This window comes from Sporobolomyces salmoneus (genome assembly GCF_050403485.1).
Source record: "Sporobolomyces salmoneus JCM6883 DNA, S_salmoneus_JCM6883_v1_ctg17, whole genome shotgun sequence".
NCBI lineage: Eukaryota > Fungi > Basidiomycota > Microbotryomycetes > Sporidiobolales > Sporidiobolaceae > Sporobolomyces > Sporobolomyces salmoneus.
In genome coordinates, this window is record NW_027481146.1 from 1 (window position 1) to 129,613 (window position 129,613).

The 129,613-nt window shown below is 51.3% G+C and overlaps 47 protein-coding genes across 47 annotated transcripts in view; 24 read left to right on the top strand and 23 right to left on the bottom strand.

Annotated features, from left to right (window-relative positions):
- Positions 1-154: 154 nt before the first annotated feature.
- On the bottom strand, positions 155-664 carry JCM6883_002647 (uncharacterized protein; the record flags this gene model as incomplete). The annotated part of the gene is made up of 1 exon (XM_076631419.1): positions 155-664. The coding sequence occupies one exon, from the start codon at positions 662-664 to the stop codon at positions 155-157; it is 510 nt and encodes a 169-aa protein (XP_076488480.1).
- Positions 665-896: 232 nt separating this feature from the next.
- Positions 897-5,750, bottom strand: NEO1 (aminophospholipid-translocating P4-type ATPase NEO1; the record flags this gene model as incomplete). Its single annotated transcript, XM_076631420.1, has 16 exons — positions 897-1,036; positions 1,098-1,301; positions 1,365-1,422; positions 1,488-1,635; positions 1,696-1,720; positions 1,784-1,960; positions 2,025-2,214; positions 2,276-2,364; positions 2,429-3,104; positions 3,170-3,270; positions 3,335-3,442; positions 3,509-3,669; positions 3,743-3,864; positions 3,932-4,680; positions 4,751-5,039; positions 5,103-5,750. The coding sequence occupies 16 exons, from the start codon at positions 5,748-5,750 to the stop codon at positions 897-899; spliced, it is 3,885 nt and encodes a 1,294-aa protein (XP_076488481.1).
- A 367-nt stretch (positions 5,751-6,117) lies between these two features.
- On the top strand, positions 6,118-7,429 carry JCM6883_002649 (uncharacterized protein; the record flags this gene model as incomplete). The annotated part of the gene is made up of 2 exons (XM_076631421.1): positions 6,118-6,765; positions 6,839-7,429. The coding sequence occupies 2 exons, from the start codon at positions 6,118-6,120 to the stop codon at positions 7,427-7,429; spliced, it is 1,239 nt and encodes a 412-aa protein (XP_076488482.1).
- Positions 7,430-7,723: 294 nt separating this feature from the next.
- On the bottom strand, positions 7,724-10,961 carry GUS1 (glutamate--tRNA ligase GUS1; the record flags this gene model as incomplete). The annotated part of the gene is made up of 11 exons (XM_076631422.1): positions 7,724-7,825; positions 7,895-8,276; positions 8,348-8,622; positions 8,685-8,853; positions 8,926-9,091; positions 9,160-9,643; positions 9,715-9,873; positions 9,942-10,028; positions 10,098-10,541; positions 10,614-10,710; positions 10,798-10,961. 11 exons carry the CDS (start codon positions 10,959-10,961, stop codon positions 7,724-7,726), a joined length of 2,529 nt encoding a protein of 842 aa, XP_076488483.1.
- Positions 10,962-11,129: 168 nt separating this feature from the next.
- JCM6883_002651 (uncharacterized protein) lies at positions 11,130-12,304 on the top strand (the record flags this gene model as incomplete). The annotated part of the gene is made up of 3 exons (XM_076631423.1): positions 11,130-11,646; positions 11,717-12,108; positions 12,182-12,304. 3 exons carry the CDS (start codon positions 11,130-11,132, stop codon positions 12,302-12,304), a joined length of 1,032 nt encoding a protein of 343 aa, XP_076488484.1.
- A 192-nt stretch (positions 12,305-12,496) lies between these two features.
- On the bottom strand, positions 12,497-16,238 carry JCM6883_002652 (uncharacterized protein; the record flags this gene model as incomplete). Its single annotated transcript, XM_076631424.1, has 11 exons — positions 12,497-12,559; positions 12,633-12,737; positions 12,813-12,978; positions 13,068-13,333; positions 13,400-13,567; positions 13,642-13,869; positions 13,929-14,040; positions 14,104-14,174; positions 14,232-14,348; positions 14,413-14,558; positions 14,621-16,238. 11 exons carry the CDS (start codon positions 16,236-16,238, stop codon positions 12,497-12,499), a joined length of 3,060 nt encoding a protein of 1,019 aa, XP_076488485.1.
- A 401-nt stretch (positions 16,239-16,639) lies between these two features.
- JCM6883_002653 (uncharacterized protein) lies at positions 16,640-18,921 on the bottom strand (the record flags this gene model as incomplete). Its single annotated transcript, XM_076631425.1, has 6 exons — positions 16,640-16,788; positions 16,878-17,098; positions 17,279-17,716; positions 17,788-18,577; positions 18,641-18,698; positions 18,769-18,921. 6 exons carry the CDS (start codon positions 18,919-18,921, stop codon positions 16,640-16,642), a joined length of 1,809 nt encoding a protein of 602 aa, XP_076488486.1.
- A 397-nt stretch (positions 18,922-19,318) lies between these two features.
- On the bottom strand, positions 19,319-23,949 carry RET1 (DNA-directed RNA polymerase III core subunit RET1; the record flags this gene model as incomplete). Its single annotated transcript, XM_076631426.1, has 11 exons — positions 19,319-19,372; positions 19,433-19,497; positions 19,555-19,760; positions 19,833-19,867; positions 19,935-20,613; positions 20,675-21,195; positions 21,264-21,535; positions 21,596-22,077; positions 22,146-22,670; positions 22,745-23,289; positions 23,356-23,949. 11 exons carry the CDS (start codon positions 23,947-23,949, stop codon positions 19,319-19,321), a joined length of 3,978 nt encoding a protein of 1,325 aa, XP_076488487.1.
- Positions 23,950-24,940: 991 nt separating this feature from the next.
- Positions 24,941-27,620, top strand: JCM6883_002655 (uncharacterized protein; the record flags this gene model as incomplete). The annotated part of the gene is made up of 7 exons (XM_076631427.1): positions 24,941-25,086; positions 25,152-25,467; positions 25,536-25,598; positions 25,659-25,769; positions 25,831-25,920; positions 25,987-26,569; positions 26,635-27,620. 7 exons carry the CDS (start codon positions 24,941-24,943, stop codon positions 27,618-27,620), a joined length of 2,295 nt encoding a protein of 764 aa, XP_076488488.1.
- Positions 27,621-28,683: 1,063 nt separating this feature from the next.
- JCM6883_002656 (uncharacterized protein) lies at positions 28,684-30,077 on the top strand (the record flags this gene model as incomplete). Its single annotated transcript, XM_076631428.1, has 5 exons — positions 28,684-28,843; positions 28,896-29,230; positions 29,295-29,658; positions 29,719-29,930; positions 30,006-30,077. 5 exons carry the CDS (start codon positions 28,684-28,686, stop codon positions 30,075-30,077), a joined length of 1,143 nt encoding a protein of 380 aa, XP_076488489.1.
- Positions 30,078-30,429: 352 nt separating this feature from the next.
- Positions 30,430-31,345, top strand: JCM6883_002657 (uncharacterized protein; the record flags this gene model as incomplete). The annotated part of the gene is made up of 2 exons (XM_076631429.1): positions 30,430-30,861; positions 30,929-31,345. 2 exons carry the CDS (start codon positions 30,430-30,432, stop codon positions 31,343-31,345), a joined length of 849 nt encoding a protein of 282 aa, XP_076488490.1.
- Positions 31,346-32,009: 664 nt separating this feature from the next.
- On the top strand, positions 32,010-32,959 carry JCM6883_002658 (uncharacterized protein; the record flags this gene model as incomplete). Its single annotated transcript, XM_076631430.1, has 2 exons — positions 32,010-32,438; positions 32,513-32,959. 2 exons carry the CDS (start codon positions 32,010-32,012, stop codon positions 32,957-32,959), a joined length of 876 nt encoding a protein of 291 aa, XP_076488491.1.
- Positions 32,960-33,186: 227 nt separating this feature from the next.
- Positions 33,187-34,488, bottom strand: JCM6883_002659 (uncharacterized protein; the record flags this gene model as incomplete). The annotated part of the gene is made up of 5 exons (XM_076631431.1): positions 33,187-33,246; positions 33,315-33,481; positions 33,557-33,933; positions 34,051-34,188; positions 34,298-34,488. The coding sequence occupies 5 exons, from the start codon at positions 34,486-34,488 to the stop codon at positions 33,187-33,189; spliced, it is 933 nt and encodes a 310-aa protein (XP_076488492.1).
- Positions 34,489-34,780: 292 nt separating this feature from the next.
- JCM6883_002660 (uncharacterized protein) lies at positions 34,781-36,115 on the bottom strand (the record flags this gene model as incomplete). Its single annotated transcript, XM_076631432.1, has 4 exons — positions 34,781-35,459; positions 35,535-35,621; positions 35,683-35,818; positions 35,887-36,115. 4 exons carry the CDS (start codon positions 36,113-36,115, stop codon positions 34,781-34,783), a joined length of 1,131 nt encoding a protein of 376 aa, XP_076488493.1.
- A 423-nt stretch (positions 36,116-36,538) lies between these two features.
- TRM8 (tRNA (guanine46-N7)-methyltransferase) lies at positions 36,539-38,018 on the top strand (the record flags this gene model as incomplete). Its single annotated transcript, XM_076631433.1, has 6 exons — positions 36,539-36,634; positions 36,714-36,772; positions 36,840-37,024; positions 37,131-37,456; positions 37,555-37,625; positions 37,688-38,018. 6 exons carry the CDS (start codon positions 36,539-36,541, stop codon positions 38,016-38,018), a joined length of 1,068 nt encoding a protein of 355 aa, XP_076488494.1.
- A 197-nt stretch (positions 38,019-38,215) lies between these two features.
- Positions 38,216-39,333, bottom strand: JCM6883_002662 (uncharacterized protein; the record flags this gene model as incomplete). The annotated part of the gene is made up of 4 exons (XM_076631434.1): positions 38,216-38,639; positions 38,723-38,808; positions 38,885-39,126; positions 39,204-39,333. 4 exons carry the CDS (start codon positions 39,331-39,333, stop codon positions 38,216-38,218), a joined length of 882 nt encoding a protein of 293 aa, XP_076488495.1.
- Positions 39,334-39,808: 475 nt separating this feature from the next.
- On the top strand, positions 39,809-41,715 carry JCM6883_002663 (uncharacterized protein; the record flags this gene model as incomplete). Its single annotated transcript, XM_076631435.1, has 9 exons — positions 39,809-39,921; positions 39,995-40,075; positions 40,141-40,189; positions 40,260-40,350; positions 40,426-40,664; positions 41,041-41,174; positions 41,237-41,268; positions 41,336-41,467; positions 41,543-41,715. 9 exons carry the CDS (start codon positions 39,809-39,811, stop codon positions 41,713-41,715), a joined length of 1,044 nt encoding a protein of 347 aa, XP_076488496.1.
- A 432-nt stretch (positions 41,716-42,147) lies between these two features.
- JCM6883_002664 (uncharacterized protein) lies at positions 42,148-43,728 on the bottom strand (the record flags this gene model as incomplete). Its single annotated transcript, XM_076631436.1, has 10 exons — positions 42,148-42,268; positions 42,337-42,424; positions 42,496-42,560; positions 42,637-42,693; positions 42,760-42,766; positions 42,826-42,851; positions 42,919-43,017; positions 43,081-43,180; positions 43,265-43,427; positions 43,585-43,728. 10 exons carry the CDS (start codon positions 43,726-43,728, stop codon positions 42,148-42,150), a joined length of 870 nt encoding a protein of 289 aa, XP_076488497.1.
- Positions 43,729-44,945: 1,217 nt separating this feature from the next.
- Positions 44,946-47,723, top strand: JCM6883_002665 (flavin-containing monooxygenase; the record flags this gene model as incomplete). Its single annotated transcript, XM_076631437.1, has 14 exons — positions 44,946-45,152; positions 45,216-45,458; positions 45,533-45,767; positions 45,836-45,891; positions 45,961-46,012; positions 46,088-46,421; positions 46,491-46,563; positions 46,629-46,670; positions 46,741-46,815; positions 46,892-46,958; positions 47,021-47,080; positions 47,150-47,397; positions 47,467-47,549; positions 47,624-47,723. 14 exons carry the CDS (start codon positions 44,946-44,948, stop codon positions 47,721-47,723), a joined length of 1,875 nt encoding a protein of 624 aa, XP_076488498.1.
- A 502-nt stretch (positions 47,724-48,225) lies between these two features.
- On the bottom strand, positions 48,226-49,266 carry JCM6883_002666 (uncharacterized protein; the record flags this gene model as incomplete). The annotated part of the gene is made up of 1 exon (XM_076631438.1): positions 48,226-49,266. One exon carries the CDS (start codon positions 49,264-49,266, stop codon positions 48,226-48,228), a length of 1,041 nt encoding a protein of 346 aa, XP_076488499.1.
- A 582-nt stretch (positions 49,267-49,848) lies between these two features.
- JCM6883_002667 (uncharacterized protein) lies at positions 49,849-50,793 on the bottom strand (the record flags this gene model as incomplete). The annotated part of the gene is made up of 2 exons (XM_076631439.1): positions 49,849-50,295; positions 50,356-50,793. The coding sequence occupies 2 exons, from the start codon at positions 50,791-50,793 to the stop codon at positions 49,849-49,851; spliced, it is 885 nt and encodes a 294-aa protein (XP_076488500.1).
- Positions 50,794-51,194: 401 nt separating this feature from the next.
- On the bottom strand, positions 51,195-52,458 carry JCM6883_002668 (uncharacterized protein; the record flags this gene model as incomplete). Its single annotated transcript, XM_076631440.1, has 2 exons — positions 51,195-51,655; positions 51,717-52,458. 2 exons carry the CDS (start codon positions 52,456-52,458, stop codon positions 51,195-51,197), a joined length of 1,203 nt encoding a protein of 400 aa, XP_076488501.1.
- A 919-nt stretch (positions 52,459-53,377) lies between these two features.
- Positions 53,378-54,799, bottom strand: JCM6883_002669 (uncharacterized protein; the record flags this gene model as incomplete). Its single annotated transcript, XM_076631441.1, has 5 exons — positions 53,378-53,534; positions 53,601-54,361; positions 54,494-54,535; positions 54,606-54,678; positions 54,771-54,799. 5 exons carry the CDS (start codon positions 54,797-54,799, stop codon positions 53,378-53,380), a joined length of 1,062 nt encoding a protein of 353 aa, XP_076488502.1.
- Positions 54,800-56,196: 1,397 nt separating this feature from the next.
- Positions 56,197-56,909, bottom strand: ARC15 (Arc15p; the record flags this gene model as incomplete). The annotated part of the gene is made up of 4 exons (XM_076631442.1): positions 56,197-56,259; positions 56,325-56,408; positions 56,476-56,568; positions 56,643-56,909. 4 exons carry the CDS (start codon positions 56,907-56,909, stop codon positions 56,197-56,199), a joined length of 507 nt encoding a protein of 168 aa, XP_076488503.1.
- A 237-nt stretch (positions 56,910-57,146) lies between these two features.
- OXA1 (membrane insertase OXA1) lies at positions 57,147-58,854 on the top strand (the record flags this gene model as incomplete). Its single annotated transcript, XM_076631443.1, has 4 exons — positions 57,147-57,193; positions 57,260-58,151; positions 58,205-58,315; positions 58,381-58,854. The coding sequence occupies 4 exons, from the start codon at positions 57,147-57,149 to the stop codon at positions 58,852-58,854; spliced, it is 1,524 nt and encodes a 507-aa protein (XP_076488504.1).
- A 422-nt stretch (positions 58,855-59,276) lies between these two features.
- JCM6883_002672 (caleosin family protein) lies at positions 59,277-60,732 on the bottom strand (the record flags this gene model as incomplete). Its single annotated transcript, XM_076631444.1, has 6 exons — positions 59,277-59,465; positions 59,532-59,629; positions 59,701-59,827; positions 59,892-60,021; positions 60,094-60,307; positions 60,402-60,732. 6 exons carry the CDS (start codon positions 60,730-60,732, stop codon positions 59,277-59,279), a joined length of 1,089 nt encoding a protein of 362 aa, XP_076488505.1.
- Positions 60,733-62,505: 1,773 nt separating this feature from the next.
- Positions 62,506-63,933, top strand: JCM6883_002673 (uncharacterized protein; the record flags this gene model as incomplete). The annotated part of the gene is made up of 5 exons (XM_076631445.1): positions 62,506-62,564; positions 62,622-62,694; positions 62,765-62,806; positions 62,942-63,708; positions 63,777-63,933. The coding sequence occupies 5 exons, from the start codon at positions 62,506-62,508 to the stop codon at positions 63,931-63,933; spliced, it is 1,098 nt and encodes a 365-aa protein (XP_076488506.1).
- Positions 63,934-65,314: 1,381 nt separating this feature from the next.
- On the top strand, positions 65,315-66,601 carry JCM6883_002674 (uncharacterized protein; the record flags this gene model as incomplete). Its single annotated transcript, XM_076631446.1, has 4 exons — positions 65,315-65,728; positions 65,800-65,809; positions 65,882-66,414; positions 66,476-66,601. 4 exons carry the CDS (start codon positions 65,315-65,317, stop codon positions 66,599-66,601), a joined length of 1,083 nt encoding a protein of 360 aa, XP_076488507.1.
- Positions 66,602-67,989: 1,388 nt separating this feature from the next.
- On the top strand, positions 67,990-71,707 carry JCM6883_002675 (PDK1 family serine/threonine-protein kinase; the record flags this gene model as incomplete). The annotated part of the gene is made up of 9 exons (XM_076631447.1): positions 67,990-69,198; positions 69,262-69,448; positions 69,516-69,568; positions 69,644-69,753; positions 69,829-69,926; positions 69,999-70,092; positions 70,162-70,327; positions 70,388-71,530; positions 71,600-71,707. The coding sequence occupies 9 exons, from the start codon at positions 67,990-67,992 to the stop codon at positions 71,705-71,707; spliced, it is 3,168 nt and encodes a 1,055-aa protein (XP_076488508.1).
- Positions 71,708-72,445: 738 nt separating this feature from the next.
- Positions 72,446-74,505, bottom strand: JCM6883_002676 (uncharacterized protein; the record flags this gene model as incomplete). The annotated part of the gene is made up of 2 exons (XM_076631448.1): positions 72,446-73,830; positions 73,896-74,505. The coding sequence occupies 2 exons, from the start codon at positions 74,503-74,505 to the stop codon at positions 72,446-72,448; spliced, it is 1,995 nt and encodes a 664-aa protein (XP_076488509.1).
- A 3,357-nt stretch (positions 74,506-77,862) lies between these two features.
- On the top strand, positions 77,863-79,549 carry JCM6883_002677 (endonuclease III domain-containing protein; the record flags this gene model as incomplete). Its single annotated transcript, XM_076631449.1, has 4 exons — positions 77,863-78,468; positions 78,530-78,581; positions 78,640-78,898; positions 78,973-79,549. 4 exons carry the CDS (start codon positions 77,863-77,865, stop codon positions 79,547-79,549), a joined length of 1,494 nt encoding a protein of 497 aa, XP_076488510.1.
- A 646-nt stretch (positions 79,550-80,195) lies between these two features.
- Positions 80,196-82,159, top strand: JCM6883_002678 (uncharacterized protein; the record flags this gene model as incomplete). The annotated part of the gene is made up of 8 exons (XM_076631450.1): positions 80,196-80,370; positions 80,613-80,696; positions 80,759-81,181; positions 81,242-81,561; positions 81,626-81,805; positions 81,895-81,931; positions 81,999-82,078; positions 82,139-82,159. 8 exons carry the CDS (start codon positions 80,196-80,198, stop codon positions 82,157-82,159), a joined length of 1,320 nt encoding a protein of 439 aa, XP_076488511.1.
- A 451-nt stretch (positions 82,160-82,610) lies between these two features.
- JCM6883_002679 (uncharacterized protein) lies at positions 82,611-86,506 on the top strand (the record flags this gene model as incomplete). Its single annotated transcript, XM_076631451.1, has 6 exons — positions 82,611-82,801; positions 83,083-83,218; positions 83,278-83,381; positions 83,441-84,967; positions 85,037-85,338; positions 85,404-86,506. The coding sequence occupies 6 exons, from the start codon at positions 82,611-82,613 to the stop codon at positions 86,504-86,506; spliced, it is 3,363 nt and encodes a 1,120-aa protein (XP_076488512.1).
- A 345-nt stretch (positions 86,507-86,851) lies between these two features.
- On the bottom strand, positions 86,852-89,400 carry JCM6883_002680 (uncharacterized protein; the record flags this gene model as incomplete). Its single annotated transcript, XM_076631452.1, has 4 exons — positions 86,852-87,071; positions 87,131-88,517; positions 88,587-89,137; positions 89,327-89,400. The coding sequence occupies 4 exons, from the start codon at positions 89,398-89,400 to the stop codon at positions 86,852-86,854; spliced, it is 2,232 nt and encodes a 743-aa protein (XP_076488513.1).
- A 1,292-nt stretch (positions 89,401-90,692) lies between these two features.
- Positions 90,693-94,016, top strand: JCM6883_002681 (uncharacterized protein; the record flags this gene model as incomplete). The annotated part of the gene is made up of 8 exons (XM_076631453.1): positions 90,693-90,834; positions 90,972-90,984; positions 91,422-91,699; positions 91,767-92,228; positions 93,092-93,114; positions 93,193-93,423; positions 93,500-93,514; positions 93,570-94,016. 8 exons carry the CDS (start codon positions 90,693-90,695, stop codon positions 94,014-94,016), a joined length of 1,611 nt encoding a protein of 536 aa, XP_076488514.1.
- Positions 94,017-96,950: 2,934 nt separating this feature from the next.
- Positions 96,951-98,396, top strand: JCM6883_002682 (uncharacterized protein; the record flags this gene model as incomplete). The annotated part of the gene is made up of 2 exons (XM_076631454.1): positions 96,951-97,327; positions 97,403-98,396. The coding sequence occupies 2 exons, from the start codon at positions 96,951-96,953 to the stop codon at positions 98,394-98,396; spliced, it is 1,371 nt and encodes a 456-aa protein (XP_076488515.1).
- An 889-nt stretch (positions 98,397-99,285) lies between these two features.
- JCM6883_002683 (uncharacterized protein) lies at positions 99,286-102,666 on the bottom strand (the record flags this gene model as incomplete). The annotated part of the gene is made up of 15 exons (XM_076631455.1): positions 99,286-99,400; positions 99,465-99,572; positions 99,641-99,807; positions 99,872-100,117; positions 100,189-100,428; positions 100,499-100,713; positions 100,780-100,897; positions 100,959-100,991; positions 101,060-101,224; positions 101,292-101,441; positions 101,508-101,597; positions 101,672-101,876; positions 101,941-102,368; positions 102,438-102,583; positions 102,657-102,666. The coding sequence occupies 15 exons, from the start codon at positions 102,664-102,666 to the stop codon at positions 99,286-99,288; spliced, it is 2,436 nt and encodes an 811-aa protein (XP_076488516.1).
- Positions 102,667-102,985: 319 nt separating this feature from the next.
- On the top strand, positions 102,986-105,782 carry JCM6883_002684 (uncharacterized protein; the record flags this gene model as incomplete). Its single annotated transcript, XM_076631456.1, has 10 exons — positions 102,986-103,115; positions 103,214-103,476; positions 103,547-103,916; positions 104,763-104,798; positions 104,862-104,933; positions 104,990-105,258; positions 105,326-105,406; positions 105,478-105,581; positions 105,644-105,695; positions 105,765-105,782. 10 exons carry the CDS (start codon positions 102,986-102,988, stop codon positions 105,780-105,782), a joined length of 1,395 nt encoding a protein of 464 aa, XP_076488517.1.
- Positions 105,783-106,691: 909 nt separating this feature from the next.
- On the top strand, positions 106,692-107,678 carry JCM6883_002685 (uncharacterized protein; the record flags this gene model as incomplete). Its single annotated transcript, XM_076631457.1, has 1 exon — positions 106,692-107,678. One exon carries the CDS (start codon positions 106,692-106,694, stop codon positions 107,676-107,678), a length of 987 nt encoding a protein of 328 aa, XP_076488518.1.
- Positions 107,679-108,552: 874 nt separating this feature from the next.
- RPN9 (proteasome regulatory particle lid subunit RPN9) lies at positions 108,553-110,304 on the top strand (the record flags this gene model as incomplete). The annotated part of the gene is made up of 7 exons (XM_076631458.1): positions 108,553-108,668; positions 108,801-108,964; positions 109,076-109,311; positions 109,407-109,562; positions 109,641-109,769; positions 109,836-110,008; positions 110,115-110,304. The coding sequence occupies 7 exons, from the start codon at positions 108,553-108,555 to the stop codon at positions 110,302-110,304; spliced, it is 1,164 nt and encodes a 387-aa protein (XP_076488519.1).
- Positions 110,305-110,488: 184 nt separating this feature from the next.
- Positions 110,489-113,063, bottom strand: JCM6883_002687 (uncharacterized protein; the record flags this gene model as incomplete). Its single annotated transcript, XM_076631459.1, has 7 exons — positions 110,489-111,271; positions 111,341-111,710; positions 111,770-112,155; positions 112,219-112,472; positions 112,541-112,644; positions 112,714-112,899; positions 112,957-113,063. The coding sequence occupies 7 exons, from the start codon at positions 113,061-113,063 to the stop codon at positions 110,489-110,491; spliced, it is 2,190 nt and encodes a 729-aa protein (XP_076488520.1).
- Positions 113,064-113,969: 906 nt separating this feature from the next.
- Positions 113,970-117,272, top strand: JCM6883_002688 (uncharacterized protein; the record flags this gene model as incomplete). Its single annotated transcript, XM_076631460.1, has 12 exons — positions 113,970-114,034; positions 114,094-114,270; positions 114,410-114,939; positions 115,097-115,196; positions 115,292-115,646; positions 115,708-115,942; positions 116,006-116,029; positions 116,094-116,163; positions 116,219-116,532; positions 116,590-116,802; positions 116,880-117,046; positions 117,111-117,272. The coding sequence occupies 12 exons, from the start codon at positions 113,970-113,972 to the stop codon at positions 117,270-117,272; spliced, it is 2,412 nt and encodes an 803-aa protein (XP_076488521.1).
- A 604-nt stretch (positions 117,273-117,876) lies between these two features.
- On the top strand, positions 117,877-122,930 carry JCM6883_002689 (uncharacterized protein; the record flags this gene model as incomplete). The annotated part of the gene is made up of 8 exons (XM_076631461.1): positions 117,877-119,459; positions 119,522-120,230; positions 120,305-120,425; positions 120,499-120,682; positions 120,748-120,895; positions 120,959-121,074; positions 121,138-122,751; positions 122,819-122,930. The coding sequence occupies 8 exons, from the start codon at positions 117,877-117,879 to the stop codon at positions 122,928-122,930; spliced, it is 4,587 nt and encodes a 1,528-aa protein (XP_076488522.1).
- Positions 122,931-123,107: 177 nt separating this feature from the next.
- JCM6883_002690 (uncharacterized protein) lies at positions 123,108-124,965 on the bottom strand (the record flags this gene model as incomplete). The annotated part of the gene is made up of 9 exons (XM_076631462.1): positions 123,108-123,600; positions 123,664-123,843; positions 123,908-124,123; positions 124,198-124,366; positions 124,433-124,506; positions 124,566-124,655; positions 124,718-124,828; positions 124,896-124,903; positions 124,963-124,965. 9 exons carry the CDS (start codon positions 124,963-124,965, stop codon positions 123,108-123,110), a joined length of 1,344 nt encoding a protein of 447 aa, XP_076488523.1.
- Positions 124,966-125,670: 705 nt separating this feature from the next.
- JCM6883_002691 (uncharacterized protein) lies at positions 125,671-127,222 on the bottom strand (the record flags this gene model as incomplete). The annotated part of the gene is made up of 2 exons (XM_076631463.1): positions 125,671-127,158; positions 127,220-127,222. 2 exons carry the CDS (start codon positions 127,220-127,222, stop codon positions 125,671-125,673), a joined length of 1,491 nt encoding a protein of 496 aa, XP_076488524.1.
- A 200-nt stretch (positions 127,223-127,422) lies between these two features.
- On the top strand, positions 127,423-128,534 carry JCM6883_002692 (ribonuclease III domain-containing protein; the record flags this gene model as incomplete). The annotated part of the gene is made up of 3 exons (XM_076631464.1): positions 127,423-127,812; positions 127,872-128,190; positions 128,266-128,534. 3 exons carry the CDS (start codon positions 127,423-127,425, stop codon positions 128,532-128,534), a joined length of 978 nt encoding a protein of 325 aa, XP_076488525.1.
- A 533-nt stretch (positions 128,535-129,067) lies between these two features.
- Positions 129,068-129,613, bottom strand: part of JCM6883_002693 (uncharacterized protein) — a gene marked incomplete at both ends in the record, with an annotated part of 3,941 nt that continues 3,395 nt past the window's right edge. The window contains 2 exons of the mRNA XM_076631465.1: positions 129,068-129,472; positions 129,535-129,613. The exon at positions 129,535-129,613 is cut by the window's right edge and continues 500 nt beyond it. Coding sequence (XP_076488526.1) covers positions 129,068-129,472; positions 129,535-129,613 — 484 coding nt within the window. The remainder of the gene's footprint in view (positions 129,473-129,534) is intronic.

The following is a 129,613-nucleotide window of genomic DNA, read 5'->3' on the forward strand; positions in this document are numbered from 1 at the left end:
TATCATGTTCCCCAGCTCACACACTCTCACCATTGCGCTGGGACCGGGCTCGTTCGACTGAGCTTGTCAACAAACTCATTCCGATGTCATGCGATACAGGCAAAAAAGAGGATACAAGCTTGAAATGGTACGAACAACAGATCATCACCTCATTCTACTCATCCTCATCATCCGTCGTCGTGTTCGCATCCGGAATCGTTCCCCAACTCGTCAACCCCTCCGTGTCTCTCCGACTCGACTCATCATCTTCTTCAGTTTCGGTATCGCTCCAACGACTCATCATTCGTTTCCCATGTCTCATGTACGTCATCGTCTCGTCAAACTCGTCGTTCGAGAAAGCAGGAGACGGGGTCGCCGAAGGAGAGAGGGAACGAGATCGAGATTGTCGGGAAAGGAGTTCTTCTGAAGTTCCTCCGCGTCCTCCTCCTCCTTCCCTTCGCGAATCGTAGTAGTCTTTGTTGAGAGTGTAGTACGAAGTCGTAGCGGCATTAGCGGAAGAAGGAGGCGAAAGAGTCGGAGTCGTACTGAGTTTCGAAGCGCTGAAATGAGTGCTCCTCGTAGGCGTCCGGATCTGTATCTTGCGTGCTGCTGCGATCGATACAAAGTTAGCGGAAGCTGAAGGTGTTAGCCTGCTTGTCATCAGGACTTTCGCAGCCAGGAGCATATTAGTCGAGTCAGAGCTCAATCTTTAGGCCTCTGAATCTGCCTCCTTCCCCTCAATTTGGATCTTCTGCCTGAGCTCTCCACGACTTGGTATCGCTGTGTAGCGGGCAGGTATAGATACTCTCATCATGACGAGCCCGGACAACTCGCGCTCGCAGGACAGCCTTTTGAGCGATGACAACAAGAAACGGCTTGCGGTAAACAAAGAAAGAAAAGACATAAGATACAACTGCTCAGAAATCCCTCAGCTTCGCGTACTGAGTCGGTGCGAATTTGCCCTTCAACCATTTGATGATCCAGAGGGGAGCGGCCGAAATTCCAACGATCAAAGCGACTTTCCAAATGAACGCAGGTGAGAGAACGAAATTGAGGTCTATCGTAGCTCGAACTTGTGTCAATGACTGACGTAGGAAGGAGAGAAAGAGAAAGCGTACCGAAATATTCTGGCAAAAACGCGATCGAGATAACGTAGAGCGCGAGAGTGAAGACTTCGCTGACGATCATAAGCATATGCCAGGTCGTGATCTCGACGGCGACCATGATCAATTCGTTGAGGACGAGAGCGGTGAACGAGATTGAAACGATGTTGAGGAATTCCGATTCGAAGAGAACGAGGGACGCCAACATGATCGCTCCACCTGTCAACGATTGACCCGCGTTTGTCCAAAAGATGGCTATGAGATGGTCGTGAGGGAACTTACCTTGATAGAGGGAGATCATGAGCCAAGTGAAGAAAGTCTTGTAAGAGAGACTGCGACCCTGTGTGATGGAACTCGTTCAGAGTCAGTTCGGAACGGATTTGACTCGCAACAAGAATCACTCACCTTTGTCAACTCTTTGTACAGCTCGGGATAGAGAAGAGCGACATCCTCGTTGACATCTCGATCGAGAACGAGCGAGAAAACGGGCAGCATCGTGTAAGCCGTCGCGTAACCGACCATGAGCCAACCTTGATAGATCGCGATGGGCGAGCTGCGAGAGAGAAAATGGAGGTTAGCAACTGGGTGACGAGATGTGGAAGAGAGGGCCTACAAGTAGAAAACCGAAGAAAAGACGGCTGCAGAACGAAACCACCGAAGTCAGCTTCTCTACGTCGGACCAAGCATCGAGGCAGACTCACCTTGGATGACACTGATAATGAGACCTCGGTGGATGACGAATTGAGCGAGCTTCGCACTCCGTTTGTACGAGTTCCGACCGTGCCAAACGAGGAGTTTCGTCAAATAGCTGAATTGGTTGATCGAGAAGTCAGCGGCGAGTGAGGCTTGTCGACCTTCTTTCCCGACAATTCCAACACCTGTGCGATAGCGATAAGAGATCAGGTCAAAGCTCCCGACAGAGAGAGCCAAGGCGAGACGTACCGACATCGGCAGCTTGAATCATTGAGACATCGTTTCCTCCGTCCCCGATACAGCACACTCGTTTCTTCGTATGTTCGCGGATCAGTCGAGCGACGTCGGCTTTCTGCGTCGGAGAACACCGACAAGCGACAACAGCTGAAAGTTTCGTTGAGAGTTCGATAAAGTCTTGTCGGAAGTGTTCGATGCAGAGCTAGAATATGAGGTTGGTATCAACGTTACGCGTTGACAACGTGAGGCTGATCCGGACTCACCTGAAGAGATTCTCCGTCGATCACGAGACAACAATCGAGTTTCGTCGAGAGGAATTCAAGCTCATCTCTCGCTTGACTCGGCGATTTCACTATCTCCAACGCGAGCGTGAGTTCAATGCCAACGAGTAGACTGAGACCGAGAATCGAGCTTACGTTTCGCGATCTGATGAACGTATTGACCTCGACTGACGAGTTTCGTCGAGATTGCGATACAAGTTGCCGTTTCGATCTTGTCACCCGTGAGCATCCAGATCTTGATGCCCGCATTTCTCAAGAGTTCAATCGTCATCTTGACGTCGTCCTGCAGTTTGTCCTCGACTCCCGTCACTCCCAACAATTCGAGATCCTTTTCGAGATACTCTGCGATAACCCGAGCACTCGCGGCGTTCCGATCTCCCAACGACACTCGAGCTTCCCGATAGGCCTCCTCGAAAGACTGCCACGAATCCTCACTCAATCTCTTCCTCGCCATGACCAGAGTCCTCAACCCCTCTCTCGCCATGTTTCCACATTCTTCCTCGAGCCAATCGTTGTAGACTACGATTCTCGCCATGACGACGTCGGCTCCCTTCTGGTAGAACGTAATTTCGCCAGTTTGTTTGTCCCGAATGACGATTCCCATTCGTTTCGATTCCGAAGTGAAGGGGAAAACTTCGAGGATGTCGAAAGAGAGAGTTTGACCGGCCGTCGTACGGAGTGACATTGAGGTTCGATCTCGAGCCGAGAGGGTGAGTCCGACTGATTCGGTGAACTGGACGATCGCAACTTCGTCGGGAGAAGAAGCTTGATAGGTAATCGAGCCGTCGACGTCGTCAATGACCGGAGTGACCTGACGACAGGGGAGGAGAAGGGGCGTTCAGTTCTGGTTCAGGATGTCGAGACGAATAGACTCACGTTGTGACAGAGTCCGAGAGCAAGTACGATATCCTTGACTCGTGAGCTCATGTCCCTTCTTCCTCTCGATGAAGCAATAGCGACTCCGGTTGTGAGAGTACCTGTGCGAGTGTTAGCTTTCGTCAGTCTTACAATGTCGATGACTGAGGCGAAACTATTCCTCACCTGTCGCAGGTTTTTCTCCTAGAGCAGTCGCTAATTGATGTGCGACTTCGTCCATTGAATCGACTCCATATGACATCGTTCCCAGATGTAACTTCTTCATCTCCATCTCTGTGTGGCTCTCGTTGTTATCAGCGAACGTCCGCAACGAGCTCGCAGACAAAAACGAAATCGCACCATTTTGAGTCAGAGTTCCCGTCTTGTCACTCAAGAGATACTCTATCCGTCCGAGTTCTTCGGGGAGCGTACTCGTTCTGACGATAGTTTCGGGAATTTCGGGATCGTTCATGATTTGATTCGCGTACACCGTTTTACCCATATCGAGATTGACTCGCAAGCTGTCCGAGACCAAACGCGGTCAGTCATCATAGCTGATTGGGAGAGTTTGGAGTAGATGAAGATGAGACTCACGAGATCGGAATGATAGAGGAGAAGAGAATCAAGAATCGGAAAACGTAAACCCACCAATGACCTCTGAATCCGTTCAAGGCGACTAGAATGACCGATAGAGCGAAGGTTACGGCACACAAGATCTAAGAGTACGAGAGAGTCCGATCAACAATCCATCGAAAGACGCGATCGAAACGTTGAAAGACTCACTTTCGCCAATCGATTAATCTCGAGATCCAACAACCCAGTCTTCGTTCCCGGTTGACTCGTGTTCATGACCGCTCGAGTTTCTCTCCCCGTATACACGACCATTCCGACCGCACTTCCAGCCGCGAGAACCGTATTCGCCCACAACATATTCTCCGCCGTCAAAGGTTCGACTGGATGAGAAACGACTAGATCTTCTCCTTCCTCCTCCTCCTCCTCTCCTTCTCGTTGGATCGAAGGCAGCGACTTGAATGTCAGAGTCCCAACGAAAGTATGAATATCTTTCGTCGGAGGATCCGCATAAACTTCTCCCTCGACTTCCAACAACTGACCATCGTTCTTGAGCGATTGAGTCCTCTCGACCGCTACTCGTAATTTCCAATCCGTCTCTCCATCGAGTTGATCCGTCCTGACGAAACAAGTTCCGGAAGGATCCGAAGTTCTCAATAAGAGGATATCGGCTGGAACTCGATCGTTCTTTTCGAGGTGGACGAGATCCCCGACTTTCAGGTTCGAGGAAGGAGTAGGTTTGAGAGGAGCGGATTGGGAAGATGGATGGTCGGGAGTCGAGGAGACGTGGTGAGAATGAGGAGCGGAAAGGGAGGAGGGCGCCCGAGAGATGTCAAGGAGGTTGTAGAGAGTCGAGTTGGCGGACTTGTCGCGCAAGTAACGCTTGTAATCGTCGAAGGCTTCTTTTCCGATGGTGACTGCGAGTACGAATGCGAGAGGGACGACATAGGTTGCGAGGAAACCTGAAGAAGCGAGATACAAGCGTCAGTCAGTCTTCTTCGCAAGTAGTCAGTCGGAGTCGGAGCAACTTACCGATACGGAGTGCGGGAATGAACTGAGAGAGGGCGACGAGAAGGAAGTACAAGTTGTAGAAGAATTTGAACTGCTCGTACAGGACTAGCGGGATGAACGTGATCACGTTGTATTTCTGATTCTTGACGATATTCGCAGGATGAGGCGACTTCTTGCGTTTCGAGGGAGGTCCGTTAAAGTGAATCGTACGAGGTTTCGTCGAAGGAGCTGCTGTGAGCGAGAAAACCTCTGCGAAGGATTTCTTTTTCCGCTTGACCTTTGCCTGAACGTCTCCTCCGTTTCGCATCTGCTACGTATCAATCGCCGAGGTTAGATAGAGGTCGACATACCGAGGCTGCAAGTAGAGACTGACTTGATTCGAGTTCCCGAGCAGACCAGCTTCTTCCTCATCCTCCGTTTCGAGTCCTCCCGTCCAACCTTCGTCGAACTCTCCATCACTTTCACCTCTTCCTCCAATCCCTGGTGGTAGACTACCCCCTCCGTTTTGTCCTTTCGTTCCGCTTCGTTTCCTCGACCCTGCGCTTCTTCCTCCGACACTCGGAGAATTCAGACTACCGACTCCCAGTAAATCCGCTTCACTCTCCCGATCATCTCCATCTGTCGTTCCCGTCACTGTACTACTCGCGTCGTACTTTCCTCTCGAATTGCTACTCCCAGGAGCCTTCCCGAACCTGCTACCCTGTCCTCTCGTCCCATTCGCGTTCGCTGCCGTTCTGAGACTTCCAGTACTCCTAAACTGACTCAACGGGTTACTCTGCTTCCTCTCTCTCTGCGCGAATCCACTTGCGGACAACCCATTCCCGTTTGAAGATGAACCCGTCATCGATCGATTCTCAGTCGAGGAAGGGGCGACGCGTCGTACGGCGGGCGAGAGGCGAAGGAGAGGTACGTCTACTGGGCTTGAGGGAGAGGGAGGGTTCGAAGGTGATGGAGGGGAAGAGATAGGAGTCGATGGACGTTCAATCGGAGGAGTGGAAGTATCGAATGGAGGGGAGGGCATGTGGGAGAGGATCCGCCCGCGAGTCCTTCACTGTGAGATGCCTGTAATACCTTTCTGCGAATTTAGTCGAGAGATGTCGAGGTGAACGAGCCGAAGCTTTGATCTCTCTTTCCTCTTCAATCAACCGATTCAGTATGACTACGACGAAGTCCGAGACCAACTGTGTAAGCACCTGTGTAGATCTTGCTGCGACCCCGGAGCTGACACGTCTGTCCAGATCGATCGTTTATCAACTCTCCCTCCCGAACTCCTTTCGACCATTTTCGAACTGTCCCACGATCCCGACGACCCTTTGCTACAACCACTATCTCGAACCTTACTCCCATACCATCGCGAAAGCCTTTACCGCCATCCTAAGATCTGTACTATGCCATCTTTAGAAAAGTTTGCGGTTACAGTTCAACAAAATTCTTCCCTCGGCGCACTCGTCTCGGAGCTCGATATCTCACAAGCCGAGCAGCGAGATGGAGCCGCTTCATGGGAGGCCTCATCCACCCTCATGGGCATCCTCCACCGTGACGACCTTCCTTCCCTTCGCTCGCTTTCGACCTGTTCCCTCGCGTTCGCCCACGAGCAACTGATCCAGCATTCCGGACCTATAAGTCAACGACTCACCAAGCTCACATATCATCATTATCGCACACGGACCCTCTTCCTCAACGAGGATCTCGAAGAGCTTTCGCAACTCGTCAACTTGAAACATCTCGAGATTCGTTTCACTCGCGTCGACCTCGGATCCAGACCGCTTGGAGAAGGCACATTCGATCAGATCGATCACTTGGAGCTCGTTCGCGAATTCGACCCTACCAGCTTCCACTGGAATCAGGCGGAGGAGGAGGACCAGTGGGGATCCAAACTAGCTCAATTCATCAACCGCTGTCCTCGAATCACTCGCCTCACATTGTCGGACTTGGAGTCATCGCCCGGGTTTGGAGCGATCCTGCCTCACCTCGATTCCGCGACCAATTCGCTCAAAACTTTGTTCCTTCGGGCGCACCCACGAGAACCCGACATTGTTCACGAGTGTCCTTGCGAAAAACACCTCCCTCGTTTCCAAAACCTCGAACATCTCGAACTTTGCGAAGCAGCTATCACGCCTCGCTTACCCTCCTTCCTACCTCTCTCGACTTCCTCGTCTACGCTCTCTCCGTCTTGGCCCCGATTCTCATTGGTCCCTCGGTCTTCCAACAACCCTTCTCCCACTGTTCGAGGGTTTGACTCGCATCGTCACCCTTAAAAACGTCTTCCTCGACATAGTAGCCCGAGGAACGATTGGAAAACGTATCGACCCGCTCGAGGCGCTTGACAACGTTAACCCTTTACTTTTGAAGAGAGATGGATGGCACGTGGTAAACTACGATCACTGGAAGATTGGAGACCTCAAAGCCCTGATACAGGCGGCACAGAGAACGGGAGTCGGAATGGGTGGGACCGGGGTCGAAGCTTGCGATGTCTGGGATGCATTCAAAGTGGAAGGGCAGAACCGGTTGGCTCTCCGACGTTATCAACAAAAGTCCATGGACAACTTTGACGACGCGAGTGATGAGTGGCCTCGGGGATGGCTCGAAAATGAACAGCGCGAGTTCGAAAGAAACTTCAAGAACTTCGACCTCCAAAACTTGAAACTCGTCAAGATCGATCTTCCTGAAGAAGGGTGGTTCCAACTGACCTTAGAGTAGTCTGGAGCAAGTGAAGCAGGAAAGAGGAGGCGAACGGTCTGATCGCAATTTTTGTTTCCGTCCTGACTTGTGTCCTACCCCGCTGCTTTCCGAATCTGTTCCTTCCACGAGTCCTCATCCCGTCACTCTGCGAATCAATCTCCCGCACTGTATGTGCTGCGTCAATGTCAAGCCAGACTCGTCTACGCAAGCCAGAGCTTCGCGCCCGTATCTCTCTTCGTTACGAAGCATAGCAGCCGTTTCAACATCGTCAGAGATGATACATTACGTTTCATTCACACATTTAATCCTAATCTAATCGAGTTGGTAAACGGGTTTAACCTTGAACATTTTCGTCTCGGCTTGAGCTTCGTAACCCTCTGAACCGTACGGGCTATCAACCTTGAACATCTTGGTCTATCCATCACCAAGTACGTCAACGAGTCAGCGAGGTCGACGAATGTAGAACGAGAATGAGAGCATTACCTTGACAGGAATTTCGAAACCTTTCTTTCCCTCGCTTCTCAGGATGGTCTCGACCGCTTCCTTAGGAGCAACTTCAGGGAGTCCAACAGCAGTCTCAGGAGTCGAAGCAGTCTTCGCCGCTTTCTTCGCCTTCGCCGCTGCGTCCTTGTCCTTCGATCCTCCCGCGACAGCCTTCTTTCCTCCTTCCTTCTTGACCTCGGGTACTTGGTACTTGAGCGCGATCGTCGATGCTTTTCCATCGGGGATAAAGATCAATTCGACGGCTTGCGAAGGGGACGAAGAGTTGAAAGGAACGTCAACGATGTAGAATCCTTTGCGTTCGAATTGGATAATGTCTCCTTTGGCGAGTTCTCGGATGTTCAAATCGGCGACAGCGTCGACACTGTCAGTACATGGAGTATGGGTATCAGCTATTGGCTCAATGGAGTAGCTTGAAAGGAACCGTGAACTGACGAGTATTCCGTTTTCGGGTTCAAAACACTCTCCACCGAATCTTCCTCCTCCAACTTCTTCTTCGTGATGAGGTAATCGTAATCCAACAACTTGACTTGAGTCAACTCGTCCGAAGCTCCCGAGACCGAGGGAGGTGATAACCAAGTAACCTTCTTCTTGGTCTTTTTGAAGTCTCCGGACAAGTTGAGCTCCATTTCGAGGGATTCGATTGTCGAACCGTCGGAAGATTTCTTGATCGTTCGAACGAAGGCGTTACCCCAGTCCATCAAGGTGAGCTACGCGAAAAGAGAGAGGTTAGCTCCGCGTCGAGTGACAAGAGGAAAAAATCGAGGCTTACCTCCTCATCTTGAGCGAAAGAAGCAGCATCAGCTTGTTCGACGTAGATAGTCTCACTGTAGTAAGTCTTCTTGGTTCCGACCGCTTCGTTCTTCTTGTGTTTCGGTAGATCCTTGATCTCAACCTTTCCATCAGGTTTCCCTTCTCCTCCGATAATCTTGACCGGAACTCTGCACAATTCAACAAGATCAATGCGCTTCTCGAAGTTTTACCAAGGAAGTAGAACATCAACAGATACGCACAAGTTTTGTTTCTCGAGAGCGACATGACGAGGTGCGACGGGATCGATAACTTTCTTGTTCAAGTTCCAGATGACGTCCCATTCGAGGTTGAGGAACGCTTGCGAAGGACCTTGTAAAAGCATGAACTGAGTAATCGCATCGATCGTCATTCCCCTTCGTCGAATACCTAAACCAAACGAAACCGAGTCAGTTCTCTCTCCGCAATAATGGAAAAAAGGATGAAGGTTGACTTACCTCGAACGGTAGGGAACCTAGGATCATCCCAACCTTTTACATGATTCTCCTCTACGAACCACTTCAATTTCCTCTTACTCAACAACGTATAAACGAACGCCAACCTTCCGAAATCCCACACTTCGACCCTCCTCAAATTCAATGCATCCAACATCCATTGATACTGAGGATTCCTATCCCTGTATTCGTTCGTCCTGAGCGCATGAGTAACCCCTTCGATAGAGTCGACGATGGGACAACAGAAATCGTAGGTTGGGTAAATCTTGTATTTCGTCCCCGTGCGGTGATGAGGTAATTCGTTCACTCGGTAGATGACGGGATCGCGCATGGCTTTGTTAGGGTCGGAGAAGGAGATCTTCGCTCGGATACACCAGCGTTTTCCTTCGTCGGATGCGGTAGCCATTTCGGCGAATCGGGCGAGGGATTCTTCGACAGTCGATTCTCGTCGAGCGGAAGGGATACCGTTCATTCGTTGATCCCTCATCTACCGAATAATTGAGGTTAGTCTAATCGCGCCACTTCACACGTTAGGGTGAGAAGAGGGAAGAGACTAACGACTTCTTGTTCGGTATCATCGGCGTACGCTTTACCCCGTTTAATCATCTCGATACAGTATTGTTGTAACTGATCAAAGTAGTCGGAAGTGTAAGAACTCGAATCGGCGACGACTCCCAAAAGGGCCAAATCTTCAACGATCGATTGTTCGAATTCAGCCTGCGTGTGCGACAACATCCGAGTCAATACAAGCGAAACAGAGATGATCGCGAGTGAGATGTGGTTACCTTTTCTTTCGACGGGTTCGTGTCATCGAAACGAATCAAGAATTTTCCTTCGTACATTTTCGCAAAGTATTGGTTCAAAACAGCAGCCTGCGCAAGCAATACTCCTTCGTCGTCAGCTTTCCCCAGAATGAGCAAAAAAATGAGTAGGAGACACACCTTTGCGTGACCGATATGCAAATAACCCGAAGGTTCAGGGGGTAACCTCGTTACGACCTGACCTTTGATCGCACCCGGTAATCCCAACTCGAAAGTCGAATTCGCCTTATCCTCCTTAACCGCCTCCTCATTCTTCTTCTTCGGTTTCTCTTCCTTGACCTTTGCCTGGGCGGGTACTTCGTTCAAAGCTTTTTCGATCGGAGCGAGTTGAGAAAGGTAATTGTACCATCTTGCCGTGTGAGGAGCTTTCGAAAGGAGTCCTTGAGCGATAATGTTGTTCTTGAGGGCGGAATGGTAGGCGAAATCAGCGACCGAGGGGGAGGCACGTCCCGAACCGACGAGGAAAGTTCGGAGGGTGAGTCGTTGTTCGAGAGAGGAGAGAAGGGAGGTAGCGGTAGGGAACGTGGGGGGGTAGGGAGGGATCGAGTCGATGAGGGAAACGATCTAGATCGTCGATTAGAGAGAAACGTGTGAGTTGGAGCCAGAGAGAGGAGAGGTCAAATCGAGAGAGCTTACCTCGTTCGATTCAGTTGAATCTTTTCCAAATACACCAGCGGCAGAGAAGTAATCTGCTAGGACTTTGGAGCATGCTGCGAGTCCATACGTCGTCTTGCTGCAGATATGACAGGGTCGAGAAATGAACCGAAATATCAGCCCACAGAAAGCTCGACAAGTGGAACAGGGAAGAGAGGCAACGTACCCATTGATCTCTACTGAGCAGTTCTCGCCCTTAGGAGCCTCAGCCGGGAGTGAGTGAACGTAGTTGAGAGTGATTTGAGCGGGAGGGAGCGAGTAAGCGAATGCTGCCAATCCGACGGGTTGCGGAGGTTGTTTCGCGATCAGGTTGAGCGTGACTGCTGCCATGATCGTCTCTGATAGAGGTTCGTAACCTTTACTAGTTCGGATCGAGGTGGGAGAGAGAGTTCAAAAAGTCTCATCGCTTTCTCTCGACTCTCAACACCTCACTCTCCGGCACCATTCACCCGAAGCAGACTCTGATCAAGCACTACAGATAGTGCTTCGATTCTTGAGATGGCGACCTCGAATTCCCGTACTCAATTGTTGACTCCTTCCTCTCTCCGTCTCGACTCTCGATTACCTCTCGAACTCCGTTCCCTATCCTTCGAGATCCTCCCAGCGCCTCTACCATTTGACTCTCTCCATTCCCCTTCGTTTCCTCCAGCTCTCGCCGATGGATTCGCAAAAGTTTCTCACGGTTTAACGACCGTAACTTCCTCCGTCTTTGGACCTCGAGAATCTCTCCGAACCGGCGCCTGGAGCGGTCAAGGACAATCCCAATCCCACCCCGCCACAGGAGCCGGAGGAGAACGAGGGAACGTGAATGTAGAAGTAGGGAGTGCGGCATGGGGAGAACGAGTTTCGAACCTTCCGAGTTCTAGTGAAGGAGGGGTAAGGAAAGGCGGGAAAGATAGACGGACAGTGGAATTGGCATCGGCGATCAAGAATACGTTCGAACCGGTACTGTTACTGCATTTGTATCCGAGGAGTTCGATCGATATTTATTTACAAATTCTCGAATCGGATGGTTGTAAGCCTCTCTCCCGTTTTCCTTTCCGATCACTTCCCCATGCTGACTCTCTCCCTCTGTCTGTCGATAGCTGTGTTGCAAGCCGCGATTAACGCAACCACTCTCGCCTTAATCTCAGCCGGTCTCCCCCTCTCCGATTACATCTGTTCCGTCTCTCTCGCCTCCTACCCCTCTCTTCCCCCTCTCGGTCCTCGTCAGATCCCTCCCTTTGTCCTCTCGTCTCCCTCCCCCGAATCCGCCGTTAGAGGTGAATCAACCCACGTCGGATCAGGTTCAACCGTCCTATTAGATCTCCTACAGGTCGAAGAACAATCCTTACCGAATTTAACCGTGGCGGTGCTGCCGAGGAGTGGGAAAGTTACTTTGGTCAATTTGGAAACGAGAGTAGGGGTACAGAGGTTCGAGGAAATGTTGAGATGGGGGATTGAGGGAGGGAAAATCGTGCAAGGAGCTATGGAAGAGGTGAGAGCAAACATCACTCCTTTCTACTTTTTCTGAACGATTACGCTAACTCATTTGCTTGTTGTGTGTGCAGGCGGTGAGAAACTGGGCAGAATCATTAGCGAGACCATCGAAAACTTTGACAGCACTCTTTCCCGGTATGGCCGGAGGAGAAGGGAAAGCAGGTGGAGACGAAGATGAGGATATGGGTCTATAGGCGAGGAAGTGGAGACGCTCCGAATCGAGGTAGACGTGAAGAAGCAGCTACAACTTGCCTTTGTTGTCACATTTAAATCGAAATATCGTTCTTCAATCGCATGACAGCTTACTCTCAGGTCGAGACTAATGAGAGAGATGGCCTGCGATTGCGAAGAGTAACGTAAACGAGCTACAAAGAAGAAATTTCGAATCAAGCATTGTTCGTCGATTCTCGATTGGTCGAGAAGAAAGTTCGTAATTTGTCGAGTGCGACCTGTACAGTCGAGAAGACCTGCAAATCAGCCACATTTCACAGCAAGCAGATGCGTGTGAGATCTCGAACGTACCTGATACGAAGGAACAAACGGTTCGACAACCTTTTCCTTGACTCGAACCCTCTCGATTTTCTGATAATGTTGAGCCGACGACATGATCGCCTTGAACGGAGCGACCTACACACGTTCTCTCCCACTCTCAGTCAGTCCTAATCGCACGAAGCTGACAGAGAGAGGGGTTTTGGGACTAACCTCTTGTTCTTCGACCAAACTCCAAGCCTGACCGGTTTGACCAGCCCTCGCAGTTCTCCCGACTCGATGAACGTACTTCCTCATATCCGTGGGAACGTCGTACGAAATGACGTGGGAGACGTTCGAGATATCGATACCTCGAGAAATCAAATCCGAACAAATGAGCCTATCAAAAAAGATTATGTGAGCTCAACCGATTGTCGACTATACTCTCCGACGTTCAGATCGTTAGAGTGCAAGTCGACGCGAACTCACATTTGAATCTCTCCAGCTTTGAAATCCTTGAGAACTTTCTTTCGTTCTCCAGGAGCCAATTCCGAAGAATAAGCCTTGACGACGACTCGTTTCGCGGCCGAATCGGAGCTGGCATGAGCATCCTCGAAGAATTCGACGAGTTTCGCGAGTCGAGTTGCGGACTCGACTGATTTCGTGAAACAGAGTGCAGAGGTGATTGAGAGGGAATGAAGAAGGTGGAATAGATAGAGAGGTTTGTGAGTCGAGGGAGAGATGATCATGTGTTCCTGTGATGGACGACACGGTTGCGGTTAGTGACTTACAGGCGAGAACACCGTGAGAGAGAAACTTACGGAGAGTTCAGCGGGGAAAGTAAACTTGAGTTCATCATCGATCTGCTCGTCTTCGGCATGAGGATCAAGTGCATCTTCAACAGAGATATAGATCGGTCGATGCAAGTGAAGAGCGTCGATCTTGGCGGGATCTCGAGAGAGCGTAGCTGAGAATAGGAGTTTTTGACACTGTTCGAATCAAAAATCTATCTTAGTGCTCGATTCTGAGTTGAAAGTTCGAGACTAAAGTGACTTCAACGAACGGAAGATTGAGACCTTTCATCGACACCGCTTGCGATTCGACCAACTTTACCCTCAGCATCCCACCAAGCTGGAGCGACAGCGTCTGCTTTCACGAGCTCATCGCCCGTTTCGACGACGAATTCCTCGACGCTACTCGAGACTGACGAGGTCGGTTTGAGAGCGGCGAGGATGGTCGGTAACCAATCGTGGAAAGATTGAGTCAAGAGTCGATCCGCTTCGTCAACAACCTGTACGCATAGATTGAACTACTCAGCGCTCGTTCCGACTGAGTTAGATTTCTACGTACGAGGAAGCGAAGATGTTGCAACGAGAACCCTTTGGTCGACTTGAGGTGATCGATCAAACGACCGGGAGTCGCAATCAAGATATCTACCTGACTCGATCCTCCTTCGAGGGATCTGAGTAACCTCCTCCCCGATCAGCAAGTTACGCATTGACTGATGAACAAAGAGATTACTCACTCTGGTAGATCATCACCGACGAGAACCGATTGTTCGTGAGCGAAAGAATGTTGTCCAGTCGCAACGCCGATCTAAACGACAGCAAGGTTCAGTAAGAAGAAACTCTGAAATGCTTGAATGCAACGGACCTTGAGACCTGTTCCCTTTGAGAATCCTTCAAACGTTTCTCGAACTTGACCAACGAGATCTCGAGTAGGCAAGAGCACTAGCGCTCTCAAACGAGTGACGATCCTATGTTGTAGGGTCTGTTCGGACGCTACCATCGATCAGTTTAGATCTTCGAGAAGATAATAGGTAACACGCGCGAACCTCGACGATGGGGACGACATAACTGAGCGTTTTTCCACTACCGGTCGGGGCGGAAACGCAGACGTCTCGAGGAGGGTTGAAGGGTGAGTAGAGAGTAGGAGAGCGCGAAGTAGGTGGAAGCAGAATAGGTAAAACAGCGGTTTGAACTGAACCTCGTACGGAATCCATCAGCCTGAGGAGAAAAGCCATAGCTACGAGCGAGACTCACCAGCGAACCATTCCTCGATTCCCATATCACCTCTCAACCGCTTCCTTCCTCTTTCTCCTACTCCAACCCCATCTTCCTTAGCATCGTTCCCGATCTTCACTTTTTTCGTAGGATCGACGACTTGTTTGTTTCTCACACTCTCGTGGATATTGAGCGTTGACAGGGTCTTGGCGGAAGGAGGAGCAGGTCGAGTCGCAGAAGGGAGTCGGAGGAGGGCAGAAGGTGCTTCGGGTTCGACAGGAGAGGCTTCGATCGGTTCGGCAGGAGGAATCGAAGTGTCGGCGTTCGAGTCGATAGGTTGATCAGCGATTGTCGACATTGCAGTTGGAGGCGTGGGAGATCGACCAGTCGGAATCAGTGTCGACATCTCGACGTCCTCGTCTTTCGTTTCCTCTTCCTCCTTTGTTTTCTCCTCGGCTGCGAGTCGACGTTGTTCTCGTTTCTGTCGTTTCGCTACTTTCCTCGCCTCAATCTCTTCTCGTTCCTTCTGTTGTGCGAGTTCCTCCTCAGTCGGTTCCGCAGGTTGCTCAGGAGAGGGAGAAGGAGCTTTGACGACGGTCGTAGTTTTGAGTTTCGAGGTCGTCGCTGCTTGTCTCGGTTTCGGAGGTGGAACGACTCCTCCTTCGGCCTTGATCCTCTTGAGTTCTGCCTTCTTCGCCAACCTCGCTTCTTTCCTCATCGCTTTCAACTCTGCGATTTTCCTCACCTTCGCCTCCTTCTCTTCTGCCGTCAATCCCGCATACTTGTCGTCGCCATTCGCCGTCTCCGCATCACTTCCACCATCTTCCGTCTCATCTCGCTTTCGTTTCCCTCCAACCGCCGAAGATACCGCGACACTTTCTCCTCCAACCTGACTTCCTTCCGCTCCATTATTGTTCTTCCCTCCTTTACCTGCCGCCACTTTCCTTCCCTTCGCCCGCAATTTCTTCTTCTGCAAATACTTGACTCGAGCCGGAGTCATCGATTGAGCGTGTTTCCCCTTCTTGTCTCCCGTTTCCCTCGCGAGTGCATCATTGACCGCCAATCGAGAAGGATGAATCGCTCTCGTTCCACCTTCCGCGAGTGCTGGAGGAGGAGCTGAATCGGTAGTCGGAGGGGGGTAATAGTTGCCGGAAGACGAAGAATCTTGAGGAGCAGCGGTTTGTCCTTGCGAAGCTAAGTAGGCGGCTCGTTTCTCCCTCTTTATTCTTTTCTCCCTCTCAGCAGGTGATTCACTATCCTTCGGTACCCATCCATCAAAGTTCTCGTTCGATCGAGCTCCTCCTCCGCCTCCCGCATTGAACGAAGTTTGAGGTTGAGTATATTGATTTCCTCCTCCTCCTGCTGATCCTCCATTCTGCGCCGCGAGATAAGCCGCACGTTTCTCCCTCTTTTGTCTCTTCTCCCTCTCCGCCGGCGTCTCTCCCGCAGGTGCTACCCATCCATCGATAATTTCACCTCCTCCTAATTGAACTCCTCCTCCTGTCGCTCCTCCTGATGCCGGTGTTGCTTCCCCTCCTCCTCCGCTTCCGTTCACTTGCGCTAGTTTGGCGGCCCGCTTCTCCGGTTTCATGCGTTTCTCGCGTTCAGCGGGGGATTCTGAATCTTTCGGAACCCACCCTCCGTAATCTTCTGCCATATTGCTCCGTTGACCGCTTGAGGGATTGTGAAAAGATCTAGGTTGAATTTACTGGCACGCTCGGAAGTCGTGAGTTGGTGTGGAGGGAAGGGTTGAAAGATTTAGATGAAGGTCTAGCGAAAGTTCTTCTTCGAGCTTGTTGGCGGCCAGAAGAGGGTCGTTACGGTCGAAGGAAACTTCGACAGCTACTCGACAGTCGGAGAGCTGCGAGAAGGTACTGAGGAAAGAAACAGAAACAACTTCGAAAAAGTTCACAAAGTCACGCCAAGAACCCATATTTGCATCTATTACGAGAGGTATTACAAAGGTACGGAAAGGACAACAACGAGGAACGACTACGGTGAAAAAAAAATTACTTGAACAAACCGAGAAAAACCTACAATCCTCCTTCTGCGAGTTTCTCAACGAGCTTTGTGCTTCCCTTGACCCTTACTCGGACGATGACTCAGCACTACCTTCTCCTCCTTCTGAGCATCATCGAATTCGGAAGAGATCATTCTCTCGATTTCGTCGAGAATTAGGGGAGAATATTTCGTTTGATGCATCAAACCTGTACGAGAGCGACCCTCTGTTATCAGTCTTCTCCTTTCTCGCATTCGAAAGGCCCGGAGAACGAGACTGTTACTGAAAGACACGTACTAGCCAAACTTCCGAGCCCCGTTTCTTCACGATACAATCTCAACCTGACTCTCTCACTCGAAATTCCGACGCCGAAGAGTAGGTTCTTGAGCAATACCGACTGCGAGTAAGGGACGATACGATCTGCACCTCCGTGGATGATGAGGAACTTCGAGGGGAGAAGATTCGGGGTTGACGAAGAGGAAAGGAGGGAAGAGGCGGCGAAGAGGAGGTGACAAGGACTGCAGGCAAGCAAAGTTTGCATCAGGAACAAGTCAAGTAGAATGTCGAGATGAGCTTCTGACGAACCTGGAGAGTTCAGCGTCGACTTTCGTAGGACCACAAACTTTTTGTAAAGCTGAAACTGAAGCATTCAAGGAACACAGTCAGCTAATATATGCGACTGAATTCCCTTCATGGACTTGCCTTCGCTCAATCCCAACTCGGACTCCCTCTTGAGTTGTTTGATCGTATCATAAACTCCTCCAACGAGAATCATTCCTCGAATCTTCATTCCGTTCCAGTTGCTGATCGTTTCTCCGCGGTCTTCAGGCTGCGTTCGTCCGATATCCTCTCCATTCTCTGGTCCACAGAAGATCTTGCAAGCGTTGACTCCCGACGGGAAAGGGAGAGTATCGCTCGAAGCGATTGAAGCTCCGTCTCCTTCTTCTCCTTCTCCTTCTCCTTCTCCTTCTCCTTCTTCGTCCGAGTAAGGAACGGTCGTAGTGGAAGTCGGTCGACCGTGAGTTGTCGAGCGGAAGTAGTGACCTTCGTAGATTGGTGAGTTTGAGGAAGCGTCACGAGAGTGACTTCCACTTTGTTCTTCGAAGAACGGATCACCTGTAACCTTATCGCCGTATCTGTAACGCATGAGTCAGTCGTACATCAGTTCGATTGTCTGAGCACAAGATTGACTCGACCTGTGACTCACCGATCCCCATCTCCTTCGTCTGCCGAATCTCTCCCATTCCTCGAATCGCTCTGGACCCTCGATTCTCTCTTCCTCCTCTCGTCCTCCCTTTCTTCTCTCCTCCTCAGTTCCTCATCCCTACTGACCACAACCGCGCTCTGTACAACCGTCAACGCCGTCAAACTCGCTCCCACTCCTTGACCCAAAACCCAAACTCTCTCTTTATCACCTCCAAACGACCTCACTTCCTCCGATATCCATCTCAAACATTCCCTGATCTCGTGAACCATTTCTTTATTCGTTCCATGTGGGAACGAAGTGAGAGAAGGAACGACGACGCAGTATCCCAAACGACGTAATCGAAGTGCGATTTGCGAAGATGGGAAAGATTTCGAGCTCAAGAACCGATACGATGGGGAGGCGATCACGAGGACCACAGGAGCGAGACTACCTTCCTCTTCGCGATGGTCGAGAGTTGTACGGTCGGGGAAGTAGACGTCAAGACGTTTCGAAGGAGTTTTACCGGGATTCGCAGAAGAAAGATAGACGATATTTTCTTTCACGATCTTGTCGGAATCGGAACCTCCGAGAATCAGGATCCGTTTCGAGATGGAATCGAAGAAGAGGGAGGGAAGGGAAGCGAGGTGAGCTTCATAGAAGAGTCGAAGGATCGAATGAGTTAGTCGAATTGGCGTCAGGACAGAGGGCGTGAAGAGTTGGATTCGCGGGAGCCTGAAGGGGAGTAAAGTCTTCTTGTATGATTGGCGATCTTGAGAGAATAAGAGGTGGAAAGTAGTTGGGATTGCGAGGTCTGAAGAGAGAGAGCAAGCAAGCGAGTTAGCGAAGTCTCAAAGTCATTCCGCTCGGGACTCACAGAGGAAAACGGTACAGCTCAATAAGCTCGTCAAACTGATCAATCCTAGCACGGGAATCTGCGGAGAGGGGAGAACACACAGTCAGTTCCTCTCACGCGGTACTACTGCGTTTTCTCCCCTAGCTCACAAGACTGCCCAGCGCTAACAGTGGCCATAGTAGTAGAGCTAGCAGAGTTATCGGAGCGATCGCAAGGAACAACGGGAGCGTCAAGGGCGAGGGAGACTTGAAGTTTGATGATGAACTTGATGGACTCTTTCGAGCTGACGAGGGCCGACCCATATCGACGATACGGGATTCTAATCGCTCTACTGACTGATACAACCGATGCGGTCGAAAAGGCGAGAAGAGGTGTGTGAAAAAGAAGCAAACCAAGCTCGCGCGCGAGAGCTCGACGTCGCAAGTCGCACGCGATGGCGTCCCCTTCGATAAGGGGAGTCTCTTTCGGTCGTACGATACTGCGGGACTATTGCTGCATTCCCGAATTCGTTCCATTGTCGTTTAAAAGCGAAAAAAAAAAACCTGGGAGACGAGATAGTGACAGCGAGGAACAAATCCGATCTAACCGGAACCAATGAGTAGGAAAGATAAAATGCGAGTGGTTTGCGAAGGGCGTATGAGAAGACGTGAACGAGGGTTGAGCAAATAAGGGTGGAATCGAAATGGAGAAATGAAGTTTCTAGACGGCGTCTTCGAGAACGAGTCGAGGAGCGATATTCATCGCCATGAGTTCCTATCAACGTGAGGAGTGTCGTCAGTGACAGGTGGAGGAGGAAAGAGAGGGAGGACTTACTTGGAAGAGAAGTTTGCAAGCGTAGGGAATCATCAACTTGACGACTCGTTTCGACGATTTACATCCTGCGAGTACATCCGCATTCAGCAATAGTCACGCGCTGATATGTGGGAGTTACTCACGCATGCAATAACCGTTATAACCCATGAAACCACATTCCTGACAAACGTCGACCTTGAACGCATCCGAAGAAACCATGAGACGTTCGAGAAGGAGTTGAGAAGCACCGTGAGCGATGAGACAATCTCGTTCCATCTCTCCGAGTCGAAGTCCTCCGTCTCGAGATCGACCCTCGGTAGGTTGACGAGTCAGAACAGCTCGGGGACCACTGCGAGACCAGACGCGATCCATGTCAGCAAGGGCCGAGGAGCACGGGTTGACTGGGGAAGAGGCAACTGACCGAGCACGAGCGTGCATCTTGTCGAGAACCATGTGCTAAGAAACGAAGAAAGAGACCGAGTGAGCTCCATCTCTTCAGCTAATCAGACGGAGGATGACATACCTTGAGCTTCTGATAGTAGATCGGACCCATGTAAACGTAACACTCGAGTGGTTGACCCGTAATTCCCGAAGTCAAGTAATCCTTTCCAGCGTACGAATACCCATTCTCGATCAAGACCCTCGACATGTCTTCCGCCTTGGATCCACCAAACGCCGTACCGTACTCGAAAGTACCTCGAATGACTCCCGCTTTCCCCGATAACAATTCCAACATTTTCCCAACGGTCATTCGAGATGGGAAACCGTGAGGGTTCATGATGATATCCGGACAAGTCCCTTTATCGTTGAACGGCATATCCTCCTGAGGTACGATCAACCCACAAACTCCTTTCTGTCCGTGACGAGACGAGAATTTATCTCCCAATTCGGGTCGTCGAGTTTGTCGAACCAAGACTTTAACGAGAGTCGAATCTTGATCGGTATCCGTTAAGAGAACTTTGTCGATGTAACCTGGAATCGCTCCTTTGTACGTCATTCCCGTGTTCTTCCAACTACTCGCTGAAGCTCCGGTAGCTTGAAGAGAGTTGTCGTTTGCGTTCGCAGGAGTCTGTTTGTTGATATAAATTTGACCAGGGTTGACTTGTTCTCCAACGTGAGCGAGACCATCGAGATCGAGGATACCGTATCGAGGGAGAACTTCTCCGTTTTCGGCTTTCGGAGGATCCGCCAGTCGATCGTAGCTGAATCAAAGTACCAGAGTCAGCTCAACTCTCACGCAGAGTTGCGTTGAGAAGTACTCACAGTCCGTTCGGGTAACGTTTCATCAGAGTCGCGTATTTCCTGAAGACTTGACAACGTCCGAATCCTCGATCGATACTCGCTCGGTTGAGAATCAACGCATCTTCGATATCGTAACCCGAATAAGACATGACGGCGACGGTAGCGTTCTGACCAGCGGGTAACTGATCGTAACCGATAAGTTCGATCGTTCTCGTTCGACACATCGGAGTTTGAGGATAGACCATGAGGTACAGGAGAGTGTCGATTCGGTTCAGTTGATTGTGAGCGATCGCACCGATAGCTTGTTTACCCATGGCGCATTGATAGGTGTTTCGAGGAGATTGGTTATGATGGGGATAGGGAATCAAACCGGCGACGGCACCGAGGAGAGTGAAAGGTTCGATTTCGAGGTGAGTCGTTTCGGGAATGATTTCTTGTTCATACAGAGAGATGTATGCATCGTTCTCTTCGTTGACGTCGAGGTATTCGAGGAGACCTTTGCGAAGGAAATCGTCGAATCTCATCTTCTTCGAACGGAGCAGCTGTCGAAGGAACGAACTGTCAGTCTTCTTTCGACGAGGAAACTATGATGTAAACGAATCAGACTTACATCCATGTGCCATTGCTTGACTTTACTCTTCTCGTTTTCGACGATAATGAGCGGTCGACAAATTCGTCCTCCGTCGGAAGCGATATGGATCGCTTGTTGTTGTAAGTTGACGTAGATACTGACGAATTCGTTGATCCTTCCAGCTCGACGAAGTTGTCGGAACGTTCGAACGAATCGAGGACCGCAACGAGTCAAACCTAAGACGTTACCGTTCAGGTAAACGACGAGATGACCTTCGGCGTAGATCTCTGTTCCGTCGAGAACGTTGATATCTGCGATTGTGCGTTGATCAGGGTCTCGTCCTTCAAGATGAGAGGAGAGAGGAGACTCACCTTCGACTCCAATCAAGAAACAGATATTCCAAATCGGTTCCTCCTCGACATCCGTCGTGATGTGAGTCATGAGCGCCAAATTCTTGACGAGTCCACAAGCTTCTCCTTCCGGGGTATCACTCGGGCACAACATTCCCCACTGAGACGGTTGAAGAGCACGAGGACCCGAAACTTTCCTCGTCTTTTCGAATTGAGAAGAGATACGAGTCATCATTCCGAGTGCTGAGATGAATGATAGTCGACTGAGGACGTGAGTGATTCCAGCCCGTTCCATCTTGAAACGTTTGAGAGACCAGTTTCCGGTCGAAATCGCTCGAACGAATCCTTGAGTGATGCCGTCTCCGTGAAGCTGGAATTGTTTGATCGCGTCGAATTCGGTCGCTCGATTCGATTTCTTGAGAATTTTGTCGATATTCGTTTTGAGATCGTGGTTGAACTTCTTGAACAAATCTTCAAAGAGTAGCGAAAGAAGTTGACCGGCACTGGGCAGCGACGAGACGTCAGTCTCCCCTCCCCGAATCTCACTAAGGAAAAGGGCAGTAGCACTCACAGTTCGAGTCGTTTGTTTCCAACATAATCCCGATCGTCCACGTTTTTCGGATCGAGCATCGCTGCGAGAACTCGACGAGCCATATTCGCGATATAGATCGCTTTCGGGCGGAAATTGAGGTCTTCGACTGCGACGTGAGCGAGAACGACAGTCGCGAGAACTTCGATCGCTTCCTCGGCCGCTGGTCGACGACTTTGCCATCCTCCTCCTGCCGCAGGTCCCGTTCGACGAACGATCTTGACTCGATGGCCGATGTAGTCGAGTGCCTGTTGTTGAGTCTGAACTGGCATCGATCCTCCCGATTTCGTCTTGAGATCTTCGAGTTCTTCAATGTTGATCGCGAACGCAGCTCGAAGGTCGTCGTCGTTACCGCAAACGAGTTGAACGATTTCTCGAGCCGAGACGATACCGAGGGCTCGAAGAACGACGGCGATAGGGATGTCTTCGTGGATCGAGTTGTGTTTGAGATAGATCTTGCCGTGTTTCGTGAGAACGTATGATTTCGATTTCCGTTCGTGAGTCGATCTAGTCATCAGTAGTGGGCACAGGTCAGCTCCGAGTTAGTTGAAACGACAGGGATTAGTCTGATGAGGACTCACGAAGTGACTGAGGCTTGAACGAGACCTTTCTTGGGATCGGTTTCGACAATGATTCGATTTTTCGACAATTGCTCCTGAACGAGAATAACCTTTTCCGTCCCTTTCACGACAAAGTATCCTCCCGGATCCAGGGGACATTCCGTCATCTGTGCCAACACTCCGTTCGATTTGCCCGACAAGACACATTTGTTACTCCTCAACATGATCGGTAATTTCCCAATCTTGATTCCTTTACTGACGATCTCTTGTCGTCCCCTCGTGTACTTGACGCTGACGTAGATCGGTGCTGAGTAACTGAGGTCTCGCAGGCGACATTCGTGAGGAGTGATCGAAGGATTGATGGCGTTTTCGTCGGGTCGTTCTGGTGAACCGACCCGGATGTCGAGGTATTCGAGGTAGAAGTTCGGATCGACGTCGGAAGTGATACGAGCGTTCGCACGGAGGATAGCTTGCAGGTCAACGTCGACGAAATAGTTGAACGAGTCGATGTGTTGTTTGACGAGACCCTTGACCGCGAGGAAAGCAGGCAATAAATCCCATTTGTCCTGCAAGAATCCCCGTACCTATTGAGCTCGAAGGACTGAGCGCTAATAGAGAGCGAAGAAACTCACAGCGACGCTCTTGACTGGATCTGTTAACGATTTTCCTTTATAAGTTTCCTCTCCCATCGCTTCGAGTCCCATCTCGATTTCCTTCGCGCTCTGTCCGTTCGTCATTTCTCCCTCTTTCTCGATCGCTTTGCCCTTTCCCTTCCCTTTCGGATCCGCCTTTGACTTTGAAGAACCTTTCGTCGTCTTCGATCCATTCGCACTCGCTTTCTTGACCTCTGTCGTCGCCTTTCCCTCTTCTTTCTCCCCTTCTCCATCCATGATTTGATCTTTCACCTCTGCTTCTACCTTCCTTGCCCCGTTCTTGTCTGCATCAACCATCTCTGTATCTCCAGTTCCTTCTTCGACCGTTTCATCTAAATCCATCGGTTCTGTCGGGAGCGCTTTCGCGGGAGGCATCATCGAGTCCATTCCGGTTGGTGACTGTGACCGTGAAGTTGACGGAACGGGTCCAGCAGGTTGAACTGGAGTCGAAGATGAGGATTCGGAGGAGGAAGGGTCTGCGACAGTCGGCAAGGATAGTTTCGCCGCTGCTTCTTCTGCCGCTCTCTTCTTAGCCAGTGCCCTAGCCGCAGCGACTTTCGACATCGGCGCCATCGTTCAAGGTCGAAGGAGAAGGAGAAAAAGATGAGGGAGATGAAGTCGACTTGGCGGATCCCGCTGTCCGTAGTCGTCCAGAGGAGTGCTTCGCCGCTCTTTACTGTCGACTCTGGAGGTAGGGAGAGGCGGTCAAGGCGAAGTCGAGTGAATTGTTGTTCGGAGAGGAAATTACAAATCCCGAGCTCTTCTCTCCTTCTCACTATATGCCTTCGATTCGGTAATGACTACTAGGAGTGCTCACAAAGCTACAACAAGCGCTTCCGTGAAGGAGGTATCGATTTCACCGCCCGAAAGCTGCTCAGTACTTTCCGAACATTCTGCCGAACTCGAGTGTCCTGCATTCGATCAAGGACGACAAGGCTTCGTTGATCCCGATCGAGTGTATGTACGAGAGGCTCGACCAACCGTTAGAAGGGGTTGGTGGGCCGCACTTAATCTTCTCTCTCCCTAGTCCAGATCGAAACTTCCTTCGCAACCCAACTGATCTTGCATCTCGCGCGTCCGGAAGCTCGCGCTTGCCAGGCCGTTCTTCAATCAACATTCGAACAGGTGTCAGAGTTTAAGACGGCACGATGAAAGGGCGGGGAGCATCGCGAAGACGACTGGCGATCTCTGTTTGAAGCCATTTTCAGTGAATGACCTTCAGGCTCTCTCCCTCTTCTCTCTTCTTCTCTCCATCCCTCGCTTCCTTCCTCATCCGCTCCTCCCCTCTTTCGTGGCCTCCCTCTCTTTGAACGACTAGTCCCGGTGACAAGTCCCCCTATTGCTCGACGCAACTCACTCCTCAAACACTCTCTACACTCGCTCTTTTCGATCCTAGAGATCTTTACAAGGTACGTACATACTCTGCTGTTTCTCCTATTGTCCAGCGACTAATGTACCCGCCGAATAGGTTGATCCTACACCCACACTCGCTAATTACCAACTAACTTCTACACTCGCTCTCTCAACTACCCACACTCACTTACCACTCAATCTATCAATAACAATGGTTCATCTTCACAACGCTGCCGTCGCTGCTGCCGCTGTCACTTCTGTCGTTCTTTCGAGCCTTGCGCCTGGTGCGCAAGCTGCTCCCGCCATGAAACCTCTTCCTTTGAGGCAGGAAGCTCGTCGCTCGATGTTAAAATCGGGGTGAGTCTATCCTATCCTTTTCCTCGACCTTCTATTCCGTCGATACTGACGCATCTCTTCTCCAGCGATATGGATCTTGAGAAGAGGGATCATCTCAGGATTAAGGATTGTTTCGATCCGGATCACTCTCTGCACTGGAACTACCATCACGGATGTGCAAACGAAGACGGACACGGACACGGTTGGCACGGAGCAAAAGAACGTCGAACTATCGATCTCGAAGCGATTATCCAACTCAACGGAGGAAAGTCGCAAAATCACGAAGAGAAACGTTCGCTTCTCGGTCTCAACCTCGGTGGAAACAACGGCCTCCTCGGTAACAAGAACAACAAGGGTCTCTTGGGATCGAAGGGGGGCCTCGGACTCAACCTTCGCCGCAGAGTGAGTGTTCTCTTGCACTTCAGTTTTCAATTCGACTCCTCACTGACCGCCGATTTCTCCTCCCTTAGGCCGAAAAAGATGACGAGGAATCTTCCGGAGACGAGCTCGAGAAGCGCTCGCCTGAGCCCCGAGTAAGTACCTCTCGCTTGACTGCTGTCGAACTTTTCCCTGATTTTCTCCTTTTGCCACAGTCTCGCCGCAACCGTTACCGCAAGAACCGCCACCGCCACCGTCACGACCATGATCACGACCACGATCACGATCACACTCACATCCACATTCACAAGAGGGATGAAATCGAGGTGAGCTTTCCTTTGTTTTGATTTCTCCGTCTCGACATTTGCTGATTACCTCTCATATCAGGCTCGCGATCCTCGTCACCACCACCACCACGGACACGACCACGACCACGAGCATGTCCACGTTCACTCTCACAAGCGTGACGAAATCGCTGTAAGTCTTGCCTCACCTTTTGTGCTTCTCTTTTCCAAAACTTATACACGCTCGCTCAACTCTTAGGAATCCGAGGAGCTCGAGAAGCGCTCCAAAGATCAACCCAAGCGATTCGAGCGCAAGATGAAGAAGTCCAAGGGCAAGAAGTCGTCTTCCAAGTCGGCCAAATCTTACAAGAAGGGCGACAAGAAGCACGACTCGAAGAAGAACAAGACCAAGTCGTCGAAGAAGAACAAGGACGCCGCTGCAACCGAAGAGAAGCCTACCGTCGCCGCCAAGGTTTCCCTCGGAAAGCGAGGTCTCGAGCAAGCTGGAGTTCCTGGTTTCGTCGAAGTCGCTACTCCTCTCTTCAACTCTTCCCTCGCCCGTACCGTCGCCGGACTCGTCTTCACTGCGAACCCCGACCCTTCCCCGAACGCAACCACTTTCGTTCTAGGAACTTCGGACGCCGAATCGACTCAGTTTTACCTCACGACCGCGTCGAACCCTGATCCTTCGACTCCTCTCGAACTCAACGTCGTCAACATTCGTGTTCCTATCCTCGACTCTCAAACTCTCAAGGTCGTCGATTACTGCGCTACGTTCGACTTGACTCCTCCTTCCCCCTTGTCGCTCCTCCCCTGTGGAAAGAAGGATGGTTTCTCTCAAAGTGAGTTTTCTATTTCCTTGTTCCCATCTCTCGCTGAACACTGACAATCCTCCTCTCTCGTTCAGACTTCGCTTACAACGGAACTACCGGAGAAATTCAACCCCTTTACACCAACACCCCCGCTCCCATGGCACTCGTTTCGAACAAGGCTTCTCAACAATCCGCTGGTCACTCTTTCGCTGCGACCGATTCGAACTCGACTGCCTCCGCCGAAGCTGAGGAGGATCCCGAGGACATCTCTCTCTACTTCATTCCCGCCTCGACCTACTACGAAGCTCCCGCCGATGTCAACCACCTCATCGATAGTCACAAGAACCGAACTCTCGCCGCCTCCATGTCCTCTGCCGACGACGAGATGTCCGCGACTGCTACTTCGACTTCGATGGAATCTGAAGCCACTTCGACTGATCTCCCTACCTCGACCGAATCTTCCTCGGCTCCTGATTCGACGATGACTTCGGCTCCCATGGACGATGGATCTTCTACCTCGATGTCGTCTGACGATTACTCTACCATGGATGACGGTTCGATGATGGACGATGGATCTTCTTCGATGGATGACGGATCAATGGACGACTCGATGATGACGGACGACTCGATGGCCACCCCTACCGATTCGATGACCATGTCTGAAGATCCCATGGCTACTCCTACCGACTCGATGATGGACGAAACACTCTCTACCTCAACCGTTGAAGCTTCTCCTTCGTCGACTCCCGCCGTTAACCAAAACAACGCCGCCGCTCCTTCATCCTCTTCTTCGTCCTCCTCCTCCTCGATGATGCCTAGCGCTTCCGTCTCTGCCTCGGCATCTGGATCCGCCTCCGCCTCGTCGATGACTCCCTCCGCAACTTCATCTGGATCATCGATGATGTCTTCCGCTTCTTCGACTTCGAGCAGTGCCGGCGCTTCCCCTACCGTCACTCTCGAATCCTCGACCACCGATTACACCACTCCCGGAATGACCTCGGACCCTAACGAAGGTATCGACGCGAACGCTTCCAACTACTCCCCGATGAAGCTCCGCCGTCGTCGTTTCCAAAGGTGGTAAACGGTTTCAACTCCGTTTCTCTCCCTCCCCTTTGTGGCTCTAGATACCCTTCTCTGTTCGCCGTCCGTATCAAGGTGATCCTCCTTCTCTCTTGTAAATAGTCCTCAAGCAGTACCCTCCGTTCCTTTCCTTTTCTTCTCTTCTCCCTTTTACTCAACCTCCTTCTTCTCCCCTCGGTTCTGATTTGATAGCTCTCTTTGTTTAGTGAAATCAAATTACTTGGTTGTTTAGCAATACTCGAACAAGTGAGCGAAAAAGTGAGAACGAACTCTGCGAAACTTTCACTCAGTGAACTTTCTCCTTCTCTTCAATCTCCTCGCACCTCCAGCTCCCTCGATGCCGCCTCGGATAGATTCAGAAGATGTCAACGAGCCATCAGAAATAACTCCCTTGCTCTCCACGAACGTCGACAAGCGTCAAACCGGCTTCATCATTTCACCACTAACTCGACTCTATCTCGTCACCTTCCTGTTATCTACTTCGTTCATGCTCACGAGTACAACTCTGATTTGGGATGTCCGAGTCATCGTGTGCGATCTGCTGGAGAAAGGAGCGGGAGATTTCGTCGATAGATGTTCAAGTCGGGAAGTCGATGCGAGGAGCGCTCGAGAGGTCTCGTACATGGTCACCCTGACGACGATATCTGTACGTGAACCTTTGAGCTTGAGGCGCCCGGCTCGAAGGCTGACAATCGTTTCGTTCTACTCGTTTCTTCTCTCTTCCCTGCATCCCAATATCGTCTCCTCGGCCGCCCTCACCTCCTCGTGATGCCCTGTTCATGCTCAGTAGGGATGTCTGAACCTCTTCTCAACGGGGTGGCTTACTCGAAAGTTCGGGGTCAGATTTTCAATGTTCTTTCAGACATTTTGGCCTTCGGTGAGAGTTCTCTGCCAGCTGTGGGGAGGTGAGTCGTGCTTTTTCGCTCAAGCTGCCTAGATCCCTAGTCGTTCTGTTGGTGGCAGAACGAGAAACTTCTGCTCCTCCCTCGTCTTTCAACTGACAATTCTTGTTCCCTTTTCGACTTGGGTCAGTGCTCGATGGAACACTACTCGGAATTCGAGCCATGCAGCTCACACAACTCCTCACGATTCTTGGAGGCGGGGCTGGGTATATACTCTGTGTGAACACGTTCGCCGCGTTCTTGGTTTCGCCGGAAGACCGAACCGCGACGTTCGGCAGGCTGCAGGGTCTTCAAGCGTTCGGGACTGCCCTTGGACTAGTCGGTACGTCTCAAGATCTCTGCTCGAAGAGGACATTGCTGATGAGCGACTTTAGTCGGAGGTTGGCTTGGAGACAGATTTGGATTACCTACGCCCTTCATCGCCGCATTCGTCCTACTCGCGCTCTCTACTATCATCTCCGGCGTCTTTCTACCCTACATCCCTCCTCCAACCGCCGACGAGGCCGACAAATCCTCAAGCTCTGGTGGATTCTTCCGACCGCTCAAGATTTTCTTACCTCGTCTCGTCGAGAATGGAGATAAACGTACGAGGTGGTACGGCTTGTTCTTCATCGGGCTTGGATCGTTCGTCAGCACTTTCGCGACAAGTACGATTCAGATTCTGCTCCAGCTCATCTCGACGGCAGCGTTCGGTTTCACTCCTTCAGCTGTAAGTACACCTTCCTCTCGAACGAAGCTGGCTCTCGACAACTGACAGAGACCGATTGTTACAGAACGGACTCTTGATGTCCTTGGCGGCGTTATCCCGAGCCGGATTCCTCACCTTACTCTTTCCACAAATCATCAAACAAGGACGAAAGTGGTACAGCCGACCCACTGGTCAACCTCCGACACCTGTCGAGAACGACGAAGACACCGCTCCAGCAGGTCACCTCCCCGACTCATTCGCCGAAATCGAGCCGACTCAACCTCTCCTCGGTCCCGATTCATCTGAAGAACCTCCGACTCCTCCGACTCCGACTGATCAACAACACGGTTCTGCATTCGATTTAGCTTTCTTGCGAGGTTCGATTCTCGTCGATGCTGTCCTCACCGGGTGTATCGGTTTTACACAAACGGGCTGGAACCTTTACCTTGGTGAGTCTTCACTTCAAGTCGACTCATCGTTCGTACACTGACCTCTTCTTCGATCTCTAGCTGCACTCGTCGTCCCTCTCGCATCTGGCTCAGCTCCAGCAGCGAAAGGAGTCGTTCTCGAAATGGTTTCGAAAACTGAACAAGCCGATGCTCTTCAAGGTATCGCACTGATCGAAACTCTCGCAATGACCTTGACGGTGAGCGCGTTCGGTGCGATCTTTGCTGGACTATCGGAAATGGGAAGAGCTTTCGACGTTTTCTTCATCAATGCGGTTCGTTTCGTCTTCTCATTCTCCTGCAACAGACGAGGTCTGCCGCTGACAATCTCGATCGTCTGACGATGATAGGCAATGGCAGTAGTAGCTGGAGTGATCCTTCAGCTTGTACGGTTCCCACCCAAAAGTTCTTCTGCAGTATAGATTTTGTGCTTAGAACGATAGATGATCCCTTGAATTGTATCGTGTTTGCGTTTGCTCCATCTCATTGTGTTCGAGCTTTGCGTGGGCTCGAGCTCGGAGAGGCGACGACCAGAGCGAGTCACTCCAACGAAGCCGAGAGACGGCCGAGAAAGCAACTCTTCGAAATCTAAACGTTCCCCTCTTCGTCTCCCTCCCTCTCTCCCCTCTTTGACCATCCCTCGCCGAACCCCAGACTGTCCAGACTCTGACTTTCCACTGTTTGACGTCGATCGAGACCGCAGTTTTGGTCCTCTCACTCTTGATCTAAACTCATCTCTTTCTCCTCTGAGTAGCCCTCTCCTTCTTCCACTCGATGCCGATGTGCACCGCAAACGCAACTCTCGTCTACGGTCTCACCGTCCGCGCGTCTTCCCTCGTCTTCGCCGCCGACGCCTGGACCCGAATCGAACCTACTCTCCCTTTCTTCGATCTCGTCTTCCTTCGACGTCGATACGGAGGACTCGTCAGCATCACTCCAACTGGAGATGGACCGGTTACTCGAGTTCCGAACGAGATCTGGGAAGAGATCCGCTACTGGCTCGTTCAAGAGGAAATCGCAACTTCGGAAGAATCTCTCCTTCGCCCGAGAATCTGTAACAACGGACCTTGTGTGAGTAAAGTGACAGAGGGTGGGAGAGTTAAGTGGAGGAAGATGAAGAAGAGGAAGTCTTGCTCGATTACGCGAGGTGGAGTCGAAGATTGGTTGGAACATTGCGAGGAACGATGGCGCTCAACGACAATCCCCGTGAGTCGTTCTCGAGGTGACATCTACTGTACTGCGCAGAGCCATTGACTCAATTGTACTCTTTCAGAAAGCGAAAGCTTTGCTCTCCCATTTCGGATTGGCGCTTTCCTCGGAAAACCTAATCACGGAACACTCGACGGACGATTCCGCTCTCGTCCTGATCGCGGCTCCTTCACATTTCCAGAATGGCTCATCCTCTTCGCCTTACGCAACCGCCGGATGCGATTTGGAGGCCGAATTGGATCATCACTCTCTCGTCGATGTCTCCCTGAGGCTCGCACCCGACATGAAGAAACGCTTCACCAATCTCATTCGCCTCTTCGCCCTTGAGGTCGTGACCTCTTCGGTCAACAAGCTCGTGACGGGAAAAGTCGAGGACACGTTGGAAGCTTCTGGAAAGGCCAAAACGAGCGGGTTTGAAAACAAGACCGCAAAATCGATCAATCCACGTTGGAGGCTCTACGTCGCCTGCAAGTCGGACTAGTAGAACGTAGAAGCTACCGTTGAGGAGGAGAATATTGCGAAGGGACGAAGAGTGAAGTCGTTGTTGTGAAGTTTTTCTTTGGCTCGTTTCGAATGTACACTGGCGAAAGATACTCTCTTCTATTGTGCTTCTCCGCGGTGGCATTCATCGAGCTCACGGAACGAGGGCTGACGTCGCGAAGCTTGAGTGCGAAAAGCACGGTGCCGCAGCTCGACTTCTTTTGATCGTTTTTGCTCTCCTACTTTTCGCGCGCTCCTCTGCGGTGTCAGTATGGCGGATTTGCGAGATAACCAGATAGCTTTTTGTGACAATTTGAATCAAGAGCGCACAGCTTTCGAGATCCCTGCTCTTCAACTCTTGCTCCACCGCCTTCCACTCCTAGCGAGCTCGACACACACTACGCAAACCCGGATCAACTCGTGAGTACTCGAACGATCAGGCCAATACTCCCTCTCGGTTATCCACCAGTCTTCCGTCTCTTCATCTCCCGACATCGATCTCTCCATCAACTCCTGTCTCGAACCTCCAGAACTACATCTGAAGCACTCGAGGTACCCCCATAGACCTCTGACAGCCGGAACTCCCAATCTTCGTCCACTTGTCCCCTCTCAGCGTACCCACTCTTCCCTCCTCACTCCTCCTCCTCCCTTCCTCATCTCCGGTCATGTCTTCATTCGCGACCCTCGGATACGGACTCAATGTCAGAGCTACCGACTTGCTCACGGCCGCTCAAGCGTGGCCTGATCTCGAACCGACTTTCCGTTTCTTCGATTTACTCTTTCTTCGTAAACGAAACGGGACCCTCTCGGGTGGAGGGAACATGAAAGGATTGGTCGAAAAGGTACCGGTAGAAGTGTGGGAAGACATGAGGAAGGGAGTCGTGGTGCGCGAGATGATCGAGGCAGAAGATGAGTTCTTGGTTCAGTACTCGGCGTGTTCGAGCCCAATCGCCTGTGGCTGTGAACTTCCGGAGATGGAGGAAACGAGTTGGAAATATCTAAGGCGAAAAGGAGCAGGAGACTTCTCGTCGCAACCTTGTTGGTTCAAGAACGCTCTTTGGGATCTTGGAGATGGTTTCAGCGAGAGCTACAAGGTGAGTTTCTTTAGAGAGGCTCTTCACGACGCAGACCCAACCGAAACACTGATTTTGGGTCTCGTTCGGTGCAGCTCATTCGTCGACTCGTTACCTCTTTCGGCCTCGCCAGTCCCCTTGACGAAAATATCACTCCGATCGACTCAACCGGGACATGGAACGGATGCAAAATGCTTGACAGCTTCGCCCTCATCACTATCCCAGCTGCGATCGACGCGATGTCACATACCCTCGCGCCGAGAATCTATGGGCCGCCAGTGGAACGAGGTGGAGCTGCTGGACACTCGATTGTACCCGTTTCTCTCGACCTTCCTTCCGATGCCGACATTCGCCTTACTCGTTTCACTTTAATGTTCAACTTGCAAGTCATGGAGGTGTCGGCGAGTATCCTTCGTTGCACTGCTCCAAATTACGATATCGGCAATCTTGGCGGAAAGGTTGGAATCGAGGAGGATGAAGTGAAACCCAGTCGAGAAGTGAGACCTATGTGGCTGTTGTATACTCAGTGCTGGGAAGAGTAACGTTGTTCATCTATCCCACTCGCTGGAGTAAGTCGCAGAAACGAATTATTTTGATCCCAGCTCTACTTTCTCGATTCGCGTTTTCACTCATTTTGTCGACTCTCGTTCAAGTTGGGGAACGTTACTGCTGTTCCAACCACTAACAAACACAAAACTAAGAAGCTAACTAAGGCAAAGAGTCTGACTGTTGAGAAACACAAAGCTAAGAAGACAACCGATCGAGTATCCTACTCGAATTGTTCGCCAGTCCATTCGTTGCTGAGCTTCCAGAGTTTCTCCGCCTTGTCCTGTAACGACACACGACAAGCCTAGTATCAGTAACTTAGTAACCCCTGCGAGTAGAGAAAAGACGTACAGGGTTAACGGCGTATTCCTCGTGTTCAGGTTGGATTTGGCAGTCATCGAGGTATTCACCTCCCTTGAGCCAAGGTTCGAAAGCCGCGACGATATGAGTCGAAGCACCTTCTTCCATCTTCTTGAACTCCCATTTAGTTCCAGGAGTTCCATCCTCGTTGATGAAACCTAACCTCGAGGTCATCGATCACCAGCACCTACAGTGGTCTCGAAACTGATAGAGAGAGAACGGGAAAGGCTCACCCATTGCGATCTCATCCTCTTTCGTCAAGTGCCTCAACAACTCAGTTCGAATCGCCCCAGGATGAAGGGAAACCGCCGAAATCCCACGCTTCGAAAGGGCAACAGCGAAAAGGACGTTCGCAGTTTTCGAAGATCCATAACGTTTCCACTTATCGTAAGATTGTTCAGCCTTGGGATCGTCGTAATAGACATCACTAAGATGATGACCCCATGACGAGACGGAGACGATACGAGGAGCAGAGGAACGATGGAGAGCAGGGAGGATAGTGTTGGTGAAGATGAAGGGACCGAGATGGTTAGAAGCGAATTGGATCTCGTAGCCATCTTCAGTGAGGGTCTTCTCGCTATAGGCCATCACTCCGGCGTTGTTGATCAAACTGTTTGGGAGCAGGGAGAAGAGGAGACGAAAACGAAAACAACTTAACTCAGCTCGTTTCCTCTAATGCTAGCGATCTCACCACGTCTTCTCAGGTCAGGTAGAGAGAGAAACTTACACGTCGATAGGAATGTTCCACGAGAGAACTTCCTCTCCAGCCTTCTTCGCAGCTTTGAAAGAAGCCAAATCCAAAATCAAAACTTTCGTTTCGACCTCCGGAGCAATTTTCTTGATTTCTTCTTGAGTTTGTTTGATCCTACAACAGCATATCACTATCTCTAGTCAGCTCGTGTCCTTCTCTGCACATCAGACTCTGCTCAAGAGCGAATGAGGAGAGAGGGGGAGCGAGCGAGAGAGACACGTACTTTTCCGCCGACCTCCCAGCCAGGATTAGTAACTTCGGTTGGGATCGCGCAATGGCAGTAGCTGCTTCGGCACCTAATCCGTTCGGAGAAACTCCAGTAACGAGGACGGTTTTCCCAGAAATCTGGTCGTTGTAGTGACTTGCGGCTTTGGTGGAGGTCGTGTGGAAGTTGAACGAGGTAGGGATCGCCATCGTTTGTTGCGTGAGATGAAGGCGAAGGTGAAGGTAAAGAGAGGGAGAGAAGAGAGAGGAAGGAGTTGGGTGATGATGAGCAATTAAAATTCTCGGAAAGTGGAGGTGGAGCACCTCTCATCTCAGTTCAAATTTGAGTATACACTGGCAGCTGACTGATCGCAACAAAAACGTGCTTACCGTACACACTCAGCGCTCAGTTCGACTCGACGACGACTGAGTCAGCTACACAAAAAGGAACTGCGCTCGGATGACAAAAGTTTACAACGCAAACCACCTGCTCGGTAGTTGCTCAGTAATCCTCCCTTACGTCTCCTCCCCCATCGCGATATCGAGTATGTGCCTCCTCGTCGTCCTCCTTTCTCTTCCGTTTCCCTCTCTCTCGTGACCCTTTTCTCGACTTTGCATTCCTCTCTCTTTTCGTTTCTTTCTCGTCCTCTTCCGTACTTTCCTCCTCACTCTCGCTACTCGTCGTCCATCTCTCCCTATCTTGATCCTCATCCTTGCCTACTTTCTCCAACAATCTCTTCGCAACTCTCTTCTCCTTCCTACTCCCCCTCCCAATTTTCTTCTTCTTTTTCGTCCTCTTCTCCTTCTGCGCTACTCCCAGGAACCCCCCCGCTTCCTCGACGTCAGAGTCGGAGGGTTTCGATCGAGTTCCACAGAACATGATAGAGAGTATACAGACCACTACGACGGCGAGAATCCCGACGGCGACGGAAAAGAAGAGGAGATTCGATTCCTCCGACGACGAGGAGGAAGTCTCCGTCGTCTCATTATCCGAAGAAGAAAGGGGTGGGTCGGTCGGTGAAGGAGAGGAGGAGCTTGTGGGATTGTCTTCGACGGAGGAACTGGTTGATGAGGAAGAAGCGGAGGCGGAGGAGGAAGTTGTGGAGGAGTAGAAAGTGTTTAGATTCACCGAGGCGGGTTTCGCAACAGTTGCTATGGTGACGAAATCGGTGAGTTTGAGTCTGTTGCAAATACCTCGAGATCAGTAAGCGTTCTTCACGGGACGAGATAGAGAGAGAGAGAGATGGGTAGCTCACTCGTCTTGCGCTCGACCGTTTGACGTTCCACCATTGATCAGGAGCCTCGATTCTCCCGCTGGGTTATTCATGATTGTCAAAGTATGTCTATCATGCAGGAGTCATCAGCATTCGCTCCAAGACGAAGGAGAGTAAGCCGTCCACTGACTCTTTCTCCGCATCCAACCCACCAAAACTACACAGAAATTCCGAACTCCAACCACTTCCTCCTCCTCCTTTCTTTTCATGACAAGTCCAATCCGTCGTCGAATCAATCGCACAACACCAAGTCGTCCCATTCGGATCTATCCCAACCACTCATTCATCAGTCTTACTCACGAGAGGAAGTAGGAGATAGAATTCGAAGGCGTACTCAACCATCCCTGCACCCATCCTTCACTTCCCTTCCACCCCGAAAAACTCACAGTACATCCAGGTCCACTACTTCCCTTCACTTCAATCTTGGTCCCACCACTCCCTTCTCCTTCTGGATCCATTTCGGGAGCTAAATCGAGTGATTTCCATGCTGCGCTTGAAACGGTTTGAGGTGGACAGGCGTAGGAAAAGAAAGGGGAGGAGAAAGTGTATTGAGAGGTAGACATCGAGCGCTCTTAGCAGGCATGAGAAGAAGGAGGAGGAGGGACCAACTGCCTTGAGAGAAGAGAAAGAGACGGGATCTGAGCGAGAGTTCTCCGGGATTAGTCCGCGGATCGCTGACTATGGATCCAGATGAGAGCTTTTGTACTTGTAACACTTATCAGAGCATTCGAGCAGAGACCGGAGAAGCGGTTTAAGATGAGTTCGAAACGAATTGGTGAGAGAAGTATCGAGGAAGTGAGCTACGGTGAGCTGCGCGGCGGTCGTGGGTCGATTGCTAGATCCATAGTAGGCTGCATTGGAGTGCTTGGTGTGCTTGATTGATCGGCGAGTGTAGGACAGAGATCTAGAGATGAAACGATTCGAATTCGTTTGTTTTTCTCCCTTCTCCTCCACCCTCTGCAGCCCCGATTCACTCGAGTAAAGGAATGGCTCGAAACCGTAAATCTCAGAAGAAAGCCGCGAAAGCGAAAGATGACGCGCTTCTATTGGGAGCGGCTACTACAGAAGTTGGAATGCCTCGAGTGAGTTAAACCTCCTTCTCTCCTCTCTCCTTGTCGATCGAGAGAGAGGGAGCTGATCAGGAGCAATGAGGCTGTTCAGAAACGCTTCTACCGTCAACGAGCTCATGCGAATCCTTTGAGTATTCACCACCTCGAATAGTTCGTTCTCTCTTCCTCTCTCTCCCTCCCTATCCCTCTCCTTCGCTCACCCCTTATCCCATGCCAGTCCTTCATCTCCAGCCACAATGGATTGGTCAACTCATTTCCCGACCTTCTTCTCCCCTCCTCCTCAAGCGGGACAAGGTTCCGTCAATCTCAAAGGAAAGAAAGTTGAATTCGCCGATGTTGGTTGCGGGTTCGGTGGATTGAGTATCTCTTTAGCTCCTTTATTCCCGGAAACTTTAATGCTCGGTACGCACTCTCCTCTCCTTTCCCCGAATCGAGACGAGAGGAGAGGAGAGGAAGGAGCTGACTTTTCCTCTGGAATTTCGCTGTGTTGTGGAGTTACTGTCTGTAGGTCTCGAGATTCGAGTTCAAGTAACTCAATACGTTTCGGACAAGATTCGAGCTTTACGTTTGAACCCAGGTTCGGTAGATCCCGATAATGCAGCTGATGTAGAAGCCGCCGTCGCCGAAGCGAAACAACTTCAACAACAATCAACAACAGAAACTCCCATCACCACCGGAATCGAAGGAGAAGGAGAAGGCGGAAGCGTTCTGACGTCGAGACCTAGAGGGATTAGGAAAGAGTTGATGCCGAAGGAAGGGTACAGTTATGGGAATGTGAGCGTGTTGAGAGCGAACGCGATGAAGTTTTTACCAAATTTCTTTGAGAAAGCTCAAGTGAGTCCCGCTTCCTTCTTCCGGGGAATCGGCCGGACAAGAGCGAAGAGAGAGAGAGACGATTTCTGATGTGATTGTGATTGTCGTTTTGATTTTAGTTATCGAAAATTTTCTTCTTATTCCCCGATCCTCATTTCAAAGCCCGTAAACACAAAGCCCGAATCATCTCGTACGTTCCTACCTCTCTCTCTCTATCAGTCTCAAGACTGACAGCTCTTCCTCCTGAGATAGTCCGACACTTCTCGCTGAATACGCCTACGTTCTCCGTCCCGGAGGACTCCTCTACACGATCACCGATGTTCCCGACCTTCACATCTGGATGACATCCCACTTGGCCTCTTTTCCCTTATTCAAACGTCTAACCGAGGAAGAGATCGATAACCTTGGATTAGAATCGGGAGAAGGAGTCGAAGGACAGGAAGGGAGTGAATTGAATAGGGAGAGAGAGAGGGAAGTTATGGAAGCGGTCAAGAGGAGGACTGAGGAAGGGAAAAAAGTAGAGAGGAACGATAAAGGGAAGGAATGGAGCGTTTGGAGGAGATTAGAGGATCCGACTCTCTAGAAGAATATCGAGGGGATTTGTCTGTGTGAGTCTATCTCTACGCTCTCGATGGTCTCGATGGAACAATCTCTGACGATGGTTGTTGAGAGGTAGAGACGAACAAATTGTATCCATTTTTTTTTAGGAATTTCTAGATTCTAATCCATCTTCGCATTCCTCTTTTCAACCTTCTAACCTTCCACCGCTTTCGCATCGGATCAGACCGAGAGTAATCGATCTAGTTCACTTTCCCCTTCACTACTTCCCTCGTCTCTAAATCTCCTCCTCCTCTCCCTCCTAGATCTCGCCAATTCCCTCTCTTCCCTCTGCTGTCCCTTTCTCACCCCTCCGTCCTTCTTCCTCCCCGCACTCCTCACATCCTGATGCGTCGATCCCCTCAACCTCGGAGCAACCTCTACCACTTCAACCCCCTGATCAAACGCCATTTCGATAAAACTCAACGTTTGGAGATGTCGCATCACTTCGATGATTAGTAAGATGAAAGGGATTCCGAGGATTAGGTAGGTTTGATTGAGTGCCATGAGGGTACAGAGTTCGAGTTTGTTGTTGTTGTTTAGGGATTCGGAGGAGCTTGAATCGTGGGATTGAGTTGGAGCGGAGACGATCAAGGATCTGGTCGTACTGAATCCGATCGTGACGTGATGCATGGACGGGAAAGGTCAGCGGATTGGATTTTGTGAGGGGAGGGGGAGCGAGTGACTAACCAGAATTCCAACCAATCTTTCGAATCCATCCTCGAACCGAGGAGGAACAACCCGATTGAAGTAGCTACCAACAAGAACAAGCACATCTTTTTCGCCATCCATTCTCTTTCGTGATCAGCATTCGCTCCCAACTTTTCAGTCAATCGAAAACGATAAACTCACGACACTGGCCCAACTCAACATTCTCAACCTCCTCTTCTTCCCGTTCCTCTCTTTCTCCGCCTCTTTCTCCGTCTCTTTCTTCCTGGGGAATTCGACAATGATTCGTTTCGTATCATACGATTCACTAATCGCCGTCTCGAAAATCTTGAAGAACAAACTCGCCGTCAACGACGAGTAAACCAACCCAGATCCTACGATCGACCACAAGAGGATCGTCTGAGGAAGAGTTGGAAGGAAGTAACCTTCACATTCACGGAATGAGGAGTCAGTTGAATTGAGGATGAACGACAAGGAGGAGAAGGAGGAGGTTGAAACGAACCGGTAATGTGGGTAGGGAGCGAGATCGAACATAAAGCACCTAGGAAACTCGAGATGAACGTGTAGGCAGAAGCGGTAGTTGGGGTTTGACACGATTGAGAGTAGGGGTTCGAATCGTGAGAATGGGTCATCTTCGCAGATCGGAGTGAGGAGGGAGAGAGACGGAGGAAAAGAACGTGGGAAGAGGGAGGAAGTTGGGTACTGGATCGATGAGAGAACCGTAGGGGTCGAGGAGGACGACTCACGAGCCTCGAGAAAGAAAACAAAACTCAGGGGTGAGCGAATAGAGGTTCGAGCTTTCATCTTGGCGAGGTGTGAGTTCGACTTTGCGTCTCTTTCGATGGTTCGATGGCTGATGTGGTTGATCTGCTGAAACCGTAGATACGCCGTGTGTGTAGGTCGAGCGAATCGAGCCTGCCTCACTCGATTCGAAATCCTTTCACCTGTTTCGCTCGGTCCTCTTTGCTCGTTCGCCTTCGCTCGAACCCTCTCTCCGCGGTACCGGGCAATCCCCTCACCTCGACAGTACTCAAGACCGACGAGGCCAGAATAGGACCTCTTGACACGCGACTCTTCATCCCTCATTCGACATCGACTCAGCAAAAAATGACCGCAACTTCGAGGACCGCAAAGAGATCGAGGGAAGCACCATCGCAAGGGAAGAGTATAGCTGAACTCCGTCGTGAGAAAGAAGTGAAACGGATCAAGATTGCCATGGCGTTGAGTCTCTCCCCCCTCGTTCCTTCCTTCCACCTCATCGAGCTCATCCCTCCCGTACTTCGAATACTGTAGAGTCACTTCGATCTATATGCTCGTCGAACTCGTGGTTGGTTACTCGTTCTCGGCTCTAGTTCTCGTCGCAGACGCTTTTCAGTGAGTTCTCTCGTTCCTTATCTCGACAACAACAGGGTGACTGACTCGTGCTGCATGAGGAGTAGCATGTTGAACGATCTTGTCGCTTTCATTGTTCGACTCTACGCCGACGAAGTGAGTTTTGCGCTTGATTCCCGATTCTCCTTCGAAGCTCGACTGATGTCGTGATCTTTCTCTCCTCTAGATCGGTGGATTGCAACGACAAGACAGTAAAGACGATTCCGGTTTCACGTATGGTTTCTCTCGAGTCGCATTCGTCGCAAATCTGATCAACGGTGAGTCCCTCGCTCTCGACTCTCCCGTCTATGCTACAACGTCCTGACCTCTCTCGATCTTGCGCGCGTGCGTAGGAGTGATCCTCGTCGCGCTCTGTCTCATGCTCGGACTCGAATCGATCCAACGACTCTACTCTCCCGAACCAATGGAACTTCCACCTCTCGTCGCTGGTCTTGGATTGCTCGCGTGCGGGTGGAACTGGATCATGTGGTTGATGTTCAGGAACGCTAGTCATGGAGATGGCAATGGAGACCATGAGATGCATTCGCATTCGGTTTGTCATCCGGTGTTGTTTCGGAGGGAAATGATTCAAGTGAGTGAGGTTTACCTTTTGAACCCTGTTATGAGCCGACTGATGTTGGAAGTTGATAGGCGGGTATCTCGAGTGCTCGATATCTTGCTGACTCGGCGCGCGTCGAGCACGCTTTGTCCCGAAAGACGTTGCGAAGTCGCAAAGCTTCATCGCACAGGGAAGGTACCACGCACGATCATTCAGACCTCTCGCATTCGAACGTCAAAGAACACGAAAGCTCTCTCAGTGTTCACGCCATCACAGTGAGTGCACTTTCACCTTTCCCTTTCGAAGACACGATCGAGGCTTATTCTCTCTCGCCTCTCGCAGGATCTCGTTCGTCTCCTCCTTGCGATCTCCTCCCGATCAAGCTCATCCCGAATGCGTGTGTTGACAGTTCAATAACGTCGCAGTCGTCCTTGATGGATTGATTTCGTTAGCTTTCGGACCTCGAATCGGTCGAGTTTCGGGAATCTGGAAACCGTGGAAAGGAGTTGGTTACGTTGACCCTCTCGCTTCACTCGTCGTTGTGTGAGTACCATCTATCGCTCGTTTCGCTCGCAGCTGACCAGTTTCGCGAACGAAACCCGAAGGTACTTGATTCTGCGCCATTCTTTCCCTCTCGGTAGGGCCCCTCGTCCCTTCATCACTCACTCAGTTGATCGGCTCATCACATCTCTCCTCCTCCTCAGTGACTGCATCTTCCTACGCTCTCATGCAAGCATTCGATCCTCAACGCACGAAACGTTTCCGACAAATCTTCCAGTCTACTCAAGAATGGCTCCCCGCCTCTCTCTGCGAGCGTCTCCACCTTACCCTGGTCGGTGAGTGCTCGAGCTCTGCCACTCCTTCCGGAGGTGTTTCGTGCTGACACGCTCGTCTGCTCGTCTGAGGTGCAGAATTGCGCATCTGGTCCCTCTCGAAAGAAGATCACATAGCAACGATCAAGCTCAAAGTAGCTCCAGTCAATACAGGAGAAAGACTCGTCATTGGGCTTGATGATTTGTCTGTGATCGAACAAGCTGCGAGAAAGGTACTCAAGAGAGCGAATATTAGGGAGGAAATGATGTGATTTTCTCTTTTCTGTCCAGTCGAGGTCGTGGTCTCGAGTCCGCCGCTGACTAGAGTTTGTGGAATGTAGTACTGTCGAGATTATCACGAGTGATAAAGGGGTTCGTCAAGGAGTAGCTAATTGAACTTGTCGAAATCGAAAAGCGGCCTTCGGTGCCTTTCTCTCTCTCAGGGGCTTCCTCTCTCAGGCTACCTATCTCCCGCACTCGTCGGGCGACTCGAGAGTGATAATCTGACAAAGAGGGTACTGCTTATTTCGATTCGATTCATGGGACTCATAGATGCGACAAAATAGATACTAGAAGAAGATGACGAGAAAGACCAAAGAGCTCGTCCTCGAAAGGACGGCCCAACTACAAGTACAGTATTAGGAGGTCGTGCAACTGATCAAGGAGAGACGGAGGAACGGAAGAGAAGGGAGAACCGGGAGGACCTAAGCTTGGTGAGCTCGATCCTTGCGAGCTCCTCGTGCCATGAAAGTCGAAAGGTCTCCGACAGGAAGGGAGATGGGCATTCCGGTCGAATCGAAGACCAATACGACAAGGAGATACCATCTAGGGCAGTAGTAACGTCGGCGTCAGTCGGAGAAGGAGAGAATGGTACTTTCGAAGACACGACTCACCCCATGCAGCAGGTTAGGAAACCGAAAGCGCCAGCAGCCGTCGTGATGCCCTCAATCATACTAAGACGGCCGAGAGCGACTTTGATGTCTGTGGCATCGATTACGAAATTCGAGGAGGATCAGCTGAGTTTGGATCGCTCAATTGATTTGCGTACTTACAGAGGGCAGTAAGGAGGCAGAAGGTGACTTCGAGGAACGAGAAGAGCAGTACGAAGACGACATTCCTGTGCAAGATTGTTTTTCGGTGGTGAGTTCCCTCAAAAATTTCCGAATTTGTGGAAAACGACCCGGAAAGCTCACGTTCTGAGGGAAGCGATCATGTAGATGAAGTTGAGGATAGACCACCAGCAGAGATATCTAAAAATAACACAATAGATGAGCGTCAGCGGAGGAAGCACGGGAAGCCACTTAAAAGGGATTTACAGCCCGACTACGGAAAGCGCAAGCGTCAGTCAAGCGATACGGAAAGGAAGAGAAGAAACGACTCACTTCCTCCGTTATAATCAGCCGTAGTGCTATGAAGGGCAGCTTATCAGCAAGTAGAACCAACCGCACTACTCCCGAGAGAGAAAAAGGACGTACGCGCCGACAGCGGTGGCAATACCTTGAGCTGGTGCTAAAAGGTATCCAAATGACAACCAGAACGAACCGAAGGTGAAGAATACGACGACGGTGAAAGTGCTTTATAGTGAATCGTTGCATCAGCAGGCGCAGAAAGTGGACTTTCTAAAACATCGAACTTACTTTCCGAGGACCCACTCCAGTATGGCAGCAACCATCAATCCGATACCTCCCATGAAGAGCATAGCTCCCACCAAAGTCGGGCCGGCGTTAGTCGTCGTATCTGTTTCGCGGAATTCGAAAGTGTAAGTTGAAATGAACGAATACTCTCTCGGGAGCTTTCCGAGTCTAGAGGACATAGACTTACTAGCCCACCCCATCAAAAAACAACTGAAGGGTGTAAGACAAAGCAAGAACGAAGCGATTCCAAGCGGAGTTGGGTTTGCGAAACGTTTCGAAAGATCTCCCTTCGATTTACGTCCTCCCGGCTCGAGGTAGAGTCGCTCGAACTGTTCTTGGGTCAATTGGATCTATATCGAGACGTACACAAGCAGACAAGTCAGTACCATGGACCTGGAACGAGAGAGAGGGAAGAAGGAGAAACGACGACGACAACGAGAAAAGACCGTTTTCTTGTCGTCTCGCGCCCTCCTCTCATCCTAGGATCGACGAGAGAATGAGACTCACCGATAGCTGACGACCCATAGGTGCGCCTCCTTCGAGTAAGTCGCGGTTGTCGACGTCTGACATTGCGGCGTGGTGGTGGTGCGAAGATTTCTCGTCGACGTGTGTAGGTAGGTGATTTGCTGAGCTTGTCGAGGGGGCAGACATTGTAGAAAGATGAACGAGCGAGAGGAAGAGAAACAAGAAGGGAAAGAAGGAGAGGCAATTTAGAAAGAGGAGTCTTCGAAGGAAGCGGAGATGTGCTTTTTCTCCCTCGTTCGCTTTGCTCCGATCGCGACGTTCGACTACGCTTGGTTGCCGCGCGAGAGGACTTCTGACATTGGAATGGAATGAGCCCCACAAGGAAGCGAGAAAGGGAGCTATTGCCAGAGTGGTAACGTGACTCAAACGCTTCGAGAGCGAACGAGCGAAAATCGAGGGGAAAAATCTCTTCAAATTGTCTAGACTTTTGATAGAACTTGCTCGCTTCTAATCGACCCGGCTACGTACCTCGCTGATCCCACGATATCGAGCTCGAGTCCGCTGATACTCTGCACTAAGCCCTCGCTCTCTTGCCTCGGTTGATTCTTTGCGAGCTCCATTTGTCCGGTTTTGTTCCCCTCTTTTGACACTCGCTCCTCCTACAGTAGCCTGCCGTCGAGTGGACTAGCTCAAGTATGTATGTCTCTGATTGATTCGGGTAGAGGCTGGTTTAGCAACTCGGTCCGTGTCAACTTGTTTCCAAATTACATCCCGTAGTTTCAGGCGCTGCGCGAGTCGATCACCTTCCTATATGCGTGCTCTCTCTGCTGTATGATAGACGGTGGCCATTGTCGAAGAAGCGTCGACAACTTGAAGCAAGCGCGAAACGACGGAAGAGGGCATGCGCACGGACCGTCTCGACGCAGTGACTTCCATTTTTTCTTTCTCTCCATGAATCCAGTAGTTTCTGTCTCTCTTCGCGTCTCGTGAGTTATGCCCCTCGTTCTAGTCGTGCAGCGCATACAGTAGATCAGACTTACTTGCGAAAGGTACTGATAACAGCTTGAAACTTCCTGCCGAGCTGTATCGTCTCCACAATTTTGCTCAGCTGATACGAACTTTGAAAGGGAAGGGGCTCTCGCTGTTTCACAGCCCAAATAGTCCGCTCTCTCAAGGGGTCACACTCTCCGTTCCCCTCCTTCCACGTCAGCACACTCGCAGTTTCACACGTACTCAGCGCTAGCCTCGGGAAAGTACAAGTGAGGCGGTTCAGTTTGCTCTCCCCCACTTGAAGCCGAAAAGAAGTTTCCCCTCCTCCGAAATCCGAGTCCTCGTTTCAAAGCTATCTCAACTGCTGTCCCCTCTCTCTTCCTTCCACCACAAGCCAACCGCTCTCTCACAGGATGGCGGCTATCTTGGACACGATCAAACAAACCATCTCTCACGTCGAAAACATCTCTATCTCGCCCACCAAACCTCCTCAATCTCAAACCCCATTCGAAATCGCCCAAGCGTTCTGTACGAGCTTGCAAAGCGCTTTCGATGCTAAGGACATCGATGGAATCATCAAGCACTTCAGGGAACAAGACGGTTGGTGGAGGGACATCTTGGTGAGCTTCTTCGTCGCATTCAACCGAAAGTGGACTCGTTGATGCTGACAGACTGAAATGTAGACGATCGACTTCGATTTCAATTCGCTCAAGACGTCGGATATCCGAGGACACTTGACGAAATACGGCGTTCCCGCTATTCACCAACTCAAGCCGATTCGTGAGCACGATGCGAAATTCGTCGAAGGCGCGGGTTGGCTTCAAGCTTTCACCACTTACGAGACTGCCGAAGGTCGAGGACGCGGTTTCCTTCGTCTCAAGGAATCGGCTCCCGGAGTTGGAGACTGGAAAGCGTTCATCTTTTTCGTCAGTTTTCAGTGTCTCTCTTCTGTCTGGCTCGTCTTTCAGTTGCTGACGACGATTCGTTCCCACTCTCGCAGTCGGCTCTATGGGAAATCAAGGGCCACGAACCGAATGCTCACGCTCGTCGACCTCTCGGAGCTGTTCACGGTCTTCACGACGATGCCGACAACTGGCTCGACCGTCGCAAGAAAAAGGCCAAGTTCGAAACCGAAGACCCTCAGGTTCTCATCGTCGGAGGAGGTCAAAACGGACTCATGCTCGCTCGTAACCTCGGAGTTCTCGGAATCAACACCCTCATCGTCGAGAAGAACTGTGAGTTCTCCTCCTACTTCGGTTTCTCGAGCTCCTTCTCACCTACTGACTTGCATTCTCGACTGCAGCTCGAGTTGGAGACAGTTGGCGTCGTCGTTATCACACACTCTGCTTGCACGATCCCGTCCGTCAATGTCTCGATTTCAATACCGCATCTACTCGAACTGACTTGATTTCGTTCATTCTTTCCTAGGTTTGGGCCGATCATTTCGCTGGTCTTCCTTTCCCCGACGAGTGGCCCATCTGTGAGTTCCCAGCCCGCTTCTCGAGGTCTGAACCGGCCTCGTTCTGACTCCGTTTCCCCTTTGATCGATTCGCAGACACTCCCAAGGACAAACTCGCAAACTGGATGGAACATTACGCTGAGATCATGGAACTCAACATTTGGCTCGAATCGACGATCGACCGCAACCCTCAATACGACGCTCAATCGAAAACTTGGACCGTCAAAGTGAACCGAAAAACGGGACAAGATCGCACGATCAAGGTCAATCACCTCATTCTCGCTTCTGGTTTCTCGGGAGAGGCTCGTCTACCGAATTTCCCGATGGATGAGTTCAAGGGAGTCATTCATCACTCTTCGCAACATCCCGGTTGCGTAGGTCAAGGTTGGGAGGGAAAGAAAGCGATCGTCGTCGGTGCTTGTAACTCTGGGTGAGCCTTCCACAAATCTTTCAAGCGACTAGGATCAATGAAGCTGACCGTCGAGTGTGAGCACGACAGACACGATATCGCTTTCGATTTCTGCGAATCAGGGGTCGAAACGACCATGGTACAACGTTCTCACACTTACTTCGTGCGTTTCATCTGCTTGCTCCTCCCTTGCCCTTCTCGCTTATGGCTGACGACCGCCGTATGTAGATGAGTTCGAAGCACGGTATTCCAGGACTTCTGAAGGGTGTCGTGAGTTTTCCTTTCGCTGCATCGTTTCGAGTTCCCCTGAGTCTGACCTCGCTCTCGCTATCGAGCGTAGTACGAAGAAGGAGGTCCTCCTACCGACGATGCCGATATCATGCTCACTTCGCTTCCGATCGATGTTCTCGCCGAGGTGAGCTTTGACGTTTATTTACCTCTCTCGCTTACACGTATTCTCATTTCTGACTCTTTTCGTTCTTCCGTGATAGTTCCACGTTCAAGCGACGCAGGATATCGCAGAACTCGATAAGGATATTCTCGGTCGTCTTGCAAAGGGTAAGGTTCGCCGCGTTCTCATGCTGTGGCGCTGATGCTGACTTACTCCTCGACCTCTGCAGCCGGTTTCAAGCACAACCCTTACCCGGCAGGTCTCTTCATCAAATACTTCCGAGATGGAGGTGAGTGAACCGCTTTCGCCGAAAGCTTTCCATCTCCAGAACTGACCAGATTTCGTTCGTGCTTCGTAGGAGGATACTACATCGGTATCGAAGGTCCCGAGGAGATGATCGCAAGCGGAAAGATCAAGATTAAGCAAGGAGTCGAGATCGAGAAACTCACCGAGAAGGGAATCCTCTTCAAAGACGGAGAGGAGAGAGAAGCAGATATCATCGTTCTCGCGACTGGATACAGCTCTCAACGTACTACGATCGCCAAAGTCATCGGTGACGAAGTTGCGAAGAACGTCGGTGCTCTATGGGGTCAAGACGCTCAAGGAGTGAGTAGTTTTTCTCGAGCTTGTCCTCTCCCACGAAGGTCTCTGACTCACTCTTTGCTCTTTCGCTAGGAAATTCCCGGAGTCTGGAGGAACTCGGGAGTCCCCCGATTCTACTTGCAATCTGGTAACCTCTTCCAAGCTCGTTGCTTCTCGTGAGTTCTTTTCTCCCTTTTCCGACGAAATCGCAAGCAGATTTCCTGACAGTCCCTCCCTTCCTTCCCAACAGCAAACATCTCGCGATGCAGATCCACATGATTGAGCTTGGTCTTCGTGACTCGGATCCAGAAGCCGTCAAGTACAAGGCGACTAACGATCCTCGCTTCTAGTTTCTCTCCCTCTTCTCTCCTCTCTTTTCCGTCTCTTACTTGTTCAGCCTTGTTTCTCCTTGCACTTTTCTCCGGTCTTACTTGGTCACCTTATTTGCCTTCCGTTCGGGATGAGCTTTGTAACGAATAGTCGTTGTGAATCGAAATGAAGTTTAGTACCTACAATCTTCCAATTTCTGCGCTTCGTGGAGCCCTTCTCACACTGCTTCTCGAGAGACGGTTCATCCTGCGTGGGAACGTCTGGAGAGACAGCGGAGGTCAAGGAGAAAGATTTCGACAGTTGTCGATTCGAAGCTTAGTCTTGGTAGAACGGCTTTGACAACACCCTGCGAGGGATGATAGTATCGTAAACAAAGCAGATCGCATAACAAGGCTCCTTCCTCTACTCCGACTGTCAAAGCTAAGAGATAGAGGGAAAGGGAAGAAAAAGAACTGACGGAACAGATAAATTTCGATAACGCCTTTTGTTTCTCCCACTGCGCGACTTCATTCTCCTTCCTGTTCACGAGTCGATCCAGCACGAGGTATACAACAGCCACCTAGGACTGATCTCCTTCACCAGTTTCACTTCATCTCGTTTGATCCCAGCAAAACCTTGGCGAGTGTCGTTCCTCACTTCGCGGTCCGGCGCAACCGACCGAATGGTACAAGGAGAGACTTCGAGGACTTGAAGGTTGAAGGTCTTGACGAAGCGAATGAAACGGAGATTGGCATCGCGAGGAAGATCGAGGGAAACGTTGACAATCGAGTGTTCGTCCTGCTTGTCGTGATGTGCGCTGCCCGAGATCGTCGAGTATGTCGACCCGTCCCTTTGAGCACGATTTGGGATCGTGATGAGGGAAACGACGTCGAGATCGAATTTCCCATATTCGCGATTGACGGAGACGACACGATCGAGAGGATGAGAGAGTCCGAACTTGGCGAGGAGATCGTGAATAGGCTGTTGTGAAGCTCGCATGTCAGAAGCGGCTCTCAGAGAACGGGAAACGTAAGAACTTGCCACATAGGCGATACCGTTGTCGTCACCTCGCATCAACCTGTTGAGGAGCTGCCAGTAACCGTCAACGTCTTCGATCCAGTCCGAGGGACGACACCCTGGTACCCCGTTCCGTACAAAATCCCAACTCTTCCTCACCGGCACGCGGTCGCATTCAGCTTCGTGCTCGATCATGAACGGTGCCAACAATTCGTGTTGTGCGCGCTCCATCTCGGCTACGACTGCCCAGCGCTTCATCCTTTCCCAGGTTTCAACCGTTACCTTCTCGACTAGACCTTGCATCGTTCCTTCGCCAAGTAGGGTTCCGTTCGTCTTGCGGAGTAAGATCAAATCGAAAAATTGGAAGGTTTGTTCGATGAGCGGCCAGGCGAGCGAGGCCGTGAACAGGTCGGTAGCTCGTACTGTGATTCCGTATCCGAGAGTCGTAATCGAGGTCATCGGACAAGCGGGAGAGGGAAGGGAAGAGGAGCGTTGAACGAGAGCAGTGCGGAAGAGGGCAAGGGCGGGCGAGAGCGGTGGACGAGCAGGGAAGGGACAGACAGACATTTCGAGTATCTTGCAGACCCGTCTGAGGCGGTCTGGGAGGTGACCGGAGTCGAAAGAGAAGGAAAGAAGTCGAAGAGAGATCAAGAGTTGTCAAGGTCGGGGCACAAGGCGAGGGACGTGCATCGGTTTACCATCGGTCAAAGTGGGTTCTGGAATAATCGGTTTGGCAATGAGCCCGAGAGGAGCGAGAGAGCAGTGATGAGCGGCTTGATCTCCAAAACCAATTCCTGGTTGTCCGAGGCGATACGGAGAGTCGGCGAGAGGTCGATCAAAGAGAGTTGTATTGCTGCTGCCGTGTGAGCACCGAAGACGACCGACAGGACAATGAGGCGAGACGAAGGCGGAAAGCTAACGGAGTCGATAAATCTGCCACTGCTCCGTCAAACATGCTAGCCAGCTTCCTCCTCTGGACACAGTTATGAGCTTCGAGAGAAGCATGAGACTGTGACAGCTTCGACGAAAGGCGCACCATGTCATTTCGCCAGGAGGAAGGAATCTTTCAAAACTCAAGTCGTTCTGTCGGATCTCCTTCGTTCAGAATAAGGGCAACGTCGCTACGATCTAGATACTCAGTTCTACAAGCTAAGGTCCCCACTCCATCCAGCACGAGGTAAACAACATCCACCTGGGTTTGATCTGTCGAACGTCGGTTTTCACTTGATCCTTTTTGACTCCGATGAGACCTTTGCGTGAGTCGTACTTCGCTTCGGGACTCGGGGCGACACATCGAAGGGTAGTGTCAGTGACCTCCAGAACTCGGAGCTTGAAGGTTCGAATGAAACGGATGAAGCGAAGATTGGCGTCGAGAGGAAGATCGAGGGAGACGTTAACGAGGGTGTGTTCGTCTTCGTACTCGCCGTAACCCATTTCTGCCGAGAGTATCGTGTGTGACGAAGCATTCCTTTCTACTCGACGAGGAATCGCAATGAGCGCGATGTTGTCCAAAGCGAAGTCGGCTTTCGGATCGAGAGTTATGAGGCGGGGGAGAGGATGAGCGAGTCCGAAGGAAGCGACAAGGTTATGGATAGGCTGTGATAGTTTGAGACGTCAGACCTGATCGTGAAAGCGCGGGAGGGTGTTGAAGCTCACTTTCAAAGAACTGTTGTAACCGTTTCTGAATTGATGAAGCATCGTAAGGAATTCGGGGTCATCGATGCGCAGATAGCTCATCGGATACCAGTCAGGGACTCCATTCCTAACGTAATCCCAACTCTTCTTCTTGGGGAGCTCTGGAGCCTCTTCGCACCTGTCGTCCCATTCCAAGAACGGTGCCAAAAATCGATGTTCCGCGTCCTCCATCTCAACTAAGATGACCCACTGCTTGATCCTTTCCCATGACTCGACTGGTACCTTCTCGATTAATCCTTCCATCTTTCCTTCGCTCAGAAGGGTGCCGGTGCGTTTACGGAGGAAGAGCAAATCGAAGAAAGTGAAAGTGGGTTCGAGAGCGGGCCAAGCTTGGGCGGCGGTGAGGAGATCCGTTGCCAACACGGTGAGTCCGTAGCTGAGATTGGTGATTGACGACATCGAGAGACGAAGGAGAAGCGGAAAGGAGGACGAGGCTTGTGAGGAGGAGGAGAGGGATTAGGCGGTATCGACGAGAGCGTAGCGGAGCTCGGGGGCGGTCGGGTTTGGGTAAGGCTTCTGTAACGCACGGTGGAGATCGTGAGCAGATGAGATAAACAAGAGAAGAGTCGAGAGGAGCCTCCGTTGTCCATCTATTCATCGACCGATCGAAACGCACGAACCTCCTTAGGTGAACACGTCGATAGGGGTCAAGCGCTTCGCGTCAGAAGACACAGTCTTATGAGAACAAACTTGAAGAATAGACGACGGTACGACAGAAACACAGCTTGCACCAGCGAGATTGCCGCAAAAAGATGTCCACAGCGGCCTACTCTTGGTCTACTCGTCTCTTCCCCGATTCTTTACTTCTTCATCCCAAACAACCCCGGAATAACTTTCGTGAAAGCGTTCGTGACTGCCTCTGAAACTTGTTCAGCTGCCAAAGTCGCGGTCGAAAGCAGATCGTTTTCACCTCCAGATGGTGTTCTCGTCGCTTTGTCTTCAGTGGCCGTTGGAGGAGGTGAAGGCGAAGGTCGTTTTCGATTACGAGACGATCGAGATTGACGAGTGGAAGGGGGCGTAGGAGAGGGATCAATAACCGGAGTCGCAGGTTTTGAAGGGGGAGGGGAAACCGAACGAGGTCGAGGTTTGCGACGCCTAGAACGGGATCGCTGAGCCGAAGCCTGACTGACAGGAAGGGGAAGCGATTCGTCACTTTCTTTTTCGGTCCGAGCCCTGCGAGAGTCGAGAGGAGGAGGAGGATTTGGCGAGGGAGATTCGACGGGGCGGCGGTTTTGGGCGCGACGAGATGGAGGACGAGTTGCTGTAGCTAGAGACGGGTAAGCTACATAGCACAGACCAATGTAAAGACAAACAAAATTCACAGCGCGATCTGGGTTCCCCGATTCTCAATCGTCGTCGACTTCCTCTCCTCCTCAATTTCGACTCTGTTTCGCTATCATCGTACACCGCCTTCGTCGATTCAATGCTGGCCGTCGGTGACAGCTCCCGTTCATCAGAGTCTTCTCGGGCGTCTGGCGATGGTCTTCGCGGATACCTCGGAGTGCTTTTCCGTTCCCTCAATTTCTTCTTCCCCTTTCCCGCTCTCTCTTCCGCCTCGTCTCGATAGCTTTCCTCCTCGGTTCCATCACCCCGCATCGACGCCAATTGATGCTCCCTCGCTTCCTCCTCCATTCTCTTCTCCATCTCGACCTGAGCCAACCTGATTCTCTCCATCTCCGGCTTCCATTTCTCCCATTCCCTCACTCTACTCTTCCTCCTACCCGTCCCTGCTGTCGGGGCTGTAGAAGGCGCCGAGCTTGATCTGATGGGTTGTCGTCGTTGTCCGTCACGAGAGGAGGTGCGGTCGGGAGGAGGGGAAACAGTCGAATCGAGTAAATCCCATTTTTGCATCATGATCCTGGTTGCTTCGTCCGCTGAAAGGTACTCTTCATCTTCATCTTCTTCTACGTAGCGACCTCGTGTGCCGCGACTCTGAGACCGACTGGGAGGGATGTAGTCGAGTGGAGCGGAACTTTGAGGTTGAGTCGGGAGAGAACGACGAGGTGGGAGATAGCTTGCTGGACGAGATCTTGCGCCATCGACGTAGTCAGCTCGGCGAGGCATCTCAGATCGCATAAGGAGCTGGAACGGAGGCAGAAAGAGCACAGAGAACTGAGCGTAAGTCGCGATCAGCGCTGAAGAATCTCCTCCGGTCGACTGCCGCGGAGTAGTGTGTTTCTCTGCTTTGCGCTTTGGGAACGCTCTGGAGGGTGAAAGAATATCGAGAAGATCTCTGGAGCATTGCAGCAAGTTGTTTCTGGTGAGGAGAGGTCGAAACAAGCAGCGAGACGGGATTCGGTCGAGACCTATCGATTCATTCGATGTACGCGTCAGTTCGCCCGTTCTCCACTGTCCATACGTCTTATTATCCAGCAAGGAGAGTCGAGAGAGAAGAAGGAATCAGGGATTAAAAGTTATCGATCACTGACTTGTACTCCGAGTCCAAGCCCGGCGAAGGGGGACTCTCGCTATTGAAAAGCAGGAGTAAAGTCCAGCTCTTCACTCACTCCCACGAAAGGAGGAGGAGAGGAGCGGATTCAGGCGCAAATTATAAAAAAGCATCACATTCAAGAGGGAGGGGAGAGAGGGGAGAGGAGGTACAGAGACGAATGCTTACAGATCAAGAGCGGCAATATTTCGTTGGCGAACGAGTCGGGTGTGGGTTGAATATCGAACTGAGAAGTCGGGAGGAGAGAGAGGAAGACAGAGAGTCCGAGACGACAGGTTGTCAATTTCGAGCAGAGCATCTCAGTGAAGCGTGTCAAGTATCACGAGCAATACGATGCACCGATTGAGTCTGCCCGAGAGTGAGACGAGGATGAAGCGGAAATAGCAGTTTTCAAGCGAGAAATGCAAAACTTTCTTTGCGCTCCCTCGTCTTCGCTTGACAGCCACTTTGAGGTTGTCTCAACCATCTGGCACGAAGAGAGAGCGGACGAGGGGAACGTAACATTACGCAAGCTCCAATAAGAGGGTCTTCTGCTCAATCTCCTCCCCTTCCTTCTCTCCATCCTTCCCTCTCTTCCTCCAGTTCCATCCACGCCATCGCAACTGCTATCCAGAAGCTCGGCTCATAGCCAGATTCGTCGACTAGGTCGGTCGATACCGTAAGAGTTCCTTTCGAGGGAGAGGGGAACAACCTGTACGACGAGCGAAAACTCAAATCTCAGTTCAAGCTCGAGAGGAGAACGGAGGACATGGCTCACGTAGGTGGATCTTCTTCGAAGTACATGAGCACTCGCTGCATGCTTTCTGTCTGCGAAGGTGGTACCGTCTCGCTTGATCCGCCGTTCGTCCAGATACAACTCCATTTCCCTTCTTCGACGACCAAGCTTCTCATTCGATTCAACAACCGCCGACCGAGATTCGCAGGATTTGTTCGTTGTCGTTGCTCGAGGAGACTCGGAGGAAGGAAAGGCTGTAATCGAAACGTTGCGAGCTGATTCTGATTGAGGTTCGGCATGGAGGAAAGATCGCGCGGAGGAGATGTCGGCTCGGAGAGCAGATCCCTCGAGTTTACTGTCGATGTGGTAGAAGAGGCCGACTCATTGGAAAGCGAGGGAGTCATATCGAGTCGATAACTCGATGATTTCGGACGCGATTTCTTCTTGTGTGTTGAGGAATGACTCGCTTGAGTCGGGGTCAAGGGGTCTTCTTCTCCCTCGTCTCGAAGTGAAGTTGTCGACACAGCGGCGAGATCGAGAGGTTGAGGTCGAGGAGATCTTCCTTTCGTCGGCGCCGTGGGGATTGAGAGTTTGAATTCGAGAGTATTCGCCTCTTCCTCCTCCCTCTTGCTCTTCCTGCTTGCGGCTTCTTCAAAGTCGACGAGTGGAATGTATTGACTGTCAGGGCAGTTGGGGGATCGGACGACCAGGTAACGAGGCCAAGGGGGAGAAGATTTCGAGGTCGACCTCGAGACGGATTGTCGAGGTCGATGGAGAGTGAAGCGAGGGCTTTGATGCGAGTCCTATCGAGAGCGAGAGCTCAGAGTCGTCAGTTCAGTCCTCGGATGACGTACGGTCAAGAGAGAGAGAGGAAAGCTCGGATTGAGGAAAAACGAAAAGTCGCAGGAGAGATTGAATCGTAAGGGAGAGCTCACGAGAATAGTCGAGACAATCTCATCGTCCGTCAGTGATCGCGTCTGTGGAGACGAACAAGCAGGATCAGCTCAACCAGGGCGCGCTAGAGAGACGAAAGAAGCGAAGACTCACTTTTGACCAGATTAACCTTCCATTCGATGGATCCTTGATCGTCACTACCTCCTCGCCGTCCAAGTAATCGCTCCTGTGTCGCGCACAAGACTGTCAGTGTCAGCTCGAAGGGGAGAAGAGGGAACTTGGAGAGACGTGTGAGCCGAAATCGGAGTTGGAACTCACGTTTCGAGGCGGTATGAACGCATGGGCATCTCTGTGGGACAGTTCTAGTGGTCCGGAGCTGGTATCTAGTCGAGTAAGATGGAAGGGGGAGCCTCAAAGTCATTCAACTTGAACCGACATCTCTTTCCCTCCTTCTCTTCACTTCCGACTATTCAAAGCGACTAACCACCCTCACTAGCGACTACAACGATCCTGCATCAGCATCCGACACGTCTACAGCGTCTACAGCGATTCTTTCCGCTCGTTCCCCCTCTCCCCTCTTCGCCCTTCCCCTTCATCTCTTCAGCTCCTCTTACAGCTCTTCGAGCTACAGCACAGTCTGGTGACCCAACAGTACCCCACTCGGCGTCCGACAGCTTCGCTTTTCGACAAGCTCCCCAGTCGGGCCCTCCAAACTTCGGGACCTCCCCATCCTGATCCCTCACCTACTCGGGGATTTCAATGCGGCTACCGCCAGCAGGCGAGAGCATTCAGATGACAGTGGGTAGGAGAAACAAGGAGGAAATCATGGGCAATGGAGAAAGGTTTGGCGAAGAACGATTTCGCATGTTCGCTGGGTGAAAGCTGTGCCCGCTGGTTCGAGCTTTCCGCGCCTCGCAAGGACATGGATCGTTGAGCTTGGTGAACTTGGGGCCACCTCGAGGGGGATCAAGAGAAGCAGAGATTTGAACAGTTTGATCGCTATTTCAAAGGTAGCAGTGGGATCGAGACTCTGTCGAGGTTCCCTCGCAATTCAGACCATCTTAGAGTCTCAATTGTTCGAGGAACGGTCGACAGGTCTGATCCCAATTCTACCTATGGTGTAGCGGTCAAATCTCAATCTTCGCAGCTCTTGCTTCCCCGGAGGTCATCCTTGACTGTCTCTCCTCGGCTCCGATAGGCCTACTTTGAGCTTGATGGAACTGGAGGACTGTATCTGACGGACTGGCTTTCAAATCTCCAGCTTTCGAGCATCTTCCGCTCCCCCTTTCGTAACCTTCCCGCTTCTTCCCTCTCAGTTGTTGGTATCCGTTTGTGTTCGCCCTTGGGCTTCGTCGGTGTTGCTGTCGAAACCTGCTTGCTATGAATGACATCTTAGCGATTCCATAGGTTTCGCACTGTATGACGAATCGAAGAGTTTTCGCGGAGAAGGAAGAGAGACGGTACAAGCGTCTATGCCCGGAAACAAGAGGCAGAAGTAGGACGACAGTGTTCAGGCTGTGCGAATTTGTCTGTCTTCACAGTGTGCGAATTTGTGGCAGTGTGCGAATTTGTCTGTCTTCAATTCTTGGAACTTCGGTTGCTCGCCACGAGATCAAATAGTATCGTTACTCCCATCTCTGACGAGCGAATCACATATAGCAGATCTCATTTGCAGCCTTACTGACTTGGGCCGGGTATCGCTTCGCTCTCCCTATCTACAGATACTAAATCGCAACCTCTTCGTTCAAACTCTTCGTCGATCCGTCATGACCCTGACAATACATCCGATTCCAGCTACTTCCACGAGCTACCGTAGGAAAGCAATGTCAATAACGGTGAAAAGAGGAAGAAACCAGGAAGAAATGAACTTACTTTCTCGTGCCAACCCAAAACTGCGTTTCCACTTGAATCTCCCAAGTTCTCCATCGCTTTATACAAGTATTTCATCAGTGTGACCTACCAACACCGCATCAACGAGAATTAGCTGACGGCAGAGACCGAACAAGAGGAGGATTGAGCTGACTTGTTCTGAAGGAGTTAAAGTTTGTACGAGGTTGGGAATATCGGTAGATCTTGAGGAATTGATCACTGACAACACTGCCGACAACGCGATACCCTACCACCCTCCGTCATTCCATTAGTTCCTGTTCCCCACTCGGCCAAAGAGAGCAGAAGAAAGAACGAGCTCACTTTCGCCTGTTTAATTTCCCTATCGTCGTCCTCTCCATACGGGTACTCTCCCTCTTTCAAACACTCCTTCAACGCACTCGCGACATCGCCAGATTGTAGAGCTTGACGAATGACCCGTTCTTTCGATTGCGTGTCACTGAGGATTTGAGACGAAGGACGAGGATCGGGAACGTAGAGAGAGGAAGGGAGGACGAGTTCTTCGTCGTATTGATCAACGTTGATCTTGCGGAACGGGATACCCGAGATCGCGGCGGTGGAAGCAGACATGAGGGGAGAGGGATGTGACCGAACTGGGCGAGATTGAGAGTGCAGGGAAAGTCGGGCTCGAGCCGGATAGAGATGAGCTTTGTATTGAACGGTTCGTAGGTGTATTGATCGAGTTTGGGGAAGGGATCGGGATCAAAAGGTGGAGCGAAACGATCTCGTCCTTTTCCATCTCGAATTCCGACTTTCACCTCAAACATCGACCAGGGACTCCCGGGACACGTTTAGGAATAGTCAGTCATGGCTGGTGTAGTACCTCGGAATGCTCTGAGGGCGCTCCTCTCGCCGTGAGTCTCGTTCATCTTTTTTCTGAAAGTCCCGCGATCTTCCTAGCTGACCTATGTTCCCTCTAGGTCGAACCCGGCTCTGTATAGAACAGCATGTCAATCACCGCTTCTCGCCTTGGCAGCTCGACCTTCCCCCTCGATCAGGAGAACTTTCTCGACCTCTCCTCGTTCGCTCTCTTGGTTACCGAGCATCTCATGGAATACTCTCACGCCAGCAACACCAGTGAAGAAGGAAGAAACGGCTTCAACAGCCGCGAATGAATTCGAAACTCTCGCCAGTCAACCTACCGAATCTTCCATCGCTCCTCCTCCTCCCCCTCCTTCCTCCCTTCCTCCTACCCCTACACCGACAGCAGCAGTCGTCGAACCTTCTTCTACGACAGAGACTCTCACACAACACGTTTACGATGGCATCAACACCGGTTCACTCGACATTTCCGCTCTCTCCGGTTCATTCGGACCTCATCCGATTATGCGACTTCAATCCCTCTTCCTCCACCTGCACGAATCCTTCCCTCTCCTCGGATCTCCCGGTCTCGCCTGGTTCCTCTTGATCCCCGTCGTTACTCTCGTCCTCCGATTCGCTTTACTTCCCTTCCAAATCCGTGCTCAATCGAATGCCGCTCGACTCGCGATCATTCAACCTCAGATGTTGAAAGGGATGGAGAAGTTGAAAGCTGCGAAAGCTCGAGGTGATCAAACGGGAATGCAAGCGGCTCAAATGGAAACTCAACAATTGATGAGAGATAACAATGTCAACCCGATCAAGAACCTCGTATTCCCCCTTGCTCAGGCAACGGTTTTCATGACGATGTTCTTCGCGATTAGGGGATTGAGTGGTGCGGGACTCGAGAGTATGCAGTTGGAGGGATTCGGATGGGTACAGGATTTGACAAAGGCGGATCCTTACTGGATCTTACCCGTTGCTTCGACTGGTCTCACTCTCGCTACGCTAGAGGTAAGTCACGCTCTCTCTCTGTAGAGCGCCTTGACTGACTCAGTTGTTAATAGACTGGAGTTGATTCGACGACTCAAGTTCAAACTTCGACTACGAAAAACATGAAGATGATTTTCCGTATCGCTCTCGTCCTCGCTCTTCCCATGGTTGCCTACTTCCCTGCTGTACGTTTTCTTCGCTCAGAGAAGTAGTCTATAGGCGGTGAAACTGACGTATCTCGTTCGTTTAGGCCCTCCTCCTCTACTGGACTACGAACAATTTCCTTTCTCTCTTCCAAGCCTCGGTTCTCAAACTCCCTTCGATCCGTTCCCTCCTCTCTATCCCTACTCCTCCTCCCAAGCCCCAACCTGGAGACGCCAACTACGTGCCCGAACCTTCTTTCACCGAAGCGTTCAAGAACATGCAAGTAGGAATGCAAGAGAAATGGGAAGAAACGAAGGAAACGACAGAGAGACAACGAGCAGAGAAGGAGAAATGGAACCCTGCGAACTTGAACCGTCAGGCAGAAGTCTATACCCCGAGGAAGACGGTCAAGGGTCCGAGGTATTTGAGGGGAGTCGAGACGATCGGAGAGGAGATGTGGGAACAAGGAAAGAATGAGGCGAAGAAAGGTGGAGTACTCGTTGGACCGAGTACGGAGGCGCAGTTGAGTGAGAGGGATAGGAGAGTCGCGGAAGCGAGGAGGAGGAGACAGAGGAAGTAAACTACTTTACTCGATATGGACTCTTCCGGTTCGTTTTCACCACAAGTTTTTCGCAACTTTCTATCTTCGCCCTTCGCTCGTTCACTTCTCTTCTTACTATTCTCTCTATCGTTGATTCTTTCCCGGTCCATCGCTATTTGTACTCGATACCTCCTCTGAAAAAGCGAAATAATCTGTAGTTCTCAACTCTCCTTCGTGCTGCCGGACTTGTTCGCTCGAGTCTTATACCCTGGCAGGCGAAACAACTTGCTAGATAAAATTACTTCTTTTTCTGCTAAACTTTGCGACGAAACATACACAAAAGGGGGAATAAGATAATTTGCGAAAGATATCTGATAACAGCAACTGAACAAAGCTAAGATCCTCTTCGTTTCTCCTCCTCGTCCTCTTTCAGCACTGTCCTACTACTGATCAACCCAGGCTTAATCGAACTTCCAGATCATCTCGGTGTTACCGGCCTTGTTCTCTTTCTTCCACCCTCTCGTGAAAACCCTCCAAGGACCAGGGATCGAATCGACGACCCATTGTCCCCACGTCATTTGTTTTCTCTTCAATGCATGCTGCTTCGCTCGGTGACGTTCTAGCCTTGCGACAACATAGAAGATCGATCCCTGTTCTCGCAGTCCCACAGTCAGCGTCGAAAGCGAGGAGGAGAAGTGAGGGAGAAGGGAACGTACGTCAAACACACAACGAATAGATTCTTTGTCGACGATACCGTCTTGGGGCCAAACGAGGAGGTATGTACTCGCCCATTCGAAAATCGCTGCTCCCCAACCTGCGAGAGAATTCAAAGCTGAGTCAGTTCTCTGCCTCTTGCGTTGAGGCAAGTAGTGGAATAGAACGTACCGATAGGATCACAAGCTGTTCGGAGGGCGTGAACCATTTTCACTCCTTCAGTAAACGTTAATCCGCCTTTGTTATCCGTGTCGAATTTCGCAAAGATTTCCTCAAACTTGGCTGGTACGAATCGACCCTACACAAAATAACCGCGTCAGCTCGGAGAAGGAGCCGGATCGAGGAAGAGACTGGGAGCTTACCTCCGTGTCAATGACACCAGTATCTGAACCGTGTTTCGCTCGGTGACCGTTATTCGTGTTTACTCGGAACAGAGGATCGAACAAGATCTTGTTCGACGATGTGAACCAGGTGAAGAAGACGTGAATGACCCTGTGGGACCGAAGATCACGAGCACGAAGTCAGTTTTGCTGAGCCTCGTCTTGAAGCGTGAAATCGTCTCACGTCATGGCAAAACAACACCAAAAGAACGAGTATCCCATTCTCCTGAACCCTCTCCATGTATCAAAGGGCCACAACATCCCTTCCGCTTCGGGTCTCAAGAAGAAATCGACGTGTTGAGCTAAAACTGATTGATGTTTGTGTTTTTTGGCCCAATCTCCTTTCAGGGTTCCGTTCGGTTCTTCGACGGAGGCAGCAATGTTCGCTCGTGCCATGTCTGATCATTGCGAGCGCAAAGCGGGGATCAGTCGACAGATTCGCAAGAGAAAGGAGGGAGAAGTGGGGGAGGAGGAAAGGGAGAGGAAACGTACAGGGTTTCGCGATCTTCGTTTCTAGATCGTCAGGTAGTTGACGAGTTTCCATCACCTCGACCCCAGGGATAACATGGTCAAAGTTTGAACCGGGAATCTCCTTCTCCTCTTCCTTGCTCTCCTTCTCCTGCTCTTTGCTGGGTTCATCTTTATCTTGTTCAGGAGCGAGAGGAGGTGTCAGAGGAGGCGTGTATTCAAGCGCGTTCTTGGTCGAGTGGATTCCAGTCGCATCGGCCGAAGAATCTTGGGAAGTCGTGAGGAGGGAAGTATCTGGGTGAGCTTCGAGTTGAGGTGGTGTCCATGCTGCGGTTGCTGATGCGTAAGATGCCATCTTTGTAGAGCACTGAGGGAGAGTGAAGGAGAGAAAGCGAAAACGCGAGTTTCGATCGTCGGATGCGTTCACCTCAAGGCCTCGATGATCGCGAAGTTTCACTTTGGCTTCGGGCGTCGGCGACGGAGGTTTCGCAACTCGTCGCAACCTCTCTTTCAAGCAGTTCACATTCACGAGTAAGATAGCTGAAGTGCGCTCGAAGTGAACCGAACTATTCGAACAATTTACGATTCAAACTCGCCTGATTGGTTTTGCTTGCGAAAGTCAAAGCTCTGCTCTTCGTCAGAGCCATCCACTGAGCGGGGCTCGTCACAGTAGACTTACCGTGTCAGGAGTCATTGAAAGAGGTAGACGGCGTCCAGAAGCCGGGATTGCCTCAGTTTTCCTTCCGCAAAACCCTGGATCGTTCAGAACCTTGCCTCGTTGCAAGAGGTCCTTGTAGCAAGAGAGCTACTACGAAAGTCAAGGGTGAGGTTCAGTGGCGTAGGAAGCGGACAGGGACAATTCGTACGCTCAAGGAGCAAGGACGAAAAAGAATGAATGAAAACGTAATCGAGTCCTTGAGCTTGTCGACTGCGATTACGGTGCTCAGATTCGGTTGGAAGCTCGTAGCGGGTACAAAGTATCAAGAGGAAGGTGGAGATAGCTTAGCTGAGCAGGAGCGAGGGGTTAGCACTGGAAGCTCGAGTAAAACGAAGCGAGACTTATATTGACGGGTTTGCCTCCTACGAGCAGACTCTGAATGGCGTCTGAGCGAGAGAGATAGAGTGCTAGTCGGAGGTAAGACCAGCTGGCGTGCGCGGCGCGCGATGTCGAAGCCACAGGGAAGAATTCGGAGCGAATCCAGAGTTTGGGCGAAACGAAACACGGTTCTCTCTATTATTGCCTTCCTATGGCTTCCAGAATAGAGCGGAATGTGTCAATAGAGGTCAAATGGAGCCGAGAAGGGGCAGTCAGGGAGAACCTCCGGGGAAGCGAGAGATGCGAAGATTGAGATTTGACCGCTAAACCATAGGTAGAATCGGGATCAGACCTGTCGACCATTCCTCGAGCAATTGAGACTCTAAGATGGTCTGAATTGCCAGGGAACCTCGACAGATTTCAATCCCGACGCTACCTTTGGAATAGCAATCAGACTTGTTCAATCCCTCGCTGTTCTTAGCTCGATAAAGGTTGGCCCCGTGTTTACCGCACTCAACGACTCACGTTCTCGAGAGGCGGAGAAAGCTCGACCCATAGAGAACAGCTTCCGTCGTTCAAACTTGCGAAACCGGCCTTCGCCAAACCTTCGTCGTTCTCCCCGTGTTCTCCCTGACCGCCACCAATTGACTGGCCCAGACTGCTGTCGGTATTCGTATGCTAGAATCTGCTCATATTATCTGGAGGGTCAGGCAGGCGAGGTTCCGAAATCTTGAGGAACCGACTGAAGAGAGCTGTCGCATAGCCGAGCTGATGGACGCCGAGTGAGGTACTGTCGGGTTTTCAGACTGTCTCGAATCGTGATGGCCTGCAAAAGAAGATGGAGAGACGAAGAGGAAGGCGAACCGGGAGGAGAGGGAGCGAGCGGGAGGGGGTTTGAAGACGCTCTAGACGTGTCGGATACTGATTCAGGATCGTTGCAGTCGTGATCGAGGGTCGTCTGTCGCTCTCGAAAGTCGGAGGTGAAGAGAGGGAGGGAAAGAGATGGAGGAAGAGTTGAATGACTTTTAGGCTCCCCCTTCCATCTTACTCGACCTGCTACCAGCTCTGGACCACTAGAACTGTCCCACAGAGATGCCCATGCGCTCATACCGCCTCGAAACGCGAGTTCCAGCTCCTATTTCGCCCCACACGTCTCTCCCCCTCGTCTACCCTTCAAGCTGACACGGACAGTCTTGTGAATGCTACAGGAGTGACTACCTGGACGGTGAGGAGGTAGTGACCATCAAGGATCCATCGAATGGAAGGTTAATCTGGTCAAAAGTGAGTCGCTTCTCTGCGAAGGCCTCTCTTACGCGGTTGCTTGAGCTAAAGTGGTCCAATTGTGCCGTAGACTCGCTCACTGACTGAAGATGAGATCGTATCCACCATTCTCGTGAGCTCTACCTTTCGATTCAATTTCTCCTTCGACTTTTCGTTTTCCCTCAATCCGAGCTTTCCTCTTGCCTATTCTCGACCTCGCGATACCCGACGGACTGATTTGATGACGTTACCCTTACACCCTCGATAGGACTCGCTTCACTCGCCTCGTTTCACTCTGCATCGACCACGACAAGCCGTCTCTAGGTCAACGTCGAAATCTTCTCCTCCCTGGCCTCGTTACCTCGTCCTGCGCTCCCCTAACTTCCCCGACAATCAATACATTCCACTCATCGACTCTGACGAAGCCACCAGCAAGAAAAGCAAGAAGGAGGATGAGGACTCGAATACTCTGGAATTCAAACTCACAATCCCCACGAGGGAGACGAAAGGAAGATCTCCTCGACCCGCAGCTCTGAATCTCGCCGCCATATCGACTACGTCACTCCAGGATGAGGGAGAAGAAAATCCCTTCACTCCGACTCAAGCGAGTCACTCCTCAACGCAAAAGAAGAAATCGCGACCGAAATCGAGCAGTTATCGACTCGATATGGCTCCCTCCCTTTCTCACGAGTCCACTTCTTCAACAACATCGACCATCGACCCGAGATACCCTCTTTCTGAGCCGACATCTCCTACATCCGATGTTTCCTCCCTGCCGAACCTCGATCAGAATCAGCTCGCGACCTTTCGATTGCGACCTTTCCTGCCACCCGCTCTCCTCGAACAGCTACAACGAACAAATCCTACGAGTCTCGGTCGTCGGGTGTTGAATCGAGTGAGAAGCTTGCTTGTGGAAGAAGGGAAGCAATGGAGTTGCGTCTGGACGAAGAACAACGAATCGAGCGAGACGGCACCACCATCGCAGGCAGAAAGCAAGGAGCGAGTTCTCATGTATTTCGAAGAAGATCCACCAACGTACGTTGTCTCCTCTCTCGCTTCTCGTCGAACACTAACTGAGTCTTTGGTTTTCGCTCGTCGTGCAGATTGTTCCCTTCGCCCTCGAAAGGGACTCTCACGGTATCGACCGAACTAATCGATGAATCTGGATACGAGCCGAGCTTTTGGATATCGGTCGCGATGGCGTGGATGGAATTGGAGGAAGAGAGGGAAGGTTGGAGAGAAGGGAGAGGGGGAGATTGAGTTGAGCACTCTCTTTCGGGAGCTTACGTAATGTGACGGTCCCCTCGTCAGCTCTCTCTTCGTGCTAGATGGTCGAGACAACCACTGACTGACTGTCAAGCGAAGGCGAGCGTCCATTGCGAAGCAAGTTTTGCATTCTCTCGCTTGAAGACTGCTATTTCCGCTTCATTTTCGCATCACTCGCGGCCAAACTCAGCCAGTGCATCGTATTGCTCGTGATACTTGACATCCTTCACCGAGATACTCTGCTCGAAATTGACAACCCGTCGTCTCGGACTCTCTGTCTTCCTCTCTCTTCTCCCGACTTCTCTCTTCGATATTCAACCCATACTCGACTCGCTCGCCAACGAAACACTGCGCTGCTCTTGATCTGTGAGCACCCTTCTCTGTACCTCCCCTCCCCTCTTCTCTCCTTCCCCCTTGAATGTGATGCTTTTTTATAATTTGCGCCTGAATCCGCTCCTCTCCTCTTCCTTTCTTGGAGTGAGTGAAGAGCTGGACTGTACTCCTGCTTTTGATAGCAAGAGTCCCCCTTCGCCGGGCTTGGACTCGGAGTACAAGTCAGTGATCGATAATTTTAATCCCTGATTCCTCCTTCGACTCCCTCTCGATTATCCTGCTGGACAATGAGCCGAGTGGACAGTGGAGAACGGGTGAACTGACGCATACATTGCCTGATTCGATAGGTCTTCGCTTTACTCTCGACTTTTTCGCTATTTCGACCTCATCAACTTTCGCCTACAGCTAGCTGTTCTGGCCTACGTCCGTCACCTTGTCCTGAAAATGTACACGGCATTCTATCGTCAGCCTGAACTCCGAGCCGAGAGATGGGAATCAGATTTGCACCCTCTATGTGAGATGCACAACTTTCGTTCCTCTAGCCACCTCGCCCTGCCCCAGTCGACCGTACATCTCCTCTGTCAGCGAGCGCTACACTCGTGTCGTCTCGAACGCCTCGTGAACGTCCGGAGCCAGGCTCTCGAGACAGCCCTCGTCGCTTTCGGATTCCGAGTTTCCTTTTTCTTCAACGCTCTACACTCGCTCGCCTTGAGGCCAGCTTGCCTTGTTCGGCCAGGTCAGCTATCCATGAATCCTAAGCGTGTACCAAGGTTGGTCGGCCTTGCTTCAGTCGAGGTCCGTCACAGTTGGACTCAGCTGCTTGCGAAACTTCGCGAGTCTCTACGCTGCAGGTCTTCTGCGACTGTGCGTTTTGAAATTTCGCGTCCACACACGCAAAGAGAGTTACTGTAGCATACTGACGTTTCACTGCGAATGAAATCAACTAAATTTCCGTTGCGAGGCGATGCGATGCGAAAGGAGCGCGACGAAAAAGAGCTTTGCCGCGTCCCCTTCTTCGCTTTCTCCTCTCTCTTCATCTACCATGTCGCCTCCAGCCTACGAATCGATTCCTCAGGAGAAACCTCCGCTACGATCTCAGGACCTGGCGAGTGCCGAGACGGCTGAACAACTCGTTGAACATCCTTCGCCAAAGTCCACTTCGCCGCTGCGAATTCTCCTCAAGACGCTCCTCTACACCGTCCTCCTAGTCTTCACTTGCTCTATCTGCCTCCTCAGTGGCGCATTCATCGGAGACGGATTAGCGGAACTCGTCAAACCTCAACAAGCCGGTCATCGAGGAGTCAAGACTGTCACGGAATACGTTACAGTGACGGAGAAGGGCAGTTGGAAGTGGTGGAACAAGCGAACGGAGGTAGCGGGAGAGGGAGATGGCTACAGTACGAGTACGTTGAGGGATGGAAGTACTCAAACTTTCGTGTTTACGACAAGACCTATCGTGAGTCGTCAATTCTCATCAGCTACGAGTCCTGCGCGAGCGCTGATTCGTTTCACGACGCACGAAAATAGGTTAATCCAGGTAAATTCCAACTTTTCCTTTCTCCTCGCACATTTCACAAGATTCTGACCTGAACTCCCTATCTGACTGTAGGCGGTTACACGATCGGTACCTTGACGGGTTACGTCCCCGTCTCGTCCACGACAAGCGACGCTGGACCTACGACCACGATCCCGAGTGCCGAACCGACATCCTCGACTCGTTCAGCTTCGACCATTCCCAACGCTTCTGCTACTTCGAGCAATCTCCAACCTTCTTCTCTACCTTCCGCGACGTCGACCTCTGACTCTTGGTCAAGGGTCTCGACTACATCTCTCCCTCAACCGACTCCCACTCCTTCACCTTCCTCTGAGGAAGAGGTCGTCGAAGCTCCGTCCACGACATCGGAGGCGTTTGACTTCTCTGAAGTGGACTACCACCTCCTTCATCGTCGTGGACTCGATTTCGAGGACCCCGCCACTCAAGCTGAAGCTCAAAAAGAAGAACCTGAATCCCCATCTTCGACTATCACTTCCCTTCCCATCCCTACCACGACCGGCTCCGGATCAGGAGGCGCGGAGGAGTTCTCAACTTCGACAGATCGACAAGGATCCGTCCACACTCTCGTCAAAACCACTCGAGCGATCGTAAATTTCAATCCCTTTTTCTCACCACTTCGTATTGTGACTGACTCTGGCTGCGACATAGGTAAACCCAGGTGGTTACACCATTGGAACCCTCGACGGAGGCTGGGTAGACCCGAACTTGATCAGACCTACGAAACGAGCGACCTCGCACGAAGAATTGAGGAAACGCGAATCGATTAACCTCTGAACGCAACGCGGAAAGAGCTGGACTCTCCCTCGAAGGAATTGAGTCCGAGGTAGGTAGGAAAGTATCGCTGTCTTTGTATATACGTTTTTCTGTCTTTAGTCTTTCTGTGAAAGCATCTTGAGCATCGTTTGTAGCTATTTCCCTTTCTCTTCCTCCCCTCTCTGTTTCTCCTTTGCACGACACTTGCACGACACTTGCACCTCGCATATAGCATTCTCTGTCTCGCTTCTCTCACATAAACTTGAACGTTGATCGTAACACCTCGGGAAGAACGCTCGTAGGCTCGCTGGAAAATGGACATTTCCTTTGTCGATTCTCTCCCCTCGTTTCGGGAGTCAGTGCCCTCTGATTGATTTCACTCAGCCAGCGCGTCGTCGTAGACCGACGATTCCGTCCCGCATCAGAGCGTGATTGCTGCCATGCGCGATCTATTCGCAACGAGGTTGCGAAATCTTCATTTTGCTTTTTCGAGCTCATTTCCGCTCGCTTTTCAAATACCCTTGCCGGCATATTTTGGTCGCATAAACTGTAATCATATTCAAACCCTCCGCTTACACACAACATGCTGCGAAAAGGTCGAGCCTCGACTTCCTCCACTTTTCGGCTCGAACATTCGTTCGACTCTTCGAGACTCTTTCGAACTCCCACTCACTCATCCCTTTCTCTCGCCAATGCATTCTAGTTGAACGCAGCAATCCCATCCACTTCGACCTTACCACGCCTTTCGATCCAAACAGGGGCCGGTTCGATCGTCTTGAGGATTTTGTTGATTGTTTCGTGATTCGATTCAAAAAGGGGAGGAACGTTCGACGACCAACAAACGGCGTACTGGGCAACTCGTAGTCGGTGAGAATACACAGAACGTGAGTCCTTCTGTTCGAGTTCACGAGGGGAGAAACGCGATCGGGAAGGGGACAGAGGACAAAAAAGGGAGATCCGACTCGGTTCGATCAAGCTCTCGTTCTCGTCTGGATAAGGTTTTACTGAACAGGAGTGGATAACAGTACGGGAGAGCAGGGCAGACGCAACGTGATCCACTCAAGAAGTTGATCGATGAACGAGAGATCAGATGGGCTGACTAAATCATCGCTTCTCTCCCTGTCTCGCTGTCCGTAGATTCAAGTCGTAGAGCAACGAGATCACCTTCAGAGCAAAGCGAAGAAGAGCGACACAGGGAATAGGCCGAATCGACTCGTCTTTCGCTATCGAGTTATCGACTATCGCTCGCTCGCGACTTTTTTGTTCAACGATCAGAACCTCGCAACTACTCGCTACCTCCTAACCTCTCGCTTTGATTCGACTCGACTCGCAACATCTCCTTACACCTCGCGTTGTTCTCCCTCTTCTTCGACTTTCGGCTTTTCTCGCTCGATCAATTTTTCTAAACGATGTCGGCTTCTATCGCCGGAACGACATTCTTCTCTTCCTCCTCGAGTTCATCACCACGTCGACCACAAACCGGAAGATCTTCGCTCCAAGCCCGGACGGCCTCTGCCCCTTCCCTTCAAACGACGGCTTCTTCTTCCTCGTCCGCCTCTTCCTCCTCTGCGACTTCTCCTCCTCTCGCTCCTTCCCCGATGACTCAATCCTCGTTCTCGAACCACCCCTACCCTCAAATGGCACATCATCTCGCCTCTTCTACCGTCGTTCAACCCTTGCAACCTCTCACACCAATCTCTTCCCCTTCGACCACTTCCTCCCCTCCCCCTCTCTACTCGAATCAGAGCGTCGTCTCGTTTGCCTCGACAACGAGTTCGGCAAGTTCAATCACAGGAGTTAGTAGGGCTTCAAGTTGTAGAAGTACGAATTCGGTCCAAGCGGTCCCGATCAAGAAACCTCAACGAGGACCTGTCGTACCTCGGATCGTCACTCGAGGATTATCCGCAATTGGAGCGTACGGTCTAGGTTCGCCAACAACGACGATGCCACCTCCGACAGCTACTCTGCCCTCTCAGCAGCAAACTCAAAATCAAACTTCTCCTCCGAAAATCTTTGCACCGAATTCTCCTAGACCACTAGATAACGACAACAACGATGATGACGATGCTTCGAGCCCTCTACCAGCTCCGCCGATGCCCCAGTTCAGACAGAGCCATTCGTACGGTTCGGCGTGTTCTCCGGTCGAAGAAGGGACGAGCGCGAATAGTAGTAACGGGTCAGATAACGAAGGTAGTCGAATCAGAAGAGGGAGGAGAGTGGTTAGCTCTCCGGGAAACTGGACGATCAGGGATCGAGGGGAATCGAGCACGAGTACGAGAGGGAGAGAACGAGTCGAAAGTACGAGTTCTCGCGGAGGGAGGAATTCGACGGTTTCACCCGTTCGAACATCGATTTCACCGACTGGTACAGAGGGAGGGAGATTAACTGTCGCGAATTTGAGGTTAGACGAAGGAGGGAACAACGGAACGAGACCTAGAGAAACGAGTACGACTTCGAATGTGACGGTTACTTCTGCGAACGGGAGCACGACAAGTGGAACGAGTGGTGGAGGTGGGGTCAACATGATGATCCCAAATTCGATGGGAGTTGTAGGGAGTAAACGAACAGTTGAAGATTTCGAATTTGGGGAAGTTCTGGGCGAAGGTTCATACTCTACTGTGCGTTACCTTCTCTCCCTCAGTGTTCCAGGTCAGCAACTGAGAAGCGAAAGGGATGCTCAGGTGACACTAGTTCGAACCGTTCATCCACCTTATCGTTCCTACGCGCTCAAAGTCCTCGATAAAGAACACATCAAACGAGAAAAGAAGACGAAATATGTTCTCATCGAACGAGATACTCTCAAACAACTGGACGGTCATCCGGGAGTCGTGAGACTGTACTGGACGTTTCAGGATGAATGGTCACTCTGTACGTTCGCCCTTCATCTTAGTCATGCTCTTCCGTCAGATACTGAGTGAAGCCGGTCGTATGACAGATTATGTGCTCGAATTAGCACCGAACGGAGAACTACTAAAGTGGATCAAAGAGGTGCGCCGTCAAAGCAGAACTGCAATCTTTTTTTCTCGCGAAAAGCTGACTTTGTCGCATCTTGATGGAGAACAGTACGGCTCATTCGACCTTCGTTCAGCACGGTATTATGCCGCTCAGATCCTTTCCGCCGTCGGGTTCATGCACGGTAAAGGAGTTATTCACCGAGATCTCAAACCTGAAAAGTTCGTCTTCCCTCTCTTTTCTTCTTTGTCCGCTCCAGCGAGACCTCAAGCTGAATCGATGAACAATGCGTACAGTGTGCTGTTCGCGGAGGACATGAGAATCAAGATCACAGATTTCGGTACTGCGAAACTGCTGAAAAAGGAAGAACTCGTCGATGGTCGTCCTTCCGAAGGTGCGTTGTCGTCCTTTCACTCTCTCGGGTGTCAAGCTGACAGTGTAGTATTGGGATGCCAACGACGTACAGATCCGAGCGGTAGACCGAGAACCAGGTCGTTCGTCGGTACTCCAGAATACGTTTCACCAGAAGTTTTAACCGAGGGAAGAGAATCCTCGTTCTCGTATGCTCCCTCCTCCCCTAATCTGCTGCTTCCGTTCCCGTGGCTGATAGAGGTTGGCGCGATGTACAGGTCGGATTTTTGGGCGTTGGGATGTATTTTGTTCCAGATGCTCGCGGGAAGACCACCGTTTCAGGCAAGAACGGAATATCTCATGTTTCAGAAGATCATGAATCTCGAATACGAGTTTCCTCTCGGGTTCCCGCCGGAAGCGAAGGATCTCGTCGAGAAACTTCTCGTGAGTCTGCCGCTCACCTTTTCTATTGGGCTCACGACTGACCCGCGCTCGCCTTGATAGGTCGTCGACCCTCTGAAACGACTAGGAGGAGATCCTAAGAACGGCAACGGGATCGAAGCGATCAAATCCCACCCCTTCTTCACTTCTCACCTCACGAACCCTTCCGGTGCTTTCCCCTTGATGACCTCGAAACCTGCTTCCTCGTCCGCGTTACCCGAATCTGCATTCGACGAATCCGACTCGGAGGAAGACGAAGAGCAACTCCGACCATCTCTCCCGATCAACACGAACGATAATCTTCCACTACCGATTCGCGACAGAATCGAAGTCCCGAATGGATCTCCCGCGTCTCTTCCTATCAATCCCGATTCAGCTCCTCCTTCGATCCCGTCGCAATCTCCAGCTGCTGATTCTCCGAGAATACCAGTACCCGAACATCCCTTGGATCGACCTATCGATTTCTCCCGGATATGGACGATCTCGCCTCCTCAGATTCGAACGGGACTCTCTCAACCGATTCCGGTACACCGCGGCGAATTCGTCCTAGATCTCGGAGGAACTCGTTCGGGAGCTGCCTCCTCGATCGGAACAGGAGAAGAAGCCGCAGACGGATGGGAGGATGGAGCCCAAGCTAGCGTTTCCGATGACGATCAAGAAGAAGACGACGATCACGACGAAACTTGCTCGAGTCCGACGAGTGCGAGTGCTCGAGATTTACCCTCTGGAAGAGAATTCGGAGTGGGGAAATGGTCAAACGTCCTCTTACCCTCCGAGATGATCCTCCTCACTTCTCCCGTCCTCCAACGACCTTCTTCCGCTGCAGCAGCTCGTTCCGCCCTCCTAAGATCATCGAAAATCAAGTTCCCCTCAAAAGTTCCCTCGTCTCTCAACCCTCTCAATTTGATCACTTCGGCCGCATCTGTCTCGAACGCTTCTACCGCAACTGGTCATTCCTCCTCGGGAGGTCCCGTCCCTCCAACTATCGCATCGGCCCCTCTACCAGCAGGAACGAAAGAACGAACTCTCATTCTCACCGACTATCCTCGACTATTGTGCATCAAGGAGACTCCGAAGAAGATCTCGATCAAGAACGAAGTGTTCTTGGGAAGTGCTCTGAGAGGGGGAGTGAGAAGGGAGGGAGTGAGCGCGTTTATCGCGGTGGAGGAGTTGGGAACGGAGGGAAAAGGATTCGTCGTGAAAACAGTCAGTTCTGCTTCTCACTCTTCCTTCCAAGGTGAGTGATAGCCAAGCTGACTTGTTCGTGAGTAACAGTCCCAACGAAATCACAAGTATTACGAACCGTCAGGTCAAGCATCGAGATGGATTCATGAATTACGAGAAGCTCATTCTGCCGGACTTCAAACTCAACCTCGTCGTTGAACCGGAAACACATCACACTCTTCCTTCTCTATATATATAACGCACTAGTCTCTCTCTCTCTCTCTTTCCTGGATCACATCACACACCAAACATGAGGCTTTATTCGTTTCTTCGCATTGTCTCTCTCTTCTCCACATAATCTCTTCTCGACTTCGCCCAATAGTCTCCTACTTCTTTGTTGAGTCTCTCTCACTCGATCTCACCTCGCTTTAGCATATATTTTCTTCCACCTCTCGTCGTCTGCTTTAGCTCGTAAAATCTTCGCACGCATCTTGTAACAACTCTGCTTCTTTCTCTCTCTCTCTTTCGTCATGCACTCTCGGACCGTTCGGAGAGCGGCGAGTTTAGGGAGCAGTAAGAAAACCTGTTTCGTAATTCCGGGAGGAGAGAAGTAACGAGGGGAATAAGTAAAAACGAAGAGAATAAGGAAAGAACGAGGGTATCGTGAAACAGCTGTAAAAGAAGGGTAGGGGGAGAACGATAAGGTAGCGAGCGATAGGTGCAATGAACAAAGGAAGAACGAGAGGCGAGAAGAGAATGATAGAGCGAGCGAGAGGAGGGGTAATCATTAGAAGAAAGAGAATTGCGATCCGTTTCGAGGCCGTAGTAGGAGAAAGACGAGGCGGAAGTTGCGAGAGGGATAGTAAGAGGATGTTCTGAGCGTGAAGTCGGTAAGCGAGCGTTGAAAACGAGAAAGAAGGATCTAAGCTGAAAAGTCGGAATTTGGCGAACGTCGAATCATCTCTTAAGTCCCCTCAACGTTCTCCCAACTTTCCCACTCCCAACCTTGGTCAACCCCAACCCGCTCGTCAAATACGAAGTCTGATTCTCTTTCCCCAATCCGCCTAGACCCTCTCTGATCGAGATAAACATCGATGTTACGTGAACAAGATCCCGAAGAGTTTCGTTTGATAGGACTCCGCCTTGAAGTCCTTGATCGGGGGAGAAAGAACCGAGTGGGATGGAGGGCAGTGTGGGAGGGAGTAAGAGAGTGGAGATCAGTTTGGGGTGATGAGGTGCGGGTCGGAGAGTTGCGAGTTGGAGACGACGTAGAGAGGGAGAGGGCGACATCGAAGAAGAAGACGGTGGAGATGATGCAGTTGCATCGGAACGAGAGGAAGAGGAGGACGAAGAGGGATACAAGAGGGTACAGATGAAAGGACGTTCTGAATCTTCCGGATCACTCGATTCCCCTTCATCTTCCGATTCTTCCCGTCCCTCCTCATCTTCCATCGCATTCGGTGAAGTACTCATCCCAGTCTGTAACTCCTCGTCCTCGGGAACGACTTGAGGAATGATTCCTTCGACGATTTCTGAACTTCTCCTACTCGCACTGATCCCGATCGAATCGCTCCCTCCCGACGACGAAGGAGATCGACTCATCCCTGCCGTTCGACTCTGACTGACACTTCTACTTCTACTTCGAGTCTTCTTGCCCATTCTTCTGTACTCTTGATCTGACGCTCGAACCCATTCGAGTCGAACCGTCGTGTTCGGACTCGGCAACCCTCCCGCTTCACTCACTTGCACGAGATCGTCTCGTAGCCATTTCCTCACGACGAACGCGTATCCTACTGCCGGAGTCGAGGAGTGCAAGGTTCCGGTAGAGTTTGAAGAGGGACTTTTCGGAGGAGGTGAAGTCGCAGAAACGGGGGATTGAATATTTGTAGCATCGTCGGAACCGGTTCGTAGGAGTGGTACAGTACGTGGGGTGGGAGTACCTTCGGAACTGACGAGAGAGGGGAGGAATTTCGTTGAAGTCGGAGAAGAAGCGGAGAGATTCGAGGAAGTAGAGGTTGAACGAGAGAATAACGAGAAGGACGAAGCCGAGGTAGAAGAAGGTAACGATTGTTGTTGTTGTTGCTGTGACGTTGGGGCTTTGGGAGAAGAACCGAGAGTGAATCGTTTGAATTTCGAGAACAGGTTATTCGTCGGAGTCGACGCTGAATTTGAAGCTGAAGCGACTGTAGGAGGAGCAGTAGCTCGAGGTGGAGAGTTCTGAGGAGTGATGGCCGTCGAAGAAGTCGGAGGAGGAGGTTGGGAGAGGTCGATCGGGTCAATGATTGCGAGATTACTCATTTCGATTCCTCGTTTCAAGAACTTCGCGACTCGTTGATCCGTGCCTGTACAACATGAAGGCTCTATTAGCACGGCGTCAACCGTGGCTGAAGAGATGGGACAAGCGTACCGGCGTCCGTCACAACCGTCGGTAAAACTGAATGAAAATTGAGATTCAACAACGGCGTGACCCTCCTTCTCGACGGCGTTCCCGAAGCCGTCGTCGAAACACTGTTCGTACTTCCTCTACTCCTCGTCGAACCTCTCGAATTCGTTCTCCTCAACGACTCTCCTCCTGCTCCGCTTGAACCTGCTCCTCCTCCTTCTTGAGCGAGTGTTTGATCGTGAGTATCGCTCGAACGACTCCCGGATCTACTGACTGATGCTCCTGCAATCGCATCGAAACTGACTGCACTTCCACCAGCCCCAGGAGGTCCGATCGAACCACTCCCATTGAGACTCTGAGCGGAACCTGCTCTTCCCGCTCCTCCTCCTTCCCCAAACGATCCAGCTCTAGAGGAACTCCCACTGTACTCTCCACTCCTTCTCCCTCCCGGTACGCTCAGGTTCTCCCCTGTTGGTTGCTGCCGAGAGATCGAAGGAACGAGTAATTGGATCTGCAAGTTCAGTGGATGGTTGTGAGACCCGGGCGGAGGTCGGACCAGGACGAATAGGTCGGGAGCGAGGTTCTGACCAGGGGTAGAGGACCCCGAAGGGGCAGTACGTGGTCGGACTGGCATCCCGAGACGAGGGAACCAAGGTTGATGTTGAAAGAACCTTAAAGATCGAATAAGCAGCTTCTGTCTAGTGTCTTGAGGCGTGGGCTGGTCCGATGAGGTGTATTCGGGAGGTATGGCGCGAAGTCGAGAAGAGAAGTGAGAGCGAGAGAACCGAGCGACTCGCGAGGTTTTGGTTGCGTAGACTGTTGTTTTCGCGCTGCGGCTTGTGAACTCAAAAAATTACCCTAATCGTATAAGATCGTAAGAACTAGTACAATACATAGCCTGAACACTATCTGAACTCGAACAGCAAAGTTCGCCGTGGTTCGCGAAAGAGTCGGGATTCCCGTTTCCTTCCGCGATCCCGTTGACCCCGAGGTAGCTTCTACAAATAGCGTAGGGGAACGTCCCAGGAACGAGAGAACGTACGTCCGAGAGCCCGAAGGAAGTGATCCTGAAACGAGAGTTCAAACCAAGTCTGAGCTCAGCTAGGGATTCTCTCGCGAGTCAGAGCGCAGCGTGTCTTACTCCGCCTACTCGAGACTGTTCGGAGGAGAAAGGGAGCGCGGTGATCGTGCGGATTCGAAGGAACGAATAACAGGTCGTTCTCGAAAATTCCATCGTATAATTGAGAGTAAGACAACGGATTGCAACATGGAGATCATCGTTGAAGCTACACAGATGCGTCGGAAGCACTTTGAAAACGATTGAAGGTGAGGGGAGAGACCTATGAAGAAGGAGGAAACGAAACGAAAGAGAGTCAGCTCAGTAAATCCTCGTTTTTTCGCCGTCAAAGTTCTGTTTTCCACCTTCTCCCCAAAACCGTCCTCTGCGTGTGTTCCTTCTACGTGTCTCCACTCAATTACTATCGTAGCTGTATAAATCGTCACGTTTGGCGACTCTTCAACCCGCAACTTCCCAGTAAGCGTTTGGTATGGTTGAAGAAGTCTTGTCGCGATGTCCCTATCTCTAGGTGGGTTTTCATCATTGCGGCGTAGAAGGTAACACGCAGGCGAGGGCGATTGTCGGGGAGAGGAGGCAGGAGGAAAGTGGAACAGAGGCTTACAGCGAGGGCGAGCGACCGGAAAGCTGGTCGAGTGCTGAAGTAGGGCGTGAGCGAGCAAATGAAGTATGACTGGCAGGCGAAGCTGTTGAGGTTCGTTGCGATGAGGTTCGAAAAAAAGTCGTAAAAGATCAACACCGGGCGAACGGCCTGGCACCAGGTGGCCGCGTTATCAATGGTCGGGAGAAGGTTTGAGATGATTGGGAAGCTGGTGGATGAATCGAAGAACGGAAAAGAGGACAGGAAGTGAAGAGAACGAAGGAAAGAGACGAACACAAAAAGTTCTCCTTGTCTCCCACCAACCTGCTCGCACCGAAAATTCAGCCTGAAGTGTACCTGTGAGTACAAGATTGAATCCTTCCTATACGGCCACCTGGTATGCTCCAAAAATCCCTCCGAGTCTTTTTGCCAGCGACTGTTCCTCGATCCTGTTGCTGGGCTTCGCTCGCTTCGGTACTCGACTGTCTGCGCCTTACCTTCGTCTGATCGCACACAAATCATACTGCTAGCTCGGCGCTTGAGTCGTACCACTCACTCTCCGATCGCGCTCGTACCCTCTTTCCCGCTCACACCTCGAAATTCAAAAGGTCAATCTCTGCTTCTGCTTCGCACACTGCTACCTATTGAACACTCCGCTCTCGGTCCAACGACTCTTTACGACCCACTAACGACCCATTCACGACCTCATCCTCACGATCTCACCCTAGCTTCCCTCGCGGAATTTCCCTTCGTTTCCTTTTCTCTTCGGTTCCCCCGCTCCCCCTATCCAATGCTCACTTCTCTGCTATTCGTCACGTCCTTGTTCTTTCTCCTCGTCAGTCAAGTGTCTGCAGCTCCGTTCCCAGCCCCGACTCAGCCGCCCATCAACACACTTCAAAACCGTGCTTCGATTTCGGCTCGTCAGTACGTCCCGGGTGAATCTGTACCATACTTTCCAGCGGAGATTCCTTCGTGTCAAGGTACGTTTCAGTTCCCTATATGGAAGTGAGTGATGCAGAGGAGAGGGTACTGACTGATAGGAGAAAACAGCTTGTCAACCGGAATGGGAGGGGATTTCGAGTTGTGCAGCCGCAGCTCCTGCTTTCGAGGTGAGCGATCCCAGTTCTCTGCTGATACAGATTCGAGGGCGGGATGAGCTGAATATGAATATCTGGAACTCGTCGCAGAATTGGCAAAATGTGAGTTTTCAACTTGAAGCTCAGTTTCGAATTCGATTTTGCAGGTCTCGTCTCCTTTCAGAGCGCTCATTAGCTTCGTTACGATCTTCGCAATGCCTCTAGATGATCTGTGAGTCTGTTCCCCATTGGATATCTTGCATCAAGGGAGAACGACCGAACATTCTGCCCGTCGTGAACAAATACAGTCAATCCAGCGTCCTTCTATAACGCTATCAAGTGCTCCTGTACAGATACCTTCACATCAGCCTGTAAGATCGTGTTAACTTCAATCGATATTGCTCTCCGAACCAAAGCTCACGTCGAGAATTTCATTTGCCAGACCCTCAATGCGTCGACTGCTTCGTTCAGGTACGTACTCTGCTCTCGCCCAGATTCGAAGGGCAGTGTCGCGAGAAGTGAGCGACTGAGTTCGCTCGCAACCGCAACAGACAAATCAATGTCAAGAATTCCTCGGAGTTCCCTCTGAGCACAATGCGTCGAGCATGTACGTCCGCTCCGGCTTCACGTCTTTTCTACCACTTCTCTGAAGCTCGTGAGTGAGCTTGATCCAAAGAGAGCTTCGGACTGACGAGCATTTTCCGTCATTTCGTTCCTTTCAGCCTTGACGGAATCCGAAACGTTTGCGGATTCGGGTCAGCCCTGATTGGGAACATTGCAAAGTCACAATCGTCTGCCGGAATCAACTACACCTACACTGGTGAGCCCAGTCTTCTTCATAAAGCTCTTTTCGAATTAAGGAACGAAGCTCACTTATTCTTGTCCGTTCGCACGTTCACGTTGGTTCAACCTGAAGGCGTTCCGTCCCAAGGTTATTCGATCGCGACGTCGATTGGAGTCGGCGGAATGGACTACGGAAGTGCGCAAGGGGCGACGAGTCATGGTGACTCGTTGTCTGCGAAGTTCGGATTTTCGCTCATTTGTAGCCTTTTCATCTCCGCTTCTCTTCTCCTCTTCTGATCTGGGCTTGCCTTTGCATTCCGAGTTGCATATCGGTACTCGATCGTGAGAGGAATTTGAGAGAGAACTTCGCCGTGACGTCGTTCAACTTTTTCCTTTTCTCCCTTCCCTCCCTTCCCCTCGATACAGTACACGCTTGACACGATTCACCGGCGTCTCGTCAGCAGTATAACCTCCAAGATGGCTCGTAAAGCCCCAATCAAACGAACCTCCTCGCCGCCTTCCAAATCTTCGCCCGCTCCTTCTTCCCCTCTCTCTTCACCCGAACCAGATGTCAAACCCAAAACAGAAGACACGAAACCGAAGCTCTCTGCCTCTGCAGTGAAGAAGATCCAGCTCTACGAGAAGACCTTGGAATCGGGCACTCCCTTTCCTCACTGGCCTCATCCGACTCCTTCTGAGGCTCAACTCGTCGCGGATCGACTCGCTTCCGTTCATGGAATGCCTACTCGTCCCGCCGTACTTGTCGATAAACCCGGAGCGCCTGCCGGTTGTGGAGCGACTCCTTCAGTACTCGATGCTTTAATCCGTACGATCCTGAGCCAGAATACGACGAGTAAGAACAGTACGCGGGCAAAACTGTCGATGGATGAAAAGTATGGGAGAGCTCAGTACAGGAAAGTGCTTGAGGGAGGGGAGGAATTGTTGGAAGGTACGATTCGATGCGGTGGATTGGCGAAACAGAAGAGTAAGAGTATTATCGGAGTGCTGAGGAGGTTGGACGAGAGACAGAGGAACGAGGGGAAGGACAAGGAGGAATTGAGTTTGGATTGGTTGCACAATGAAGTGAGTTTTCATTCGCTTTGTTTTCGCTTTTCTCGACTTACTGACCAAGTTTTGCTTGCAGAGCGACGAAGACGCCATGAAGGAGCTCATCTCGTACGACCTAGTCGGAATCAGTACGTTCCATACTCTCCCAACTCTCCGACGCTAGACTGACTCTTTTCTCGCTCGCAGAAACGGCTTCTTGCGTTCTCCTCTTCTGTCTCGGCCGCTCCTCCTTCGCTGTCGACACACACGTCCATCGTCTCACTCAATCGCTCGGCTGGCTCCCTCCTACCGGCTCCGTCCATACCCTCTCTCCCGACTCTACCGATCTCAAGAATCCTCAATACACTTCCTCCTCGAAAACGACTACTCCTCCTTCTCGCGATCAAACGTTCTACCACCTCGACGCAACCCTGCCTGATGAGCTCAAATATCCGTTACACTCGCTGCAAGTACCCCTTCCCCTTTGTTCTCACTGTGACTTCCCCATCTAACGTGAGAGGACTCGGTATGATGATGTAGGCTGGTGAGGCATGGGAGAGGCTGCGTGTCATGCGCTGCGAACGGCGTAACGACTCAGGATTTCGTCGAGACTTGTCCGATTGAGGATCTGATCGTTAGGAGCAGGAACGGGAAGAAGAAGGGAGCAGCGAAGAAGAAAGTTAAGGTTGAGAACGAGGAAGGGAAGATTGTGGGAACTGTCAAGGAGGATGAGGAGGGAGAAGTCGAGATCGACGTCAAGGAGGAAGTCAAGAACGAAATTGGGGAAAGGAATCAGCCCGTCAAAGAGGAGGAGGGTGTCGACGTCGAAGAAGAGGTCAAGCAGACGAAGAGACCGACGAGAAGAAATGCGAAACGAGCCACGACCGTCAAGGACGAAAGTAGTTCGGAGGAGGAAGAGAAGCCAGCCGCGAAACGACCTCGTGTCAAGCGAAACCCTTCTTCTACTCTCGACGAGGCTTTACCGAAGTCAAAGAGAGGAGCTGCAACGCAGAAGAAAACGAAGGGAATGGAGCACAGTGTCGACAGGGACGAAGCGGAGATGAGTGGCAGAGCTTGGGAGAGACAGGAAGGGACGATGCACGGACTGGATGCGTAGAGGACGAACTTGTATACTGCTGGAAGAATGTTGTTGTGCCCTCGATCAGAGACACCTAGAGATAGGGACATCGCGACAAGACTTCTTCAACCATACCAAACGCTTACTGGGAAGTTGCGGGTTGAAGAGTCGTCAAACGTGACGATTTATACAGCTACGATAGTAATTGAGCGATCACGTGGAAGGAACACACGCAGAGGACGGTTCTGGGGAGAGGGCGGGAAACAAAACTGTGACGGCGAAAGAAACTCGAGGATTCACTGAGCTGACTCTCTTTCGTTTCGTTTCTCCTCCTTCTTCACAGGTCTCTCCCCTCACCTTCAATCTTGTTCAACGTGCTTCCGACATATCTGTGTAGTTCCGATAGTCGCCATGCTGCAAATTCGTACTGCTTTCCCGATAGTCAGCTGGCGGGAACGAGTCATTCTGCGAGATGTCAAGTTCTCGCGCTCTCGCGATTGTACCTTCGCCCGTCCTGCTTCTCTCGCGATGGAATGTACTGTGTTGCAGCGACAGTCTTGCGAGATCCTAGAGACGAAATCATGACCCAAGACTTGTACCGCCTCGCCGCGAAGAACCTTTCCCGATTCTCTCTTCTCTCCCTTCCCCTTCACTTCCCCTTCAACTTCATCCCAACTCACGAATCATGGGTCTCGCATCGAAACTAGCAGCAGCCGGTGTACAACCCGCCGGTGGAAACAGCGCCGCGCCATCTGGAGGAGCAGGAGGTTACGGACAGTCTCACCCTCTTCCTCAAACTCCTCAACAACCCCAACAAGGCGGACAATACGGTGCACCTCCTGCCTACTCGAACCAATACGGTAAGCTCTCAGTCTCGATACAGCGCGATAAAGGAATCGAAAGGTGGGGGACGATGACGAAACGATAAACAACACGGGAACAAAGAGGGGAGCCCGGGGGAGTAACTGGGCAAGATGAATTAGGATTCAAGGAGGTGATAGTGATCAACTAGTCTCGATTGAACTCGCACCGGAGGAGCAACAGAGCTTTCCTCTTCCTTCGGATTCTCTTGGCTGACCCATCCACTTCGCAATCGTTCCAGGTCAACAATCTCAGCAATCTCAGTATGCTCCTCCCTCAGGTCCTCCCCCTTCGATGACTCCCGGAGGTGGAAGACCCCAATCCGGTGAGTCTTTTCCGATTCTCGTTTCCCTTCTTCGGCTCACTGAGTCCTCACGATCGATGCAGGTCAATACGCTCCCCCTCCTGGTCCTCCTCCTCCCGTTGGCGCCGGTCAACAATACGGTCAACAGTACGGTCAACAATCTCAATCCGCTTACGGACAGCAACCTCAAGGCGCATACGGACAACACGCTCAACAATCAGCTTACGGACAAGCTGCTCCTCCTCCTCCTCAAAACCGACCTCCTCAAGGTGGAAACGCTTCGACCGCGACGGATCCCAACGTGATCTTCAATTTGTTGAAAGCTACCGTCATCGATCAACACATTGAAGCTTTCTACCCGGATCCGAATCAACTCCACGGACTCGCTCAAAGGATCGCGAGCAGTGGAGCTTTGCAACAGGTCGCGACGGAATGGAGGATGCCCTTGGAAATCGGAATGGATTTGGCCAAGTTGGCCTTGTTCGATGTTATTCTCTACTGCGATGGTGAGTCCCAAACATTCTCCTGCTTCTGAGCTAGAACTGACGACTCTCTCGCTTGTGTAGACTCTGGTTCGATGGCTTTCGAAGAAGGAGGATCTCGTATTGACGACTTGAAGCTCATCGTTTCCCGCGTCGCATTCGCCGCCTCGTTGTTCGACGACGACGGTATCGAAGTTCGCTTCATGAACTCTCGAATCGAAGGAAACGGACTTAAGACGGAGCAACAAGCCTCAAACCTTGTTTCGCAAGTTAGATTCAGCGGTTTGACGCCCTTGGGAACGAACTTGAACAACAAGGTTCTTGAACCTTTGGTTCTCGGTCCTGCGAGGGCCAGGAGGTTACAGAAACCCGTCCTCATCATTGCCATCACCGACGGAATTCCCGTGAGCTTCTCCCCTCAATCTTCCTTGTCTTGATTCGCTGTCTGACCCACCTGTACTTTCTCAGGGTGGAGAAGCCCGTGATACCTTGACGAACGTAATCGTCAACGCAAACAATGTCCTCCGTCAAACGCACTACGGTTCCGATGCCGTTTCGTATCAATTGGCTCAGGTCGGAAACGATCAAAAGGCGAGGGCTTTCCTCGAGGAGATCGATAGCCATCCGATCGTTGGAGATTTGGTTGATGTAAGCAATTCTTGACCATCGCTCCCCATCTTCAACTCTTGACCAATATTCCCTATCTTCTGCTGATGTACTCTATGCCTCTAACACAGTGCACCTCAAACTTTGAGAACGAAAGTGAAGATATGGGTGTGTATAATCCTCGCAATCTCAGACTCGATCCCCCTCTGACCATTCTCCGTTCGTTCGCTCACAGCCCGAGCAGTTCCTCCCGTCGATTTGACACCCGAGTTGTGGCTCGTCAAGATGCTTCTTGGTGGTATTGACAGCAGTTATGTAAGTGGCAGTTCCAGCTGAGTCCTAGGTGAGAAGAAACTAACCGACTTGTGATAATAGGACAAAACCGACGAACGCTAAATCGCACGATCGCGGCATTTGCTGGAGATTTGACGTTGATGCAGAGGTAGTTAGATGGGGACAGTACATAGTTCGGGAAACGGGGCCGCGGAAACTGGGAGAGAACGGAAACGAAAATACGATATTGAATAACCTCCTTTACTTAGTTCCTACTGATTAATCGATTCCCTGTACATGACCGAGCACTAGTTGTGGAGATTCAGAGAGCTAGCACGTTCTCACTAGTTTTCGCAAGACGCGTTTTTGACGTCGAGTCGAGAACGCAAGGAACGTTGTTTTCGCGGAAACTTCTCTTTCACTGTTTCGACTCCGTCTCGCCTTCCGCATCGTCTCCAGCTACATTCGCATCGCATCGCATCGTTTCTCGCATCCAGTACTCAGCATATCAGCATCAACCGTCTCTCTCTCCTCTTTCGACGTCACGCACCAGTAAACGCCTCAACAACACTCGATGGCGTCCGACGAAGCATCAGCAGTAATCTCAGCTAGCCAAGATGTGGGTCAGACAGTAGTCGAACGCGCAGAAGAGGTGGAGACAGAACAATTCGGAAAAGAAGATGAAACGAGTCAATCACCCATTTTGACCTCGAACAAGGGCAAGGGGAAAGCTAGAGGGAAGGATAGGGACACAGGAGCGTATGGGTAAGTATAGCTTCTCTTCACAGCCAGCAAAGCGACGTTCTCGGCGTCTCTCGTCATAACGAAGAATGGTGGTCTCTCACAAGGACGATAGAACGGTCTGGAACTCTGGGGAGGGAGACAGGATGTAGCTAGGCGTCATCAGATCCACGGGAACTGGCACTGAAGCTCGCAGGATGTCGAAATGTGGCGTTTTCAGTATCGAAACTTCGCTTTCTAACCTCCAATTCTGTGCTTCAGCCGTTCGTTCTACTGACCAGAAGCTCGTATATCTCATCCTACAGCTCCTCTCCGATCCAGAACCTGCCTTTTGAGTGCTTGACGCACGTTTTCGCCCATCTTCCTCCGCGCGAACTGGGCACCTGTCAACTTGTCTGCCGGCTGTGGAACGAAGTCGTTGGGGACGAGACAAGCTGGAGAGTGAGTTAGTTCTCCCATCCTCGGAGACCGCGAGAACTAACTCTGGTGCATTGGTGCAGACCGCTTTCGAGATGTATTACGGCGTAAATGCAAGCTCGTTAGGGAGAAGGATCGAGCCTTCTTCTTGGCGAGCTGAGTATATCGCCAGAGTAGCCCTCATGAGGTACGTATACTCATTCCTTCACTCTGAACCGCGAAATTGACGACGAAGAATTCCTGTAGATTATGGCATCGCTCTCGAACTCCTACAGTCACGACAAACCCTTCTCTCGGCGCCTTATCTTCCATCTTCATCCAACTACCTTCCACCACATCGAATCCGCTTCAGCTTTCACGACCTTCGACTCCATCTCGCCCAAGTCGAGATCCCAACTCTCCTACCGACCTCCCGCTTCTCTCCCTATCCCTCCCTCTTGGCGCCGCTATTCACTCCCTGCCCTTCACCGGTAAACTCTCGAAACGGCCTCTCCTCTCGACTCCGATCGATCACCTTGGTCGACCCTTACAGAACCTCGCGCTCATCTCGACGACCTCGTTCGCTATTTCTCCTCAAGACGGGAGCCGGTTGATCTGGGGGATGCGAGATGGAAGTATTCGTATCTCTAATAGCACTCCTACGGGAGGAATCGCTGGGAATGGTGGGAGGGGTTCAGTCGGTTCGACGATTGACCAAGGAGAAGTGAGACAGATCTTCGAAGCGCATCGAGAAGGGACGGCGGTACAGTTGGTCACGTTCTCGAACTTGGGAGGAACGGGCAATGGGAAGTTGATGCAGGGAGTGAAACAGAGGATGGAATTGTTCGTTAGTATTGGGAAAGATGGAGGAGTCAATGTTTGGAGTTTGAACGTTCCGCCAGTTCAAGGGGCGAGGGAAAGAGCTCCTCCGGCAGTCAAGGTCTGGTCGAGTCGGTGGGACCTAAATATCGTTCAACCTTCTTCGACAGCGACCGCGAACGGAGGAGTGACAGCGGCGGAAGTCATGCGACATCGAGTCAAGACCACGGCGGTCGCATTCGACTCGGGATGGATAGGAAGACATAACGGAAGACCGGCGTGTCTGGCGATCGGAAGGAGCGATGGAAAGGTCATCGTTTGGCCGTCAATTGATCTGCCTGAAGGAGGAGGAGCCCTCAGCCCTTCCGTCGAACCGCTCGTAATTGACCCTCACGAGATTGGGTCGGTCGATACTCTCATCTTCGATTCACCGTCACCATCGAACGGCTCGAGATCCCTCCTCGCTCATTCCGAAGATTCGACAAAATTCACTCGTTACACCTTCTACCCCGATAACTCCTTCACTCAAGTCGTCTTCGGTCACCCTGTACCGAATCAACTCTCGATGATCACTTGTCTCGCGGTTGATTTCGACGAACCTCCACCTCTACCGCTTCCCTCGCAACCTGCGACTCCGAGCGAACACTCCGCCTCAATCTCTCTCGTTCCGCCTCGACTCATCTCGCTCGCTTCCTCCTCGACTCTTCCCCCTCTGTCTCGCACGAATTCGACGTCGATTCTTCCTTCGTCTGCAGCAGCGTTCGGCTCGAAGTCTTTCGGGAGAAAGAAATACGTCGTCGCGGGAGACTTCGAGGGTCGAGTCTACGTCTGGGATTGGTACACAGAACCGGAGAAGGAAGGAGAGATTGTGGCACCCTCGAAGCTTTTACAAGATCTAGAGATTCCGGATTCAGGCGGAAAATCGAGTAAAGTTACAGCGCTCGAAATTACGGAAGCGGGAGTATTCATCGGAGGGTGAGCCTTTTAGACTTCTCATCTGTACTACGCAAGAGCGTTTGCTGATGAGTTCTTTGGTCGTCTCAGTTTGGACGGTACTCTCCGATTCTATTCCACTCTCGGTCCGCCTCAAGCTTCCCAATCTCCCGTGAGGACGTTCCGAGAACGCTCGGCTCCTCGACATCCTTCTCGAATGCTCGCGCAAGGTCTCATCCCTGAAGACGACGAGGAGAGGTGGTTGGTCAGTCATATTCGAGCGAATCGAGATTGCGTCGTTGCTGCGATCGGAGGTCGGATCCTCGCTTGGAGGACAGAGGCGGTTCTTAAGAAGAAAGGAGCGCCTGGATGGAAGACTGGGAAAGTCACGGCTAGACAAGAGCGATTCAAAGGTGAGTGCGGAATGTTCGTCGTCGATCCGAATTTTCATTGATCATGGCTCCGTTCCACATCACAGCAAACATCGAGCTGCAACATCAAGTGCGGGAATCACTCTCGGCACTATCAGCAGAATCTTCGGCACGAGTCGAACGATTCGACGAAGAACATCGTTTGACTTCGCAATTTGGACTCCCTCCGTCGCTCGACAATTTCACAGAGGAAGAAGCGATCGCGTTCGCGATGATCTTGAGCGCCGAGGAGGAAGAGAAGAAGTTGATCGCGCTCGCTATGGATAACGGAAAGGGGAGAGAAGTCGAAGAGGAGGACAGCGAGTGGGAACAAGCTCCGGACGAGTGGTTGAGGGAGGACCTCGTACTCGATGAAGACTTGGACGATCGACCTTCTGGATCTGGACTTCGTCGAGGATCAACGATTGTGATCGACGACTACGAAGATCGAGCAACAGGCGGAGGATCTCATCCGCATTCTCCCTCAACTTCACTCAACGTTCCTTCCTCTCCCTTTCTCCGCGGTTCCTCACTCACAAACGGTTCCCCTTCCCCATCTCCCCGTTCTTTCTCCGCCTACAACTGGAAGCCCGCTTCCGCCGCGTCTTCCCCTTCCCTCTCTGCGCTCGGATCTCCGACAACTTCAAACGCGAAACTTCAAATCTCCCCTCGACTCGGACCGACTTATGGATCTTCGTTCTCGAATTACGCGAACGATCCCGTCCCGGATATGGATCCATCTCTGTGGCCGACTGCAGCTTCGACTTCAACTTCTCCTCCTCCCTCAAGTCGAAAACCTTCTTTCGCTTCTCCTTCTCCCTCTCCCTCGCCCTCAACCAGCTCTTTCCCGATCAACTCGTCGACCTCTCCGCCGGTTGCCGGTAGCTCAAGCACTCCGATCCGACGAGGATGGTCCCAAGTCGCAGGAGCTCGTGCTTCTCCCTCTCCGTCTCCCGTCGCTCGTGCTTCTCCCTCTCCGTCTCCCGTCGCTTCATCAAGCACCAAAACGACTCCAGCAGCTCCTTCATCTCTTCTATCCGATCAACTCAAAGCGAGTCAAATCGCAGCTGAAGAGGAGGAACGAGAGCGACGGAGAAAGAGGGAAGAAGAAGATTTGAGGTTCGCTTTGGAATTGAGTTTGGTCGAGGAAGCTAGTAAACTCGAGATCTGATCCGAGCACTCTCGTCGGAGTAGTGAAGGAACGAAGGAATGGGATGATTTACAAGATGAGATGGGAAATTAAGCTCGAAAAAGCGAAAGGAAGTGATATCAAAGGGGGGTATTGCTGAATGAAGCAAGAGGTATGAAACGATAAGTAGTAACGGGGGAATCAATGATGAGAAATGCGAAAAATGCTAGAAATGGGTAAAAGACAGTCAGAGAAAATGGTATTAGATTAGGTGTTGAAATCAAGTAAAGTAAGGGGGTAATCGTGTATATGCGAGAGTGAAAATGAGAGGAAAGAGAGAAGCGAGAGAGGAGAGAGAGGGTCTGTTAGATGAGAATGAGAACGGGCTCATCTGTGGAGTTTGCCTCCATCGACCGAATTGTTCTTGGTCTTCTTGACGAGTTTACTCGAAGTACGATCTTTCGACGAAGTTCGAGAATGAGGAGGAGAAGGAGCTGCACGAGTTGGTTTCGAGGGAGCGAACGTCGGAGAAGTTAGAGGAGTCGACAAGGTCGAAGCTGGACAAGTCGGAGAGACCGAGTCGGAACATTTGACGTGACATGCGTATCTGCGATCAAAGGGGTGTCAGCTCTGCGAGTCGCTCAAGAAGAGAGTGAGAGCACTAACCCGCAATCGTCGCAAGCCAAATAAGCTTTCATCATTCCCAGTTTCTTCGCACACAACAGACATTTTCCCGTTGCCAAGACGGCACTCGAGTAGACTTGACCGTTCTCGAGTCGTCCCGCGTTGTCCCACGAGGTACGTTTATCGTCTTTCGAAGACGAAGCTGAAGAGACTCCACTCCCAGCGCCGAGTCCGAGAGCCGCAGTCGAGTACGAGTAAGGAGAGAAGCTACCGAGGAAACGTTGTAGTCCAGGCTTGATGAGACTGAATCGATGAGGCGCTTCAGGCGTCGATGTGACGATTTGAGGAGGTTGTTGGAAAGCGGAATGGAAAACGTCTCGAGCTTCTTCCGCTTCTTCGTCCGGTTCGTGTTTGTCATGATTTCCTCCTACGACGGCGTTCGCGATTGAGAGAGTCGAAGTTCGAGCCGTGAGATAAGAGAGTTTGTGGGGAGAGTCGGCGGCGGAAGAGTTTGCGATAATCGTCGCGGTTCCTTCGTCTTCGTCTGCTTCTGGGTCGAGGAGGTGCGCTTTCGAGGCCGAGGGTTTGTTACCGTGAGCGGCAACCCATGACGGAGGAAGGGAAGGGAGAGATCCACTTCGATTGTGTTGAGCTTCGCCGGGTAGAGTGCTTCCACTCGTACTTCCGAGAGTTCCGTAAGGTCTTCCTCCTCCTCCTCCTCCTGCCGCTGAAGGACGAGCGATGATCGTACTACGGGGTTTGACTACGCTCGTAGAGTACTGAGAAGTCGTTTCCTCCGTTTCGTCGATTGGAACGTCCGCTTCTGCGAGAGCCAGAAGTGCTTCTCCATCGTCCTCCGATTCGCTTCCTTCCCTCGATACGGGATGACCGAGCTTCTTTCCTGACGAGTCCGACGATCCTCCTCCTCCTCCTAAGAAGCTCGAACTGATCTTGACTTTCCCTTCGAAGCTCGGTAATCTCGGTGCTGAAGGTCTCGCTCTTCCTCCTCCCGGTTTCGAACCTCTCTTCGTCGTCCCCGCATACGAGATCGATCCGACGTTTCCCTTCATACTCGCCGTCGTCGCCGAGTTCGCTCCTCTCGTATGAGCATCACCTTCCCCTCGATCTTCCCTCGCCAAAACTTGCCTCTCAATCTCCCTCAATTCGTTCAAAATCTCTTTCATGACTGGTCGACGTTCGGGATACGTATCGCAACATCGGAGGGCGAGATCGATGAATGCGGAGGGACAGTTCGAGGAGACGGAAGAACGAACTTCGGAAATGTCGAGACCGTAGTCGGGAGGAGAACGCACGAAATGATGTTGAGACGTGAGGGTACGGGAAGCGATCTCGATGAAGAGGACTCCGAGGGAGAAGACGTCGGTCGAGAGGGTGAAGGGTTCACCGAGGAGAATCTCAGGGGACATGTCTGTGAGAATCCGAATCGCGAAAGAAGTCAGTTTTCGTATGAAACTTCCTTCGCAAGAGTTCCACTCACATCCGTCGGTACCGCAATAAGTCAAAGGTCTCGATTTCTGTACCTCTGCCGAAGCCGACTGTTCATCGACGACCCTAGCCAATCCAAAATCGCAAACTTTCAACCTTTCGTTTTCCGTGACCAACAAGTTTTCTCCCTTCAAATCCCTATGCATACAACTCCTCGGGCTCGCATGGAGATACGACAGAGCCCTCGCAATATCGATCGAAAAGGACATTCGTAACCTCCGAGGGAAAGGAAGTGTTCGATCGAGGATATATTGTCGTAAATTCCCTCTCGGTAAATATTCCGAAATGATGAGAATCCTCGTCGGTCTCGAAGTTCCATCATCCGTGATCGCGTCTTTCGGAGGTGGAGGTGCGAGACATAACCCGACGTATTGAACGACGTTTGGGTGTCGAGCTTGTTGCATCAGGGAAATCTCTCGGTAGAGGTATTTCTCTACGTCGTACTCTTGCGAACTCATGACTTCTTTGATCGCGACGTCGATACCGAGGTATTCTCCTTTGTAGACGCAACCGAACGATCCTTTCCCGAGTCGAATCCATTCGCTAAATTTCGTGGGAGAGAGAGAGAGGAACGAAAGTGGTCAGCTTCAAGTGCATTCATCCGTCTCCCGTTATGAAGGGTTTCCAATCAGCCGTTTACCCAGTCAACTCCTCCATCTAAATGATGTGATACGATGCCAGCAGCAAAGACCCTCGAGAGAGAAGTGCAATGACGGAGTTGAATGAACTCACTCTTCAGGACTCAAATCCGAGTACAGAATCTTGTCGAACCGTTCTGGCGGGTGTCCATCTTTCGTTCCACTCATAGAAGGTATTCCAAGTGATGGTGGGCTGTCGGGGATCGCGAGAGAGAGAGGAGTGTGCGGCCGAAGGGAAGATGAAGAAAGAGAAAGTCGAGAGAAGAGGTTCGAGGGGAGGGAGGAGATTGCGCAGTCGAGTTGGCGTCAGAAAGATACAGCAAGCGTCAGTCTTGACTGACTCAAGGCTCAGGAGGATCGAGAGAGGGACGAACGCTCGAACTTCCTCATCAACCCCCTTTCGATTTTCCCTTCCTCCTCCTCTTCCACCCAAATTGACCTCCCAAACTTTCGCGATTTCGTCCAACCCTCTCTTGACCGGACTCTTCTTCCTCTTTCGTACTACTCCTCCTTCTCTCAAGTGCAACGCGTCCCGTTCTCCCTCTTCTCCTTCTGTAAGTTCCTCTCCCTCTCCTTCTGAAGACTCGGATTCTCCTTTTGAAGAGGGCGACGCGTTTTCTCGTTTCTTTCGACATGGAGTCACTTGGTGAGTTAGTTCTAGAGGCGGTGGAGGGCGTGGTGGAGCTCGAGCGAAATCGGAAGAGGAGAAAAACATCCTTCAACTTGGGAATTGGAGTCCGGGCTCACTGCGAAATTGATTGAACGGGTCTGTTGAGGCTGTTTCTTGGGGTCGGCAGCGTGGCTGGGGGATGTTGAAAGGTCTAGGAGTCGAGTAGGAGGGAGGAGAGGTAGGGAATGATACGAGACGAGCGAGCAGAATGCACGGCATGAAATTCGGAAAGCATCTCCTCTCTGGCAAAGTTTCGAGCGATGGAATGAATTAAACTTCATATCGATGTGGCAAACTTTCTCTTGGAACCGTCGCTGACACTGCCCAGCTGACCCCACTGAGTGTACGGGTGGCGCAGAAGGAGTCGTCGTCGAGTCGAGAGTTTGAGTCTCTCCTTTCGTTCTTTCGGTCGTTCGGTTCATTTTCTGTGCAGAGAGCGATCCCCGAATCCTTCTGTCAGAGATCGACGTTACGAGTCTACTCTCGCACAGTTGTTCGGTACACGCTCGCCACCGTCGAAGGACCTCATCGCGAGGTTAGAAGGCCATTTTGAGAAGTTCTCGATTTTCACTTTTCCTACCTTTCGAAGGCTCAGTGGTTCCTTTTCGAAGGACGTAGCACGACTGAAAGCCATAGAGCGGAACAGCGATTGGAAGCATTTTGCGATTTTCAACTCTGCGATTCTTTTTTTGGCGCAAGAAATTTCACGGTTCTCCTCTTCCGATCCTAAACCTCCTCTTCCGTCCCTCCAGCTCCGCCAGGCTGCTAGCCTCTCACAAAGCACTCGATTATGCGTCCCTCTCTCACTTCCCTAGTCCTCCTCCTCTCCTCCCTCTCCTCGATCGCATCCGCCTCGCCGTCTCCTTCCGGCTCCGCATCAAGCACGAAACACAAAGTCAACGCAGCAGAGAACAATCCTGATGATCCTACTGGTACGTTCCCGTCTCTCGTCTCTCTCCTCTGTCGCTCGTTAGGGAGGGGCCTTTGTTCGATTCAACCCGCTCTCGAACCTCTCTCTCTCTCTCTCTCGTGTGCTGACACTGCTCGAATTGTCTTGATGGTACCATAGGGAAAGTACTCTAGTAAGCGCTCACATTCTGTTCTACGTATGGGCTTCTAGAGAGGAGGGATCGGAGGAGGAGGTAAACAGAGGGGGGGAACGCGCGAACTAGAAGAAAGTACTCGTTCGCGCAACAACGCGAGATTTCGGGGGGAAAGGATCGAAATACAATGAGGACAGGGAATGGATAACAAGCAGACGGGAGAGAGTGCACAGGAGGTTGGGCCTGGGGAGTCGAGGGCGAGATTAGCGGTAGGGCAATTTGGGGTCGATTGGGGCAGATCGAAGCGGGCTGTGAATGGCTAGGGCTGAGAAGCGAAGACGAGCAAAGGAACAGAAGTGATGGTGGAGCAGCTGCAGGACCAGGATGAGGCAATCGGAGCGAGACAAGGTGAATTCTCGATCGAGCGGAAAATGAAAACTGACCTATTTTTTTCGCTTTCCTTCTCGCTCAAACAGTATCACCGAACCTGCGTGTGGTTTCTACCGCTGCACAGTAACCTGGAACATTGGAGAATCCGTCGCCGTCAATTGGCTAGGACCTCCCGGAGGAGACGTCGCAGTTTCGCTGATGAGTAACATCGGAGGACCAACCTATGTGATCACGAACAGTATCGCTGGAACTTCTCAGGAGGGGTATTGTGACTCGGGGTATGGATTGGGGGTCGTCGCGCCTGGACATGAATGCGGGAGGGTAGAGTTTGTCGTACCGGATGGTTGGGAGAAAATGAACAACTGTCAGTCTTCTAATCTCTCTCTTTTCGACGCCTTCATGCGGTACTGACGCTCGACGTGACCTTGTAGACACTATCGTCGTTCAATCTCTGAACAACCCGGACGAAATCGGTTACACAGACATGATCACGATCGCGGCCGCGAACGCTTCAAACTCGGTTTCAGACGCTCCTCCTTCCGGTACTTCCGTCTCCCTTTTGACGATCGCCGCACCGACAACGACGAATCTCGGAGCTTCTACGAAACCAACGATCTCCGTCCCTTCTCCGACCGCCGTTACCGGTCAATCCTCTTCTTCCTCACTTTCAGCCGCCGATTCGAGCGCACGAGCTTCTTCAGGAAACGCTTCATCTCGAGGAGGAGTTTCGTCGAGCGTCGGCTCATCATTCTCGGCAGCTTCAGCCGGTTCATCCCCCTCAGCAACTTCCTCCTCGCAAACTCCTTCAAACGCTGCTGCATCTTCAAACATCGTCTTCACCAAGACTGGATCCGCATTATTCGCCGCCGCCGGAGCATTCGTCGCTATTTATTGTCTATAGGTACATTTGCATTGCATATCCTCATCGACTCTCTCTCATCTCATTATTTTCTCCACCATCTCTCGATACCGCTTTTTCCTTATCGCTACTAATCAACCCTTCACCAAAACTCCTCCTTGCAACATCTATCTTATTTTACCATCTACCATCCCCATTTCCCATCCTTACCTTACCCACCTCATTCGAGCCCAATTCTTTCGATTTCGCACGGCCCTAATACTCCTTCTCCACCATCTTTCCCAGCTGTCTCGAGGCTGTTTCCTCTGTGATTGCTCAGTACCACTGCCTATCCTTCTTAGTTACATATCTACCGCTGTGCGGCATTCTCGTTCTCTGTTACTTCTCCAACCTTTCGTATTTCGCATTTCGATTCTATTTTTTTCATTTTGTCGCAATCTCACCCCTTGCAGCGCCCGAGCGCCCTCTTCAGCTCTGTTTGCAAAGATGCGGCGCCCTTCTCGCTCGCCGTTGTCGTTATGAACGGAACGGACGATGTGAAGCTTGGACTTGCGAAACTCATTTCGACAATTTTTTCGCGCAGACAATTGATCGATCGGCAACCACGCAGCTCGTGTCGACTGTCTCTCATTTGAGATTTGCAACTTTCGTTGATCCAAGCTTAGATTTCGAGGAGAAGTCGGGGTCGACTCGTCAGAAATTTCGCCCTCGCGTTCGGTCGACTTCCTCTACTTCACTTTCTTCACACCACCTCAAGTCTCGTACTCGCACACGCAGCAGAAATGTACGTATTGCTACCCAGCCTCTTATGAGCAATTCCTGTAGTAAAAGCTGACGTTTTGGGATTTGTTGAATGACGATGATGAACGATTTCAACCAGGAGTCGACTCGCTTCAGTTGCCGCAAACTCTCGTGTACATGTGAGCACTCGATCTACTATCTCCTACGGCGACAAGGGCCGACCCGCTGACTAACGGCTCACTGCTCGTTCGATTCAGACTGAAAACGGCTCGGATGTTCACGCACTCTCCTCAACGATCTATGGTTCAGCCGCCGCAGGGATTAAGCGGTTCGAGATGAACGAGGAAGAAATGGACCCTCGCATGGCGGCGAGGTTCGTACGAGACGAACTTTTGATGGATGGGAATCCCTCGACCAACTTGGCCTCGTTCGTTACGACTTATATGGAACCCGAGGCTGAGCAATTGATGATGGACAATATGTCAAAGGTGCGGAACTGTTCTACTTCGACCGGATTATTGAAAACTTTGTCAGGCTGCTCACAGTTTTCATTTTGCCTCGCAGAATCTGATCGACCACGTCAGTTCTCGTTTTCCTGCATCGCTTTTCGACCGCTGACGAGTCGTGTATACAGGAGGAGTACCCTGCCGTCGCCGAACTCGAAAGTCGTTGCGTCAATCAGATCGCAAGGCTCTTCAACGCTCCTCTCGACGACGAAAATGCGGAAGCTCTCGGTGTATCGACGGTCGGTTCGTCCGAAGCGATCATGTTGGCGGTACTCGCCGCGAAACGTCGTTGGAAGCTCGCTCGCAAGGCAGCTGGAAAAGATTTCTCTTCGCCCAACATCGTCATGTCGGCTGCCGTTCACTGCGTTTTCGAGAAAGCCGCAAACTGTGATCGATTTTCCGAGGGAATCGATGGCAGCACGTTTGGAGTCCAATCTTGTTGCAATTGCTACTACGGGCTTCGCACGAACTTCTCTCCTCGAGTAGCGGAGAGTCAGAGACCGACGTTGTGGGTCGGAAGGTTTGGGAATCGATTAAACATCTTCACTTCTTCCTTCTCCCAGCTCGCTTGCTAATCTAAAACGCCACCCTCACTGTCGCCTTCCATCTCCACTGTTCACCTCAACTGATCATCCTCTTTCTCCCCCTCACCGCTCTCATGATTGTTCCTCGATGATCGCTGAACCAACGAACGTAATCGTCACTGCAGCACTTTCCTTATCCCGTTCTCGAAGGAACTACCCTTCCATATTCACTTCTATCGTCCATACAGTATTTGTTGGCGCTGAAGAAGGACGAAGTGCGGATTGGAAGGGTAGGAGAATAGGACTTGGGAGAGACGAATGAAGAGTATTGCAGGTCTTCGCGAAAGGGGAGTCGGACGCGGAATGGAGTGGTGAAGGTGGGAGGGAGGTAGAGTGGACGAGTAGGAGATGAGTGAAGAGTTTCCTGTATTTACCGAATGCGAAGAGGAAGATCTCGCAGGTGACGAAGGATACGGCGATAGAGATTGGCTCCAGATTGAAGGAGAATGGATCGAACGGAGAGGCCTAGAAGAGCGCATTGAGAGCAAAGTTGGGGAGCGAAACTGAGTTTACCGATTTCGACTACAGAGTGCTGAATGCTGAATGGGAAATGTGAGAACTACCCTTCCGTGTGCGACCTAGCATACACCTACTCCATCGGAGAGGGAGAGAGTTGTACTCACCGAAGACAGTACCGACGCATTTCGTTCTAACATGTCCCCCAATTTTGACCAAACTCCGAATCGCCTTCTGCTCCGACACGACATGTTCCTACTAACCGAGTACATCCTCTTGAAGGTACGACCCGATCGATGATGTTCTTTAGCTCTTTGTCCCTGTTCTCCGCTCTCGAAGATTCGCTTGAACGAACCAGTCCCTGTGGGAATCCTGAAGCATCACAGGAATGATCAACGCTCACTTCTGCGTTCGAGTACAATCCTCCGACGTTTCCAGGCTTCGAACGGCAGCCTTTGGCAGAGAAGAGACTCACAGAGATCGATTCCAGATGAAGCGATTCAGACCTCTTTGAATTTCTCCTTCCTCCTGCCTTGCTTTGGCTGGGGCTGGTTAATCTACTTGAAGGCTGGACATCTGCGGAAGCGGCGATTCGAGAAGCGAAGAGGGAGAGTCCTGGTGTTGCATGGGAGTTGGTTGGAGGGCTTGAGTTTTGGGGCGGTTCAAGTTTCCGAGACCGGTCAGCACGGTAGGCTGTCGGGTAGTCGGGAGTTCAGAAGCAGGAGGAGTAGCGGAATGAGAAACTCAAACTTTCCGGCGAAATCGCTCCTTGCTCCAACTCGTCCCTCCTTCCCGTCCGAATCTCGACGTACTAGCACAGCATCGACTGGATCAATACGCTCTAGCGCGTTCCTCCGACCGCACGCGTCACCTCCGCAAGCTTCTTCTCTCCTGACGAATCCCTCTCAAGTTGACGCCCTCCAGCTCGTCTCTTCTGGTCGTATGCCGCTCAACGCCTTCTTCGAGTCGCTCTCAGGACACAACCTCAGACACTATGGTCGATACGCGCCCCTCTCACGAAGTCGCCCTCGGATCTACTCTCGGAGTCAAATCTCTCCTCCTGTCGAAACCTGTAGAGTCGAACAGTTTCGTAAGTCGGTAATCGCTTCTCCTGCCCAGTTGAGAGATTTGTTGACGCTGTCGCCCCCGAACTTACCTTTACATGCAGATCTATGCTACTCGTAAATTTGAGAGTTGATCGTTTTCGGCTTTCAGTCCAGAAAGCAGCGAAACGTGAATCGAGAATTGGGGCCGTCGCCACGTCGATCCTGCCTGGCTCGCCTTGCTTCGCACTACCACAGTATGCAAGGTCCCTGCCCACATCGTTTCAGGTGTGTCAACATTCTTTCCTTTTCACCCTTTCGCCTCAGGAAACGTCTCGAAACTCCGAGAAACGTGGAACAGAAAGGATCTTAGCCTCGGTAAGAATCGATACTGATACGTAGGAGCGTGTTGATCAGACGAGCTCAAGAATTGACGACCCTGCTCTCGATTTCGCTTCTTTCGGAGTGAGTAATCCAATTTGACAATTTCGTTTCGACGTCGGCTGAAAACTCTTCTCTTCGACAGACAACCCTGAACGAGAGCCAAGCCGAGACGCCTGTGCCGTACAGCTTCTCGAAGAGCAACCTTGAAGACTATTTCGCGATGGGACAAATCGACAATCTTGCGTCAAACGTGCCGCATGAGTACGGAAGCCCTCCTCGACAAAGCAATGGGCGAGGCTCTAGATGTTTCGACTCTCCGACTTTTGCGAAACTAGCAGCTTTCTCGCGCAACACTGGTGAGTCGGGTCTCCTCGTGTTCTTTTTTGCGTCTGCTTGCTGCTCGCACGAAGCTGACTATTTCGTTCAAAGGCTAGCTTACTCCGAATACGTCAAGTACATCGTCTGTCCTGAGCGTCTCGCTAGGTTGCAAGACTCAGCTCGATAGTTTTCAATGTCAGTCTCGCAGACGTTTCGGTCGTTTCAGTCAGTTCTCGTTTCCTTCATGTGCTTTCTCGACGTATTCTACAGCATCACTGATTCTATCGAAGCTCTTCTGGCTGTCCAGTAGTGTCTCGAAGCAGCTAGGAATCTCGCTCGAGTTGTAGGAGGTCGAGTAGATTCATGTGTCCTTCTGTTACAACACTCCTTTGACTTATGACGAACTTGATATCATCTCCTCAGGACTGTTGTGCTGCTAATATCATTCGCTGACCTTGATGTTCGCCTTGAAACTGATGGAAGTTTGAATGCGGCAGTCGGCGAGTGAGAGACAAGCAAATTTGCTATTTCTTCCCTCGTACGGAGGTCCTATTTCTTCTGGATCTCCAATCAAGCTCTTGTGTTTGGTCGCCCAGGGTAAACCGCAGGGCAAAGAGACCGATCGAGTTGTAGATTTCCGGAATTCGAACCTTTTTTTTCCTCGCGGCGTCAGTTCTCTCTCTCTCTCTTTCCACTTCCTCACAACACACAACTTTGTCGAATCATGGCAACGACAAGCAAAGAAGTATTCATCAGTTTATTCAAGGCGCTCTCGGATCGCGTCTCAAGTCTGCCCGGTCCTCCTCTCGCTCCCACTTCTTCCTCCTCTTCTTCCACCTCTGCAACCACCGAGTTCACCGTTCTGGTCGATCTACTATGCGACGAAGCGGTCTCCACCGAAGCTCTCCTCTCAAAACTCGTCGAAACCCAGCCAGACTCACCCCTCGGTGCTACGCTTAATCTCGCAACCCTACATCGACTTCAAGCTATCATCGTACGATTCTCAGCGGGTAAAGGAGATGATGGGGATTGGGGTACTTTAATCAAGCTCATTCAAAGGGTACTGGGAGAATTGGATGCTAAGGAACAGTTTGATCGAACGTGAGTTTTGCAAATCCTCTCGTCTTACACCTCTCTCGCGACTGACTTCCTTTTTGCACCCATATCCGGGAACAGTCAAGGGTCAACGGCTGCTACTCCGAACGAAACCTCCTCACGACGAAACCCTGCTTCTTTCCCTTCTCTTCCGACTGCTGGAGCATCGTCATCCGCGCCTGGCATCTCTTCTTCCTCGAACACGAATAGGTTGTCGACGTCTTATTCCTCTCAAGCTCCAGAACAAGAAGGAGGAGGTGGATCGAGCTCCGTCAGGTGGAAAGGGAAAGGAAAGGAGATCGAAAGTTCAACGAAAGCGAATGAGAATCAGCGACGAGATGGCCAAGAAGAAGATGTACAAATGGAGGAGCCGGCTGGAGGAGATATGGAAGTGGGAAACGACGCCGAGAAGATGGAACTGGACGAAGCGATTCACGGGAGCAATTCAACGGAACCACCGCTCAACCTCGAAAGCGCTGAAGAAAGTGATGATCGTCCTCTTATCGGCTTACCCAAAGTCCCGACACTAGTCAGATCGACCACGAACGTTAAATATGGTCCCGGATTGAAAGAGAGGGCGAAGAGAGGAGAAGGAAAGGGAAAAAAGGGAAAGGGAAAAGGAAAAGCGAAGGTCAAGTCAGACTCTGATGACGCGATGGATGGTTCCAGCACTTCGTCCGGACCAGAAGATCAAGGATCAAGTTCCGTCGGACGTAAGAACATTCAACCGTCGGCCAAGCAGAAGAAAGCGTCCGCCACTCCTCGAAAATTTTCCACCACCAAACCTGTCTCCTTCGAGCAATCGTCCTCCCCTTACTCCTCGTCGTCTTCTTCCCCGTCTTCATCCCCCAAAGCAGCTTCAACTTCTCCTGCTACCTCTACCGCGAAATTGTCGAAACAGAGAACGGTCGTCAAAAAGAAATCAGTGCAAAATGCCGGCAAAAGGAAAGTTGGTGAGGTCGATGTGATCGAAATCAGTTCGTCTGAGGAGGAGGAGCAGATCGGGACGATGAAAGGGAAAGAGCCGAGGAGAAGCGGAGGTACGAAAGGATTGAGTAAATCTTCCAAACTCTGAGCGGTTGCAGTGAGGTGTTTGAACTTCCAGCTGTAGTGTCTAGAGTCGCCGGTTTTGTAACGAGTGGAGTCACAACAGTGTTCATAGATTCATATTGAGAGCTGAACCGTTTCCTTCCTGGAGTCATTTCTTTCTCCAAATGGTCTTCCGGAATTTGTCGTCGACTCCTCTGTAGACGGGTATCTCTCCAGGGGAGAGAGTACACCATCTACCTTCGCACCAATAATGGGTCTATGAGAGGTTGGTGTCGATAACTTATTCGCGCCTCGACCGAAGATCTCGCTTTTGCAACTCCTCAAAGGAGGCGCTTTCTCTTCCACTCTCAGACTCACGCGGTCGGTGCCGAGCGCCCCAAACTGTCTACTATTACGTCTTCTCGCCTGGTAGAGCATCAAGGTCGACTTCCGCCCGAGGTAAGTCCCGAGCAGGTCTCGCGCTAGAAGCACCGCGAAGAGGTCGGCGACGCAAAAGCTCACACAGAGTCAGGAAGTGGTGACGATGAAGAAGTCGAGGCGAACAGCGCCACGCAAGGAACATCGAGAAGAAGAGGGAGAAGTTCAGAGTTCGTCAAAGCTCAACTTCGAGAATTCGCTTCGCCGGAATTTTGTCGGCTCCTATATCTTGTAATGAGGGATGCGTGAGACGAGGGCGAGAACGGGAGTCTCAACATAGAAATGCGAGAGCGTGGAAAGTTGGTCTTAGCAAGGGGATCGATGAAAGCGCACCGAATCTCTTCTTTTGACGACGACGGCGGGAGACAGAGACGAAAGACAACGAAAACGGAGAACCGATTCATTATACCACTCTTCGCGACTAGTATTGAACTTGTGCCAAATTTTCTACTCAACAGTACTTTCGATTTTCAAACCCATTCAAAGGATTTCTCCGACTAGCAAGGCGCTCCGATGACACCGAAGACCTTACCGCGAGAGGCCTTACAAGTTCCATAGCCGATTCCGCAAAGACGAAGAAGAGCGACGGCGACACCAGGCGAATACGTTCTCCTGCGGAAGAGACAATGAAAGGATGAGCTTAGGCTCAGATGTTCGTCGAGCAGGAAAGACTCACGAATGAATACACGACAAACAGTCGAAGTATGAAGCTCGGTCGAAGTTGTCCCCGAGGGGAATCGGGTTACGACGTCTGATGACGAACCAAGAGGCGTATTTTTCCCAACTGTTCCGAAAGAACAGGAAAATTTGGTCAGTCAATGATTGAAGTCGAAGAAGTTTCGCAGAGCTTACTCTTCGTCTTCTCCCGTCTTACGTTGTCCCAATTCAAACTCGACCTTCTTGCCGCAAACCGCTTTCATCATACATTCGTAGTTCGTGGCTTCGAGGAGCCTAGTCGCCCACATAGGATCTCCGAGAGCCGTCCTGTCTTTCCACGACGAAGTCTTGTGTGAGATTCCCTAAATTCGCGCGTACGAATCAGTTCGGTTCTGCTCCAATGCTGAAGCGATCGCGCAAACTCACTTTGGTAGTGTAGACTTCAATGATGATTATCGCTCCTTTCAAATCCATCATGATAGCATCAATAACCGAACGTTGAGAAGCGCTTAACGAGAAGCGAGCGAGGAGAGAGCGAGCAGAGTTTTCGGAAACGAGATCGGCGAAACCAGCGGTCTTCATTCTAAACGCGAGAACGAGTCCATTGACGAAAATTTCGGTAATCGGTAAGAGGGCATCTCCGAGTAGGTCGCGGTGTTTCCAGATACGACCCTAGCGGTCGGTTCGATCCGAATTAGTTCGAGCGTTCAAAAAAGAGTCGCAAAAGAGGAATTGTGACTAACCTCGCCTCGAGTAACATGTCCGATCGCCTCAGAGAGAGAAAGGTTCTTTCCTTTGGGGATGGACTTGAGCTCTTCGAGGGCAGCGAGTAGCACTTGAGTTCCGTGAGGATCTGAGACGATTTCTTCGATTTCTTTCTCGACGGCCGAAAGAGTTCGAGAAAGCGCTCCCTTGATGTCATCGGTCGGAACGAAAGTAGGTTGGTTGGGGTTGGCGCGGCGTTCGGCTTGTTTCCTCTCAAACTGAACCAGTAGAAACCGAGATACGAATTCTCAGTTTGATTTCGAAGAGCGGGGGAGGGTAAGAGCTCACCTCGGCAATACTTCTGTCGAGGGCAGCTAAACTAGCTCCAGTACCCGATACCAGATCTCCCGCATACAATTTGAAGCCTTTGAGTATAGCGAGATACTTTCTTCCTCCGTCGAACTCGGATTTGACGTCTTCTTTTTCTTCTTCTTCTTCTTCTTCTTCTTCTTCTTCTTCTTCGAGTGTAGTCGACGACATAGAGAATGAAGGAGTATTGCCCTCTATGAAACGAAAGATGTCAGCCCTGGAAGTTAGAGAACGCCGGCGATTGAACTGAAATTACGTACCGAGGAACAATTTCGCTCGCCTGAAGCCCTTGAGAGCTTGAATCGACGAACGGCCGCGACTATCAGTGAGTCTAGCGAGAGAGAACGAGAGATGTGCGGTAATCGTTTCGGCAAAGGACTAGTGAAGTACGATAGCTTTCAGCGAATTTGAGCGCGTCGCGAGAGGAACACCAGCGTACATTGAGTTCCTCTGTAGCGCGAGTGAGCGGGACCTGTAGGACGTTCAGCTCTGTGTCAGCTGGAGCTCGAAGTGGGTCTTTGATTGGCAAGTGAGACTCACGTGAGCATTTTCCGTGATCGAAGAAGCACTTGCCAAAAGCTCGGTGTTGTACTCGTACTCTAAGCCGGCGAGACGAGCGATATTCCTTTCAAACATAATAACTTGTACGAAATCGGCGTTTTCTTCTGAACGATCGAAATTTCGATGAGTCGATTTCAAGACGAACTGCGAGATGGAGGAACAATCAGTTTTTGGTAGTAGGTAGGAGAGATACGAGGCTCGCTGCACTCACAACAGAGGCTTCAGGAGTCAAACGTCCAGCGAAAGCAAACGGTCGAAGAGTTTGAGATTTGATCAAGTCGGTCACAGCTCGCATAAAACTCCGACCTTGCGGATCCCTCGAATCGGGAGCATTGAGTTGATGCAATGTGGTAGGGGCGGACTATGCATCGAGGAGTGTCAGGTTTTCGGGATCCGAGGAAGTTATTCGAAGAAACGCTCTAATCACCTTGTCGGCAAACCCTAAGATACCTTCTCGAACGTCTTCGAGGTCTGACGCGATTTGGTCACAGTTATCGTGATCAACTGTGACGACGAGCTGCAGCAGACGATTGAGTCCCAGGTAAGTCTGGTTCTAGACTCTCATCGAGTAGAGAGCTAAACAAAACTCACCTGGTCCGCGTTGACGACAAAACTGAACCAAGGAGCAATTCGGCGAGTCCATGCTTCGAGAACCGGTTTGAGAGTCGGTTCAGAGAGAATGACATCCATATTGTGTTCGATCCTTCTGAAGCCGAGTCCTGGAATCGAATAACCGTCCTTCGAGAATTGAGCGAAAATCGAAGCTTGAACGGCGGTCCTCGAACACATCTCGGTTCTGCGGGCGAATGTCTTCTATTAGTGCTCGATGTCGAGGAAGAAGAAGAAGAAGAGAAACTCACAACCAATCGTGTTCTGGAACAAAATCTCCAGACTTATCTCCAGCTCGACAGGCGACAACCCACTCAGCGAACGCTTTACTATCCTTCTGCTTAGCCCTCCTGAGTTTCGCCTGGTAATCAGTCAACAACTTCGCTCCCTTCCCAGCTAATTCCGGACAACCTCGTAAAACCTCGTTCAATCGGTTGCTGTCCCAATACAGACCGTTTCCCTCGCGATTTGCACCCTCTGCGTACCAATCCCCGCTGTCCGAACCGTAACGGAGAGTCGGACCAAGGACAGCGACGAGAAGCGATTTCCTCACTTGTCGATCCATCTCCACTCCTTCTGGATCGTCTCGGTAGTTGGAAGCAGTGCACGGGTCCTCCTTCCCGCCGGTGTCCTCGAAAATGTCCTTCAACAAGGCTTGTAGTTCGGGAGACGATGCGAGCTGTAAGCTCGAAGGAGATCGGATTAGCTTGCGAGAGAAAAACGAAGACAAGGAGGAAAAGAAACTCACTTGGTTTCGGATGTCATGAGTGATTTTATCGAGGTAGGAATCAGGTGCAGGTACAAGGTTTCTCAAAATCGATTCCGAGGTGATTGGTGCAGCGGTAGTCGAAGATGAAGTAGAGGGAATCGGATTCGAATGATCTTTCGATGAGCCTGTTTGAACAAGTTCAAGGAGTAGAGAGGGACTCAGCTCTGAACCAGGACAGGTCTCCAAGGAGTTGCTAACCTTGCTGCATGGTGAATCCGATGTGAGAGCGATAGGGGAAAGAGGGAAGAAACGCGAGAGAGCGCGATTCGGAGAGAGACGACTTCGAACTCCCGACTTCGAACTTCTCCCTCCTTCTCGACTCTCGAATCTCGATCTTTCTCAACTCAACTTCGCTCGAGTAAGTAACCAATGCCTCCCATTTCACTCTTCTACTGGGTTAGAATCGCTCAACCATAACGGAGAAGGCGGTGTACATCCGGGTTTTCGAAGTGGGGATTTTGGGCGGTTTCTGATTGGTAGAGGCTGAGAACTAGACTGACTGTTGATTCTGCATCTAGGTATAGAACATGCCCAAGGTTAAATCTGTCAAGAAGGACAAAGAGATCGAGAAGAAAGAACCGAAGAAATCGAAAGTTGAAGTAGTTGAAGACGGAGAGAAGAAGAAGAGTAAGACTAACCAGATCGCTCCCAGGACTAGTGAGTTCCCTTTCCGCGGTACAGGTCGAATAAGCGCGGAAGCGAGAACTGACGATTCCGTCATTAATCCATTCCCCTTTTCCTCACTCTCCTGCTAGAATCCGTCAAAAAAGAACACAACAAGCAACTAGATCTCCTCGCGGAAAAACGCTTCGACGAGTACGTTGCTGCAGGCCGTGTAGACGGGAAGGGAGCTCCAAAGAGGATCAGTGCAAAGGTCCTTCCGGGTCCAGAGAGGGATCTCTTCCTCAGGTGGGTAGCTCCGAACAAGGATGGGTACGACAAGGGCAACGATATCGGATCGGAGTTGAAAGCAACTTTCGATGAGCTCCTCAAGGGCATGAAGTATTCTACTCTCCGCGTAAGTTTCGAGCTCTCTTCGTTTCTTCTCGCGAAAGCTGACCCCTTCTGATATATTCTTCGCTTCATAGGAACAATGGACTGCTGCTCAAGAACGTGTGGAAAAACGTCGTACCGCGGAAAGTCTCGAAATTACTCAAGAATTCATCGATTCGATCCAAATTAGACAATCTTACCCGAAGTCGGAGGCGGAGGTCGTCTTCGAGAAATTGGCCGCTTTGGAAGCTGCCTATCCAACTTTATCCACTTCGAAGAAACTCGCTTCGAAAACGGGAGAATCTACCGTCGAACAACTTCCCAAAATACCCACTTTCTTCGGCTCCGACGACTCTGCGAAACTTACTTTCAAACTCACGCAAAGTAAAGCTGTCAAAATCTATTCGGACGAAAATCCTACTCCTTCGACGAAGAAAGACAAGAAGAAAGGTGGAACTGGAAAACGTTGATCTCGTCGCTTCTCTTTTCGGTTTTGTACGATAACGGTGGACTGGTGTGTTTCAAGCTTTCTCTGTTGTCTGTTGATGCTACGAACGCAATACCTGTTAGTACTTCCATGTCAGAAAGCTAACGAAGAGAGAGGGAAGGCTTCGAGAAAGAGAGAACCCAGATGAAAATCAAGTTCTCGCGAAAAAGAGGACTCGGGAGGTATCTGAAGTACTCGAATTTGTTAAGCACCAGTAGTCTCTCTTGGTGCTTGGCTCGCTTTTGACTTCAAAAAGCAAGAGAGGTTGAGATCGAAAAGTCGAGAGAGCGAAAGAGAAAATCGCGAGTGGGAAATTCCGCCAAGTTGCGAGCTTCCCTCCACATCTCTCGGCCAGCACTCTTTCAAACCTATATCACGCAAAAGGACTCCAATAGGCCATCCGTCCGCCCCTCAATGCTGTGCGAACTCGCGCAAGTCAGCAACACCGATCGGTTCATTCGAGATCCCGATTCTCTCGCTGTTCACGAACACAAACACAAATGTATCAGAGGTAGAAGCCATCGGAACCTTGTCACAATGCTTAGAGCCTCCTCCAGCAGCTTGGAAGATAAGAACGCATCGGAAAGATGTAGATTTCTTGAAGCCTGATTACGAGGTGAGTTCTCTTCTCGATAGCTTGGCAAGGACCTGGAATAAGATTCAAAGTGCTGTTTCACGGCGTGGCTACAAGGAGAGGTGGAACCTGCATGACCGAAGGAAGGGAAGCACTCTCTCATGAACTCGCTAACCCAATTCTCTGACTCTATGCACAGGTCGTCGGCGATTAGCTCAGCTCAGCTCAGCTCAGCTATGAAGAAACAAAGATCTCCTACCTGACGACCTCATTTTCACCGTCGATTGTGAGTTTACCTTCAAATTTTTGTAAGATCACTTGATTCGGAGCTGAGTTTCGCCTACTACAGACTCGGGTGCTCCGCAGGAATCCTACGCTCTCACCTGTTGCAAGTCGGATGTACAGGTCGTCGCTCGAGAGTGTGAGATACCACTTTTGGATTTTGAAAAACGCTCGATTTGACGTTTCCACTCGCAGATCAGCTCCTCCGCCTTGGCAAAAACGGCTACCGCGCGATCATGGAGAACCTCACGAACACCGCTGCATGGCTCGCAGAGGAGATCCCGAAGATTGGCGATGGAGAATTGTTCGAAATCATCAGTTCGAAACCGAAGGAAGGACTCCCTCTCGTCGCTTGGAAGATCAAGAAGAAGGATATTGGGTACGACGAGTACGCGATCGCCTCTCACATGCGTCAGAGGAATTGGATCCTTCCGGCTTACTCCCTTCCTCCGAAAGTCCACGACGTGAGTCACCTTTTCCTCACTTTTGCGTAAACTTGTGCGATCGGCTAATGAGTTCCGAATCGTACAGCTCAAGGTCTTACGAGCTGTTATTCGTGAAGATTTCAGCAAATCTCGTGCGGAAATCTTCCTCCGCGACTTGCGAGAAGCCGTGCGTTTCGCTTTCTCGCCACCTCTTCCCGCCATCGACGTAAATTGAAACTGACTCTCGCTCAAACATAGGTTCACTTCTTTGAGAACGCACCTCGTGAAGTTCAAGCTCACATGAGTAAGAATCAAGGAAAAGAGGAGAAGAACCCTCATCACCCTGCGCAACGCTCGAAGAAGTAAGTCGATTCTCTCCCTGTTTTTGATTCTATGTGTGTAGTGCTGACACGTATCGTTGTAGGCAACGTCCTCACGGAAACGATAACCATTCTCTTCGCGCCTCGCACGGAAAGGTACGCAACTCTCTGTCTCTCTTCCGCTCTTTTGTTGACTCAGTCATTGACCGCCTGACCTTTCAATAGACTCACGCTGTCTGCTAAGCGTCAAACGACTCGAACATTGCGTATCAAGAGACTTGTCTCTTTCCCTCGCCTCGACTTCTCTCTTACCTTATCCCATTTATCGCGGCTGTATCAATCACATTCTTAGCGCAGTGCTCCATCCCTCTTCAAATGCATCTCAATCCGTATGTCTTATTCTCGAGGTCGTTGCTCTCTGCCTTTGCGAAAGGGAGAAAATAAAACTGTCGTTCAAAGCGCAAACTCCTCTTCGATCACTTTCACTCAACTTGTCAATCCGAGCTACAGAATGCTCCCAAGCCTCTGATTGAATCAACAGCGGGGTCAAAGAGGAAAATTTCAATCCTGTTCGACGAAAGTTGGAGCAAGAAGAACGAGAAGAAAACTCTACGACTTGGGAAAACATCGAAGAAAGATCGTTCTTTCGCCTCGTTTCGCTTACGAACGTAACAGGTGTCGGTGTTGTACAGTAGAACATCGAAATAGGAAAGGAAGCTTACGGAACTTGTACAATGAAAAAACTGGAGAGACGGTCGGCGAGAAGGTTGATGAGAGAATTCGAAGTGCGGAAGGGTAGGTGCGCAACTAAATCCCTCAGCCAATTCGCGCAAAGGTCCTCTGTCAACTCAATCGAAGAGGACATTGCACTGCCTGCACGAATACCGTCGGCTGAGAGAGGCAGTGAGGGAAGACAAGAGAAACGAATCACCAAAGTTAGAAAGAAAAAGAGAACTAACGAATTTGTCAATCGGAGAAGCAGCTCAGCAGTTTGAGCAGGTTGAAGCTGCGCGGGAAAAAAGAAGAGAGAGAGAGAGAGAGAGAGAGAAGCAGTCGATTTCAAAAAACAAGACATTCCCTTCTCACCAACTCTCTCGACCACCCAAAAAAACGAACCCCAAGCCCCTGTACAGAGACAGAGAGAAAGGTCGTATGGCGACGACTCCTCGTAGTTCAATCTCGCCGCCACGGACAACTACAACTCCTCCTCCTCCTCCTTCGAATGCTGTTGCCTCGGCGGGCGGCCAAGATCCCGAAGACCCATTCCTCGCACAAACGGCCGCGATCCCTTTAACAGAACGAGATAGACAGGAAGGTTACGATGTTGAATTATTGAACGCGAGACCGAGGGGAGGAGCGGGAACTCTGAGTGATGCGGCAGGAGGAGATGGAGATTCGTTACTCGCAACACGGGAAAAGTACTCGAGTGCAGGGTTAGCAGCACCGGTAGGAGCAGCAGCAGGAGTCGGATTACCATTAGGCGCGACAACTGGAGCGAGTTACGGGGGAGGATTACCGGGTAGTGGAGGGAAGGAGTTTGATCTTTCAGGTGGAGGAGGAGGAGGAGGTTCGTCCGGTACGACCGCCAAGACTGGGAGACGGAGACCCTGGTTCTTGAGACCGTTACCATTGGGGATCCTCGCGGCGTTCATCGTCGCCGTCGCGCTCGCGATTGGATTAGGAGTTGGATTATCAGAACGAAGTCGACACGCCGCGAACGCCGCCGCTTCGAGGGCGAGTTCATCTAGAATGGTATCGGGAGGATCAAGATCACGTACCGGGAGTCGAACGAGAACTGGGAGTGCGACAACGGGGACCGTGGTTCCTTCTTCCCTTTATTCTTCCTACACTTCTGAACACCCTCAATCCGACGAATCTTCCTCCTCCTCCTCCGACTCCGAAACCGCAACCGATTCCGAATCATCGACAGCGACAGACTCGCTCACGACGATCCCTTCCCCGGCGAGTGGAACGACTCTCGCTTCGACCGGGAATTTACCAATTCCAGCTGGAAGTGCGACGACCATCAGTGGAAGTATCACGGTATCGAGGTTGAGTCCTTCAGAAGCGACAGAAGCGGCAGGATCAACCATCACGGCTCGAGCGAAACTTCGAAGACAAAAGAGGTGGAACGCCTAAACTCTCCCTCTCTCGCTCTCGACTCTCTCGCCTCCTCGCAATAACACTCGATTATACCCCACATCTCTCTCTCGACTCGACTCGATCAAATCGTTACTCTCTATTCTGTTGCACTATCAAATCAATCACCCACTACTCGAATTCCCCTTTCGACAATCTTTCTAATACCCTTCTCGGTTTCTCTCTCGCCTTCTTCCTCTTTGGACTCGTCGCATTCTACTCCTACTCTCACCTTCCTCACCTTCAACGTCACGACTTCTTCTTTCTCCCTCTCAAACGACTAATCAATTTTCGTTTCCCCCTGCCCTCGGGTTCTTTTGACGTTTCGCCCTCTTCTCGCCCCCTCTTCGTAATTCCTTCACTTCTACCTCTATCTCTCTCCGTCGCTCTTCATCCTCTCCATCATTATTGTTGTTTGTTCACTCTCAATCCAGTTTTCTTCTCCCTCCCACTCTTTAATCCCTCCCTCTCTTCATCGCGTTTCTCGCTGGGTTTTCTTGGTCCTCTTAGTGGTGTCTTCGGTCTGTCTCTCTCTCTCTCTCTTTGTGGTTAGCGCATGGTACTCTTGGTAAACGAAATGGACACTTGACTTTTTGATACGAAGTGCGAATTTCGGAGTTTTTTTCTCGTTGATGCAAGCGCTACTAGCTTTTACGAGAGGCTAATAGAGACTATGGTACGTTCAGAGAGAGAGCGTAAAGAGTGAGTCTTCGACGGAGATGACGAGTCGTTTCATCCATCGCTCTTTCTCCTCACTCATCCAGCACCAATAAAACTCACACACTTCAAGTCTCCCCAGTCACCCTCCACTCGACCCCTCATCAAGCACTAGAACCCCCAACGGCCACAAGCCAAAGAGACAGAAGTTAACAGGATGGAACTTGATCGACCCGAGCCTCAAGTGTACCTCGCGCAAGCACTGAGTAGTCCTCAACTACCTCAAGAATTGAAACCTTTCTACCAAGCCTTCGAGAGGTTTTATTCAAACCGGTAAGCCTCGAGTTGATGAGGGAGAGAGTCGTAATCCCCCTCTCTCCCTGTCTTCACCTCTCCTGCTCGATCCGGGCGACGTCCTAGTGCTCTCGATGAATCCAGTGTACTGATCCATCGAATGCGTGATAGGTTATGGTATCAATTAACAGCAACACTGGAATCATTCTTCTCGGTTCCTTCTTCCGCTCCATTCCGTATCGATCTCTATGAATCGTTTATCAAAGATTTCCAATCGAAGTTGGATCAGTTGAAATTGGCCGGGATCGTCGTGACGGTTGCGAGAACTTATTCCGGTACATTTTCCCGCATTCCTCTCTCTCCTCCTCTCCTTTCTCACTCTCTCTCGAGCTCTCCCGCTGATGATTTACTTGTGGGGATGATCCCAACGATGTGGGTATATACAGAGGGTACAGCCGCCGTCTCATTCCTCGACTCGTTCATCTCTAAATTCGATTCCGCATCAACTCTCGAACCTTTCGTCCTCGTAACGATGGAAAGAGCTCACTTTAAATTACTGTTGGGAGAAGCCGAGGAAACTAAAGAAGCGATGGATCGTTGTGAGAAAGTTTTGAACGGGTTGGATAGCGTCGAGTTGGGGGTTCATGCGAGTTTTTATAGAGTTTCCGGAGATTATTGGAAGGTACGCTCTCACTCTCCTTGCTCTTTCTCTTGCCTTGTCTTCTGCGGAGACTGTACTGAGTATGATGATTGACACTCGACCGATGTCTTTCGTAGGCTAAAGCGGAATTCGCAGATTATTACAAAAACTCGTTACTCTACCTCGCCTGCATCAACCTCGACAAAGATCTCACTCAGGAGGAACGTACTTCTCGAGCACACGATTTAGGGATCTCTGCTCTATTGGGAACTATTTACAATTTCGGTGAACTCGTCAGTCTTTCTCTTCGCACGCATTTCACCTCTCCTCGACAATTTCGGAGATCTAATGCGTGTTCGAGGTTATGACAGCTCATGCACCCAATCCTCGATTCCCTCACTGGAACTGAATTCGAGGTAGTGAGGAACCTACTCTTCGCGTTCAATTCGGGAGATATCGCGAGATTCGAATCCCTCATTCCTGAAATCGCCTCGAAAGAAGTCAGTCCTCCCCTCCCCTGCTCCCTTCCTCGCGCAGTCACTGACAAGGATTTGATGATGATGCAGCCATTCCTCCAGCAACATTTCCCCTTCCTACGAGAAAAAATTTGTCTCCTCGCCCTGATCGAATCCGTCTTCAAACGACCTACTCAAGATCGAAAATTACCTTTTGCGATCATTTCGAAGGAAGCGCAGGTACCGGTAGAGGAAGTGGAACATTTGGTTATGAAAGCTTTAGCGTACGTTTTCCTCTCCAATCTCTCTCCTCTCTTCCAGCTTTTCTGTCGTCCCCCTTCTCTCCTTGCCTCGAGAGCTCGTACTGACAGCTAAAGATGAGGTATATAGATTAAAGTTGATCAAAGGAACAATTGATCAACCCACTTCAACCGTAACCATCTCGTGGGTACAACCTCGAGTATTGGATCGTAAACAAATTGAAACGCTCAAAGAAAGGTTAGAGGGATGGGGGGATAAGGTTCAGGCCGTCGCGATGCATGCGAGGAGTCAGGCTCCGAGTTTGTTCGTCGCTCAATAGAGGAGCGCATGCGGGGTTCTTGAAGAGATGTGAAAAGAAATAACGAAGAAGAGTTTTACGAGATTTTCACTCCGACGTAGAGAGAGAGACATCGCTCTCTGAAGCTCTCGCTTCACGGGTACCAGAGTCGACAACAGAGACACAAGAAGAACTTATTGACAACGACAAAGACAAAATCGAAAACTTAATCATATTCCTCCTCTTCTCCAAGCAATCCTTCCTCCCTCCCTCGTTCATACACTCCGTCCCGCTCGCCGTTCTCGTATCCTTCACCATATAGCACTCTCGCGACGTATTCCCTCTCCGTCACCGGCGGAACAATCCATCTACTGAGTATCGCTCCCCCAATCGCCGCTAATCCACCGAATCTCAAAACCCAAACAACATCGTTTGATCCTCTCAAGGCTTCATCTCCGCCTCCTCCTTCTCCTGGACCTCCTGAGCTGTTTCCTCCTGTCGCGAGGAAGAATCGAACGAATGCGAAAACGTTCGCAGAAGAGGAAGAGGAAGAAGAGCTGGTGATCTTGAGAATGATTGCCGAGACGATAGCGACGAGGAATTGAGGAACTACGATTGAGAGGTTATGGATTCCTAGGACGGTACCTCCTTTTGGAGTACTATGTTCGTCCGGGTTCGCCGTTTTGGAGTGAGACTCGAGTCGAGAAGTTTCTTCGGATCGGGAGGAAAGTTGTCTTTCGTGAAGGGAAGAGGAGGGAAGCAGGGGACTCCTCTCCGTTTGATTTTGACGTGAGAAAGTTGGGAAACGAGGAGAAGCAGGAGAAACGGGAGAATAAGGGTTGATGAAACTTTGTTGACGATTCGAAGTGCGAAAGGGGGCCGGGCGGGAGTAAGGAAACGGAGAACTCGGAGGCGGGGATTGAGAGGGAGTAGTGAGGCCGGAATGGGGAGGTGCTGAAGAAGGGATTTCGTCTTCTCGGATGTACTCCATTACGAGTGCGAAAGGGACCTGTTCATCGTCGACGCGAATCAGCTAATCGAGGAAGAGAATAGCTAGAGATAGCGAACGAGGACGAACCCAACAAGTAACAGCCCACGAAATACCTTGAAACGCGACGAAAGTCATCGCTCCTTTCGGACCCGTCACAAAGAAAGTTCCGATCGTCCCTAGGACGTAAGACCATAATCCGAACGTCCAACAATTCCGAGGCGTGATCAAACTGAGGATCCAGCGAGTCGTTCGACCAAAGGGGGTCGAGAACGAGAGTCGACGAGCCCAGGAAGTGTCGCCGAGAGTGGTGAGGTAGGGGAGGAAAGTACCGACTGCGATGGAGACAATGGCGTAGATGAGGAGGGCGAGGGATCCGGCTCGAGTCGCGTCGTCGGCTGAGGGGAGAGGTTCTCCTTTTGGAATCGAGGCGTAAAGAGACTCGGCGACGTAGGTCGTACTGAACGAGAGAGCAATAGTCAGATTAGAGCTCGGATGTCACGACAGGAAACGACTCACCCGTAGAAGAGAAACGGGAACCAAGAAGTCCACGAGAAGAACTGCACGTAGCAGACCCTCCTCACTTCGATCGGCAAATCTCTGATATTATCCTTGATATCGACGAATACTCTCTTCAAAGCGTTTCCCGTCTCGACCTCACTCGGTGCGCGTTTCTCCTCCTCTTGAGTGAAGAACGTAATCCCAACGCTGATCGCCATGACGAGACAACTGATGACTCCCAATCTCCTGAACTGTCCTCCTCCGATCCATTTGAGCGCACGAACGGATCCAAGATCGAAGAAACCACAGAGGTAACCGAGGATGTTTGCGATGTGCGTTTGACGTCCGAGCCATGCGTTCCCTTGGTTTTGTTGATGACTTGGAACGATATCGAGTACGAGAGCCTACAAGCAAGTTTGTGAGCACGTTCACAAAGTAGATTATCCAGAACCGGAGACGGGACTGACCCGCATCGCCGCCTGTAAACCATTCAAACTGAAATCGAGGACGTAGAACCCGACAACCCCGATCCAAATCGCTACCGTCTGTTCCCATCCTGCTCTTTCCGGGTCCCAGTCTCCTATTCCTCCGAGCGAGCAAAAGACTGATGCGATTTCTTTCGCGAATGCGACGACCAAAGTCGAGGCGATGATGAGTAGAGCTGAGAGCGCGATGAAGAAACGACGTCGATATCTCGAGTGGGAAGCATCCGATAGAGCACCTGCAGTCGAATGAGAGTACTCGTCAGCCTATCTGCCAGGTGAAAGAGCTAAGCAGAGCGGAACGAACCGACGAGAGGTTGTATGAGCATGCCCGAGATTGGTCCAGCCATCCAGACGAGCGAGGTTCCTTGTTTCGAAATCCCGAGTTCCAGCAGGTATGGCGTTCCATAGCTATCAAACGAACAGGGTCAGGATTTACGAAACTCGAACCGTTCGCGAGAAAGAGGAAAGAAAACTCACGCCATCTCGACGGTCCACGCCAATTGAGCCCCTCCCAGACCCAGCGTGAGGTTTATCATATTGAGCGTACTCAGTCTCGAGTGTTTCGTCCCGCCCTGGTCGTCTGTGGGTCGTTCAACCTGATCGTCATCGTTGTCTCCCTCTTCTGCTGCCCTATCGATCGATCCTGCTCCACTCTCGCGCCGACTACGTGATATGAACAATGTTGGAGATCCCAGTATTGATCGCCTGGAATGGGGTGACGTCGAGCCTTGCGTTTCAAACAGCTCTTCGAGACTTTGGTAACGGTGAGGAGTTCGAGGTGACTGGGGATCTGTTTGACGTGACGTGGAGTTGCTTAGGCTGGTCATTTGGCTGCTTAGAGGATGTCCATCAAGCTGAGAGAGCGACGTCGTTAAGTGCAATTTGAGATGAGAAACCGTCCGCGACTCTCTCCTTCCTTCTGACCCCTTGCTTCGGATTACCCACGGGATGCTGGATCATGCTCAGCTCAGTGTGAGTAAATACAGCCAGGACTCCGTGTGAAAATTGGTCCGTAAATCACCCCTATTTCCTCGTCCCCATCCGATCTTTCGCAAGGGGTTTTGCCGACGGCGACTATGGCTACCGGCCGTGACACACCGACTCACATCTTTCCGCCCACGACAGGAAGCGCTGGAATCAAAAGCCCGTATTCCACGACTTCGTATCAACGATAAGCCGATTGAGATAAGGCTTCACATTTTTCTCAGCAAAGCACGCCTCGGGGGCGGACACAGAGAGCGACGGTACGAGCTCAACGAAGACATGCGTCGAAACAGCGACGACCATGCGTTGCAGCCGTGATGTTCGTGCGTACTCTTCCGCGCTTCATCCTCCCCATTTTTCCGACTATCTGACTCTCTTCACGATGCTCGGCTCGGGTCGTAGCTCGCAAGACCTTCGGCGGCCAAACATGCTGAAGTACCGCGCAACAGAGCTCCGGCATTCGCGAAGAGTGGGAAGAACGGCGAGAAAGAGTTTTACTCGCCCGAGCTAGCTCCGCAAAAGCTAAATCGTGTACCCTTAAACTGGTTCCGCATGGAAAGGATTGCAGCCGCCGTCGCTCGAAGGACAATAGCCGCTTATCTAGAAAGTGCGATTGAACCCCAGAAACCTAACTTCCGTTGAGGTTGAGGTTCACATCCGGCTCAACCGCTCGTTGCTTCTGTTTCTTTCCTTCTTCTCGTCTCCCCCCTTTCGACAACAATCGAGACCCTCGACCAACACGCCGCAAGATGAAAGCGGTCGCCTTCAGTTTGGCGACTCTCGTCGTCGGCGCTCTCGCAGCTCCTTCGCCAAAGTAAGTCTCTGTCCCTTAAGCCTATCGTCCATTTGATCTGACCGGGTTCGACTTGACAGGATTCCTTCTATTCGATACCCCTCCCTACGCTCGAGACCGGTCCTCCCTGACTATGTCGCGCCGCCTTTGAACAACCTCGCCGTTCAACTCGCCTCGTCGAACTCGTCTTCCCACCATTACGAAACTCCTACCGTGAAGGCACCAAAGACTAATATCTGGGCTCCTCTGTCCTCTGAGTCAGTTTCTCGAGATCATCAAATGTGCGAGAATATCGTTGACTGATCCAGTTTTACTTTTCTCTCATTTTCTCGCCTCGTTCTCGCTCTCCCCTCTCCCCTCTCTTCCGTTCACGCACTCTCTCACTTCGACCAACAGTGAAGCCGCCTCAGTCGTCTCTTTCCTCCACAATCAAACGAATCTCAACTTGACCGCCGCTACCGATGCCGGTCCCTGGGACAACTTGATCTCCGTCGTCGACCTCGCCGTTCCCAACAAGACCGAATCACTCGCATACTTCGACAAGAACAGTACGACGCCTCCTCGATACGCCGTCGCCAGTATTATGTTCAACGCATTCGAAGAACCTTACCTCGAAGATTTCCTCGTTGGACCTCTTCCTATCTCTACCAACACCACAGCAGCACCCTATGGCTTCCGTACGACCCAAGGAACGTCGAAGATCCGGAATCACGACGCCGATGCCGACAAAGTTGACGAATTCGTCGCATCGATTACCAGCGAGGTGGACGATATCGTCGAGGCGTTGCTAGGGGCCAAGACCGAAGCCTTTGATTTATTCGGAATCGATCCCTTATGGACATCCGTGGACAATCGAACCATCTCGTGGCGGGGTTATTGGGCAATCCCGACCAACATATTCGATGCCGAAACTCTCCTTCCTCAAGGTGAGCCTATCCCTTCGTGTCTTACCCGCTCGAGAGGATGCTCCTGCTCCCCGCACGCAAAAGGCCCCTCCTAGCCCATAGACCCGAGAAGAGTAGTAGAGGAGGAGCGTTGTCTCGATTCTGCTGCTGATCCGAATTTCCTTCTTCTCCTTGTCAGGACTTTACATCAAACTCGACATCACTGGCCGTGATCCCTCTGGATGGTCTTGTGGAGGATGGCTGCACAACGGCGTGTACTACCCGACCTCAGCAGATTTGTAAGTTGAAATTCCGCACACTTCGAAAACTTCGAAATCTGAGAAGCTGATTCTCCCTCCCTTTTCTCTTCTCTTCCGCCTTTCGCTCTCTCTAGCCGGCACGCTTTCGAGAACGGAGAGATCGAAATCACCACGAGGAACGACGGAGCCAACTCGACCTGGACTGGAACCGATCGAGATGGACCCGAGCTCAAGTACGATGAACGACCTCCGCCTCAAGCGATCGCACCTGGAGGACAACGATTCGCCGTCGACGAAGATGCACAATTCGTCGAGTGGTTCGACTTTAGCTTTTACTGGGGATTCTCTCGAGACTCGGGAATGAGACTCTGGGATATCAAGTACAAGGGAGAACGAGTAGTCTACGAGCTCGGTCTCACGGAGGCGCTCGCTCACTATGCTGGGAACGATCCTGTTCAGAGCGGTACTTCGTATGCCGATACTTTCTACGTGAGTCGACTATTTCTCCATCTCTCTCGCTTCCCGCTCACTCCGTTTTCGTCTTCGACAGGGTTTCGGCCCTTACGCTTTCGAGCTGGTACAAGGCTACGATTGCCCCAACTATGCGAAATACGTCGATACGACGTTCCATGCGAACGAAATCTCGACCACTCACAAGAACTCGATCTGCTTCTTCGAACACGACGAATCGTATCCTATGCAACGACATGCGAACGGACAGTACGTTTCCTCGACGAAGAACATCGCTTTCAAGATGAGATCGGCTTCGACTGTAGGAAACTACGGTGAGCTTTGTTTCGACCTCTTTTATATTACGGATGAACTGACTCTGCTATTTGTGAATGCAGACTACTCTTTCACTTACAGCTTCTGTAAATCTCTCCCCTCGTTTTCGCGAACCAAGCATGAACTAACTTGCTCTGCTTCGCTCCCTAGACCTCGACGGAACAATCGAAGTCGGCGTCAGCGCTTCGGGTTACATCCAGTCAGCGTACTACGCACAAAAGTGAGTCTGCTCTATAGCCGAATGAGTCCTTGACTGACCGTCTCTCTCGGGACAGCGAGGAATACGGTTACCACATTCACGACGGGCTCTCCGGTTCGATGCACACCCACGTCCTCAACTGGAAAGTCGACGTAGACATCCTCGGAACCAACAACACTATGGGATTCCACAAGGTCGTCGCCGAGGAGATCTCCTACCCCTGGTATCCGACTCCCCGAAAGACGATGAAACTAGTTCGATCCGAGCTCGAATCGGAAGACGATGCGAAACTCAACTGGCCGGCGAATTCTCAAGCGATGTACCTCATCTATAACAAGGAGGAGAAGAACAAGTTTGCAGAAGATCGTGCTTGGAGGATCATGCCCGCCCGTGAGTTCGAGTCGACCTCTCTTCGTTCTCATTCCCGCTGATACACGATCGAGATAGGTGGAGGAGGTATTCACCTCGCTTTCAACGAGTCGTCAAATCTCGGCAACACGATGGGTTTCGCGACGCACCACCTCTACGTGACAAAGCAGAAAGATTCGGAATTCTCGGTCGCTCATGCGAACAACGCTTACGATCCCTACCACCCTATCGTTGACTTCTCGAAGTACTTTGACGGAGAGAACCTACAACAGGAAGATCTGGTGCTCTGGGGTGAGTTACAACTCGCGGTCTCTCTCGATTCGTTACCGTTCGCGAAATGCTGACGACTCTCCGCTCTTCCTCTGCAGTCAATCTCGGTATGCATCACGTACCACACACGGGAGACCTCGGAAACACTGTACAAACGACCGCTCAAGGTTCTTTCATGCTTTCACCTCACAACTATCTCCTCCGCGATCCTTCTCGTCAAACGAAGCAAATGATCCGTCTCAACTATAACTCTTCCGATGACTACGTGAGTCTTTCGCTCTCTTTCTCCGTCCCGAGAGCTCGGTCTGACTCCTCTCCTGCTACCGCAGATCGTATCGAACGTTCATACTTTCGGGGCGGATCCTGTCAAGGGCCAAGTCAATTTGTCGTCGCTTCAACCCGATTACTACGATTACCAGGGAGATTCAAACATTAGGAAGTTCCCTTACGACCCCCTTCATCCTTATAACGATACCGTCGCGATCGTCTAGACTCGTCTCTTTGGAAGTTTTCTGTTGGAATTCTCGTTTTCGTTTCTTGCTGCCATCACTTGGAATACACACTGCCATGCCGTTCGGGGCATTACAAGCTTCGTAGTCGTTGTCAGAGTGAGGGCTAGAGAACAATCTCAGGCCCCAGTCAAAGCGTCGTGACTCGTGAAGAGGTCACATCGCGAATCGAGGTTTCTGCCGACGAACTTCATACCGCCGGAAGCTACCGAAAGCTGTTCAGACCGAAGCTGGATACGAAATCGAGGTCCTCGACGTCCGATCGGGATAGAGGAACCCTTTCGAAACGAGCGATTGCAGATGATTGGAGGGCGCGAGAGAGGTCCCGTCCCGCGCCGCGCCAGGATCGTCGAAGCCGAGCGTGAGAGTAGACCATGTAGAGAGCAGAAGGTGTATGTTATGTCGATAACCGGAGTTGAGGCGAGCCAATAAGGAAACAAAAGGTCGTGTCGACGATTCGAGGATCTTCCCTCTCTCCCTCGAACGACTCGTGTGAACGCACCTTACACAACTCTCGACTATACGATCGAACCGATTCATTGCGACCTAGCGATCCTCCCCTCCAGTCGAATAGCAACAGGGAGAGATGGCTCCTCCTCCTCCTCCTCCCTCGTCTCAAATCTCCCCTCCCTCGGCTCAAGCGACCAAATCAGCCCAGAAGAAGAAGAAGAAGAGCAAGAAAAAGCAACTCGATTCAAACTCGGTCAACGGTCACTCGATCCAGGGCGAAGGAGGGGAAGAAGTCGAATACGAAGATGAAGTTGAACCTTTGGCACGACAGGGTCCAACAGAGTACCAGCAGCAACAGCACCTTGACGCTTACCTGAATCAACATCAGAACCCAACTTCTGCGACTCCCTCCGACTTGCTCTCGACCGCTTCAGATCTCTATCGACAAATCGAAGCGGCCGCTGCTTCCGCCCTCTCTTCTCACCCTTCCTTTGCCGCCTCGTTCCCTCCTCCACCTCCCAATCAGCCCACTCAACAACAGCAACAACAACCTCAGCCGAATGGAGGAGGAGGAACTGTCGCCGATGAAGCGTATTGGACTTCTCTCCCTCAACACCTCCGACAGTTCATTCGATCCGCTCTTCCTCTAGCAGCTGGATGGACTACAGGTCCGAACGGTCAACCAGTTCCAACTTCGAACGGAGCAGCTCCGAACGGTACAACCCAAAACGGCGCAACTTCTCCTCTCCCTCCGTTAACTCACGATCAACTCTCTTCCGCCGCGGCTCAACTCGCTCAAATGGTTCAATCGAATTGGGGTCAATTCGGTCTCGGTCCGATCCCACCTCCTCCCCCGGCTTCGAATCAAAACTCTCGAGGAAACGCACCTCCGAACGGGGCTACGATCTCTCTCGGTTCTTTCCCGGTTGGAATGCCTACGAGGGAACAGATGGAAGAAGCGATTGGATCGATCGGAGGACAATTCGCGGCAGCAGCGGCGGCGGCAGGTCAAGGAGGATTAGGAGGAGAATTTACAATGACGATGGGGACTGGTTCTTTCCCTGCTCCTCCTCCTCCACCTCTTCAACAACACGACGACGGTCCTTACGACGATACGGAAGATGAAGATGGAGGAATCGGGAATGGAGATGGTCAAGGTGGAGCTCAGAGCGCATCGGCGAAGAAAAAGAACAAGAAAAAGAAGAAAAAGGAAAGGGAACGAGCCGCCGCTGCCGCCAGTGCTGCCGCCGCTGCAGCTGCAGTCGCTCAACAACAGCAGCAGCAACAACAACGTCAGCAACAGCAAGAGCAACTTCAAAGACAAGCTCAAGCTCAAATCGCTCAATCGAAACCGACTTCCCCTCCTCCGGCTCGATCCCCTGCTCCTCCTGGTGCTTACCCCGCCGCCGCGATCCCTGCTCCGACATTGACGAACCCTCACGCTCCCGTCCTTCGAACAAACCCTGCACCTCCTCACGTTCAGCAACAAGTTTCTCCTCAAGCGAACGGTACGAATGCGAACGCGAAAGCAGGTCCTTCCTCCGAACGAGACAAGATCCGAGATTTCTGGTTAGGATTGAAAGAGAGTGATCGAAGGGCGTTGGTCAAAGTCGAGAAAGAGGCGGTTTTGAAAAAGATGAAGATGGCGATGAGTGGGACGGCAGGCCCTGGTGCACCGGCTCAAGGAGCTTGTGGTTGTGGAGTGTGTGGGAGAAAGAGGTGATCTTCTTGCTTTCCACTGTCAAAGCTTTCAGGAGACTGATCTGTCTTTTTTGATTCAGATCCGCGATCGAATCCGAATTATCTTCTCTCTACGACGCTTACTATGACGAACTCGAATCCTACGCCCTTCATCAACAACGATACGCCTCGTTACCCCCCGGAACGATTCCTCCTCCACCAGGTCCCGGTCCTTTCCCCGGTTCAGTCGATGCCGCCGCGATACCTCCAGCTCCATCCCCTGATCAATCGAATAACGCCGGCAAGACGAATCAACGAGGTAGAGTCGTGAAACCTACGAGAGATCACAAGAATGTTCGACCGGCGGCAAGAAAACCTCTTTCGAATCGACCTTCGAACAACAACAACAACTCGAACGCACCTCCTCCTAGTTCCGGAGCTGCCGTTCCACCGAATCCTTCAGCTCCTACGACTCAATCGAACAACAATCCTCAACACGGAGAACCCGGTCATACTCATTCTCCTTCGTGTCCCCATCACCCTCAAAATGGGGGAACGAAAGATAAGAACAAGGCTCCCGCGATCGTACAACCTCATCATCATCACGCTCATGCTCATCAACATCATCAACATCAACATTCGCAACCTCAATCTCAGGACGAGGAAGAAGAAGCGAGTGAAGGTGAATACGAGGACGACGAGGAAGAATACGACGATGACGAAGAGGGAGAAGATGGAGATGAGGGTTACGATGATGAAGAAGAAGAGGATGAAGACGAGGAAGACGAGGAAGAGGAAGACGAGGAAGAGGTGAGTCTCTTTTCTTTTTTTCGCGCACATTTTCACCATTTCAAGTTTACTGACTCGTAATCTTTCGCACTTAGTACGATGACGAAGAATCTCTCGGTCCCGCTGATGAACCCGCTTCGAACACTGCTCTGAGTCGTAAGAAGCGAGGAGAAGATGGAGACTTTTTCGGATTCGGAAAATCTTTAACCGTCAAAGGTGAATCTCTCGAAATCCTATCAGCTCCAAGTGCTGTACTGACTGTTTCCCCTTCTTACCGTGACGTTATAAGAAGGAATCCTCACGGTTGCCGACGAACTCCTTCAGAACAATGGTCAAAAGTTCCTCGAAATGATGGAACAACTCGCCGATAAGCGCATTCAACGAGACCGAGAAGCTGCCGAAGTTTTCGAGGATGACGCGAGCGACGAAGACGATGTTCGAAGTGACGGAGGCGAGGACGATGAAGAGTACGAGTGCGTTCAGAACCCTCTCTCCCTTCTCTTGCGAACCAAGCTGATTTGAACTCGAACACTGATAGGAACAGCGAAGAAGAGGAGGACGTCTCTGATGAGGACGACGAGGAACTTCTCACTGAGCAAGAACGTATGGAAGAAGGTCGTCGAATGTTCCAAATCTTCGCCGCTCGAATGTTTGAACAACGAGTTTTGACCGCTTACCGCGAACAAGTCAGTTTCCACTCTCGATCTATTTCCGTGTGATGTTTCGCTGACCTCTTCGTCTGTGATCAGGTTGCTGCCGAGAAGCAGAATCAACTCTTGCGTGAGATCGAAGCTGAGAAACGTCTCGCCGAAGAGAGGGAATTGAAAAAGGCCAAGGAGAATCAGAAGAAGAAAGACAAGAAGAAGTGAGTCATACATACGATCTCGAGAGAGATCTAAGACTGATTCATTCGTTCATTCGATTCTAGGGCCGAGAAACTCAAGAAGGAGGAGGAACGACTTCGAAAAGAGGCTGAACGAGAAGCTGCCGAACTCGCCGCGAAACAAGCTGAAGAAGCTCGACTTGAAGCTGATCGTATTCGAAACGAGGAACAACGTCAGAAACGTGAAGCCGAACGACGTGCGAAGGAGGAGGAAAAAGCTAGACGAGAAGAACGGGCGAGAATCGCTCGAGAGGAGGAACGTAAAGCGAAGGAGGAGAAAGCGAGATTGGCCAAGGAGAAGAGGCTTGCCGAAGAGAAGGAGGCTAGGGAGAAGAAGGCGAAAGAGGACGCTGAACGTAAATCGAGGGAAGCCGCCGAACGAAAAGAACGGGAGGAGCGAGAACGTCAAGAAAAGTTGAAGAGAGAAAAGGAGGAGAAGGAACGACAGGAAGCTGCCCGCGTTGCTGCCGCTGCCGCCGCGAAAGCGAAGGAGGAAAAGGAGAAGGAGAAGGCTGCGAAACTCGCTGCCGCGAAAGCGAAACAGGCCCAAACTCCGAAACCCAATTCGAACAACAACTCCTCTCGTTCTTCCGGTCCTTCGTCTCAGCAGTCGATTCCCGGTCTACCGAAACCGACTCTTCAGAAGAACTCTTCGTCGTCGTCCGCTCCCTCTTCGAATCAAACGACTCCGGCTCGTCAACAACCTCAATCGTTCCCTCCCGGAGTCATTCCTCGTCACGCTTCAATGTCCTCGCCAGGTGGAGGTCAACAACACCTCGGACATGGACAGCAGCAACCTCCTAGACCTCCTCCCGGTCTCACTTCGCCGCCGCCAGGAATGCCCCCTTCGTTCGTTCAACGTCCTCCTTCGGGTCAACAGAATCAAGGACCGAACGGAATGAACACTGGAGCTCGCATGTTCTCGCCTCCTCCTCCTCATCCGATGTCGATGCCTCAACAGCAGCAGCAACAGCAACAAGCTCATTTCGGCAGTATCGGAGGAATTCAAAATCCTCAAGGTCCTTATCAACCGAATCATCACTTGTCGCCAGTGTCGAATCGATCGAACGTACCAATCGGACCTCCTCCTCCAGGTCACAGCTCGGCGGCTCCCCCTCCTCCCCCTTCGTCAACATCGGGAGGTCTATCGGCTTCGCGTCCGAACGGAATCTCGTCGGCTTCATCGCTCAACGGACAAAGCGTTTCTCCGATCGCTCCTCCTCCGACATCAACAGCACTCGGTCCTTCGAGTCTCACGAGCACGCTTTCGACTCCGATCGGAAGCGTTATTGGTCGATCTCCCTCTTCGCCGCCGTCTCGCATTTTCGGATCCTCTGCCCTTCACGACGACGACGAAATCGTGGTCCCTCCTCCTCGAGCGTCAATGTCGTCAAGCTCGGCAGCTCCCGCCGTCAACCCTGCGACCGCCGATTGGGGATCACCTTTCTCGTCAGGCGGAGGCATTTGGGGAGCTCCCGGCCTCGCAACTCCTCCTCCTCCCGTTATCGCTCCTCCCGATCGTAGTTCCGTCATTCGTGATCGCGCGAGGGTGACCTACATGAAGGTCGACGAACTTCAAGGCAACAACAAGATTCCGATTCTCATCAACGATCTGCAGAGTGCTCTCGTCACTCTCTGGCCTGATTCGGTTTCTGTCGAGTAAGTCGTCGCTCTCTCTCCTTCCATTCGTCCGAAGACTCGATCACTGACTCTCTCCTCCTTGCAGTGTCACTGAACTCGTTGAATCAATGCTTCAAGAGGGCAACATTCGAAACGGTGGAGGTAGCTTCTCGTTCCTACCTCAGGCCGACGGTGTCTACGTCACTTTCAGCTCTTAAAGGCCTCTTAATCTTCTCACTTTTCTCCCCCTTTCTTTTGTCAGTTCTCTTCGGTTTTCATCTGTTTCCCCAGCTCTCCCCTCTCACAACTTCTCGCAAATCATCGTCACGAGCAATATGATTCTATTTCCCGGTCGTTCGAGGAGATGTTTGATAGAGAGACAGAGAGAGACTTCGTTACAACAAGGCGAGAGCGAGAGAGAAAGCTGTAGGTACGAAGCCTAGAGAAAGGGGGGTTGTTCTGCCACCTCCGCTGCTGGTGGACTGAGTCTGATCGAGTAGCTCGTCCGTGATAAAGTTGCGTTTTGATCTATGATGCGAGAATGGAAGATGATGCTGTCGTTTAAGAATTTGCAGTCTGTCGGAGTCGAAGACGGGGACGACGAGCTTCAACGCTTGACCGATCGAAGGATTCGCGGGGAGGGATGCAGTCGAGTTTGTTGGGACTGCCGAAGTTGTGCTCGATCCGTTTCGACGAGTGGACGACTCGAGGAGAGGAGTCGGGGAGGATAGAGGAGTGTGAGATGTGGGGCTGGAGGAGGATGTGGAAACGACGGTCCAATTCAGAGAGCTTGAGCTTGTCGAGGAGCCAGCTTGGACGGAGGAAGGACGAAAAAGGGAAGTTTTCGTCGAAAGAGCGGACTGCCGTGTCGAGGATGTCGCAGTCTGACTGTGCGAGACAGCAACGAGTCAGTTCTGTAGAGTCAAATGCAATCGAGGGACGGAGACTTACGTGAGTCGAGCTCCGGAAGTCGACACGAGCGAGCTGTTCGACGTCGACTTTGACGCAGTCTCGTCTTCCTCCAGTTCGAAAATATCGTTCTGAGCACCGTCGAAGAAGCTCCACGAGTCATGATATCCCGGTCTGTTGTCGTTCCCTTGCCATACAACGTTCGACGGCGAGTTGTAAGCGCTGTTGAACGGGAAATCGTGCTCAGATTGCTCAATTCCAGCTGAGAAGCAAGGATTTAACGTACTAGATAGGACGTTTCGCTCCTTTTGTCGGCGAGCAAGTCGAATTCGTACTCGGACAGAACTCGGGATCGACGGGAGGAAGGATCGGGGCCGAGCGCGGAGTTGGCTCGACAGAACAATCGAATCCGGTCATGTAGAAGTTTCCGGTGCCGTTGTTCGCAAGCCAGAACCATCCGCAGATGCACTTGTCGCCAGTACATTTGGGTAACTGATCGGGTCTGACGCAAGTCGTAGAGCGAAAGTCAGCTCGACAGGTCCCAGCTCGGTACTGAAGTGAGGAGCTAGAGCTCACATTTCGAACGTTGTGACTCTGTCTCGTACGCAGCGCTGATTCACGCTGAACACGACAAGATCGTCCCATCCAACTTCTTCGATGTTATCCTTGTCGGCAATTGCAAGAGCGCATCCGCTCAAAAGCCTGTCGTCAACTGCCTCGTCTGGAACTCCACTATGAAACGCTCCTGTCAGGGTCATGCACAGAGCCATTTGTCAGCGTGAGACGCCCAGGGAATGAACTCAAAACGTACCGGAGTTTCCGGGACAAGCCGCGAGAGGATCAGATCGGTTTGAGGGAGCGACACCGTAGGAGGTGAAGGCGACACTGACAAGACGAACCGCAAGTCAGCGCAGTCGGGGCAGAGCGGAAATGTGGCGACCTACTTGCAAGCGATTTCGATTTCGACTTTCCCTCCGGCAGGAAGAGTCATGACGCTATCTTTTTGAGGCTTGAGAGCACGAGACTCAGGTCCTCTGAAGAGTCAAGGTCTGCATCAGCGGGCGTTGACTCTCGGCTGAGCGAAGACAGAGCTTACCGAAACCACCAGTCGTTTTGCACTTTAACGTCTGGACCTATCGGATTCGCTGGATTCGGGAGAGTACTGTTGTGTCCGCAATCAGGTCCAACACCGTACATAGAAGGATGCCTGTTGAATCAAGAGCGCGAAGTGAGGACAAGTTCAGCGTAATCGATCCTTTCGACGTCAAGCTCACCACATGGACTATAGAGTCAAGGATTCAGTCTCGGTATACTCGTGTCACGATAAAGAGAAGAACGTACCATATGAGCCTCGACGGGGAGAGAGAACGAGCTGACCAGCAGCGAAAGAGTTGAGCAGAAAGCGAAAGACGAACTCGAGACCATCCCTTTGCGACCAGTTCCTTGCTACCAGAGCGAGTAGATCGGGTCGAGAGAGTGTAAAGCAAACAACCACTTCGTATCAGAATCGAGAGAAAGGGAGAACACGAAGACCTGAGCGTCGATTTGAACAAGGGGAAAACAGTCGACGGTTTTCAACGAGCGAACCCTGCGGAGCGCACAGTCCGATTTCGGGCTATCCCTGCCGCGCGAGCGCCGAGCTCACCTATCCAGATGCTGACCTGCCACACACGCCTAGCTCGACGAAGACTTGATCAAAGAGACAAGTCAAGCTGAAAGGTTACGCAGAGTCGATCACAGGTTTGACGAGGAAAAATTCAATAGTCGGGAACGAGGTAAAGCGGTTAGCGAAGGGGAGACAGGTCGACGTTGGAAGTAATCGTGGTTGTGGAGCTGAAGAAGGAAGAAGGGGGAGGGACGGTAAAGGGAGAGCATCGATAGTATTCACTGAGAGAAAGGAGGAAGAAAGTTTTATGTATCCGAATTTGTTTTGTAGATTTGCCTATTTTGCTGCCCTGGTCGGACGAAGGCGAAAGAAAGAGAGAAGGGTGAGAGATGGTGCTAGAAGAGAGACAAGGAGAAGTGGACGTACATCAATCTAGTCTGAGCTCATTTCGAACCGTCAACGGGAACTCCATTCTCACTTTCGCCCTCCTCCTCTTTCTCTCCGCACGCGTTCTCAGCTTCCTTGTTCCTCAAACTCAAGACGAACCAATCTCGTGCGGGAAGGTCAATTTTGACGATTTCGAGGCGAGCCAGGTCGAGCGATGCAAGGTCGAGAGACGGAAGGGTGATTCCTTGGCTGATGGCGGTGGCACGGATCTCGCGAAGGTCGTTCAGATATTGGTTCTGATGGACGTTGTTTAGGTTGTTGGCGAGAGAGACGACGGCACGGTTGTTCTTCTCGATCCAGTAATCCTTGATTGTCGCCAGTGATTCGTGAATCGTTCCTTTGATTCTGACTCCGTTGCTCTCTGCTACCTTGATGAACTGTCGGATAGCTGCGTACTGGAGGAAGTTGTCGACCGGGTTCCTCCTGACGCGCCCCGGAGAGGTTCGAGGAAGCGTCCAATCTATCATGTGGGTCGAGTATTGTGGGTCTGAGGAAGGATCGGTGATGGAGCCTCGAGAGCCGACGTCGAAATCGAGCGTAATCTCCTCGAGATTGAGTAGGCGAGAGGGACCTAAAACGAGCGAGAGCGATTGAACAGCGTCGAAGAGACCCGTACCGAGGCGAAGTTTGACGAGATCGAGAAGTTGGAGGATGACCATGTGAATCCTTGCAGAGTAGCACTCATCACCGAGATCGAGGGAACGGAGGTTTTTGAATCGTTGAAGGTCAAGATCTCCTCGGCCGCCGATGACCTCGAGTTTGAGAGACTCGAGAGTGGCTGGAAGGAGCGAGAGAGACCAATCGGAGAAGGAGTTGGATCGCGGATGTTCCACTTCGAAGTGACGGAGTGAAGGGCATGCTTTGAGTAGGGTTTCGACGGATGACGATCTCGTTCCCAGACCGTCGATTCGGAGAGTCGTGACGCGAGGGAATACCACCTCCGCCGATGTAGCCGTATGAAAGTTGGTAGATGGTGTGTCCGGCCAGTCGTAGATCGTGAGGGTGTTGAGAGAGGGCAAGACGCTGAGAAAGGAGAAGTAATTCCAGTCGATCGACTGCCTTCCTCGCCAAACTACCTTCATCGTAACGGATCCGACACTCGTGAGCTTTTCGAGAGGGTTTGTGAGTCGGCTGCCGATCCTGAGAAGCGCCGGCGCGACTTCGAGATGTTGAAGGTTCGGTAGAAGTGGGAAGAGACGTTCGAGGCGTCCTAGCAGCCTCGAATTTGCGCATCCATCGCCGAGGTCGAGTTCATCTACGAGCTCTCCTTTCCTGGTTTGACTCGAAACTGCTTCGAGGAAAGCTCCAAGTTGTCGAGAGGAGGAGAGAGAAACTCGATGAAACAGTTTGCGTTCGAAGAAGGGGTAGAGACGTTTCGATAGGGGTTCTCGTGAGGCTTCAGACTTGAAGTATGCTTCTGCGAAGATGTCGTCCAGTAGCTCGTTCGGGAGAAGGGAGAGACGATCGACTTCGACTCGAGTTGACTGATGAAGCGAACAGAGGTGTTAAGCGTCTTCCGAGCGTGTAAAGCCGGCTTACACTCACCATGACAGCTCCCTGAGCTACTTTGACGAGTTTTTAAGGTGTTTCAGTGAGGTGCGAGGGAGGGAGAAGGAGAAAGAGATCAAAAAGAATTTCGTTCGTTTCTCTTGATTCACCACCGTTCGGAGCCCTTCTAGCCGCGTACCTCGACCTTATAAGACAGCTGTAACCGAACTCCCCTTGATGCGACTCGCTTGAATCCCGGGATGGCTCCTTCTCGGCCCGCCGTTTCCAACGACTCGAGATCGAAACCTTACGACATTCCCACCCGAGAAGCCCGCAAGACCGCGAAACAGAAGCAGCAGGAACCCAGTATCGTAACACCACTCAGTTGGCGCGATCCTCACTTGAACTTTGATCCGACGCGACTTCCGCCTCTTCTCGAAATTCCCTCCGACGAGCTTCGCAAGCAAGCCGTACGACACAATAGTTTTCATGTCGAGAATGGACGACTAGGCAAGGACCCTCTACCTCGTTACAAGCACGAGATGCGTTCGTACGAAGTGTTGGAAACGACGGGAGATGCTCACCTCAATGGACTCGTGTCTCGAGCTCTGCGTCAACGGTATCCCGACTTGGCTTCAGGAGAATTCGTCGTGAGTGTCGTGTCACAATGGCTGCTCGCGACATATCTGATTGCACTTGAAAACTTTAGGAACTTCGAAACCGCCTCATTCGAAACGATACTCTCGCTCACATCGCGCTCGCCTACGGACTACCAAGCAGACTCGAGCATAGTACTTCACATGATCTCGACAAGAGTCAATCGGTTGGCGCCGATATGTTCGAGGCTCACCTTGGAGCGCTCGTCGAAGACAAACAGATAGAGTTGAGTAAGATTGATGAATGGCTCTTCAAGGTATTCTCTCCGAAGGTGTGGACGAACATGGAACAAGTAGCAGACGATTTACGTCGACTTCGAATCGAAAAAGACGAGCTCCGTTTGAAAAGATTAATCGAAATTGGGAAAACTGGTACGAGCTCTCATCTCTCTCTCGCTCTTCGTGATTCCACGAGCCTGATCAATCTTTCACTCTCTCTATTGTTAGCTAAATCACAGAGTCTCGAAACCTGGACATGCGAACCTTGCGATTCTGAAACCGACTCGATCGCCGTCAAGCCCAATTTCGTTTACACTTACTCGAAAGCCAAAGGATGGCACGCGCAATTGCTCGTCGGAGACGAGATGGTCAGTTGTGGACACGGAAGTTCGAAGAAGGAAGCGAGTTTGGCAGTCACGGTGAATTTGGCTCTGGGTTTGAGGCGAGCAGGAGAATTGCGAGCGATTGAATCTACCTGTTTGCAACAACCCAGTTGATTTGTCAACAGCAGAAGTCCGTCGAGCCGTCTGCAGAATGAAGAGGATCGATCTGGGTTCAGTGAAGGAAATGGTGCTCGGAACTTCGAAGCTGTCGGAGCTGTTGGCCGCGAGCCGGCGCCTGACTCGCGGTGAGAGGTCCCGCAGCTGGAGTGGATGGATATGCGCTGGATCTGTGACAACGAGATTGTAGTGCGATAGCGGAGGCAGCGGCACAGGATGAGGAGCACAGGAGGCGAGATCCGATGAGCGCTGAAGTTTTCGTTGAGCTCTGTCTTCGTGAGATCAATCATCATTCACAAGACAAGTGAAGAGAGCAGTAACGATAATTTGCATGCAACAGTCGAGAGGAGGCAGAAACGGCTAGAAGAACTGAAAGAGGTAAAAACTACGAAGTGAGTTGAATTGCGAGCGAGAGAGGAGTGCATGCGAGGAATGAGTGTATAGTGAGAAGACGAGACGAGAGAAATGCACAGAACCAGCGGAGAAGAAATAAATGGTACAAAACGATGATTCCGGATCGGCGCAATGGATTACTTTGACTCTTCGGTCGCTGGAAGAGGGGACTCGACTCGAGGAGTTTCACCATTCGAGTACTTGTCATCCCCTGTAGTCGTAGGAGTGTCGAGATCCATCGGAGCCGTCTGAGGAGTCGCCGGCGAATCAATCTCGACTCCATTCGAAATCGAAAGTTTCAGAGAAGACGACGAATTCAACTTTGACAATGAAGGTCGCGGGGTCGAGGAAGAAGAAGGTTTCGGAGTTGAAGAACCAGAAGTCGAGCCGCTACGAGATGATTTCTTGCGTTCGAGGAGTTTCTTGATCCAATCCTTGACGAACGATTTCACTTTCGCTTCTTTCTCGGTAGAGAGGGATTCGTAGGAGTCGGTATCGTAGCTTGGTCGTTTCTTCTCCTTGTCGAGCAAGATTTGAGTGACCTGAAGAGAGAGACGCTTGATCAGCTTCGAGAAGTACTTGAGTCAAGAGCGAGGGAACTCACCTCTTTCGCTCGTTTCTTGAACGCTTCCGCCTCAAACTGACTCCTATACTTACTCATCGTCGAAACGACCACAGCCGAG